The sequence below is a fragment of the Pezoporus occidentalis genome, unplaced genomic scaffold (genome assembly GCF_034315485.1).
Source record: "Pezoporus occidentalis ecotype Australia unplaced genomic scaffold, CSIRO_AGI_Poc_V1 ctg204, whole genome shotgun sequence".
Classification (NCBI taxonomy): domain Eukaryota; kingdom Metazoa; phylum Chordata; class Aves; order Psittaciformes; family Psittacidae; genus Pezoporus; species Pezoporus occidentalis.
The window spans coordinates 805,522-949,377 of record NW_026913900.1 but is presented as its reverse complement, the minus strand read 5'-3'; the positions used below and the strand labels follow the sequence as shown (position 1 = coordinate 949,377).

Genomic DNA, 143,856 nt, shown 5'->3' with positions numbered 1-143,856 from the left:
TCTCTCTGGAGCACTTTATTCACCTTCCTGGATAATGTATTCTTTGTCTTGCCTTTGTACCATATAATACACTGACAATGGCTAAGGATTTTTTTTTTTAATGTTATTTTCCTTTGTTCCCCATGTGTCCTAGGAATTAGAGGGGAAAATGACATTGGGTTACATGCTCTGTACTCTTTAGACAAAGTCAGCTTGTCCTCTCCAGAAAAGCTTGGTGTGTTTACTGCATCCCAAGTAAATCATCTAGAAGTGCCATCTCAAATAATTACACCTTGGTGGTTTCTGTCGACTCAAACAGGAAAGTGAGAGGGTAGGCTTTTGGAACACACTTCCAAATACATTGGTATAACTCCACAGCTTCATGGGATTATTGCTGCATTGCAAACAGTTGGTCAATGCAAGATTACAATCAGGGAGCGAGCACAACTGTGTGAATGGCACACCCATGTGACCTGTACAATTTGCTGCTCAGTCTCTCATTTCAGAGCACAGGTGGCACCCCTGCAGTCCAGGAGACACTAACCAGGCAGTACTGCTGGGAGGTTGCCAACAGGATGTGTTTTTCAGTGGAAAAGGCTGACAGGAGCTGCCACAAAGTTCTGTACTTGTGCCTGGATTTAAAATACCAAGCTTTACACATCAGGGAAAGAAGCTGGCATGGCTACAACAGCCAGTCCCTTGCTCTGAATAGATGGTACCTCTTACCTTAGACACACAGTAGGCAACAAGCAAGGCCATTTGTGGTTGCACTGTTATTCTCAGGTGCCTGTGGAGCGTACAGGCCAGCAGGGTCAGCAGCGACCCCATGGTGAGGAGAACTGAAAGGTGAGGGAGGAGGCCTGGATTTGGGCAGTACTGCAAAGGCTTCATCCTCCTTGTCACCTCTAAGTGAGTCTGATGACTTAAGCTTGTCTGGAGCAGCATGTGGTGTAACTTGACTTTTAGTGCTGGCATTAATGTCCAACTCTGTCCACATGGCAGGATCTCTATATGACAGGCATATGTACTTCTATGAAAATATTGCCTTATTTCTCTAACCCTTAGCCAAGTGGTCAAAAAGAAAGGCAAGGGAGGAACTGCTGTCATAAAGCTACCATTTACAAAGCATGCTGGAATTTGTATACAGTTCATAGCGGCAGCTGATAACTCAAGATCATTGTTCAATTTAAATTGTCAGAGAGTTTGGGCAAAGTTTAATAACAGTCTGGCACCTACAGATAAGGATGGGCAAAGTGAATACAGGTTCTGACATTAAGCTAAAAAACAGTGTTTAGCTCAACTGAATGCTAGTGCCAAGTATTTTCCTGTCTACCACTTCATTACAGCATTAAGGTTTTTAGGTATAGGGCAAACAACTGTGTTGTCACAAAAGGGTACTCTGAACACTGCTTTCGTGATAGCAAGCTGAGGTACATGGCAGAACCTGGAGTAATACAACATTGCATTGCATCCTCATCAGAGACTCAAGCTGACAACAGTTATTTTTGTAAGCTTAGAGGTGCACCCCAGCAAAAGAACTGCACATAAAAGAACAAGCAAATAATACCCAGAATGCATCATTGGGAATCCTTCCTCCCCTTAGGAGCAACATCCTGAACTAGCAGAGTAACCCTGATCTTCAACGTGGCACTGGCAAAGTAGGACTACCAAATTAAAAGCATTTCAGATGCAGTATGCATTTACTTTCACCTGGGCTGGAACGGCTGTTCAGCACAACATGATGTCAGGCAATTTAGAGCCTCTAAACCAGAAACTTCGAAGTTCCCTTGTCTAACTTGGTGCTGCATGAAGTTCCCCAGATGGCTTTGGCATAGAATCATGTTAGACCAGATCCAGTTTGCCTCTGCACCTTCTCTGCGGCAAATCTATTAGCCTGGCTTATTGTTTTGGTAGCTGGATTTTTTGTGTTTTGTGTTGGTTTTTATTTTTACTTTGGGGGGCTTAGCAGCTTTGGGGGTTTATTTTATTTTGGGGTTGGGGGTGTTTTGTTGTGTGGGTATCCTTCCCCACATTAGGTTATCTAACATCCTACATTTTTATGTGTCTAAATGTGTTTTAGTAAATCCTCCTTCTGTTTTGGCAGCTTCAAGTAGTCTACCTCTCTCACCCCTCAAAATAATAATTGAGTTTGAAAAGAAAGTTTGTATTGTTTACTTTCATTTATAGCTAGCCATCGCATCTACTTGTGACCCAATAATATGCCTTCTGCTTACATCCAGGTTAGTGGCAGCTCCTAGGCTGAATGCCTAGGCCACCTCTAATGTGGTAACAAATTGCTGATTATCAAAGGAGTAATAGCACTTACTTAGACACCTACATACAGTGAATCTAGATTAAGATATATGAGAAAGAAAGTGAAGGTGAGAGAATGGTTGGTTTCTTAATCAGTGTGCTGTTAAACAACAAAATGCAACTCATCTATTGCTCATTATTGATAAATAAATAAATTGACAAAACTGAATATCTAATATGATAAAAGTGATAAAATGGACTGCTGGAAAAAACCTAATGTTACAGACTGTCACCTTCTATATTAATCCAAGGAGAGAATGAGTGAAGTATGTGTTTCTCTTACTGGTTATAGGAGGGATAAAAAGTTGCTTTTGTTTCTTATGTTTCTCCCTTTTGAAGACTTCTGTCTGCACTGAATGTTATACTGTCCAACTGTAAAATGACTCTGGTGATACTTAAGTCCTGTACCACACCAGCTCAAATGAACCAGGCTATAACGTAGTTTGGGATTTCTTTTCTCAGTTTTTTCTATCCAAATGAGGAATAATGTTGCCTTTTTAGTTCTATATCCTTTGTTTTTCCTGGAGGTTGTCTTAAATTGAAGTTCATATTTAAGAAGTGATTCTTCTCAAAGATCTCTAAGTTCGTCTCTTATAATGATCATTCAAAAGCAGTGATTTTGTTCCTTTTGATTTTATTCCATGTCTTATAATTTTTAAACTTTATTCTTGGAGTTAAGAAATCATCTGCGGATCTCTGTACTTATAAAAAAATACATATTTTTAGTCTCTTACAGAACATCTGAAGAACATAACTGCAGTGTATGTGGATGCTAGGAAAACAAAAATAAATTCGCAAAATAAACCTTGTGGTCTGCTGGTTGATGCAGGGATAAGGAAAAAAAGATCATTTGTGTTCTTTGAATGATGAGGTTAAGAATGAGTTTTAGGGTTTTGTTTGGACTTAGTTTTGGAGGCACTCCCTTTTGCTTCTGACTTGGCAAAGAACAGTGCTAATTCTTCTGGGTTTGCAGGGTGGGGTGGGGTCCGGGTGGTGGTTTGGAGTTATTTGTGTGATTTGTTGGTTTTGTATGTTTTGTTTGGGTTTGGTTTTTTTCCTTGTCTAAAAGAGCAAAATGAGGCACTTCTATTTACTTATAATCTCCTAAACTAAGATACATAGCTTAGTGTTCTTGGTGGGTTCCATAAAAGACCCATATATGAACCAATAAAGAAATGCTCCCAGATTGATTAGGAACTTGATAAGGCTCAGGCAGAGGAGAGCTGGCCTAAATCCATTTTTTAAGTTAGGTACAGGTCTGAATTGTGCTTCATCTCTCCCTGACTTTTGCTGCCTGCAGCTGCAGTCCATTGAAGCTGTTGTCTAGGATACAGGCAGACTTAGTCTATTCAACTGATGTTTTAAATGCAGAAAGGAAGGATGGCCTTGGGGCTAAAGCATGACTGTCATGAAGACCTCCTGTGTGGCATTTAATGAGTCACATACTGTTACCAGAGCTGCTCTTATCCTTCAGGCAGGAAGGTGCATATAAGTTAGGAGGCACCTTGAAAATGCAGGTGAGAGAGAAACACACTGATGCCTATATACTGCAACTACAACCTTCTTTGTGTTGTGTATCAGTGTCACAGGACTGAGTGGGGATAAAAACTTCCAATTAACTTCCTTACTTCACCGAAGTTTAAAACTTGCTCTTCCAGTTTCCGTTCCTGCTGTACTGGCTAGTCCTACAGACCAGAGAAGCTACAGACAGGCTCATGGCTGTCCATCACGAAAGGATGAGAATTAGAAAATCCCTGTGATCCTATATGCTGTGTCATTGAGCAGCATTCCCTGGCAGCAATGACACAGCCAGCATGCTAGAAATTGGAAGACCCAGGATTTTCTGCTCACGGGCTTCTTGAGTGCACCTGCTAGGTGACTACAGTGAGGAAGCAGGAGCCCACAGTTTCCTGATTGCTTCTGCCAAGGAGTATCACAGAGGTTCTGCTAAGACAGCTTCCATCAGGAGACCCTTTACCTATGAAAATGAAATCTCCTGTATCACAGAACCTCATAAAATTACCTAAAAGGTGCTACTGCAGGTGACTGATTTCCTGTGACAGCAGAAATGGAGACAAGAGAGATTTCCCAGAAGTTTGCATGTTCAGGGTAGATACATAGAGGCTAATGCAAGTCTGTCTCTCCCTCCCTTCGATGCAGCCATTTTCTATGGAATGCAAAATAAACTTCAGAACAAAGCAATTAGCCAGTGTCTCTGGAAAGCAGTGCTCTGCTTCTCAAGAATGGCCATAGAGGAAGGATGTGGTACGACTCTCTCTCTGCGCTACAGGGCTTTAATCAACATCTTGCACAGGGGAAACTGCAGGAAAACTCTGTATTATTTTGCTCCGTTGCTGTAAAGAGTAGAATAAACAACAAATCCCCAATAATCACAGCTCATAAATTCTTCATCATGTGAATGGCCCATAGGTAGACGTACCCACCCAGGGAGGTATGTGACAGCTTCTAGGCATAAACTGCTGCCCTCTATGCAGCCTACAAATTGCTGTGTACACTAGCTAATACTTTGCTGATGGGCTGGGCTGGTTGACAAGAAAGAGCTCTTGACTGAAAACAGGCCATTTTTCTCCTTCAAAGTTGATCTATTTTCTCATCACCATGTTTCATAGTAATTCAGCAATACACAGTTTGCCACACCAACATCATTTTCCCTAGCTGTTTAATAACCATGCTCTGAACCAGAGCTGCAGAGTATCTCATTATTCTGCTCCAAACGTACGAGAGGAGGGGTAGATGTAAAGAAAAACATCTGCTCCTGAGCATGTCATAAGTAAGGTTATACTGCCAACTGCAGTCAGTATTCCTGCAGCAGCTGTAGGAGAGGAATGAAATGAGAGGAAAGAAAAATCAAGACGGGAAAACATTATTGACTTTCTCTGCAGCAGTGAGTTTAACCTGAATTTAATATCATTTGAATTTAAAATATTCAGGAGCTGCTTCTTGCAAATCCATTTGCAGAGCTGGAAGAAAGCTCTTATGAGTGTGCGCAAAAATGGAAAGAGTTAATGCTGGATAAGTCTCTGCTGATGTTCCTCTGTGCCTCAGAAAGGAGACTTCTTGACTCACACATGAAGGAAGTCAAACCATTTTGCTTCTGAGCAGAAGCAGCATCTGAGGCAAACTTCAGTGTTGTTCTGAGGCCAAAATGTCTCTTCGGAGTGGCGCAGGTAACTAAGGCTTAGAGAAGAAAACTGCACAGAAAAACATCTTGCAAAGACATGTGAGCTCTGGATCAGCTTTCTCTACAAAATCTGGAGAGTTTGGGTTTTCTTTCTTCACTTTGCTGTTGGTTCTGTCACAGTCTGGTCACCCAGGTCCAGGCATGCAGAAGTAGCAGGTCTGAGAGGCCTTGGGCTAAGGCTGACAGGACAGCACTGCCACTGGCTGGCACTGCTGACATGTCCCTGCCAGAGACCAACAAATCCTGAGGCAGAGAAAATCAACAGGCACTGCTGAAATGCTTTTGCTTTTTTGGTCACTTGTTTCTCATGTGATTTTTTCAGGGGCACAGGTCTAGCCTTAACCTGCCTGCTGTGATAACCAAGGGAAATGCTTGGATATGACACCAGGTCTTTCCAGCTTCTCTACATATATCATATTTAATTTAAAATAAATTTCTAATGAGAATATCTGACATCGTAGTTTTCAATTGGCAGAGCATTACCCACCACATGCTGTGTCTTTCTGTCTGGAACCTAGTACCACAGGAGGCACTGAAAATTACTTTCTTGTAATGGGACTGCCCTCTCTTCACTAAGTTTACATTGATTTCTCTATCATTTTCAACACTGACTTAGAGGACATTTCACTCCTGCCACTCCAGCATTTACTGAAACAGTAAACCAGTATGCCTGCGGTACTACAACAGCTATTTCAGCATGGCTAGAGTTAGTTGAAAAAAGTATTTCCAATGTGTTCCAAAGATGAATTTTTCTTTCAGCTGTCATTTTAAAAGCACAAAAGAATATAATGAATATTTTAAAAAAGTATAAAAGAAAAACTAGGGAAAATGTAGGCCCTCTTCGGAAGGAAATGAGAGACCTGGTTACCCAGGGCGTGGAAAAGGCTGAGGTACCCAATGACTTTTTTACGTTAGTCTTCACTGGCAAAAGCTCCAGCCGCACTGCTCAAGCTGCAGAAGGCAAACAAAGGGATTGGGAGAATGAAGAACTGACTGCTGTAGGAGAAGATCAAGTGCAAGATCCTGCACCTAGCTTGAGACAGTCCCAAGCACAAATACAGGGTAGGCAGAGACTGGATTGAGAATAGCCCTGAGGAGAAGGGGATGTCAGTTAATGAGAAGCTCAATATGAGCCAGCACTGTGCACTCACAGCCCAGAAAGCCAACCGTGTCCTGGGCTGTACGAAAGGAGAGTGACCAGCAGGTCAAAGGAGGTGATCCTGCCCCTCTGCTCTGCTCTGCTCTGCTCTGCCCCACCTGGGGTACTGCATTCAGTTCTGGGGCCTCTCTGCATTATGTCTGGGTTTTTTTTTACACCAACAAATAGAGTCAGGATGAGGGTGTGCAGAAGAGAAGCTAAGAGGTGTTTTAACCAGGAAAGGAGTACAAAAATATGTAACTTCTGGAACTAGTTGTGAGAGAAGGAACATCCTGCATTTTGGGATCACTGGTTCAGCCTCTGCCAAGAGTAGCAGTTAACCTGGATGAGCTCCTAGGTTTTTGCTTATTTCTGTGAATCTCACTGGGAGGAAGGAAGAGGTTTTTCAAGGAACCTTTTGCCTCTCTCCTGAAGGCAGACTGTTGGGAGCCCAAGGATCTGGCTAGGGCTGGCCACTACTTCCACTGCTAAACTAGCATGTGAATAGGATACATTGCTCCTACAACAAAGCCTGTTATCTGAGTTCTTTCACAGCTGGTTTTCCTTAGTTTATTTACTTACTTTTTTTAACAGCAATAAAATGAGTTACTTTCTGTTGCTAAGGCAGGAAGATGGCTATGTAGTTGCTTAGTATAGGTGAGTGATTCAGGAGTTAAGGGTGCTGTTGGCAAAATGATATTCAGCAGGTCCAGAACATTAGGTGCTTTCATAACACCTGATAGAGTATTTAAGATGGCAAGTCTTGCTCAGATAAGATAAGCCTTCTTCAAAAGGCCTCTTTTTGATTTAGGTTTTTTAGAGCTTTTAGAAGTCTCTTGAGTCACCAGCCCAGAAGTCTGCCCCTTTAATAAATGAAGGACCAAATTTTGTTTAATATCGTCTGTTTCAGAGAAGATGCTCCTGGCAGATGCTGTTTACTGAAACAAAAGCTTGATGGGTTTTGCTAATGATGGTGTCTTCTAGAAAATATTTATATTCTGGGAATACTCTGAGTTGTGATCTTTTTGGTATGAGTTTTTATTGATGGATTCTAGCACTCTATTATAGCAAATTTATTCTTTTGAGTTATATACATTAAACCTTTTCTCTGTCATTAGTTTTCCTGTCTTCAAAATGCGAATTAGCATTGCAGAATATTATGGTATGGGCGAAAAGATGAATCATTACTCTTTAGAAAAATAATTAACCTCCAAAAGCAGCTTCCAGAGAGCTGCCATTATAACATCAGCTGTACTCGGTTTCAGTTTTAGTCTTCTGCTGTCCTCCTCCAGCTCTGAGGTGTGTTATCAGCTTAGTTCAGTGAAAGCAGGAAGATAGATATCTTCAGCACAACACCCGCAAGAAGCAGGGTTTCAATTCTCCTGCGTTCAGCAGAGTAACACCCTGTGCTTTTCTCTCTTCCCAGCAGAATGCACAGCAGGGCTGTGACCCTGGCAGGACACCTTAGCAGGTGTTGGTAACCCCTAGTGACACTGATTAATTGTGCTTGCTTTGTTCAAGGGGGGCTGCTTGTTAATTCAAACCTGTGTAAAGGAAATGGGAGACCCTTAGGACAGTGCCCTTAGACAGATGAGACCCGCTGGTCTATATCAGGGAAACACAGCTTTACAAGAAAGCCCACTGAGTTTCTGGGAGAGAGGAGATAGAAGGGAGAAGGAGCATCTCTCTTGCTGGCAGTTCAGATTTGAATCCTGATATGTGTGTACTATAGCATTGATAGAGAAATATTTTGCCTGTCTACAGGCAGTTGTTTGCTAGTAAACACAAAACATTGCTCAAAACAGAGATGATTAACAGTGACAGAAGAATTTAGGAACTGGGTAGAAAGCTTTATTCTGCCTTGATCACAACTACCCATTATGTCAGTAGGTTCCGATTTTTCAGACTAATAGTAGGTGTACACTCGTACAAGCATGCAACTGTGCACTGATCTCACCCTCAGGGGACTGTGGATTTATCTCTAATGCTGTCGGACTTATTGACAAAAGATAGAGTACATTTACAAATACTACATTGTGCTCTAATGTTTGGAACAGAGTGAAACCTGGTTCCAGTGGATATGGTAAAATGGAAGAAGGTTTATAAGACTTTGCCCTCCCGAATGAAGTGGCTGTTAATTGAAACCATCTATCACATGGAATAGGAAAACAGTGAGGATTTCATGCAGAGTGCACCGTAAAGAACATATGTTTTGTTGTAATGCTGGCAGAGTGTTCAACTTTGTGTGATAATGATAGCAATAACAATTGCAGTGGTCTTTTGCTATTGTTGTTGTAATGCATGTTTGCCTATTATGACAGTTTGGGTCTTTGTCATCCTTCAGTGTCCAAACTATGGTTTAGGTAGTTTAGCTTTTCCACCAAAAAAGCTAGAAACATGGTGGAGATGACTGACAGACATCTCAAGTAGGAAAGACACTTTCATGCCTCCTGGATGTCTAACTTGCAATTAGTAAATGCTTCTGATTTTTTCCTACGTACTTCTTTGTGTCATTGCCTAGCTAGGTATGTACAATCTCTAACTCTGGAGAGAATGTTCTTGCTAATTCAGGGCAGATTTCTAGAAAGTTTGAGGGCTTCCCTCCCTTCTGTGTCTGTTGCAGCACATGTATCCAGATGTGGTGCCACAGCAGTACATCCTTTTGCTTTCGCCATTCATACTGTGGCTGGATCTTTGTGTGCACGGGCATATGAATCTCTGTTTGCAGAAAAGACGAGAATTTTTACAAAAAATTTCTGCTGACATGAGACAGACATTGTCCTCAACAGATGGTGAGCTTTCTTTAAAACTGGGCACTTCAGTAAGGCATCCAAATGCCACACTGAATCGGCATTAAATTAACATCAGCATACAGACACTGGGAATGCACACAAACAGCACTTGAAGCTTTCGGGTATGGGCAATTGCGATTTCATGTACACAACTGCTTCTAAAAATACAATTAACTTACTCTGTTAGTGGTTTTTATTTTACAGTTTATATTACATTAAAAGATTCAATGATGTATTCTCTTGAAGTGCATCATTTGGATCCATGGGTTACAGCTTCTCACAGTCAGTGGGAATCTCTGCACTGATCTTGGCAGGCTCTGGACAGGTGTAAGCAGAGAAGACTGGCTTTGTCTCCAGAACACTGAGCAAGCTGCACCTCCCTTCTGTTACAGGGAGCTAAACTGACACAGTCATTCTCCTCAGGTTCTTCTTCCACTCCAGGCAGGAAACAGTTTCCATATATCCTTACATCCCTATGCAGTCCTTGCTTGGTAGTAATGCTTTATAAGAACCTTCTGTTGCCTGAACAGTGGTTTCCTGGAGCTTTGACTGTGAGAGTTTTTGAAGGGGAAGCATTTCCTTCAAACAAAACACTATCTCCCAACAAATTGCTCCATCAAATGAATCATGAATTTGTGTGGGTTTGTTTCTTTTTTGCTACCTCTGCTGCTTTTGAAGTATTCTCAGGAAGGTCAACTGACCTTTATTGAGCCATGGCCACTGGCAAGATGATATCCATAATGCATGTACTTCAAGCAGCCAGTGGTCCAGCATGAGTGTTTTAACATCTGACCCCACCAGTACAAATAGTGTAAAAGAAAGAAGATACCTGTCTTCTTTTCCTAGAGGAGAGCAACTTCCACCTTGTATACCAGGTAACGTCTAAAATACCATGTACATGCAATCTAGCTAGGTAAGCACTAGAAGAATAATGGATCCAATCCTTCGTTTAGTTGAACACAACAGGTCTCCTGCTTGTTTTGTTGGTTTTTTGTCACTGTAAGTACTACCTGTATTGCTGTCTGAGCAGATGCAAAGATTATTCATCTCCTGCTATTGTCTAGGTTTATTACTATCTCACTTGCCCTAGCCTCTAAAGGAGAAGTACTTCAATTAAATCATAAATGTACGGGATAGTAAAATGAAGGCAAATATCAGACTTCAGGCATGTAAAACATACATTTTACTTACTGTGATAATGGACATACTATCATGTGCTTCAAGTTGATCACAGTTTTTAATAGCGCTCCCCTTGTGATTCCTCCATATCATGATGGAAGTGTTTTCCCAGTTAGGTACTGATGCAATATCTAAGGCAGAGTATAATTAATACACTCTGTGATGAGAACTGACTGAAAGATGGCAACATACTAGTCTGGGCGTTGAATGCGGTGAGGCTTAGGGTAAATGAAGTACTTTGTCACTGCACTTGCATTTTTCAAACTGTTACTGTTTTTTCTCAAGCTGAAGAAACTTGGCCCATACTAAGCCAAGTATAACATGAGCATGCACGTTACTGAAGTAACCCTTTGCCCACCTTAGGGCTTTTGCCACGAGCTGTCAGGCCATCCAAGCACACAGTGTGCCATAGGCGAGCATTGGTGGGAAATCCCAGTAATTCATTATGCTTGAGAGAACAAAAACAGGGAGGTCCCCCACAGGAGAAGAAGGGCTTACACATCAGCATAGTGCCTTATAATTTTTAAGTTTGCACAATATATCAAGTATGGCATTTCTCTCCTAGTAATAGCACAGCTTTCTGCTCACTATGAGGGGTGTCTATTGCACTCTCCTTGAGGTTTTTATGTTTGTCTCGTTGGGGAGAAACACTTGAAGTTTGAGATGGACTACGTTTCTGGTTTAGTGTCATCTAACATCTTTGAAAATTACCTCATTCTCTTTGAACATTGAAATTTGGATCCTATGATGTATCATTTATATAGGCAGAGACCAGCCATACCCACTTAAGTATCTCTATTTTCCCATTTGTATAGTACCTCCAAATGTACTTCTGTTTCATGCTATATTAATAACTGACCTAAGATGAACTTGAGCTTTTGTTGTTGCACATTGTTACTGAGTTTAACAGCAGAAAGAGTCATCTGAACTGATTGTTTGGAGTTAAAGCACTCTGAGTCCCTTTCCCGCTCCCTGGTTCAGCCAGTGCTTTGCAGCAATCCTGCAACACTGGGCTGCTCTCAGAGATCTCGAGGGGGAAATGTGAGGTTTTCACTTTCTTTGAAACTAAATTTGAAAGCTAAAACAGTATTGCCTCCAGCAGGTGCTAAGTAATACAATTTTTTCATAAGAAGATTAGGTCTGTAACTAGAGTTTTAAGTTTCACTCATACCCTGTTATGTAGGTGTAAGACTGCTAAGTGCTCCTCCCAGTTCAAGTTAGCCCATAGGAAGATGTGCTCCCTGGGAAATGGGAAGCAGCAGTGCACCCAAACTGGAGACTCTGAAGAAGTGAGTTTCTTCTCACTTCCTCACCCAGGTACTCAAGAGTTTACCATAAGCCTTTGTCCTGCAAATAAACCAAGGCTAAATGCTGTAGACAAGAGATAGAAATAGAGAACTGAATTTAAAACTTACTAGAAGACCATTACTTCTTTGGCTAGAAGCTTAGCAGCACAAATATGTGACCTTCATATGCTTTTTTCCAGGGAGCCTTTTTGTCAAAACAGGAGGGAGGGGAGGATAAAGCCAGACAAATTGTGCAGTAACAGCTATAACCAGACAAACATATAGGGAATGTAGAATTCAATTAAGAAGAAGTCACAGTAAACATGTCAGGGAAGGACCTAAAGTAGTCACCTGATGGTGTTCTTGCCCTTAAGTATGTACGTAACATATGTATCTTATCTAGCTTACCCAGTTGTGAAAGGAGACTTTCATCTCAAAAGCCTGCTCAAAATTTGTGTACTTTAGGAAGGTTTGGATCCAAACCAAAGGTGTCAAGTGTTATTTATGTTTTGATGGGCCAAGTTAAGGTCTAAAACTCAAACACTGCAGATTTCAAAAGCATTTTTGTATCTGGACTATTTGTTTCTTGTCTGCTTTAAGCCATTTGATTTGTTTGATGTGAGCAAGCTTGACCTATGCTCTCAGCTAGTTGGCAGCCATGCTGTTGCATTAGCAGAACACCAAATTTAAAACGATACATCCAGCTGAATCTCCACACAGCTTCTAGAAGGTTGGAAGAGCTTGCACGTGTTCACCTGAAAAGGCCTAGCTGAACATACTCTGATATCCTTTTGAATGACAGCCATCTGTGCAGTATCAGAGAGATCTCCATCTCTATTGAAGCATAAGCTAATGCCTGTCCTGCTGTGCTGCATCCTGGGGGCAGGGTTTCAGGTCTAGGGAACTTAATCCTCTACCAGATATTCTTCCCCCTCTCAACAGCATTGCTGGGATTTTGGTGTGTTGCAGCATGGTGGGGATGAATTTGTTCTGGGAGACCTGTTTTCTTTTTGTATAGGACTCAGATGGCTCCTTGTGTGAGGGCACAATAACCCTTCTGGTATTGATCTTACACTGACATTTGATCATTATGTGCAGGTGGACTTATTGTTCTGTATAATTTTAAGGACAGCTAGGCTTCCAGATATTCCCTTCAGTGAACAGAGGATCCACAAGACAAGTAACAGTGATACAAGCATTTTAAGTACTTTCTTACACTCTGAAAATTATGAGTGTTTATTCCTTCTTTCCTAATTCAGGGCTCATTTTGACTTAGAGATTTGGACTCTACTTGTAAAGTTATTACCAATGGCTAAATTATGGAACCCTACTTTCTGTACCTCAGATCTAGATAAGCACAAAATCAGAAGTTACTTGAACTCATTTGAGACTAAATAAGGGAAAGATGCGAGAAAAACTTGAGGGGATGGAAGTATTTCAGAGAGTTATCACGTATTGCCAAGCACTTAAATTCCAAGGTGATACCTAAAAATGCCATAGACAGATGTATCTGACAGTATCTTGCCCTCTAAGTGCTTGGTAAAATTACAAGAAAACCAAAACAATAGATAAAAGGGCTTTTTCTTCTTTTCATACCTCCACCTGTGACAGTTACCCTTACGATAGCCTGTCACATCTTTTGATAAAAGGTCCATCTTCAGTTTTAAATGGGAGCTATCTATGCTGAAGCATGCATTCAAAAGCACTTTCTATAAACAGTCTCTCAGGAGCCTTTAGCTCCCCACTAATATAATAACAACAGCAAAAAAAACCAAAATCAGCTCCTGGGTCAAGCTGCCCTTGTTGAAGGAGGCAGGTAGGAAGCTTGGCAGAGGCTGCATTTCAGCTTGTGTGGCTCGGAGCCAGCTCCACACTGCTTTGCCCCCTGGCAAGTCACTTCTATTTATCCCATGTGGGAGCAAAGGTAGATTGTTTCATTTACATACATGGGGGAGTTCACAGCCATTCTGCACAGGCAAAAATGATTCAAGCCACTGAGGGCACTGATTCCTCTCCTCTCCTTGAAAATCTGGGGCAACTCTGTGGAAGTAAATGAAACTACACTCTGCTCTTACAAGCAATTTTAGCGATATATCAAATTTATGTGGCTTAGAAGAAAAAGCAGCAACAACTTAGGCCAGCTCCTCACCAAGTGTGGCATGGTGCAATGCCTTGCCCTCACAGGGAGCTGTGCCTATCTACTCTGTGTGAGGATCTGTCTCAAAATCTGCTGGGGGCAAACAGGCATCTGTTCCTTGACCTTCTGCATTAGCAGATACAACACTTTGGATGAGAGAGAAACCTTTAATGAGACTGTCTTCCCGCTCCCTAGCCCCTCCTTTTAGCATGAATGTTGTCAGTAATACTTGCTTGCAGCAAATGCATTTTGTTCCATGATGAAAAGCCCTGAATTCAGCTGAAAGACAATTTTTCTCTATCACACATGTACTGTGTCCAGCAGAGATCAAGTAAAAAAAAATTAAAAAAAATAAAGTGCCATCCAGGGTGAATTTATTAAATCACTCAACCAGAATGGAATGAAAAAGTCTGCATCATGCTGGTTGTTTTTCTGCACCGAAGGATCTCACTGTATCTGCAACACAGCAGAAAGGCAGTGATGCACACAGGCATGTATGTGAGCATGGGGGAATGAGGATCTCTGTGTGGGGGTTCAGGATGCACAGTATGAGAAGAAACAGTGAGTAGCAAGAACCTCTCCTTTGAGCTAGAAAGACTGAAACATTTTTCTGAAAGAGAATGTCTGATATAGATTTGGGGTGGGGGGATGGAAACTGCAAAAAAAAAACCAAAACACCTTACAACAATAAAGACTGATGCAATGGTGAACTCAATACTGCCACCCAGAGTACCTTTTTGCATAATATATGATCCTCTGTGTGGATATGGAGGCTAGGAAGATTAAAGCAGATGATCTTTCTGCATGTAAAGCAGCCAGAGACAGCATGATGGATCATTACTGAATACATTTCTGGCCATGCATAATTGTGTTCTGATCTTCCTTGCTGAAGTACTATCACTATCTCTTTGCCAGACTACATTACTTAGCTCGCAAGAGCCAAAAACATTCTTTGTTTCTCTGTATTTTGTCCACAGCTATCTCTGGGGTTACTTGCATTAGAAACATGCTACTGCCAGCTATTATAAAATGTTAAAATGGCATCAAAACATCCTACAGCAGACCAACAAGGTGAATCAGATAATTGGCTGCACGTAGGGTCTGGAAAATAAGTGTCTGTTCAGACATATGAGAGGCATGTGGCTTGTTTCTCTCTAATCCTTTGGGGTTATTTCTGCGTTGTCTGATGCAATGGTGAATGCTAGTGTAAAACAACAGAGGGGGGGATTCTTGTGTCGTGTGGTTTTCCATCATTTCTATCTGACATTTAATCAGATAAATATCAAAAGTATATTGTGCATGATTTACTGAACAAGGGTTGAATAATCCTTAGCACATAGTGTATGAGCTATGTAGTGCAAAGATTTTGCGAACAATACAGATGAAAGAAAAAAAATAATCTCTCTTGCTTACAAACAAAAAGCAACAGCAAAGGGGCTGTGTGTGAGCTGGTGCAATGACAACAGCGCTGGGAATTTCAGCAGTCCTAAGATACAACTGCTGAGGCACAGGCAGGTGGTCTTGGTCTGTACAGCTGAGCTGCAAATTTCCTGTGGATAAGGTGACACAGTTTGTATTGCTAACCCCCCCCCCCCCCTCCCCGCATTGGTTAGAAGAGATTGTGGGCTTGTCATTGTGGATCATTACCTGTCTTTACATCTGTGGGCTCTCAGTTACATCATATAGTCCATAATTTAATTTAATCCCTGCATTAAACAACCCTTTACTGCAAGTGGTACCTATGAACACGGAGGTGCCTTTCACTTCTTAATAAATAAAAGTGAGAAATACAGAAACTGCCAAAAAATGTCCCTTCTTCCTTTTCTTCCCTTCCTCAGCTCTGTAAAGTAAAACTAGAAATCTGAGGAAAGATTTAAATGAAAATTTTATGTTTAGATCTTTTTTTTCTTGGAAATAAATAGTGAAAGAGATTTTGAAGCAAGGTTTAAAATGGTGATATTACTGCTTCTCTTAAATGACTGAAGTATTTCAGCAGTCTTTTTCAACACTTAGCACAGTGGCAATTACTCTTTATATACATACATATATATACTTTTTACATATATATGTATATATGTAAAATACAGATATACCTGCAAACAGTCTTCAATTTATATTCAGCATTACTGTTGGTCCTTAATATTGTGCTGTGCTAATTGAGTTGTAATGAACAAATATACAAACACCATATTTCTTTCCAAGCTTTTTCTTCTAGAAATGTAAGGGGAGGTTATCTGCATTATGGTATTAATTCTCTATTAACATACTGTTATTGAGCCCTTTGGACATAACCTTCAAGAATATTGATGATTTTGATTTTCAACATTTTAATTTCTACCCTTAAAAAGATATGTCAACAGGCAAAAAGTACACTTTAATGCCTTATTATGCAGCTCAGCTCCATCCCTAATGCTATTTGTCATTTTATTCAAAACTACAGAATTCATGGCATAAATATACATCATGGTATTTTTTATGTGACAAATTATACAAATGATACATTTTTCACTCTTGAAGATGTAAATAAGGTTTAGTCTGGATCAGCATAAAGCTAGCATAGGTACATAATTCTTTTTCAATGCTTCTTTTCTTTTTTATCTTCAAGATGACTGGAATTGTCTCATTCCAATTTGCACAGGACTCAATGCAAAATGACATGTTAATAGAAAGCAACTGGTTGCCTCTGGGCAGCAAAAGATCAGCTTTTCCTGACCTCAAAATATTTGCTTGTCATATGAGTCACAGAAAAGGGAGCCATTTGGCTTGCCTCTTGTTTAGCTTCCCATTTCAGAGTTTCTCTCTGTCCCTCACTGCAATACGTCCAGAGTTGCTAGAAATGTCATAGCATAAATCGCAGCCACTCTGAGCAGTGGCCTGGCTGTGTGACTGGCTTTGCTCATCTTGAAAGCAACACCCTGAAGAATAACTGTAGCCAGTCTTCACAAGACAGGTTTTCCACAGCTGCTCTTCAGATTTTACCTGTGCCAGTGCCAGACCATTGTGTGTCAGGAGAGGCCAACCTCAGGTCCTGCACTGCAGCATATATTAATGACCAGTAAGTTGGTACCTCCTTGTTGAGGAAAGGTGGCCAAGTAAGCCCAGCTAGTCAAAAAGAAATCTGCCAGTGCAACAGCACTAGTTCCATCTTCAAAATCAAGCACATGTGACGACTGTTCCTTTTGAGCCTAATTCTAATACTTAAAAGGATGACTCAGTCTGAATTCAGGTTTGATCTCAGAGCATTCTCTGTACTAGCATGCGTTCTCTGAAGTTTTCTTTTAGCAACACCTGTAGCTAAACTGAGATTTCTGTCTGTTTTTTACACTGGAGGGTTTCCTAGGAAAATTAGTGGTTTAATACCGGAGAATGACAATAGAGCTACATTAGAATTTTTAACTAAGGGTTAAGAATTGACTAAATTGCTATTTTGCTCAGAAATTATGGTCTGCAAGAGACAGCACTCTGCCACAACTCTTAGATGACTGACTTCCATGTTTAATGGAAGTCAGTGATAGACTCCTCTTGTTGCTGAAATGTTCACTTATAATTATTATAGGTAAGTTATAAGAAAGTATTTCTGGCAGCATATAAATCTCAGTCAGATGGGAATAAACTGTAGTTACCTGAGAGCCAGATTTGATTTCTAGTTTCAGTGAAACTGGAAAATTTTCAACTAAACTCAGCTGAGAGATCTTCATGCCCCTAAAACGTTTCCCTTTAGGGGCTGTGGGGTTTCCGTTGTTTTTCTTTTTCCTCTTTTCTGTCAGCCACCTTTTACACATAGTCCATTTTTCCTCTAGAGAATATATACCTTTTTTCTTTTTTTTTCCCTTTTTTTTGAAGAGAATGCACTGAAGAATTAGTTCATGCAAGTCATCCCTGAGCATAACAAAAAAGCCTTGAAAGTGATGAAATGGTTTTGTGTCATCTGTGAATGCAATGATACTTATCCCTGTTATCCTTCACATTTTCAATTCAAGCAGCACATAATTTATCATCTCTGGTGTCAAATGCTGCATGTAATTGTTTTGAGTAGAAAGCTTGGTGGCAGGGAGAGGAGACGAACGGAAGGACAGATAACCTTTCACTTCTTCCCACGAGAAGTGCAGAGCAGCACCTGCTTTGAATTTGGTGTCTGTCTGTTTTTCAAGCACACCCACAGCACCATGTTTTAAAGCAGAGCAGCATGTCAAATGTAAGAATGTAGTTCAGCAGGGGCAACATGGGTAAACATCTTACTGGAACAATGAAGAGCATGAGGCTGGAAATATTTTGAGGGTTTACCAAACTGAACAGTTGCGTGGCAACCCCACTGCTCATCACTCTGAAAGCGAAGTGACTTGGATATAGGATATCAGTGCACTGCAGTGGTCTCCTTCCTGTATCAATATTCTACTTTTGAAATGGTTTCATCCTTTCAGCCTCCTTCAAGAGGTCATGGATGTGACACGGTTAACAGATGGCAACACCTAGACAGGGGATGTCAGCTGCAACTGATGATGGAAAAAAAGCTATTGGTTCTGTAGGAGAAAGTGAATTTGTCTGTTCCCTGGCTGTGCTGCATTCAACAGCCATGGAGTCACAGCAGACCTAACAAACAGATCCTGTTTGTACAACTACTAATTAAGTCACACAGTTACTGTATGAAGGTAAGAAAATGCAAAGGGGATGACTTGTGGCTGGATAAGGGGCTCCATTTTATTCCCCAAGTTAAGGCTATTGCAGTTCGTGGGATAGCTGGTTCTACCTGTGGCTTCCCCCTTTCTTTTCTCATCATGACCTGTGGTGTGCTGACTTCTACTGACAGTACAGTCCTTTGGAAAGTTGTTTTGCCTGTGTCTTTGTCAAAGACACCCAGCTGGATTCTCACCCAGCTCTTCTGCATCTCTTAGGCCTGAACAATCGCACTGAAAACATCTAGGTATTTCTGCTAGCTGTTATCTTGCACCCTGGAGGAGCCTCAATGCAGGGAACGTATTCAGATGTTAAGACACCTAGGTGGATTTCACTGTATCTAGTAAACCTGAGCTTGTAGATAGCATTTCTGTAACCCTTTTTTTTCTTTTTTGCCTGATTAGTTAGAACAGAACTGAAGTAGTACACTGCTGTTGGAAGAAACAGGCTCAATGCCTGCCATATGGAGCAGTCTTAAGTGTAATAGGGAAAGAAATCCTGTCTATTCTTGTGATCAGAGATGGAGATCTGTGAATTTCAGTAGGACTATGTGGTCTCCCAAGGTGTTTAGCCCTTGCTAAGCACAGTCTTTCAATGTGATGTTTTTAAATGGAGGAGTTTGCTTTGGTTTGGTTTCACCATGGAAATAATGCTAGTCCTTCTGTACAGAGAGGTGCTGTGGTATTACTCCATCGGCAGAAGCATACAGAGCTTTGCCCTTTTCCCCAGTGACTGTTGAGTCTGTGCTGTAAACCTTAGCCAGCATTGCCTATTTGAATGGGATAAAACAAGACAACTACCAAATTGCTCATAGGGAATGTGAAGACTGGACAAGAAAGCGCCATCAAGATAAATCTAGCAATAAGCACCAGCTCCTACCAACTGCATAGCTCTTTCATGCTGTCCCTCAACCAGCCTGGTAGGGAAAAGCTGCTCCCACTGTGATGAAACTATGCCCCATGCACTGACTGACTGCAAACAAAAAGTCTTGTGTTGTAGCTCTATGCTCGAGAAAGAAAAAAGGGAAACGGGACATGCTCTGCTCTGGTGTGACAACCATTCGGGAGTGATAACAGTGAGGAGTCCTGTCTTAAGAAGAACAGGAGATGTGAGGGTTTTGAGCAAAAAGTGTTGCCAGACTGGTAGTTTGATGTGAGCCCTTGCTGTGCCAGAACAGCAGCTTGTCCCCGATAATAGATTAGCGGAAATTTCTATGCCTCTGTAGCATATTAACAGCAGTTTGCCTCTGTTTTGTTACATAAATAGATTAAGCTTTAGCTGTGCTCCTATCAGACAGATTTTCATTGTTGGTTTTTTTGATTGGCTTTTTTTTTAGATAATCATCACACATTCCCATCAGTTTTGTCCAACAAGCAAGGCTTTGAGTGGGGAAAAAAATCAAAAGCTGACTGAACAGTTGCTTTTTTTTCAGCATCTGTAGCTGTTTAATATTTTGCCTGTCTGTCTCTTCAGGTGCACAAGGGAGACAGAGCTGCTCTCTCTAGTCTGCATCAAGACAAGCAGAACCTGAGCAACTGGGAAGAGAGGACAAACTGCCACAACAATGCCAAAATTTCTGGCTCACATTCTTGAACTCTGCTGTTCATGTGTCAAAACTTGAAAGCGTAACTTGGTGAATAAACCCCAGGCCATAAAATTCTTAAGTGTATGGGTTGCATCCAGCTCTTCACTGGGGATTTTGTGGGTCCAGTTTTAATTCTTCCTTCCATTTGACACTGACAATTGTGTAATTCGTGCACTCCTGGAAGCATGCAACCAGGCAGCTCTTTTTATTATTGCTGTTTCTTTTATTAATGTATATAAGTGCTGTACTGACCTGTACCCTCCTTATAGGATCAGAATTCTACAAATATTTAAAGCAAACTGACATGTGGAGGAGCTTGCTATATATTTCTGGGAGGCTTCAGACTTACTGCCTAAAAGCTATATGGCCTTAACATTTGCCAAAACAAACTGATACTGTCTGTTGCAGTGAATGCCTGCTGTGGTGAGGTCAAACAGATGACCTCACTAATAGAGCTTTCTTTAAGCAATTTTGCAAATAGCAACTGTTTCCTTCACAGGCAAATTGGTTTTTGTGTTAAGTTTCTGCGTAAGAACCTCATCTAAAGTCAGATTGCTACACTGCTACTACAGTACTTGCCTCACAGACTGAATCCTAAGTTGGATTTAGTATCTGCTATTAGCCTGACACTTGCCTCTTGCAAACTTTTCAGGCATTAATTACAAATGGATTCAAGAGATATTTCATGTCTGAGGTAGGAATTTATTTATCTCACTTCTGTAGATCCAGAGAGTGGAAAAGTGGAGAAGCAAGCTGTAGCACAGGGTACTAATAGCATGTCTTTCTGGTATGCACCAAGAACTATATTGAAACCATATACTTAACTACTTATGCTTCTAACCCTGTGCAAGAACTTATTCTTTAATTTGCTCAAATTATGGCTGCCCTTCTGTGACAAAGCTCTGTATCAGGACGAAAATTGATCTTCCTTGGTCAGTGGTGAAAGAAATCATTTGAGTTTGGAATATTTTGTTATTTTTGTGGGTTTTTTTGGGGGGACAGTTGGTGTTTGGGGGTTCTTTTGGGGGGGTATGGGTGGTAGTTTATTTTTTTACAAAAGACATGCATACCTAAATTGAGGTCATGGTGATGCTATAGACTTTTTGGTGTGATGTTGTAAAAATACCTTAATATTCATGACCCACCAAAGGTGCGCCATTAATGTAGGTTTTGCTCTCCCACATTCTGCTTATAGTGTGAACACAAAACTGTCACTAATTCTTCAGGGCCAGCATCCCAGATTTAGCCTTACAGAAGCTGCTGTCATACATGGTGATAAAGCATAAGGATAATATCTGGTTGTGGTCATCTTAAGTACAAAAGCATTATCAGCTCTCGAAGTCTGAGCTACAGATAGTTTCTATATAATGTGGGAAATGCTGCCTACTTTTATGTCTTTTTGTATAGAAAGGAGTAATTATAAGAACAAAGAATTGAGGGTAGCAGGTGATGTTTCTTGTAATTTTTTTCATGTTAATCAGATGACTTCCCTGCCATAATCAAATGTTGCTTGTTGTTTGGGGTTTATTAAGTGCTGTTTTTTTTTTAATTACAGCTGTCAGCCCTACCCTCCGTCATGGGTCAGAATTTGTTGTAGTGCATCCTGATAGCCTTAGTCCTTTAGGTAGCCTTGTCCTCTAAATAAGTTCTGTGGCTAAACAGAGACTTTGATAAAGATTACAGACTCCCATGGGGATAAAAAATCAGTCCAGCTTTCCCTTGGGAAGTATCTCTAATATCCTTGGTTTAAAGGCTGTGTTACTTAGTTTTACTACTATATAATTTTTGTGCTTTCTTATTTTCCACTTCTCAAAGAGACACAAGGATCTCTCCAGAGAAGTATCACCACAAACCACAAAGGACTCTAAAGTGCATCCCCTATGTGCCAGGACAGCAGAGTAAAATACTGCAGTGTTCTGTGGAAATCTGTTTTGTACAAGTGGATTACAAGAAAGTGTCACATATAAAATTTACTCCTATTTTCTGACCCTAGAAAGTCAGATAAATTATGTAGGATTGCCATAAAAAAGAAAACCAGCTCAGGATTTATTCTTTAAATGAAACAAATGCTATTAATTTTTTTCCTATCTTTCTAGTTCCTTCTTCTTACCCACCTCCCTAGCAATCATTTCTAAATTTCAGATCTGTATTTCTGCCAACTTGGCACACCATACAGAAACAAAGCCTTTCAATAATATATGTGCTGTTCCTGCTCTGAAAGCATATTTTGGCAAGAGCTAAGAGCTTTTCTAACTCAAACTGGTATCCACTTTCAGAGATTACTTTTTTATTACTATTTAATTTAAACACAGCCTGAGAGAAGCTGCTGTCCAAGGTACAGGAGAGCAGTGCGCAATGAGGCGAACTGCTTCCTGCAAGAATTTAGAGCCCATTAAGGAGCCAGTCCTGGAAATTCAAATCCTGCATGCAAAGAGTAAAGCTTCTTTCTTTACTGTACTCCCTGTGAGGTTCAGTGCTGCCGTCCTCAGGGACTTCTCCAGGGGATCCATGAACTCGTTACATCCCAGACCTAGCTCAGTGGTTATCGTTTCTACTGATGCTGATTACTTCAAGGGAAGGTTTTGACACTGAAGGCTGTTAAGAGCTAAATTGAGAACATTTCATTCTGTGTGGCTTTTTTTTTTTTAAAGACAACAGGTTCCTTCTGAGTTCTGCCAAGCCAAACACAGCATAGGCCAAAGCTGTTGATAGCTGACAATTCTGTAACTACAGCATCCTCATTTTGCTTTTGCAAGGGGCATATTTACAGTTCGTGTGTGGTTCTTAATATTTTCTCTGATCTACTAAAAAACACAAGATGGACATTACACACTTTTAAATAGTCTGAAATTATTATGACCTTACTAGCTCTAACTGGAATGAATTTCAAAATGTCCCTGTATTTAGTCCACCCTTAAAAGCTTACCACACTCAACATGCTTTAGGATGTTCAGTTACTGTATCACATGCTAACACCAAAACACTGCAACCTTGTTAGTCATGCAGAAGGAGCACTTTTAGTATTGGTCATGCATATAAAGCTGCAAGAACATATTTTAGAAAGTCATTTCAGAAAATGCTTGCACCACATAAAATTAAGCTCAGTATATTGATATTTATGCCCGTGTAATTCTGTGAACTATTTTGTAGAAAACCATGTATCAGGGTAATTACTTTTGAGAATTTAATTCTAAGAGACACAATGGAGTACATTTTAAAAGGTAAAACAAAAAATGAAAGTCTGTTCTTCCTTCATTTCTCATGGTTTTGTTTAAGAAATCCAACCAAAGTTAAAAGTTGCTCATGCGTGAAATGCTGGTATATTTTTCTTCTATTTTGGAGAAATACCATTAAAAGAGAAACCGCAAATATGTAGGGCTTTATTGGGGGGGCGGAGAGATAAAACTCACTTTAGAATGTGCATTCTTATTAAGATTTTTTTTTCTATTTTATTGATTGCTTTTTCCATTTCATAGCAATAATCACAAATATGTCAAATGCCACAGTTTTATTTACAAAGCATTATGGATAGATGTTAGTAAAATGCTTCTCATTTTCTACATCTATTCTTTCCTCAGTGGCAAAGCAGCTTGATGTTTCATGAGACAGAATTGTAACAATTTTTCAGTATTTTGATATAAAGTGAAACAAGGTGCATCACAAACTAAATTTCCTTAAACCATTTAGAAAAAGAGGTGGAAAGCTGGGCAATGTTTCAACTTCAGATTAAAAAAACAGTATTTTCCTCATTTGGAAAGTAACAGTAAAAATGTATGACCGCCATTAGTTCCCAGCACCAGCGCTGACTGTGGGTCAGTTTTTGGTTATGTTTCTTGATGTCCTTACTCTGTATCAAATTGCCTCATTTGAACATTTAGCTCTCCTTCTTTGACTTCCTTCCTCTATTCAGCTCATGTATCTGTCTGCACTTCCTAATGCTGACATGTAACAAGGAATTCTTTACAGAGAACAGGATCTCTTTCAGTTCTTTAGCCACTGTAAGCCTGTTATATAGCATACAAGTGTCAATAAACTACAACATTGTGATTTATTTCAGTGCATCTAAAGCCATCTTCACAAAATGGAATTTACTTACAAAATTACATTGGTCTATTTTGTAGAATTGCTCATCTCGGGTACTGCTCTTGTTTTGACAAGTTTGAAGTACAAAACCAAAGCTTAACAAAGTAGTTGTAGCAGTCCCTCCACGTGTTACTATCCTTGTAAAAAAACAGTGGTTCATTTTCTTGCTGTTGTGATTTATCTCCTCCATAGATGTTTCTTCTTGATGCATACCTGCCTCTAAACTCCTCTGATTCTCCATTTTCTCATCACATTCATAGAATCATAGAAACATAGAATCATAGAATAGTTAGGGTTGGAAAGGACCTTAAGATCACCTAGTTCCAAACCCCCTGCCATGGGCAGGGACACCTCCCACTAAACCATATCACCCAAGGTTTTGTCCAACCTGGCCTTGAACACCACCAGGGATGGAGCATTCACAACCTCCCTGGGCAACCCATTCCAGTGCCTCACCACCCTCACAGTAAAAAATTTCCTCCTTATATCCAATCTAAACTTCCCCTGTTTAAGTTTGAACCCATTACGCCTTGTCCTATCACTATAGTCCCTAATGAAGAGTCCCTCCCCAGCATCCCTATAGCCCCCCTTCAGATACTGGAAGGCTGCTATGAGGTCTCCAAGCAGCCTTCTCTTCTCCAGGCTGAACAGCCCCAACTTCCTCAGCCTGTCTTCATACCAGAGGTGCTCCAGTCCCCTGATCATCCTCATGGCCCTCCTCTGGACTTGTTCCAACAGCTCCATGTCCTTTGTATGTTGAGGACACTGCACACAATACACTCCAAGTGAGGTCTCACGAGAGCAGAGGGGCAGGATCACCTCCTTTGACCTGCTGGTCACACTCCTTTTGATGCAGCCCAGGATATGGGGCTTTTTTACAGAATACATTTTTAGATGCTATTTACAATATGCTTAGTGCATTTTAAGATGCAAGATTGTGCCCCTAATCTGTGGGCAGTAAGATGGGATAAACGCATTGCAGATTTGAAAGGTGCCTTGCGGACTAACTCGGTATGGCTGGGGCACGTACAAAGCACACATGCAAGAATGTGATGAGTTGTACAGAAAACCAAATGCAGCAGAAATTAATTTTGGTGTCTTGCTTATTTTCCCTAAGCATGCTGACATCTATCCTTATAATAATGTTGACCCCACCTACAATGGATTGTTGCTAACTATTACTGTCATACAGTGAGCCTTGTATAGATTATCACAGCTGTTGCATTTCTGAAGTTTCTTGGCACACAGCAAGCTGACAGCTTCATATGGAGCCAGTCACTTCTCAAGCAGCTGCAACCCCGTATTCATAACTTACCTTGAATCAGTCTGAAGGCTACTTGCCTAAAGGGACACTCAGGAAGTCCTTAAATACTCAGCTTTTATCTAGCAAGGAGGTTTTGCTGTTCTTACGTAGCACCTTGGCATGTGTATTTCAGGGCCTTTAAGAGGCAAAGACCTTCCTTCCTTTTCTAACACATTTCAAGTTTGCAGCAAAATCTGTATTTCACCAGGCATGCATACACAGTGCACATTCAATCTTTGTCCGACTGTGTGGATGCTGGTAACATTATTTATACATTACCAGACATGGGCTGGAAGCAACAAGATAAAAGCTGTATTTTCTGAGTGCTCCCAGAAGCACTACCCTCAGTTGCATAATCACCTGTGGCAACTGCTGGGGGATGTGTTATGAAACGGTGTGAGCTATTAATCTGCATACACCTATTATTCTGTTTTTCCTCTTTTGTCAACAGGCCATGGCATGCTAGACAGTCTCTTCCTCATCTAGGGGAGGATGTTTACCCTGCTTTCTTCTGAATCGGAGGATCCAATAAGTAGTGTATCTGTTGCAAAAGACAGGAAGCAGATGGAGGGACCCCATGGGTCCTGTGTCTATGAGTGCAAGAGGATGTATATGCATAAGAGAGAGCCTGTGCAGCTACGCTTGCTATGTGTCTGTACGTGAGAGAGAAAGGGAGAAACTGTTTGGCTGTATGCTGCAGGACTCCTGCAGTACTGGGAAGAATTGTAGCTATTCAATCAAGCATAGAACTCTAATTAATATCAAGGAAGGGCACCCTGACTAATTAGGGTTTCCCTGCTGACTCTGCAGGATGTTACTTATGCTCCTCATCAAATCCGCATTCATTTACTCTACAAAACATCACTCACGCATAACTTTTTTTTTTCTTTTCCTGATGCTTCAGCTGCATTCCTTTATTTTTCCAATACTGCCTTTTCTTGCCTCTCCATAAATACAATGTCAGCCAATACCTATTCCTTCCAATCTTCTAAGGAACGTGTTAGTCCAAACTGGGCGCACTTAGTACATACATCCTCATTTTTGCAGTGGACAGAACAAGATTCAGATTAGGAAATGCTTTCTGACAGTGAGGATCCTGAGACAGACTCCTCTGGGTAAGTGGTCTCATTAGGACTGAAGAGCTTTAAGAACAGTTTAGATTATTTTTCACCAAAAATGATATCAGGAGTAGCTGAGCCTGTTTGGGGGCAGAAATGTAAACCTGGTGCCCTTTCAGGATGTTTTGCATCATTGGTATTCTTTAATTCTAACACTGTAAATACTGCAGGTTCTGTCACTGCCTGCCACTGTCTCCAGTTAGGAGCTTTTTGTTGTTTCTTTTTTTTTTTTTTTTTGGGGGGGGGGGGGGGGAAGCATATATATATATTATATATAAAACAGGAATTAACATAGATGGTGAACTTTGTAGTGACACCTGTTGGTACCTCCAGGCAGCAGATAAGGAGCAGCTGTACCTTAGCTCAAGAACCTACCTACTTCTGGGAGCCCTTCAGTGATCAGGGTCCTCCATGTCTGAGATTTTCATGGCTTCTGTTAAAGAGCTGTTTCACTAGTGACTTTGCAATGGGATCACCAGAAAGCAGACCACCCTCATACCATCTCATCTGCCATTTAGGTAAAGGACTGAGGTTCCTAGTGCTCCTCCCGTGCCCTTCAAATAATTAAGGATTTCAAGTGTGCTAAGTTGTGTTAATTACAAACCAGCCTTCCGGCTGCAGGAATATCTTCACGACAGATAGTACCATCTTCAGGCTCCAGCACCTTAGACTGCTTGCTGTATATGCTGTGTGCAGAAGGCCACTCAGAGCAGATGAACGTTATCATACAGTAAGAAAGTGTGATACACTCCCCATGTCAAATTGCAACTCAGATAATTAAATTCTTTCTACCTACCTTCCCAATCCCATTTCAACTGAGAGTTATATTTCATTACTGTTCTAAAGATTTATGCAGGCTTAAAGGGGAACTATTAAATGTTTCTTGCAGTCCATTCCTTAGCTGACTACAGCTGAGCAGGGAGAGTGTGAGCCATCTGTATCACTTCATTTGAATGGTAAAGTGCTTAGAGATCTTTGGGAGATGAAAAGCATTTCATATCAAATCACACTCTCAGTGTTTCATTAACTTCTTTTAAGATAACGTCTGCTCTTAATCTTAGTGAAAGAACTTGGAAATCTCTATTACGCACTATAGATCTGAAGCAAGAGAAGATACAAGTAACAAAAAATGAGCCTGGGCCATCAAGCCCAGCACCTGATCAAACACTCGTAGAATACCTGTGCCTCTCCAGGTTCACATTTTTACTTTTCTTTGTTGATGATTAATTTTAATTGGAGTCTTTTTCCTGAGTTTCTTCCAACCCATTTCTAAAACCACTGCACTTATGAGTGAGCATAAAATACTTCTGGCACTTACTTTTCTTTCTCTCTGTTTCTCTTTTTTTTTTCCTAAGGGCCCAAATATATATAAACGCAGCAGCAGTCAAAATTAAACCTCACATCCAAACAAATTGCAAAAGAGAAAATCTGTAGTATTTTAGTATAAAATACGGCCTTCAAAATGGTGGTGTGTCATTTGTAAAGCCTTGCTTTATAAAGAAATAAAGCACGTAGTTAAGGGAAGTATATAAGCAGATCGGATTTAGTGGAGAGCAGTTAGCTGGGATGGCAGTAGCTCTGCCCACAGAGACTGCAACACTTCTGACCTGCCTATGCCTGCAGCCCTTCTGTGCCACTGGCTGTTCTGTGGTTTGGTGTCTGCTTAAAACTCTGCTCAATGCTTCAGTGGTTCCCCAGCTGGTGAGTCTCAGGGCAAGTGCTGGAGCATTTCTGGAGTTGAATCGATAGCTGCTATTGCTGCTTTCTGCCAAGACTTTAACCTTTTTTTCAGCAGTTGTGCACCATGTTAGTGATTCTCTGCAAACAGAAGTCTGTATTAAATTGGCACTGGAGTTTGTGCCCTGGAGTTTGTTCAGACACTAAAAGCAGCTGAAGGGAAATTGAGTTTCATTCTAAAATGTAAAGTTCCTAGAGTTTCCTCTCTTCTTCAGCAGGTGTCACAGCAAGTCATACCTCCTAAATGACCCTGGTAGTTTGAGTTAGAGGCATTTAGGGTTATGGCTCAGCCTTTACAAGCTGTATCTTGGTAATTCCTACCACACCTTCCCTTGCATTCTGACACCAGCTGATGGACAAAGTGATGGGGATGAATGAAATGTTTAAAGCAGCTACAAGTTCGACAGGAGCTAACCTTTTATCTACCAGGATTGTACAGCTAAACTAGCAGGTCATGTACGCATTCACTGTATTGTACACATGCCTCGCATATATAAACTTGTTATGTTCAGTGTTCTAATCTTTGTGGTATTTGTGAGAACAGGCTCAAGTTACCAAGCAACGTGCTTACTATGATGCTTTCCCTTGAGCATTTTTCATACAAAAGGTTTGTTGTTTAATAAGCACTTACACCTTAATCTTGAATAACATTTCAAGTCTTTCTTGCCATGTCATCTGATTATAACTGTTTACTTCACAGCCAGAATATGCAAATACCCACAACATGCCTTTACAATGCAACGATAAATTACCAGAATTTTATTGCTGTTTTTCTCCTCTGCTCCACCTTAGACAAAATCCACCCTCAAATCATTTCTCTCATCTGATTGGTATCAGCTGAGCTGACAAAGTAAAATCATCGACATCAGCAATAATTCTGAAAGCTTATAAGGGAAATCTGAAATGTGCATGCTCTCCGTAAGAAAGACAAAGCACATCTTCCAGATCACTGACACAAGTGAGCATATTCCATATAGGTTTTGTTAAAAGATATATTTAAGAAAAAGGACCCTTAATCTTGTCATTTGATGGAAGAATCAGAAGGATTCAAGTCTGAAAGTGGAGCATGAGACAGGGCTGTGGATTATTAAATGCAAACCAATTTAAAAGACTTTGCAGGATGGAAAAACAAAATGTGACAGGCCTGATCCTCTGTTGCCCTCTGCCTTTGAAGACAGTTGTGTGGAAAGGGGAGAAGTGGAGTGTGGTAAATTTTTCCAAGAGCAAGGAAGAGGGAGGCATGATTCTTCCAGCCTTGGAGTGGAGGTGGAAGGATCTGCTTCTGTTTCCATGGACCTGTGAGACTTGTTTGGTACTGCCTCTGTGCACACAAGGGTCTGTCTCCTGGGAAGGTGCCAGCTCTTGGCTTTTCCCACCTTTTCTAGCAAGATGAGGGGGAAGGAATGTGATAAACCCGAGAGTAGAGGTGCTGGGAGAGTAGAGACTCCATTGTCAGTGGGGACCGGGACTGCTGAAAACAGAGCCAGCATGCTGGCCAACAACCTTGAGACTTCTTGGGCTACATGCCTGGGACCCATCTAGCAGATGGTTTTCCTCAGCAACTGGCACTTATAGCACACCTTGTAGAGAAGGCAGCAGCCTGGGACAGGGGGCTGGAGAGCCACATCGACCTGCTGATGACTGATATCTGACTGCAGAGGGACTGCTGGAATGAGCCAGAGCTGTGAGTTCAGCTCCAGGTTCTGTTTGCCAGGCTGACCCTGAGCCGAGTAGCAGCTCTGTCCCATGTCTTTAGTGAAAGTCCGCATGTGTACCCGCATGGAGCGGTCAGCAGCCTTGCAGTGACACTCCAGCAGGTTTGAGTATTTGCTGAATGTTGTCCACATCACTGGCTTGGTGAAGAACAAATACTGCTTTATCTCTTCTAAGGACATGGGAGACTTTTGAGTTTGTGGAAACACAGGATCATAAAGCCATCAGTGTAAAACAGGACAGTCTAGTTTTCTGAAATGCAGCTAGATAGGTGGAGAGATTAAACTGTGGTCCATTTATTCTCTCACCACCTAAGCCCTAGTATTTTAAAATACCTGGAGGTGACATAAAAGTGGGCTTAAGACTTTCACTGAAATATTAAATTTTTAATTTCATGGTGTTTTAAGATATCCAGATCAACAGGTTGGGTTGTGGTTTTATTTGTAGTATACACAGATAAAGCAGAGACTGGATTTGTTACCTAAGACTTGGTCCAAGTAAGAGGATTTGGCAGTGGTCTGTGTCTGAACTTACTTACTTTTCGAAGTGTTTTTTTACTTTGCACTTCCTCTGAGGTTAAGCTGCCACATAGCACAGCCCAGGCTCTTCCACTGCTTCTGGAGCACCAGTAAAAACCTTCCACTGAAGAGACCCTTAGAGGTTAGATCTCTTCCCCCGGGTTTTGATTTGCTGAATTCCACTTGTACAGAAAGCAGGTGTTTTACCACACTTGGCAGAAAATGGTATTGCTATTAACAGCTCAAAATAGGCAGTTATCTGATAACACTGATAAACGACTGCCTTCTGGGAAGGGAGTGTGTATTATTTAAGAGGCATTGTCTGAACTGAATTATAAGGTGGGTAGGAACACCCCCTCCTTTTGTGTGAGAGGAACTGAAGGGCACACTGCATTTCAAGTTTGCTGTCTGGGATTTATAGTGCAAAGGACTGCATTATAGTGTGTTCTAATAATCGCAAGAATATTTCCACGCTTCTTGCAAATTGTTGTAAGGGGTACACATTAGAAAGGGGAAAAATGATGCACATTACTAATGTTTCTATCACAGGTTTATTGTCTTGTATACTTAGAAGTATTTTTTAGAAGATCAATAAGAAGGCTGTTTCAAAAGAAATCACAAACAGAACTGCATTTTGGTAATTTCTCAAAACAATCACTATACCAATCCCAGGTTAAGTTTTACTTTGGTGTGATGTTAGCATAGGCTCACATCCAAGTCCAAATACAGCTCTGGAGCTTCCCCAAATTTTAGAGACAGTTAGATCTGAAATTTCCTTTTCATTGCTCCTCACTATTTACATTGGAGCTATACTGCCAAGAGACCATGGCTAGTAGAAAGTCAGGACGAACCACTGGTCTGACTCTATACCGTAGCTGAACATACAGAGCACAGATTTTTGAAGTTAACTCTGAAATTTGTCCTCTCCTGCTGAGAGCAGATGCTGACCAAAACCAAAATTTTAGACTGGTGAAATCCAGATCTCAACCACATGATGGGACAGGCTATGCTATCAGGTTTATACTGCTCTCATATTTGCAGCACATTCTAGAAACATACTTTTGATATGATCATGATTTGGTAACTAGTGCTGACAGTCTATATGAGAATGGGATCCAAAGCTTTCTCATTATTTATATGTTTACAAGTTATTCTTCTTCAATAAGATGAAAGGCTCTACATTGCTTCAGGCTTCTCCTATACAGCCATTGAGACCCAGCAGGTTAGTAAAACAGATTATTTAATCTCACGATGACACATTACATAGTTTTGTGTCTCTGAAGTTGCTGGAGATGATGTATATAATTGGGGTCTGTCAGAACATCAGGCGCTCGCTCTTTTTCCCACTCTAATTCCTTATTTGTATTGTGGGGGTTCTTTTCTGGCTTTGCTAAAGAATTAGTCATCCAGTTGAGAAAGTTCATTTAAAAGCTCAGACCTTCCCAGCAGAGTATTCAGTTTTTCAGATGCACAAAATCCTGCTTATCTTCTGTCATTAAATATCTTGGAGCGTCATCAGCCAGAGTATGATGATGGTCTTTGTGGTCTGGACAAAACCCAGATCTGACATCCAAAATTCCTCACGGAATTCAAACAGCAGAGTTTCTTTTTGTATTCTGCCCTACAGAGTTTTGTTATCAGCAGAGACAAACACAATTCTTGTGCAGTGCTAGACCCTGATTCTGAGAGGGCTTAAGCATATTATTAGATTTCAGTAGAGTGGCTTGTGTATAAATTTAAGCAAGAATTTGTTACAGGGCTGGAACTATTGTGAATAAGATGCATGGTACTCCTGAGACCTTTTGATGAAAGGTATTGTTATCTGTATCACTCGTATCAGATATGTTGCTTTTACATGAATGCTGTGGTTGTCAATTCGTTTTCTAATGTTTGGAAAAAAACAGGTAAGAGCCCTGATAGCCTGAAAGAGGATCAACATATCACAGGCACTGCATGTAGATTCTTCCATAGCACAACTGGCTGACAGGTATTTTATGGAGTTAAAGGTCATACATTCTTTCGTATGTCAAGCTACAGTTTGCACACAGATTAGATATCTTTGACATTTGTATTCACACATGCCGCTTAAAAGCGCTGACTGTTGCAGAGCTCAGAATTAGGTGGCTAGCTAGCCCACCACCAATGGCAACTATTAGCTTCTGACAGAATTGTCCAAATGTTGATAAGCAGTGACTGATTTGTGGCCAGAGGAAGAACACTGTGAAGTGGACAGGCTTGAGCAAAGTAGTCTGAATAGAAAAGTGTCTGCTGCTTTCCTTGGGATACAGTGCGAAAATAATGATTTGCTCTCTCTTTGTGCATTACAGAGGTGGGAGGGAGAACTGCTTGCAGTGTTTTTCTCTTTGGAACCTTCACACTCATCATCCTTCTGAGAAACCAAGACTTAGTCCAGTGCTAGGACAACTCATTTGCCTCAGCCTGTGATCCTTTTTACATTCTTTGGTCTGAACATCACAACCAGTAAGCTCATCAAGATGGGCTTAAGCTTCTTAACATTCCTTGAAAATCAACCCAGAGTTCTTTCCTTTATGACAGTTGTTTTAGAAACATGCCATTTCTTTAGCCAAAGGCTGAAGTCCCAGGTCTGCTCAGGATTGCATTTGATTTCAGTTCAATTAAGATTTCACTCAAATTGGTCTCTTTGTACATCATCTTCCCTGCAAACTAACTGAAGTACCCACCACCTGAGTGATGTAAGGTGTGTCTCCTTTTTGGAGCATGTGTTGCATTTGGTACAGATGTCTGTTTTCCTCCTCATTCATACTCAGATACCACTTAGTCTCCTTCATACTCGATAGTTTTATATAGGCGTAAAGAGAAACTGTATTGAGCATGAGCTAGAAAGAGCAATGGCTGGCTGCCAACAACTGCTAGGTGATGAAGAACTCAGCTAGAGACTGAGGGACGGATGCATCTCGGACCTCATGTTCTATGCTCTCACATAGTCAAGGGATAAAAGTAGTGATTTCTGCAGCATAACATGTCTGTGCTTGTTCAATTTCTACATTAGGAGGGGGTAAATCTATAAACATTTATTTCTCCCCTTGACTAAAAAGGGAGCCATAGTGGCAAACAGGATAAGCAGTGCAAAATCTCATTACCCTACAAACTTACACAATTTTATGGACAGAGGATATATGTAATTGTGTATAAATAGTTATTACTATACATGTTAATAACCTAGTTTAACTTACCCTCTGTAATACATATATATATATAACTGCATATATATAACTGAAACAGTAAATGCTAGGAGCTTCACCTGTGGTTATTGTATAGGTATATTAGAATTTGGTGCTATGAACTTGTTGTAGATCTCAATAAAAGCCAATAAAATATCTGTTGTATCTAAGTATCTCTGTAGTGCAGTGAGCTCTGTCTGTACAAGTGTGCTGGGATAACTTTGACTGCAACAATGGGATTTTAAAAAAAATATTTGGAAGTAAAAAGCAACTTCCTACCCCCATGCACTGTATTTTAGGGTCAAATGTGAACTGTGAGAGCAGCAGAAGTCTGCCTTTGTGCTGCACTGCAATTGGTATGTGTCCTTGTCGTGGTTCAAACCCAGTCAGGTAATTCGTTCGCTCACTTCCCCCCCTTTTCTTGCCCTCCCCCTGCTCTCGGAGGGACGGAGAGGAAAATCAAAAAGAATGCAACTCCCACAGGTTGAGATAAGAACAGTTTAGTAACTAAGGTATAACACAGATCACTACTGCTACCACCAATGATAATAATGATACAGGAAATAACAAGGGAAGAGAATACATCATCTCACCACCAGCTGACCGATAACTCGCCCCCCCAGCCCGACCAAGCTCTGACCGATACCTCCTCCAACCCTGCAGTCGCCCTTCCGGCTAACTCCCAGTTACATCCTGGGCATGACGTGCTGTGGTATGGAATACCTCTTTGGTCAGTTTGGGTCAGGTGTCCTGTCTCTGCTTCCTCCCGGCTTCCCTTCCTCCCTGGCAGAGCATGAGGCTCACAAAGTCCTTGGCCAAACCAAAACATCGCTTGTTATCAGCTCTGTTCCCGAGCTGAAAGTCACAACACTGCACTGCACCAGCTACCAAGAAGGGGAAAAATGACTGCTACTGCTGAATACAGGACACCTCATTAGAAGGAAAAGTGATCCACTCAAAGTAGGATTTCAACTTAACAACTTTCCTCTTCCCCACATACTCTTCTTTGAACAGAGAAGGGGTTTTTTTATTGTCAAAAGTCCCTCAGGATCACAGTTTATTTGAAACTTCATGCAAGTTTAAAACCTCAGAGACTTTTCTTGCTGCTGACACTTATACAAGGCAGGTTTCTTCAATTATTTAACCTCCACTTTCTACAGCAATGACTGGCTTTGGCAGGGGCCAGGGGAGGGGGGTAGGCATTCAGCTAGTTGGTTTTGCTGCCCCACTATAAACCCCTGGTAGTGCAGAGTTTTGTTGGGTTTTGGTTTCTTTCTGACTGTCAGCAATTTTAAAAAACATCCTAATTATCAGCTTATCTTCCCCCTCAGACACTGAATGAATAAAAGCAAATTGATCAAGACATTTAATTCTGATACCTAATGGCATGCCAGGACCAGACAGTATCTGGTAAAGCAACAGCCACAATAGGGTGAAGGGGATGGGTCTCAAGAAATTAAGGCTCTTTTAATGTTTTTGTTGCAGAACATCACAAAACAGTAGTAGAGACCAGTAAAGAAACAGTCTCATTTTTATCAGGAAAATTAAAATTGAGGGTTTTTTTAAAAAAGACAGTAAGGTCTAGCCTACTTTTCAATCAAGATGATGAAGACCCTCAGAAGGACTGATTTACACACCCTCACCAACTAATGCTCTGTAACACAATCCCTCCACCCCATCTAAAAGCATAAAAAAAACTGGGAAAACTCATGACAGTGATGCTCAACTAATTGACTTCAGTCCTGAGCAGCAGTGTCTATGTAAGAAGGGCTTCATGCCAATGAAAAATTATGTTCAAGTCAAGCCTTTTGCTTCTCTGGATTAATAGTGTCTAGCATAGATGTCTCCTAGATGCTTTTACTTCCAGATACAGCATTTTCTAGAAGTATTCAGTATGCACTGAGAGAAGCGTGGGCAATAGCACATTTAGCATCTGCCCTGGAGCTCTAGCTAGTCTCCTTGCCACAAGCATAAACCAAACAGCTCTGCCATGACCACTGCCACTGCCCCTCTCAAACCATTTCAAGAAGGACTTGGACTTTCCCCTCTCCATGTGATGCAGAAGCAGACTGGTTCTCCTGGTTCCAGGAGGCTTTCTGGGCATCTGTCAGGCTTTCTTACAGGTTCTTTAGCCAATAAAACTTTTGTGTATAAATGCTCTCATCAGGAGCTGCCCAAAGCAATGTATAGCACTGTCTGGTCCCTGCTGCTCTGAGGCCACTCAGGCAAAGGACTGTAGCTCCTGAGCCATAAGCTCTTGTCAACGTTAATGGGAGCTGCAGGTCCAATTCTCTTGTCTTCGCAGCAGAGGTTGCATTATGCTGCTTGTTATGAGGAGCTCTTTCAGCTCCCTCCTCTTCCAGGATTCCTACCAAATCAGCCCAACCTACCTGTTATATCCTAATAACAGTTATTCCTCTCAGTGCCACTCCTGCATCTTCTCAGAATCATAATACTAAACGGCAACACAGAATCATAGAATCATAACATGTTGATTTTAGGTACACTTAAGACCATCGGGAAGGTCACTTTGTAAACTGAAATGCAGAAATGCACTGGCATTAACTTCATTTCTAGCCTCACGCACAGCCTGTCTGAATTTGTCTGTTGGTCAGGTAGCCCTGTGTGTATTAGATGAACACTGAGGGCTGAGCAGGAGTGAGCTCATGACCCCATTCAACTGCCCTTGGGAGGAGAAACCGACCCTCCAAGAGGGATGAGACACCCAACTGGGACAGGCTAACTCTGTCCCAACATTCTTCTGCAGTCCATGGCTAAATAGCACATGCTCTTGTAGAGGAAGGCTGCTTGTAGCAGCTTATGTTCTTGAACAGAGGATAAAACTACTTTTCTCGCCAAAAAAGTTCTCCCAGGTATAAGCCGTGTGACCTCCTGAGGAGGGACAGTGTTCCCTACAGTTGCTGTTTTCATTTGGGAAGTTAAATTCCAAATGAAAGTCAACTACTGAAGGGGAGCAGAGAAGCTGGAGTTTGTCCAGGTAAATACTGGTGTGTAATAATTGCAAGTGAGCTTGTGTTTCCTTCTCTGGGAATGGTTCACAGATTTCATGTGAAGGCTTTGCCTTACCCACAGCTTAACTGCAGCTGTCCCAGGGGAAATATGGAGGTTATTTAATAGTGCCCAGCAATGACACAAAACAACTTAGGCCAGGAAGAGAAGAAGAGCACCATATTAAATTAAAACTGCACAAAGCAAAATTTAGGGGGACAGAATGTAATTACCCAGCTTGGACTGTGGCCAAGGCACTGCTGCTAACACCTTTATTATTAAAAAACACAGAGGGGGAGAAATGCCAGAAGAGCCTCACAATCACACAGATAAGGAGACCTTGCTTTCAGCCTCTCGTGAAAGATGGCACCTCAGGTAGCATTAGCATGGCACCTCAGTGTCCATTAGCACTATGCCAGGGTACTGATTCAGGACCTACTAAGAAGGAAGAAGGCCACCCACTAAAGAATATGCATAATTAAAGCTAAAAAATGAGCTGCTTTCATTGTGAAATGTGGAGTTCTCATGGCAGTGTTTCCCCATGAATACATCATCAAAAAAAATAATAGTTTGTGCTTCACCTCAAAGGAATTTCGCAAAGGTCAACCACTAGAGCCAGCTGAAAGCATTATTTAATGACTTGACCATTTTATTACTGAATATTTCATTGCATTTGTTTTTATAATCAGCTATTTCTGTTCATGAAGAATCACCAAATCCACAATTTTCCTGTAGTAGACAGTGAGACAGAGGCAACCATAGGAAGCACGTGTAACTAGCTGTCCTTGATTTTTATCAGCTTGCAGTTTCTTTGGGTTCCTTTGGTAACTTCTGTCCTTGTTTTAGCACAAAGCAAAGCACAGCAGGTTCTGCCAGAGATCTCCAGAGGGGATCGATCAAGCTTTGAACCATCGTCATCCACTCATGCTAGTACGTGCAGTGGCCCCTGCACTACTGAAGCAATACTTTTATGAAGCTCTCATATGAAAAGATGGTGATCTAAACCTGATCTAAAATTGGTACGTAGATTTTTCACATTTGGATTTTTATTTTTGTTTTTTTTACATCAACTTCTGTCACAAAAGTACTCAATGCAAAAATGCGACATTTTATTCAACAGGTACATTATGGAAAAGAAAAGAAATGATGGTTCAGGTATTTTCATACTAAGACTGATTGGGTTGGTTTTAAATGTAATTTTAGCAGTTAATTTTGTGATTCATCTCAAAATATATTTTCCTATGTATCAAGCTATGCAACAGAAATATTTTAGAATTTATAATTTTTAAATTAGAGATCATCTAGCCTCAATGCCCTTTTTTCTTAGTATGTCTGGGTCTGAAATACCTTTGAACAAAAGCAAAAACCCAGGCTGAAGGATGAGAATGAAGGCAAGAAGTGTTTTATACCAATGATCTTTGAGAAGAGATCAGACAAATCATCTCCCAGTTTCTTGATGAAACATGCCAAAGTCTAACCCTTGGACAACACCTCTGCATCAGAAAACAGGCTACGGTACCATCTCTTTACTATTTACTTATCCTTACCGTTCTCATCACCACTCAGGATTAACAAGGTTACTCCCTACCCAAAAGTCAGCTGATTCGGCTGAAATCCTCATCCCATAGAGGCAAACACTAGCTTTTATCTGAGGCTTCAGATTTTGCTATTACTATTGTTTAATAAATCACATTTTCAGATACTGTGGTGATGATAAAAAAAGTAGCAAAAAGTCCAAATGCGATGCAGTATTCAGAGCAGTATTTTTTTTTCAGTTTCTTGTAAGAGAGAGACAGTAGATAACAGCGCTGACTTCAGCTCAACCTACTGTAATGGGGTGGAGAACTGGACCCAAGTAGCCTTCTCATGGAAGCTGTATCAACTATAGTAAGTACTGCAATATTCACCATAAGAAGAAATCCCCAAATTTTCTCCAAATGAATGATTCTAAAGAAAACATCAATTTGGTGCTTACTCTTTAACTGGATGCTATTCCCAAGTGCTGTGTAATCATTAAGTGAGCTTTAATTTAACAAGTGTTCTGCTCTTAGCACACTTTTACTTATGTAGTAGTAAATTAACTATAACAGATTATTACTGTTCTCCATCATCTAGTAATAAGTGAGACTTCCTATGAATTTAAACTAAACTAAGGTGGTTGCTCACCCCTCAGTTATGACCGCAGGTGAAACAACACCCATTTCAAAGACAACAAAATTAGTTTCCATGCTGAGATTCAAAATTCCAGTTCATTTGCTTTCCCATTACTGGGAAGAAAACTGCACCACCTGAGCTATGTCTCGCCTGGCCACCTCTGGTAGATGTGCAATGCTTTGATGATGGGGATGGGAACGCTTCAGTGGCCTAAGTGAATTTGCTGGATCAATAAGGCCTTGCTGCATTTTCAAAGTGATTTCCTTCAGTGTCTCACAGTTTCACACATTTCTGTCACAGACTTTGCTTTAGTAGTAATCAGCAGCTGGTTTCTGAATGACTATAATGCTAAGGGCGAAATCGCAGAAATAGAGTAACCAAACCCAGAGCCTGATATTTAGAGGAACTGGTTTTAGCTGCAGCCTGATGAGTTACTCTGTTAACTCAGGCCTCTATGTGTGTGTCTAAAAGAGAGAAACTCCTTCTCAAAGGAGTTACGTGACACTTCTGTCTATATAGATATGGAATGATCATGATTAACTAGAACAGCTACTAAAGTAATTTCTCGAAAACAAGGATGCTATTTACTATTGTTTTCTCCAGAGCTTTACCCCTGATCCTTTAAGACTCTGCACTTCACAAAGATTAAAAAAAAAAAAAAAACAAAAAAAAAAAAAAGGATCTGGCACTCACATTTATGATAGGCTGACATTGCTGGTTTGCTGCCAAAGACACATATAACAGCAGCAACAGCTGAGGGATCTCAGCCACTGAACCTTGGTGCTAACCTTGTAAGAAATCACTTCAATGGTGACAGAGTACCTCTGTTCATTTTGTCCTTGAAGTTACAGAAATGCCATCCCAAGTTGAGCTGAATCAGAGCTTTCTCATATAGGCAGGTGACCCTTTGGAATCAACTTGATGCCATCAGTTTCATGTTTAAAAGCCTGAAACAAGCTCTTATAGAATTAAAATTTTTGCTATAAAATGCCTGTTCTGGCCTCACCCTCTTATTGCCCACAGAATATCCCAGACCTTTTAATGTAGCCTACCCTTCCTCTGAAGTTTTCTTTTGTTAATTTGGGTGGGCAGATTAAAGGCAAAAATAAACCTGACATGAAAAATAACTGTTATTCTCCTTCCCTCAGTAAAAAGAACTTATGCTTGCATTTTCACAAAGTTAAATTTGCATTATTTAACTCTAATGGCCCTTTGTCAGTATTCTCACTCAGAAATGTTCATCTGATTCCTTGGCATCTCTTTCTCACCAAATCGTGACAGTTTGATCTCTAACAGAAACCAGCAGAGAACGAACTACCTAAGACTCCAGTGAAATTTGAGTTGCATAGAAATGTTAATTATGCATAAAGTGTCTACTCCTTTTTTCCAGTAAATCCGTATGTTCTTTTAAATATATAGAATGATGGCATTAGATAGGTAATAATCCTTAATTCCTCTCAGCAGCCTCAACTGAACTGTGAGATAAAATTGCTCATCTGGAAGCAAACTGCCTATTTTAGTTTGGCAAAAAGAAATACATTCATCCAGTCAGGCAACTGCAAGAGCAGGACAGAACAGGAATTTGACCAATATTGTCAACAGTACTATTTTTTAAACATTTTGTCAATCCATGTTATTAAGGTTTTTTATTATTTCTGTTCTTACGCTATTTTGAAAACCAAGTGAAGTATTTGTAGTGCACCTCATGTTTTCAAAGTTTTTTTTTATTTGTAAACAGTTCTCCTTTGAGTCTGCAGAGAAATAGTAAGTCTAACTTGAGTTATCTTATTCCTGAATATCCTTAATCTAATCTTAGTAACAGTTCAGGTGGCATCCCTGTTTATAATCTTGCCCAAGTGTACTAAGCTACGATGAGCCCTTCAGTGTGGAGAACTCAAGGAAAACAGGTATTGGTTGACAGAGACTTAATCTATGTGCATTACATTTATGTGGCTCTGCTTGAAGTTTAAAAATAGCAAGTTCTTTAAGACAGGATAATGTCTATGTTACGGGCAAACTTCCCTCAGTAGTGATGCTTGTTCTACAATATTTTGACAGCGTTTCCTCTCAGTCTTTTTACTGATAGCCACTGATTGTCACGGAGTGCTGGAAGCAGATAACCAAGAGCAATTACAGGCATCCTGGTGATAGCCTGTGTTATGATTGTAAAAATATCTGAAATTTTCATAGATATGTAACACTAGAAGCATGCCAGGTAAATTACAAAAAGAAAAATAGAAAGTGGTTCTTTAACATCTTAATTGAAAGGAATAAAGTACGTGCATCAAAGAAGCCTAAAAAGCAAATGCTTGCTGTTTTTTCATCAAATATTAACTGGATCCTGAGGGGTTTTCATTATCCAGATGAAAATATTTGGCTTATTTATCAGAGTGCAGAGCCTTACATTGAAACGATAGTCTTGTATGCAATCCTCATGGAATGGTATACATCAGAGACACTGAACTGATTGAAGTCTTATGTTTGGCTGAGATCTCTAAAGGCCCTGGTAGCATGCATTCAACCCTTCACACTGTTTCCACAGCACTTCACTGAGAACAGGGCCTTTGACTGTAAACTCATTTTGCCAGCGTCTTTGATTCCTTGTCTGCGCCATATGGCTGCTATCAGTTTACAAATAAAGAAAAATTAAAATTGGTTTATGAACTGTTATTATTATAACTGAGTTCTGCTATTAGCTAGGTCTAAGTGTTTTCATATATTCTACACCTCTGTTGCCCTTTGCAATTTTTGACTGTTTTCTTGTACATTAGTAATTAATAATTTCCTTGTGTAATTGTTCCCAAGAGAATGAGCTGAAAGAATTACGAATTAATTTCCATCTTTTAGTGCACTAATAAACCTCCCAAGATGAAAATTTCACTTCATCCAGGTAGAAACCAATCACTTTAAATCAAAGCTCACTGACTATCAGAAGGCTGGTTGTCTTTAGGTTTGTCGTTTTTCTAGAAGTTTCAGGAGAGTAGTGGCCTGCATGTTAAAAATTAATAGAAAGCACAAACAGTGATTTTAGAAAAGCCCCTGGGTCATTTTTTGGTTGCAGTATAGAGTTCCTAGGCATTTAGCAAACTTAGCATTTGTTGCATTTAAACAAAATGAATAGCAATTTCTTGGAGTTTGAGAGGTCTCATGGTATAAATGTAGATTTCACCCTTTCCTTGAAAAGTATTTGTAAATTGTTTCAGCTTTATTTTATTGTCTGATGTAGATAAATAATTCATGCGATAGACTCTAAAACGTGGATCAAGAAAAATAAATGTCCTTTTATGTACAGTTTATTCAAATAGAATCTTCAGCAAACAAAATGTGTTCTTTCTTATGTATTCATTTATAATCATACAATGTCAGGTCCTTGTTCACCAAAGCACTCATCCTCATTTATCTCTGAGCGCTTGAGTAACCAAAGCACTACTGCCAAGTAACAAAAGCAACGGTTCTGACCACATGCTTTGAGTTAAATACATTAGAGTGCTGTTCCAAGTAGTATCATAGTTACTGACAAGCTTAAGCGATTTACTGAACTGGGCATTTGACATCCAAGTTTATATACCTTCATGTATTTTAACCTTGATTAAATTCAGGAATATAAATGAATACTCTAACCCTCATTTTTCAAATGAGATGTAAAATATGTAATTAATGGAAAATACAAGACTTGATCTCAGACTTTCAGGTTTTCAAGTTCATTTCAGTAGTTGATAGTGTTTTGTATTAACATTTGGAAGGACAAAAAGATTCAATTAAATGGCTACAGACTGCCTTAAGACACAATGCATCTCACAGTAGGTTTTGAAAGAAAATGCTCTTTAGTATCAAAATCCTTCTTAAATATCTGGAAAAAAAAAAAGTAAGTGGACTTCTTGTTAAGAAAGTAAAGGGAGGTACTGCAACTGCCTTTAACCAGAGTTGATCCCATTTTACACCTGGTATGGAGGAGGGAATAGAAGGGGTAAGGGACTGATGAAGGTTAGGGAGAAAGCAAGAATAAAACATAGCAGGCTTGGAAGCAGACCAAAGAGTGTCAGAACTGTGACCACAGGGAAGCCTGGGGCAATATCAGAAGTAGGAAGAAAAGGCCTAGACACTTGCAGTGACCAGGGAAAGACCCAGAGTAAGGAAGGAAATGGCTATGCTAGGTCCAGGAAGGCTATTATGACTGTAGCAAAGTAGCTCTACCTCCTCCCTAAGGAAGCAGATGCAGATTACATAAGAACTCATCAGGATTACTGGTATGGCCATAGGGAATCCAACCTGCAAAAAAATGTTAAACACAACGTGGGTTGCATTTCCTCTCAGGTAATATAAAAACAAAGTCATTTCTACACAATGGGGCCTAACTATGAGCAATCAGAAAATGGATGCAGGAACTTCTCGGTAGATCTGTCCATTTAGATCCCCCTCCCCTTAACACCTTCAAAGAATGGAACTTCTTTATCACCACAGCTTGTTAAGATGCTACTTTCTTTAGTATGGAAGGAAGGAAAACGTTTTACTGACTGGAAAATCAAAACAAAAAAACACAACAGAACCTGTTCCTCCCCTAAAGCCACTCAAGATGTGCATTTTTCCATAAATTCTACTGGAAGACTTTTTCCTTAGTAAGTCTGAAGCTTGCAGAGTACACACAGAGCAAACTTCTATGTGTACTCACTGAACTATTTTTCATGAAAAGAACTGATGACAAGGCAGAACCCTTCTAGCAAGATGAAAATACGTATTTAAAACAAAAGTGTTTTCCAGGCTGTTTCAGAAGTTGCAAACATATATATTTTCTATTCTGAAATTATTTTTTTTACACAAATGTATGTATCAATTTGTTTTTAAAAAGGTCTACAGTAACTATACTGGTTTTGCTGTGTTCAAAAACACCATTTTTTTAAACACACACAAAATCCAGCCATCTCTTGAACAACCCAGAAGGCATTACTAAACCTATGAAATTCCTTATAGCTGATGCTTGTTACAACAGTGCACAGGGAATTTCCTTGCAAACACATACAAACTTTTTCTCCAATTCTAGGTGAAATATTACTACATGGAAATTACTTTTGCTCAATGTAAATATACATTCAAGTTCTCAAAATACAGAAGCTGCAGTCCAAATTTAATTACAATGCTTTTTAAAACTAATGAGGTGCGAACTTTGTAACAGAAATGTGTGAAGACACTAACCTCACTGTCAGCACAGTTCAGTATTACTGTAATGAAGCAACTGTCTGAAATGTTTGAGAAGAGGCTGAATAAACCAAGACCCCCAAATTCTCACACCTGTAGAAAATATTGACACTGCTTCACTTCTGGCTTATCCCAGCCTATCACTGCTCAAATTCCTGCATGGAAGGAGCTGTATCTTCCATGGTAAAGTAATATTCTGTTTAACGGCATTCTTTTCTTGACAGGCTTTGAGAAAAACATCAGTACTGTATCCCCAAATTCCCTTTGCGCTGCACTGTTTCATAATACCTAATCTAAAATACAAACATGATGCTTAATGAGTACGTTTGTCACATGAGTAGCAGGAACAGATGAAGTCCAAAAGTTCCCTGTAATCTGCTGGGAGAGATAGCTCAAGTGCTGGAGTCAGCACAGCCAGAAAACCTTCGAAATATTTTTCTTCAACTCTAATTTGCAAAACTGCAATGGCAAAGTTTACTCTAAGGAGAAACTGTGCTAACCACAGATTTATTTATTTTCTGCTGATCAACACAGCTATGTGAACAACTGACAGCGACATCTTTTTCTGCAGGAAGATGCCAGAGCTACAGAGTTAAAGTGAAAGCTTCAAAGTTGACACTGACCATATTTATTAATGCAATAACGAGCTTCTTGTGGTTCATGCAGCTTTCCAGGATTGCGCTGGGCTAAACAAGTTTTTTATTGTCCCCTTTCAGGTGGCTGGCAAGGCATAGCACATGGCTGAAAATACATCACATGGTATCTCCTGGAAGATGACTGCACTGCTCGTAATCCTCGCTTTCATGGCAAGACAACAAAATCCCATGAGAAACCATTTATCTCTCAGAACAGACAGACTTTACTGTTTGAAAATGTCTGTTGTTTCCCTCGCAAGACTTGAGGGGGGAGAACTTAGACTAGCCTCTTTGGGAGTCAGGCAGTCAGATCAGCTTTCTCCCTTGGGCGCAGCTGCCAGAGACCATCATCCCTTATGCACTGGCTGCAGTCGCTTACGGGATATTTCACACCTGGGAACTAGGGAGCCTAGCTTCTGCTCAGCAGACAGGCTTGGAGGCCTGCCATGCCAACTTTACACATCTCTCTGGGATACTTATGTCCCTTCACAATGGTATTTTCTGATACTACAAAATTTCTAATTACACAATAACCCTTTAATATCAAACTGTACTTGATTCTGACTAGAAAATGATGAATTTCCTGCAAGTGCAAAACACACTGTAGGTTGAAAAATGACCCATTCAAATTGTGGGGAATTTTTATATCAGTGTAAATTTCCCTGTTTATATTATTTTTTATTTCTGAGGAATTTTTCACCTATTTTCACAAAACAGTATCTCTGTACTTTTTCTTTTTTGGTATTTTTCTTTCTTTGGAAACATCACTGGGTTTTTTACATACCACTTGCAAAAATGTTTACTGTTTTCCAAACAGTTCTTATTGGTGCATATCAGTCCTGAAAAATCACAAGTGCTTCAGATCCGTCAGGAATCATTATGTTAATCCTTCATAGAACTACAGAATAGCTGAAGTTGACTGGGACCTCTGCAGATTATCTAGGCCAATCCCCCTGCACAAGCGGGTTGCTCAGGACGGTGTACGGCTTTTGAAAAAAATTCTTATGTTTAAACAAAATGTCTTCTATTTCAGTTTATGTCTCTTGCCTCTTGTCCTGTCACTGGAAATCACTGAGGAAGAGTCTGGCTCCTACTCCTTTACTCCATGCCATCAGGTATTTATACACATTTGTAAACCCCCCAAGACCTCTTTTCTCTGCATTGAACAGTCCTACTTCTCTCAGACTGTCCTCATGTAAAAGATGTTACCAGTCACTTTGATCACCTCCGTATCCCTTTGCTGGACTCTCTCCAGTCTGCCCGTATCTTTCTTGTACAGAGAAGCCCAACATTGGACACAGTATTCCAGGTGTGGCCTCACCAGCGCTGAGCAGAGCGAAAGGATAGCCTCCTCTGACTTGCTGGCCATGTTCTAACACAGCCCATGATACTGCTGCCTGCCTCTGCCACAAGGGCACGCTGGAGGTTCAACATGCGTCTGCCTTTTCTGCCAGTCTACTTTCACACTGGTTGGGGCCCCAGTCTATGCTGGTGGATGGGCTGCTCCTCCCCAGGTGCAAGACTTTGAACTCCCTGTTGTTGAACTGCATAAAATTCCTCTTTGCCCAATTCTCAGGCCAACTGATGTCCCTCCCGGTGGAAGCACATCACCCACCCCTCCCAATTTTCTATAATCTGCTGCAAAACTAAGGGCATGCACTCTCCTGTCATCCAGGTCATTAACAAACATGCTAAACAGCACTGGCCTCAGATCCAGTGCATTTGAACACAATTCCATGTAGGAATAGTGCATTGAAGTTAAGAAGCAAATTTTTATGTGTGTATTTGGCAGCCATCTCACCAATGAGCCTGTCATGCTGTTATCCATGTTTCTGTCACCATGAGCATGAACTACTGCAAAAGCATAGCCAGCTGCTTTGAAGCTCTGCAGCAATACCAGGTGGCACAGTGATTGAAGCTATTGCCTTCCCATCTGAGAGAAATAGCCATGTTACACTGGTGCCTGCAGATAGAAGCCAACCCTCTGGCTTTAACTGAAAAACTCTTAGATGGTTTGGGACTTGTTTACATAAGAGGCCACTGCTTTCCCACTCATTCACCGATTCGCGAGCTACAGCAGTTACACATGTTGGCCATCCAGCAGAAAGGAGTATCTTGTAGGCACTGTAGGCAAGTTTCTGTGAAAAAGCTTCAACAGCCAAATTTGCTGCAGTGTGGGCCCTGTGTGGATTTGGGTTGCTTCTGGCAGAACTATCTATTTAAGAAACAATTTGGGGCAGAGATGGATTCAGTATCTTATCTGAGAAGTCCCAGGCGATGTTTTTTTTTACATGATTACATGATGTAGTAAAAGAGGTAAGTTTGATTTCTTGCATAAACTATGGCTATTAATAACTGAATTATAAATATTATTGTAATGAACTCTTTAGTACCTAACAGAGTGTTACAAACTCTGAAATAAATACTACAAGTCTCAATAAACAACATATTTGTGGCCTGAAATTGCCATTTCTTCTCCCACGTAGGAGACCTCAGGGCAACAGACTTCAAAGTTTTGGGTTTTTCATTCACTCCACAGAAAAGCAAACAACCTTTAGAATAAGTAAGAATCAGACCCTGAATCCCACTGGATTTGGCCTCATTTGATGGAATTTCCACCTCTCATCCATTCTTCTGCTTTATTCTTCTCAAATTCTCCTTCAAGATCCTATGTGCTGGTACACTTTCAGACCTCTTCCACATCTAATCTCTCTTCATTTTGCAAACTAGCAGTTCACCATATTTTTCTTATAAATTAAAGCATGCTCCAAGATACACAAAGGCTAATCTCACAATCTCAAAATTGTATCTGTAACTCTCACCTATTTCTGTACCTAATTCTATATTCAACAACTTTTTGTTGTTGTATTTGATTCTGCTCAAAGCTTTCACAGCCTGTTTTTTTTGGCTGTGAGGAACCATGTTCATATATAGCATTCAAGGTGAAAGAAACTACAGAGCCACAGCTAAAGTGGGGCTGGAAAGGGCCTCCCAGAACAAACACAGAGCTGTCAAAAGAGTTTCTTTCTGAAGAATACTCTGTTTCTCAATCATGCCTGGCTGGTAGCTCAAACTAGGGTTAGGATTAGCACTAGTATCAAGAGAACAAGGAAGACTAATATGCAGCTGGGATAGGGCTAGAAAAGGGCTGAGAAAAGAGAAGAAGGATTGCCAAAAGTTCTCCTGGTAACGTTGAGGATATAGCCTCAGCCACCTCGTGAGCATTTTAGCCTAGCCTAGGCTTAGGGCTGGTGGAAAGGGAGTTGAGCTGCCAAAGGATACAAAGGGCTGTAAAAGAATATTCCTCTGAGGAATGGGTAGTCCAGGGTGCTGCTGCTGTAGAGTTTACAGTTAAGCTTGGAAAAAAAATCACCATTTGGAGTGAGGCTGGAGAGAATCTGCCAGTAAAGAGTTAAGTTTAGCCAAGGGGGGGAAGCTTAGCCCCTCTAAGGGTTGAAGGAAGCTGCAAGGTTCAGCAAAGGGCAAGACTGTAACGTAAGGGCTGGAAAAAAACATTTCTGTAATGGATGTATGCAGTACTGTATTTTGCGCTTATCTGGCATGTGGGCACCTATCTTAAGTTATGCAATATATCCACATGGAAGAAACATGTAACTCCAAGGATAAGTTAAAATAGGGGAGATTTATCCCCAAATTTCAGCAGTAGCTTAAGGTGGGCCAGAATGCTGAAGGTCTGCAGCCTGTGTTTCCCTGCCTTGGCCCTGCTTGGGGGCCACTGTCCCTGCGGCACACCTGGGTGCACTCGCTGCCAAACCTCTCCTCCCTGCCATTTTACAGCCTGCATCAGCACACCGAGCAGCTGACAAAATGGAGGAGGGGAAAGCGCATAGCACAAGATGGATTGTTATAGTCCTCGGAAGTAAAGTTAACTTTGGAGGAGGCCTCGCTCGGGTATTTCCACACAGCTCATGCCACCTGCTGGCAAGCAGGAGCCGCGGCCAGGCAGCCGCAGCCCAGAGGCACGCAGGCCTTGCGGCACAGGCCTGCCGAGCCCCCCTGCCCCGGCCTGCTACGCAGCCAAGCCCGAGCCCTCGGGGCCATCTGGGCACCGCTCTCTTTACATTCGTTAGTATCTCCGAGGAGCTGGGACCTCCAGACCACCTGTCATCTGCAGAGGCCAGGCCAGGACAGCCTGCTGCACCCCGCCCCGCGGGAGGGGGAGTGCCGCACTGCGCCTACCCTAGCCTCGCCTCGCCTCCCCTCCCCTCTCTTCGCTGCCGGAGCGAACCCGCCGGCCAACGACCGACGGAGCCCCGCTCAAAATGGGGTCTCCACCGTGAAACGGCTGCCAGACAGAGTTGTTCGCCCTTTGCCTCCCGGAACGCTTGACTGACGGTCTGCGGCAGCCGCGGTTGCGTCAGGCACACACAGCCTGCGGGGCTTCCAGAAACTTCCCTGCCCTCTGCAAAGATGGCTTCTGCACTAGGCCCGCCGGCCGCACGCGTCACTTCACCCGGCCGCCCTCAGCCAATGGTGCTTGCCTCCTCCGGAGTCACGTGGGGTGAGTGAGCCAGTCGCCGGGAGAGCTTGGCGCAGTCTGGCGTCACTTCCGTTCTCCGGGAGGCGTTGTTGCGGAGCTGCGTGTTGGGTGTCGGCGAAGTGTCGGTCGGGGTGAGAGGGTGAGGAGCGGTCACGTAGGTGTGCAGGGGCGGCGGCGGGGGGGCAGCGGCATGGGGCTCCTTGGGGTGCAGGAGCGGAGCTGCCAGCGGCGGGAACAGGGCCCTGCCGAGAGCCACTGAGGGCCCGCGGCCTGCCCCGGCCTGGGCCTAGGCCTAGGCCTAGGCGTGAGGCTGGACGCGTCCCTGTCCCTTTAGTGGAGTCACGCCGCATTTGCTAGGCGGGAGTGGGTTTCCTTATACTTTGGTGCAGCAGTAGTTTTGCTGGTTTTCCTTTCTGTTGTGTTTGCTAGTTAATATGCTGGAATGTGGGTGGTGTTATGTTTTCCTTTTAATTCTGGTGTCGTTCGTCCTTGTCCTTAATTTAATGCTTGAAGTTGTCTTGCATCAGTTACCAGTTTCAAAAAACTATCATAATCACGGAGTTGTCACTGTAAATTCCTGCAAACGGTGTAATCCCAGTGGAAGAGTGGGTTTAGTGGCATAAACTGGATGAGTCTCTGAAACTAATTTCACTTAAAAAAGGAGGATTTCGTAACTGAGTTTAGAAGTGAAGTAATATTTTCTAGCAGCAGGGTAATTTCACCACTTTATCTTGTTTGTCGTTAATGCTAGCTCTCCACTGCTGTGGATGCTTGTTTCTCATGCAGCTTTAAAGTTGCCTTCCTTTAGAATACTCTTTATATTTAGTACTGTACATGCAAGCTACAAACAGTTGTGTGAAGGAAAACATATTGGTTGTTGGGGCATCTTGTGAGAGGTGTATAGTCATAATTAAAGTATTTGTACCTACAACAGCTTGGGGACTTTGTGTAATATATGCACTATTTGTGGAAGTAAGCTAGCAGTTTTAATACTGCTGCAGTCTGGAGTCCACTTGCCCAAGAGTGATGTCACCGTTTTCTGGTCAAAACTGCACAAGTTGCCCTGGATTTGTGTTCTGGGCTGTGACCTTGGCTCAGTACTGTTTCTGTAAAGCTAATTAGCTCTTCAAAGGATAGCTTAATACCTGTCTAAAACTTGTTCTATCTTATCTATTGTGCTGTTTGCTTATTTGGGTTTATACTTTGCGGAAATTCAGATAGATTCAGATTACTTTTATGAATAGTTTTTGGAGGACAGAGCACTCATGAAGTGTTATGTCTCAAAGTTAGTTGGTAAAGTAACTCATAACTACATGAAGTTTTTTGATGTAATTTATATGCATGACAAATGGTATGTTCTCCTGTTTTCAGGCCAGTTGTGAGAGAAGTCTCTGGAAATGGAAGACAAATAGAGATAGAATTGAACTGTGTATTTAAGAAGGTTCTAGCTTTTATTACATAACTCTAGTCATAATACCATTTCTGTTACAGTCTATAGAGTAGTTGAGAGCAAGTAGTAAGTGTACCTTGTTTTCTGAAAACCATGTAACTAAATAGTAAAGCATGTTTTTCTCATGCCTTTGCAGGAACACAGTGTATTAAATTACCTAAGCAACCATGCTGGCTGCAAGGCTAGTATGCCTGAGGGCATTATCATGCCAGACTATCCGCCCCACCATTACTCAGACTTCCCCAGCTTTGAGGAACTCCAGTATAAAAGCATACAGGCTCTGGCAGCCTAACCAGGTAAGGCAGTTCTCTTTCTGATGATTCTGACTGCTGATATCTTAAAGGGTTGAGTGTTTTGCCAAAAGAATTGCTTTACATGGAGTACCTGTTTTGAATGATCATGAGCCTTGTGTTTCTTTGAGGTACACACTCTGATTTACAGAATAACGTTACTCAGTCAAAAACCAGGGTTTTAAGAACAATTGAACTAGTAACTTCTATTTCAATTAAGATTTGCCCATGGAAATTGTAAAAGAAGAATTTAAATGAGGTAATTTAACAACGGACAAGTCTTGTTATGTAAGACCCTTGAGCAAGATCAGCAGAAAGTCTTTGTCTGACTTCTTGTCATAGCTCCCTGCTTCCAAGTAAGACTCTTGAACATAATATTAAATATATATATACCTTAAGTATAATATTAAAGTAGAAGCTTTCTTTTCAAGGACTTTAGTGTGTTTCAAGCTATAGTCCAGGTTACAGCAACTTCTGAATTACGGCAGGACTATCATTGGCCTAACCAACAATTTTGAAAACTGGACTGTCATCATCCTAAGACACTGTTTGTTCCTCATTTAGGGAAGATATTTCAGACATGCTTTATGCTCAGGTGACAACTATTGAAATGCTAGATTTTTATAGATGCAAAACACAACAAAACTGAAATGCTGTAGTAAACTTCCTGATTTTTATTGTTCTAATGGCTTTTAGATTTCAGGTTTTAGTGTTAAAACAAACTCACAGTTTTGAGTGAGCTCAGGTGTGTGTATAGTAATTTAGAAATTCCTGGGACAGTGGTAAGGAAACGTCAAATGTTGTTCCTGAACTGAAATATGAGTTTATTGTTTGTTGCTCTTGCAGATTACTAAGACTTTGAGCAGCATGTTTTGTTTATTTGAAGCTTGTCAGCCTTAAAAATCGTTTATAAGCCTTCATTCAGCGTGTGTTCTCTAAATCAAGGCTAGAGTTCAAAGCAGAATTTGTGATGGCTTTCCAAATTTAGTGTCTGTAAAGTGTAAGTATTGTGCAAGAAGAGTGTTTATGTAGAGTGTTCTCGCACAGAAAGTAACGTAATTTTTTAATGTAAATAGTATGTTTTTATATTTAAAAAAAAAAAAATTCCTTGTGATGTTGTGGGATCAAAGTAAAAGAAATGCAGACTGGAAATCAGCTTCTGAAATTCTCTGCATTGGTGCTGTACTACTAGAATGTGTGAATGTTACTCACAACAGTTCCTAAACTTTAATGTGCAGTTGTTTTCCTTGAGCAAAATTACTTCATGTGTTTGGGAGGTAAGTAGGAATAATTAAGAGACTATTTTAAATGCAGCATGTAAATTGATAAGAAGTGTCTTCTATCTTGTTTAATTTAGTCTTTTTTTTATGTTATTTCTGAATCTAACAGTGTTATGCCACGAGAGTAAGAACAGGTGTAAGGCGTGGAAAAATTGGCCAGGAAATTAAAGAAGCAGCATTTGAGCCATCTGCGGAAACTGCACTTAAAGGTAAGGTAGCTGTGCTTTAAATACTGAGAATCTTAGAAGCTTAATTTAAAATTTCCTTGAAGGAATCAAGTTTCCTTCGAATGGTTAAGGAAACTGAGAATATTGTTTCATGTGTAAGTTTGCTTAGGAATCTCTGTCAAACAGCTGGAGACAGTTTCTCTGCTTGTCTTTCTTTGTAGAGTTTAGAACTACAAATGTGTCACAATATAGAGAAATTCCATGTTTCCTCTTTAAGCTGCTGTTGAGAACTGTTCAGTCAAAATGGTTGCCTCTTAATGGAGATTTGGTTGTGGGTATTAAAAAGTATGCACGCTTGCTTTGTTATATCTACTTTGTACAATGTTTAAAGGAAGGCTTTCTGTACAGCATGTAGAGTTTGTAAAAAAGTTTCTGGTGTTACGTGGGCATTGTCTTACAGTGCTTGTTAGTACAGCTAGTGTGTAAGGGATTTTTTTAGGTAGCAGTATCTGACAGAACAGGCTTGTAAATATCCTATAATAGCACTGAGTTGACAAACTATATCTAGATTGGCTAGTGTCTTGATTATAACACATTAGGAAAATGCCTAGACTTGGGGTTACACAACTGAAAGTCTTCAGTCTCAGCAGCTCTTCTACTATAACAGTATTTTATGATTGGTATTTGTGTTAGTAGCAGTAATCTGATACCTAGCACTCAGGCAGTATGCCTAAAAGTCAGACAGCAGAAACTGATGGTAAATCATGTGGTGTTGTTCATGAGCTTTGGAAATCCTTTTATAAACTTATCTGGATCCAATGGCTGCCAAAGAGCCCTGGATGGAGCAAGTATTTAAGGGCAGATGAATGAGAGGAACGAATGCAACATGTAGTTTTTCTCCTGTTTTATAGTGAGTTGGATAGTGAAATGGTATACTAAATCAGCTGACAGGTGAACTCTTCTGCTGGAGAGCCTGTTAACTGGTTTTATGTTGGAATTGCTGTCACTAATGAAGGTCAGTAAACCTGGCATGTTGCTAGTTGGTCTCTTATTTCTTACACTATTTTATGAAGTTACATTGTGTTGATAGGATGAATCTAGTTTTTCAGGCATAGCTCATTGAGACCTGGTAACTTAAGTGGAACTTTAAGAAGGAAGTCTAACATGGATCAACTATTGCCAATACAACAAAACTCGTGAGGATGTTACTATTCGAGAAAAAGCATTCATAACAGTGTGGATATTTTTTCTTCTTCATACAGCTGATCGCCTGGGGAAATTTATTATTGCTGGAGGGGCTGCTGTTGGCCTGGGGGCCCTTGCTTACTATGGAATGGGCATGTCCAGTGAGATTGGAGCTATTGAAAAAGCTGCGTAAGTAAGATGGCTTTCTCTTTTAAGTGAATCTCCCGCCTCATTGTATGTCTCTTCTTTTGCTGATAACACCCAGCGTACACATAGCTTACGGGTTTTTTTAAGCTCTGAACAGAAAACCCTCACTGCTTTCTGTACAGGATTTTAAAGAATGTAACTGAAAGCAAAATTTAAATTATCCAGGTTTAAGCGGATATTGACTTAAGCGACTTGTTTTGCAAAATTTGAAATTTATTTGTGCAGAGTATATAAATGTGCCTTATGAGGTGTGCCCCTGGTAATTTATGAAGTGTAGTCTTTTGTAAAACTTGTTACGACCACTTTGCCTGGTGTTCCTGTGAGACTGTTCATTAAACTTCAATACCGCATGTTGGAAAGAGAGTCTCCTTGGAACACGCTACTTGGCATAACCTATGCTCTGATAAATAGGTTTTACTTAAAACTTTGGCATCTGAGAAACTTTTCATTGATAAATATGTCTGTGTTTGTTTTTTTTCTCCAAAAGCTTTGAAGTAATGAGTCAAAAAAGTGAAATGGGAGAAAGTGCGTGCATTATGTTTAAGTTTGGTGTTAGCAGGGAAAGCTTCCTGTCCATAATGTGACCAAATCATACTGCAAGAACTCATTCATAATGTCTAAGTCTGTTGCTATTGTTAGAGCTCTCAAAATGACATTCATGCCTGTGATGTCAAATAATCATGTGGACTGTGACTCAGCAATCTGTGAGCTGCTTAGCAAGCTGCTTAGCGCTCAGTTCGCGTTCTGTAGACATTTTCCTTAAACCAGTTTGTTATACATACACCATTCTCTGTTTTTCCATAGTTAAAAGTATTTGTTATTCTGTTTCCTCTGTATGCTTTCTTCTTAGAATTGAACTGCAATTATCATTATTTGCAAGTTGCACTGTTTCTAGAGAGTTCTGTTACATTAGACCAGCAAGATTTAAAAGTTCAACTCCTGTTACAAGATGAACTCACGGCAGAAGTTGTTAGATCACACCACTTTTATGAAACCTTATTTGTATCAATAGCTATGAATATATTTAACAGCTTGATTATGTTTTCAGTTAGTTTTTATTCTGATATTGGTAATCATACAGCTGTGCATGACTTAGAAGTTATATGCTTATTTTTCAGTATTTGGCCACAGTATGTGAAAGACAGAATTCAAACTACTTACATGTACTTTGCGGGAAGCATCGGCTTGACAGCACTGTCTGCTGTAGCAGTAAGCAGATCTCCAGCTCTCATGAGTCTTATGACAAAAGGCTCCTGGCTGGTAAGCTTATGTTATAAAAATAAAAACATTTACTGGGAAATGACCCTAAATGTGATGGTTGATGCAAAAGAATACTAAATGTGGATTACTTGGTGAAAAGTATGTCAAAACTTCACTTACATTGATCTCCTTATCCATTAAGATTATATAAGTATGCTAATGATATTCTGTGGTTTAAGATTTGGTGATTCTAACTACATGCTGGTGTGCACCTTCTATACTACTTTGTAGTTTGTCAGAGACAAATTATGTAAGAAAAAAGTCCATGCTGTGCTGTCCTTACCACCTATATGCAAGAAGAATCTGTTGTAAATAGTCATCTGAGGCTAATGAAGCTGTTTCTGTCACTTTCTAAAATGGAAACTGATGTCCCTGTGCATTCCTGTTCCTCCCTGTGCTTTTTTGTATAGCTCTGTGAGATCTCTCTCCTGTTTGCCAAGACTGAAATGATGCTAGTAGGCAAATCATTGAAGTGTGCTGCTAACAAAATGTGACTGCTTAGTACATACTCGGTGTGTTGAGTGCAGTGATAATAGTTAAATGCCAACATTTACATAATTTATGGAGATTAATTTAATAATGCATCCTTGTTGATAAATCAAAACTGTACATTTTTGACCTGTGTGCTAGCTGCTGGATAATTCTACTTGGAACCAGAGGAGGCATTGGGGTTTAAAAATCATTGGTGGCAAAAGTGTGTGAACTGAGTACTAGCTTTGTGTAGAGAAATGTACAAGACAAAACTAAGGCTAACATTTCAGGTACTCTAATGAGGATTAGAGTAAGGGGCAGAACTGTATGTTTTCTTGCTCTTACATTACACAATTAAGAGATTGTTGCCGTTTTACCACTAAACTTGGGCTCCTAGAAGCCTAAATAAAATGGGAACTTACTGCAAACTAGGATGAGGAAACTTTTTACTGTGACCTTACAAGAGAAAAATTGACAAACACCCCAGTTATGAATTAGGTTGCTCTTTTCAGATTTACGCTACTGACTTCAGGAAGTGAGAACAGAGACTATGTCCTAATGATAACTTGAGCTCTGTAATGCTTTTTTTACAGGCAATAGGCGCAACTTTTGCAGCTATGATTGGTGCTGGAATGTTGGTCAGGTCCATATCCTATGAAAATAGTCCAGCTGCTAAACATTTGGCTTGGATGATGCATTCAGGTATATGATTTTAATTTTCATTGTAGAGATGTCTGTGCTTCAGTGTGACCAGATTCTTAATTTAAGGAAACTTTGACTTTAAGGCAGATTTCTCTATACTGCTGTGGGAGAGTTAGGGTTTTTTTCAGAGACTTGAATGTCAGGAAGATTCCTTAAGTGCCCATATTTTTTCATAATCTTCTAAAAGTCATGCTCAAGTTAAAATTGAGATATGTGTATGCCACATTGGATAGAATTAGTTGATCTCATAGCTGCTTTGGGTTTGTGATTGCTTTCTGGGACCATAGCTTCTATAAGCACTATACTTCCTGTTCTCCAGCTCTGCAGGGTAAGAAAGTATTTGAAAACTTGGACTAGAAAAACAATTTTTTTTTAGTATTAAACTGCTTAAATACATGTGCCCATCAGGTATGCAAGATGTGACTACAGATCATTTTCTCACTAATGATGACTACTTCAAATAACAGTGGCTATTACTTTTCAAAACTGTTTTTCCAGAAATAATTCATGGTTCATGAAAAACACATGTATGTTAAGCACTGGAGTTGTATTTTCCTCTCTAGAGCTAACATTTTGACAAAGTTGTGTTTATTTTGGTGATTGCTAAGTTAAAACCTAATGTGATATTAGTAGACTAGATAAGAGGTTTCATACATGATTCTAGCAAAAAGTCTGACTCAATTACTTAACTATTGCATAAGTAATTATTGTAGCAGAAATCCCTTCTGCTTTTCATTGTTGAGTGTTCCCCTGCCTGTTACATGTTTGATCAGTCCATGCCAGGTATCTCTTACCAGCTCTGTTCTGAACATAGTAGTATGTTACTGTTGTTAGTCTTTCTTCCAAAGATTAGCTCCCTGAAGTGCTCCTCAGAGCTAGACAAAAGTAAGGCATGGAATTTAAGGTTGCTAGTTTATTGTGATCCCTTGTAGATAGGTGCATGATCAAGTGTGTTTGTATTTTGTCATGTAAATGGATTAGTTTGAGCCATGTTACCTGGCTGTAAAACAAAATTCTTTGGCACGTGGTGTTTTTACCAGATCTGTTCCAAATATAATGGGTGGTGTTTTGTTTTCCTTTGCTAGGTGTCATGGGTGCGGTGGTGGCTCCTCTAGCCTTCTTGGGTGGTCCCTTGCTCATCAGAGCTGCCTGGTACACTGCTGGAATTGTTGGAGGGCTCTCCACTGTCGCCATGTGTGCTCCAAGTGAAAAATTCCTGAACATGGGAGGACCCCTGGGAATAGGCCTAGGCTTTGTTCTTGCCTCTTCAATTGGTAAAATACTGTTTTAATACTATCAGATAAAGTAGGTTATAAAATTAAACTGCTAGGATGCAGCTCCTGTTTAATTGCAGACTGATCTGTCCGATTAAGTTTTGCTGTGAATAGCCCTTGCAGGCCTACCTAGCACAGCAGAAAATACTCTGTTAAATGTGTTCTTGAAAGTAAATGTGAAGTTACAGTTCTGGCACGTTAATCTGAAAAATGGCCAGTAGTGGTGGCTTGTATTTTTAGTTACTGCCAGTTGGGTAGGGAAGACAGTAAATGTGACCTTAGTTCTTGGTCTGTTTGTTCTTCTCCCTTCTGTGTTTCTAGGCATAGTTGTAGTCCTAGGGTCAGAAGCACTTTCACGTGAAATACCTGTAATTCCCTAGGGTGTTCAGAATTACTAGATCAGGGTGTATTTATGTGACATCTTCAGCTTGTGTATTAAAGCTCTTGCTATTAAAAAAGCACCACAGATTGAGAATTGAATACTCACTGAAAAAAGTGTGCTACAGTAACCACCATTTGACCCAGCTCAGAGTAGCAGATACGTATAGTAGCAGTCTTTAATACTGTTGTACATTGTGCATTCCTTTCCAGGGTCCATGTTCTTGCCTCCCACTTCTGCTTTTGGTGCCGGCTTGTATTCGGTAGCTGTTTATGGTGGATTAGTACTCTTTGGCATGTTCCTGCTCTATGATACGCAGCATGTTATTAAGCGTGCAGAAACTATTCCATATTATGGAGTAACAAAATACGACCCAATCAATGCGTAAGTATTATGTGTTAATGCAGCTGATCTCAATGACTGTGTAAGCATTTGCTTCAGGCTATATCAAACTACGCTTTTAAAGTATGCTAGACCTTTTATTTACTGTTCAGAAGTGTATTGCTATTAAATGTAAAGGATCACAGGGTTTAAAGATGTGGTGTGAAAATAGCTAGTGCAGTTAAAATTGAAAGCATCTGCCTGAAATGAGAGAAATGGGTGAATGTGGTGTCACATGCCTTCAGCAGTACTTCCAAAAAGCAGTTTTGTTTTCTAAAGCATTGCTGGGAGAATTTACAGCTGTTTTCTACAAATAGCTGTCAGTATCATCTGAGACAAAAAATGTTAACTCTTTCATAGTCATTTAATATTCGTTAGCCTTTGTCACTAAATAAGAATCTTCAACAGTGTGACAGATAGGGAAAGATGGATTAACTGATTCTCAGTACATATAACTTCCCTGTAAATGTTGTCTGTCTTATCTTGAGTTGTTTATCTCCTTGATTCTGGTTTTCTATAATTAAAATAGAATAATACTGACCTTCTTCAAAATTCTTGGAGCTAAACAGATCAAAGTACAGCATAAAAGCAGAGAGCTCCTGTACGAGAACAGCATACTACCTGTTAAGGCAGAGATAGTAGAACAAAAATACAGGGTTTTTTTGACATACCAAGCACTGGAGACAGTCATAGTTGGGTTTTGTTAGAGATGCTTCGTGAAGGCTTTTAAAAATTAAGTGTAATGGGGCGAAATACAAATAATACTATTTGTATCTGCTCAACAGTAATTCACTTTGATTTCCTGTTTTCTAGGTGTATGGGTATCTACACAGATACACTGAACATCTTCATTCGGGTGGCCACCATGCTTGCAGGTGGTGGAGGTAGCAGGAGGAAGTAAACCGAGACTGTGTGTCTGACAGGCTACCTTAATGCACATACTAAATAAAAATTTATGGTTACAAGAAGTTTTGCTGCAAGTCAGGAATATAAAGCATTTCACCATATTGTTTCAGTGCAGTGTGATTCAAGCTTACTAGTTTTTCTTCAAACACTTTCCAGCTCATTGTTAAAATAGTGTGAACTGCTTCTAATTGTACATTATTTTGAGAAAGTAAATTATTTTTAATATATGAGTAAAATTGTCTGCTTTTTAATGGGTTTGACAGCAATTCAGCTTTTTTTTCTTTTTTCCTTTTTTTTTTTCTTTTTACCTGTTACTGCATATTAAAGGCCATCACTTCTAAACAGTATCTCTTACACAAGTAGGGACACAAGCTACTTTATGAAATGCTGTTGAGATAATGGCATTTTTTTGAGTGAAGATTGCATAAATGATATTTCAGTGACACCTTATGAACAAATTATGGCACTAAATGCAGTAATGACTTCTGCCTGGGCAGATATTTCAGCAAGGTTTAAACAGCTGTCAGAAACGCATTGGATTTGACCAGTGAGGTGACCAAAAAGTGTAAATGAGGCAAGATGGGGAAACCATGCGGCATTTGTCCCATGGGAACTTCAGTCTCTTTCTGGAGTGCAAACGAGAACTCAGTGCTTTAATGTTGAGTGGGTATAATAGCTATGTTTTTTTGATACTAGATTTACCAAATTACTGAATAGCAGTAGGCATGTATCTGTCTTCCAGTGACTAAATCTCAGTATTGTGGATGAAGCTCTGTCTCTTACTGCTTATCTTTGACAAGCTTGTACAGTAGGCACAGAAAGAGGGAATTGAGAATAGACTGCTATAAGCCCAAGTATTGTAAATTTACTGTACTGTTGTGTGCTTCAGCCTGTAACTTTACCCCCAGTTGGTATGTTTAGCTTGGTTTAAAAGGAATGTTCCCTATCAGTGAAATTGATTTAATATTAAGAAACAAATACTTACCAAACTCAGTTCTTTTATGTTGGAATAAAAGGTGAGTCCTGGGGCACAAGAAAGTTTAGAGGTAATGTCAACAACTCTGAATTTCTGGTAGATATGCTGTGCTTATGTATTGACTATGAACAATAAAATTCTAGTCTCGCAAGCTGACAACTCTCACTGTCCCTGTGTTAATAGAAATTTTAGTGCCTCTGCACTAATAACTTGAAGAGTATTACAGATACTTTTTTTTGCTACAGTTTCATTTATAAGAGAGTATGTATTCCTCTGTTCAAGAAATAACAAAAATTATATCCAGTTTCACTGGTTAGAATCTTTTTGGGGATGTTTCCCAGATGGAAGATGCTGATCTACACTTGGTTCAAGTGGTTCTGTTCGTGCAACCTGTTGGCTACTGACTACAGCAGCCCTGCTTTCATGTCTGTCATATACCATAGTATTTTTAGACTTGTCAAGCATAGGAAGGAAGCTGGATTGTGAAGAACCTTGTTGCAAATCCTTTGTGCCCAAAGATGATATGGCACAACCCAGTTCCTGGCACTGTTAACAGCTGAAGAAGAATGCGTAGTACTTGAAGAAATCTCTGATCATGCAAAGTGTAAGTAGCCTATTTAGAGGGATTTATCTTTTTAAGCAGTTTTATATGCTTGATCAATTTATTCATACTGTTGCTGTAGGTGAAGAGAGCAGTGTGCTTGTCCTCAAATTCTGAAATGTACAGAATGCTGTCTTACAATGAAATCATAAAATTTGTACCTGTAATAAAAAAGCTGTCAAAACACCTTTTGGCTAGACTGTGGACAAGGTTTTAGAGGTTGACTGAGCCAAGAGAGGGATTCTGGACTGTTTGAAACAGTAAGGTGGAAAACACAGCACCCTACCTAGGGAAAATTTCTGCAATGATAGTGAGATCACCAGGAAGATCCAGTAACCTTTTAAGAAAAAAAGAAACAGGCCAAATAGTGCTTGAGGAAGCATGAGCACTCTTCTGTGCTCAGTCTTCAGAGGAGATGGAGCTTGACTCATGGGTGAGATGATACCTGTAGGAAACACTCAGTGCCTCCCAGTGGAGGTGTCCAAAAGGAAAAACAAGATCAAGAGTTGTTCCTTTACATTTGAAGTCCGAAGTGAAAAATAAATCTTTATCTCAATTAAGACAGCTTTGCTTTGGGGGCAGATACAAATCTAAATTGTGATAGTTTGATAGGCACAAAACCAGGTGCCTGCTATTTCAGGGAAAGCATCTGTCTGGCAGTTGGTGCTGGCTTACTGGCAGGCTGCTTTTGGAACGGAAACTGAAAACCTGGAAACTTTCTAGAACTAAAAAGTTGTTTAGATTTATCAGTTGAACGTACCAGGGTGATGTTACTGGAGGCAATCTATTTTGGATTGGGTTTGTTCAGTTTTTTTACCCTCAATTGAAAGGTCTAATTGTAATACTTGTATCAGGGTTCGTTAAGTGTATCTTGCTCAGCATCTTTCAGAGCAAATACAGCTGAGGAAGAACTTTTTTTGTCTCCTCATAAACACTGAATACTTTCAGAAGGAAATTAGATGCTTTATATCCTTAAGTTTCAGATCTGTAAAAGCTGATCAGCACTGGGGTTAGACCATCTAATTAATGCCCTGTTTCATGTGCTGTAAACTAAGAAGGGAAAATAGTTGTTATAAGAAGGGTATAAACTTGGAAATGAAAAACCAGCTGAGGAATAAAGCATTTTTAATTATTTTTTTGTCTTGAATAATGAATATTACCAGAAGAAGGAAAAGCCTTTAACAAACAAGGTCAAAGAATATCAAAAATAATAAAACAGATGCATGTCAAGGTTGTGGTTGGACACAGGAGGTTCAATGGAAACAGTGATGCTAACGTGTGACTAGAGTCTGTCAGCTGGAACTTTGAGGCATTTGCATGATGGTCTTCCTTAAGGCACTGATTTTATGAAAGGAGCAGCAACTGCTGTATTGCGTCTTTCAGTTGAAAAAAAGGCTGTAGCTGTTGCTGGGGCGAGTTGGGGGCTGGAAGGGAAATTGAGTGCAGAAGTACATATTTCTGAATAATCCTGGGAAATAAGGGATGTATCCTTAGATTCATGTTACTGATACGTCAAAAATGACATAGGATGTGTCTGAAAATCTTGGGGGGGGGGGGGAACCTAGTTTGAGTTCTTATAAAATTAAGGCATGCTCCAGAGTGTCTCATTGCACTGGCCAAAAAAAAGTTAAATAAACTCTTAAAATTGCATCTTCATAGAGTCATTGCTCGTGGGGGTGATATCCCAATATATTATTCATTAATATTTTATTAAAAGCTCATGCCATTCTAAGAAGAATTGATATTTTGTGTGAAAGAATTTGTTCTAACCAGGCTGAAGCAACTGTTTCATAACATAAGGAAATATAAGGAAAATGCATTTTTATGGGATAAACAGAAAATAAAAACATAAGGAAAATAAAACTTTGAGTAAATGGTCTTGTTTAATTTAGGGATAAATGAAACTAACATTTGAGCCATGAGAATGTAGGGAGCATTAAGCACGTTCAGGATACAAAGTTAATTTAATTCAATCTGGACTAATGGTCAACCAGCCTAGTTCTCTGGGAGTATGTGCTGGCCTCCCGTTATCAAAGGGAAAGTATATGTAGCATAGAAACTGCAGACTGTAGTTGTATTCACTCCTAGAGACAGTAATGAGCATGCGGGATAGAGTAACTATCAACGACGACAATGAAGAGCAAGACCTAGCAGGTTATATGAAGTTGATAATCACTTAGGAGACTGTCCTCAAGCAGCGTTTAAAACATCTTTGATAGTTTTTTCAGCAGGTGCCCTGCAAATGAAGCCCCTGCACAGCTGCCAGCCAGCATGCCTGTGAGTTCTGTGTGTGGTGGTTGTGGTCTCTAAGCTCTGTGTTGACTTGCCTCTTCACAGGTCATTCTTCTGGATAGCCTTGCTCTGTTAAGGTGGAGCTTGTAGCTGTTTTTGTTTTACTTGGTTTTAACCTCCCTCCTGCAGGCACCGTGGTGAAAATGGAATAATAGATACATCCCATTTCCCCCTGCTTTGTTAGGTGATTTCTGTTCTCTCCAGCCTTGGAAGACTAGAGATATGACGAGGGCTGTTTTACGTGGTAGCTGTAGGCTTCTGAAGAGAGAGCATACCGAAACCAGGCAAAGCTTCAGTCCAGAAGTGTTGACACTGGATGCAGTGCGAAGTGCTCTGTGGGGGGAAACGTTTTCTTCTTGTGGCAGTCCAGTCCTCTAGTTCAAGCAAGATGCGATTAAGGAAACTGTTCTTGACAGCTAATCTGCCAGAGCTCACACCTTCATGACAGGGTGATGAGGGGAACTGTGTAACCTTGTTATGGAAGCAGAGCTATTCCCTCTGCATGTCACTTCTTCCCCCCAAAGGAGATTAAAACACAGATGCCTGAACAGGGAGGATTATCTTTCCTGCTGTTTACCCTGGCTCTAAAAGACTTGTCCTTTCAGCTGCTGCTTGAGAAAGCACTTTTTCTTTGCTTTTCCTTCTTTCAGAAAGGTGATAGAAGAATACATGACATTATGGGTCTTTTGTACAAAATAACTACTCTGGCTGTCCAATGCTTAGTTCCAGAAAACTTACTATGAGGAAATGAAGTTGTGCAATGATAAATGTCTGGGAAGGCATCTTGCTTCTTTTTCCTGAGTAGATAAGGCATTTAATGAAGCTGGCAAGCCTCCAAAGCAGAAAATACTGTGCAGCTGTCAGCCTTTGGGGCTTTCTGGAAAGGTTTTGTAATTGATCTGCATATTGATCTCTTTCTTAAAAACAGATAAATCCTGTCGCTACTGATCTGACAGGAGGTGCCAGCAGGGATAGCAGAGGGAGGTTGTCCTTCTGGGTGGATATAAATGCCTTTTTTGGCCACTGTGGCCTCTTCCTTATTCTTCTGTACATTGTAGATATGCTGATCATTGCACACAAGCGAAGTTCATAATATGAAGTCCAGAATGTGAACTAACACATCTACATTTCTATAGCAGTATGTTTCAACGTTTTCCTGCCAGCTCCAACAGAGGTGCATTTGTCTGAAGAGAATATTCTATCATTTGATTTAGTGTCAGCTACCTGTGTAAGCTTGCATGAGCTAAAATCCCATGATCCAGTTCACTGGGCACCATTTCAATGCAGCGAACACAGTCTGTCCCCCAAAGCATTTATGATCACCGCAGTTGTATTTATGTGACTAGGAAGGAGTGGAAGAAAAAAACTGTACTTCATCAACGGTGGTTTTAATTGTAGCTAGAAACTGATGGGACAGGAGAACTCTAATGAAGCTTTTATTAAGAGCCCGAGTTTTGTCTGAATTTGTCTCAAGAGACATAAATGAAAAGAGAGTGAGATTTTTACATTTCAGTTCAGATTGTATTCTCATTTCCTTGGGGACAAATGTAATTTGCAAAAGTCTGTAATTTTGTTTCCTTACATTGTCTTTGGCGGGGGGAGGAATCTTATCAGTTACTCTTGCTCTTACGTGTTCTTCAGAAGTCCTGAAAGGATGTATTGCTTTCAGAAATTTGTGTCGTCATTTATTTATTTATTTATTTATATGTATATTTATTTATATATTTTTAAAGATGGCAATGGATAAGGATGTATTGTACTGCTTCAGAGGAAAAAGTGAGCTTCATCTCTCGATGGACCATCTCTGCCGTTGAGATTAAGGTGAATTGATAGTGATGGTAACATCTGTAACATCCTGCGTCCAGTCTGGGTGGTCATGCTATTCCTCTAAATGAAACTGTGGCAATTAAAAAACAGATTTCCAGTAATTCTTTTTGGCGTTAGGACCACTATGAAGAAGTGGAATACGAGATTCAGAGCAGCCCTGTGGAGCAGGACCTGGGGGCGTTCGTTGATGAGAAAATGAACATGGGCCAGCAGTGTGTGCTTGCAGCCCATAAAGCCAACCGTATCCTGGGCTGCATCAAAAGGAGCGTGACCAGCAGGTCGAAGGAGGTGATCCTGCCCCTCTACTCTGCTCTTGTGAGACCTCGCCTGGAGTATTGTGTGCAGTTCTGGTGTCCTCAGCATAAAAAGGACATGGAACTGTTGGAACAAGTCCAGAGAAGGGCCACGAGGATGATCAGGGGACTGGAGCACCTCCTGTATGAAGACAGGCTGAGGAAGTTGGGGCTGTTCAGCCTGGAGAAGAGAAGGCTGTGTGGAGACCTCATAGCAGCCTTCCAGTATCTGAAGGGGGCCTATAGGGATGCTGGAGAGGGACTCTTCATTAGGGACTGTAGTGACAGGACAAGGGGTAACGGGTTAAAATTTAAACAGGGGAAGTTTAGATTGGATATAAAAAGGAAATTATTTCCTGTTAGGGTGCTGAGGCACTGGAATAGGTTGCCCTGGGAGGTTGTGAATGCTCCAACCCTGGCAGTGTTCAAGATCAGGTTGGACGAGGCCTTGGGTGATATGGTTTAGTGTGAGGTGTCCCTGCCCACGGCAGGGGGTTTGGAACTAGATGATCTTAAGGTCCTTTCCAGCCCTAACTATTCTATGATTCTATGATTCATACAAAAAAAAAAGCAAACCCAAAACACCAGAACAAGCAAAAAACCCCAACAGAAAAAAAAAAAAAAACCCAGCACTGTCAGTTTAATCTTAGCTACTGTGTACAAGTTAGTAAAAAGAAATGCCTTCTGTTAGTGCTGAAGATTTGTTCAGAGTCATTAATGATGATGTCTGTGAGAGCTGAACAAACTGTGTCAGAATAGAGCAAAGGAATTAAGAATGATAGCATGTATTTCTGAACCTATTCCCATTCATCACTGGCAAAGGAGAGGTGGTTAGATCTAAAAGTAGTTAGTCTGAGACATTTTGCGTATGTGTGAATGAGACCTTTGTGTTTCTAGATTGTCAATTCTCTGTTAGACTTGTGTTCAGAGGCTATTCTTGCATGGCTAAGTGGGGTGAATTCTGGGTCAATGAGTTGTGCCAGCAGCTTACTTGCTTTTGTAGCAGCTGGCTTTCCAGTGCCAGATTACAGGTCTGAACAGCCATCTCCATTGAGGGCTGCCACAGATTGGTGTACTCTGCTTCCTGTGTTGTAAGAGCCTGTCTCCAGTAAGGTCACAGAGATGGTTGAATGCTGTAATAAAAATCCAGTCCATACTTAAATACTGCATAGATGAGTTATTTAAATGGATTTTTCTTTTTCTCAAAATGCGTCCATTTCAAAATTTGAGGTAAGCTTATGGCAACCATTTATAAATTCTAAGTTAGCTATAAAATGAAGATATTTATCAAAGAAAATGTAAGCTGCCTTACCATTAATTTTCAAATATTGGAGAGTTTAAAAAAATTGTCCTGCTCTTTAATGTCAGCAGAAATAGGGAGAAATCATCTTTGTCTTTTGGAGAGCAATTTAAGCTGTATAAAGACACCAGGCACACAAGTGTTATTGTTTTATAGGTGTACTATTGGAGGTTTCACGAAGGCCAGTACATTCTACCTCATTGCATCCAGCAGTGTTAGAGGTGAGGCAAGTCAGATGAAAATTGCAAATCTACAGTTACATTGAATATTTCCATAAGGTGAGATCTAAATTTCATTTGTATTCTATTGAGGAAACTGAAAATACGTGAATGAGTCAGGTCTGCTTGTACCAGCTGACTGGTAAAGTCTGTAAAGAACTCTTTCTTAGGAAAATAACCTATTTGTATGGTTGTGATAAAAAGTTGAAGTAAATTATTAAACATGCAGCCATTTAGATCATAGTTTAAAGTGCAATTACTTGAAACATTGTAGAAATCCTTAGCAACATTAGCTGTAGTCAATATTTAGGGTCAGATTTTAATTTAATTGCAGGATAAACATATGCCCTGCCTTTAATGTTCTTTGACACATTTAAAAATATGAGGAATTTTTATAAAAGATATTCTTAGCCAAATTCTGTTCATGTATCACTGAGTCATGCCTGGACCTGCAAAAAATCCCATGGAGCTTTATGCCATAATTCAGTGTGCCGGTTGTCCTTTTTATTTACATATAAGAGCACAGAAGCACTGGCTGTAGCGCTGAAAAGGAAGGAAATAGAAAATTTGCAGGCATGAGAAATGAGCTGGATGTGCTTTCAGAAGCAGCAGTTCTAAGATTAGGTAGTGCGTGTTTGCTAGCCAACTGAGTGTGTGCCCTTTGGGAAAGAAAGGAACAGTCACGGGCAGAAGGCAGGGGAAAAGCTCTGTCAAAAATGGAGTCAAGAACCCCTCTGCTACCACTATTCTGTCACTTAAGAAGGAGCAGCAGGGATAAATACTGGAAGGAAGAAAAATCAGCTCGTAAAGTCAGGCATTTATCCTAGTCTGGGTAATGAATAACCAATACATGCATAGTATCTTAGCAATGGAAGGTGAAAGGAAGGGTAGAGCTGGTGACATCAAAGAATAACTCATCCTGCCACAACAGCAAGGAATTCATGAATGCCAGGGAAATAGGGAGACTATCAGCTGTACAGGCAGGAGCTAAGTGAGCAGAACCTTGCAAAAATCGCTAATTAAAACCTTACCTAACTCTCTAGTAGCTGAATTTTTTGTATTAAAATTATGAACACTGAAAGCAGAATGAGCATATACTGAGCTCTGTGGATGTGAAAAGTGTTTGCACTTTCTTCAGGTATGCAAAGGTAGTAGTGCCTTGTAGGTAAAGGCCATATTTTGTAAAAATTGATGTGATGATTACACCGCCAACTGTGATGAATCTTTCCTTAGGGAAATAATGAATGTGAAACAGGCTTAAGAGTGGATATTAAAATCTGCTTTTTAAATTCATAATTTTAAACAGATTATTTGAAGCACTTTAAGTCAATGTCTTCCATAGTGTATGGGCGCATAATACAGTCCATTGTAGCACTAGTCTTTAAGATGCTAATCTAATTATAGGCTTAACTTTTGCCATAGCTGTAATGTTCCTCATATTTGTCATGCTACAGGTTTTAACAGACACCTGCATACCTAGAAAGGTTTTTAAAAAACAATCAACAAAAGCCCCCAACAAACAAGCCAACAAATAAATCAAAACCCATATTAATTTGAGCCACTTTTGGCCTTCCAGCCATAACTAGGCATGTCACTCTGAAGTACATGTATGTATTTGATGGTATATGCAGAACACGAGGCTTTTTGTATAACAAAAAGGGAAGGGAATGGAAAACCAATCATGAGGAGGGACAAGAAAGTAGACTTGGCATATATGTATTTTGGGAAGGCATTCTTGGGAATTGACATGGCTACAGCAAGCTGAATGCTTTGAAGAGTAGGACAGGTAGTAAGGGTGTGCTGCAAACGTGAGAAGAGGGGTGCTGTGGTCAGGGAGGGTGTGGGCTTCCTGGCAGCAGGTGAGAGTGACTTTGGCTTGGTGGGACAGCTGGTGATGGTGAGACAAACTTTGCTGTCTCTCAGCGGAGAGCTCCAACTCCTCACGAGATTTCAAAAGCTAACTCGTCTCAGCTTGGTGTGTGCATTAGTGGGTTTCTAGCCCCAGCATATTATGAGAGATTATCCTGAGTGAAAATTCAGCCTAGGTGATGAGCAGAAAATCTTATGCTTGAACTTTCTCTTCCACAAGGAATGATGGTAGAGCATAAGCATGTAGATATGATTTGTGACTGGTTAAAAAAAAGAGCACTTAGGTTTTCATGCACTTCTGTTTTCTTGAATAGTCAAAATATTTCTGCCAAAAAAAAAGTAGGCTCATGCCTTAGAAAGAAATAGCTGGAATCAGTTAAACAGTTGTAACAAAAAGTGCTGTTCACCTCTTACCGGGTCATAATAAAGGGAAAACGATACTGGGGAAGAACTGCTTGAGAGAAAGGCACGGGGGTGGCAGAAGGGGAGAAAGAAGTATGAAAAGAGAACAGACTCAAGGGCAAAAATGGAGGTGACTGTGAACACCAGGTAAGGGGATATTTTAAAAGCTGACCTGAATGAGTATAATTACTGGCAAATTCATGCTGAGTAGAGGACATAGGCAGCTGGCAACAGCAAAGCAGATTGTGTGAAATAAAGGTTGTGAATCAGAGAGCGTAAGACTAAGGATGGTTTTTCTTATAGAAGGTGATGTGTCTTCAGCAGAACAGATGAGAGTATCAAGGCTGCAGATACTGTACACATTAGAGAAGAAGAAAATACAGAAATTGACCATTCTACCACACTCAAGTAGCAGTCACTGATCCTCTCTGGCCTGAGGACCAAAATGACTTTGCAGGTAAGATCTTCAAATTTGCTTAACCAAAGATGTAGAGATACTGGCAGCCTCCTTTGGTAGCAAGCAGACTTGTAGGTTTGTGGGCAATACTTCAGACTCATCTGGCAAAGTCCTTTGTGCTCCTTTTGGCACAATAGCTTTTAAGTAAGTTGTTGTTTTGGCTTCTCCAGACTCAGAAATACAAAAGAAGGCTGAAAGGCAGGAGCATAAACCATTTAAAATTTTCCCCTGGGCAGACAACAGAGCTTCCCACCACCTGCTTAATTGCCCCTCTGTGGGGTATTTGTGCGTGCAGTGATATGTGTGCAGGTCTGCTTCATTTCCCATCACAGTAGCTGGAGGGCTTGGATTGTTGTAACAGAGCAGACTGAGTAGCAGCCTGCCTCTTTCCAGCAGAAAACAAATGGAGCATCGAAGTAGCACATGCTGCTTTCTTGCTTGGGGTGGATGGTATGATCATAATGCAGTTATCTGTATTTAAAAAAGAAGTCTTTTGTAAACACGCCTGTTGCCAGTATTCTGTTGTAAATATTTCAGAAGAAAAACGTTTGGTTTTGTTTTTTTGGTTTTTTTTTGAAGTAGGTGTTGGCAGCAGCTGTAGTGCATGTAACATTCCAACATTTTTCCAGTTTATTTAAATTAACATAGCTGGAAATGTCAGTAGCCATCATGTGATAAGGTTCTCTTATGCAACTCATCTCCCATCTTACCTGGTTACCTTCCTCTTCTGTATTCACTTTTATTTCTTACTGTGCACACTGAAAGAGAAGGGAATGGTTCTAGTCAACGCTAAAAGGACATGAAAAATTCTTTGGGTATTGTGGTTTACTCCCAGTCAGCAACTGAGCACTAACCAGTCTCTTACTCACTTACCCTCTTGTCTGGACAGGGGAAGAGAATTGGAAGAGCAAAAGGGAGAAAACTCATGGGTTCAGATAAGGCAGTTTAATGGGTAAAGCAGAAGCCACACGCACAAGCAAAGCCAAACAAGGAATTAATTCACTACTTCCCATTGGCAGGCAGGTGTTCAGCCATTCCCAGGACAGCAGGGCTCCATCACACGTAACGGCTACTCAGAAGACAAATGTCATCACTCCAAACGTCCCCTCATTAGTCCTTATCCCCCCAGCTTTACATGCTGAGCATGACAGCATGTGGTCTGGGGTACCACTTGGATCAGTTGGGGTCAGCTGTCCCAGCTAAGAATCTAGAAATAAGTTTTTTTGGTGAAAATTGGTAGATAAAGAGGTAAACTGATTTGGAAGGCTGCTGATCCAGTGCAAGAAACAAGCCAAATCCACAACTTAAAATACAATAACTTTGAAATTTGGGGAGGGACAGAAGGGCAATGTATGCGCACTAGAGTGAAGCCACCTGTCCTGCTGCAGTTCCAAGTCTGAATGGCTTGCAGGTACCACTCCCAGCTTTTAAGGCTAAATAGCTCAGAGCATATTCTGTTTGTTGAACCTTGATACTGTGTTGAATTTGATGGACTTCTTAAAATTGATTGTTAACTGGAATCTCTGTAACAGACTTAATTATCTGATATAAAAGATACTGAGAAGTTAATAATAAACTCAGAAATCTGCTGCTTATCCAGCTGTCCTGTTAATTATGCTAACAACACATTGGCAGTTGCTTTGATTTAAACACTATGGGTTTGGTTTGCCTTTCAGTTCCGGTTCACTTTCCGCACACCTTTATTTCAGGTGTACTTGCTGCCGTTCCAAGTATACAAAGGAGCACACAAGGTCACCTAAGGAGGCTGCTGTGAACCACACACAAACTCTCCCCATCAGAGCATCCCTGAATACTCTAATACTGAAAGCCAGGTGCTCCTTTGTAACTGGAGCCAACTGTTGCCTAATTTTGAGTAAACTGCTTCTCATAATAGCAATGGCTGTTTCATTTCATCCATTGAAGTGCAATTCAAAGGCCAAATCTCCACCCATTCTGAACACAGCATTCCTTTTGTCGCCCTTATATAAAGGTAAGGTTGCACTGGAGGCAGACTGGAATGCTTGTTCAGCCTCAGTAAAGACGTCTGGTCTCATGATAGTTGGAAAGATGAAGCTTCTGGTACTCTGTGAATTTTTGGTTGTCTTTCTTTTGTTTCTCAATGCCTTTACCGCAGAAGGTACAGTATATCCTTATAACACAATTGTCTCCTATCTTATTCTTTCCTTTTGTGATATAAAAACACTTATTCTCTATGTTGATTTTAATTAAAAGAAAACAGCTTGACAACTGGAAAGGAGAAAATTAATTTAGGAAAGGAATTAGACTGCAGAATGTGTTTGCATATCAATGCTTTGTTTTGTATGGACAGTAGTGTTTCCTATCTGTTACTTCCTCTTGCATTCCTCAGCATGATTAACTTTTACCTGAATCTGTGTTCTGAAACCTGCTCCTCTGAAAAAAAGTCTATTACTTTTCCAGTAGATAACCATCTGCCAATCTAAAAATTATATATTTTTTCTGAATTGTGAAAAATGCATTAATGGAAAAGGTTTCTACCCTTATGGAACAAGGGAATAGGTAGCATTCAGGTCACCAGAACTGGAGTAAATGAGAAATTCTTTACAGAACAGTGAAACAGGTGGGAGTGGCTCTTCTGACCTTCTATCAGTCTTGACTCATTTTTTAACCACTGGTATTTCACTTTAATTGCAGTATTCCCTTGCGGCACTGAGTTACCATTTTGCAGTATTCCAAATTGTGCAAATTCATTGAGCAGTTTAAATCTTAAAAACAGGGTGTTTTGCATCTATCTGTAGCCACATCTCTATAGAGATGTCATTCTGGGTTTGCAGGGGGACAGTTTAGTAGGATTTTTAAATTGAAAGTTGCAACTTTTAGAGTTACCTGTTCAGATTTGATGTTTGATGTTGTAAATCTTGGAGAGCTACCATGATTGTTCCATTCGTTTATTTTACACAAGATGTAAAGAAAGAATATGAGATAAGGAAAACCAAATAAGCTAAATGTTCAAAGGTCAGGAGCAGCAGATTTGCCATGCTTTGTATTTTCTAGACACCTCATTAGAATCACTTTATTTGTAAATGAGTGTGGAGAGACATGGAAGACAACATGTGATTGTCTTTCAAACAGATCAAGTAGGCTGCCCAGTTTTCTCATTTACTGGAGTCTGTTCGGAGTGGTAGAGCTGTTTGCCAGAGCGGTGATACCTGAAGTTCTTCTGCTCCCTTTGCATTTTCCACTTCTCTATTTATTCAGGGTTCCCAAACCTGTTGATGAAAACGTAAGGAAAAGTGCAAAGGGAGTTGGAGAATTTCTAGATTTGTCTTCAGGAGCATAGTATAAGTCTGTCCAGAAAGGGCAGGAGACAGGAGTACCCTGTAAACCTAAATGAATACACTCAGCATCCTGTAATAATGCTCTCTTTTTATTACTGTGCATCCTAGGAGTTTGGTCCTTCAACGAGTCAGAAGGTGGAGAGAAAGTGTGCAAAGGATATTGTTCCTTATCCATAAACACACTGATGGGAAGGTAGAAATGCCTGAGTGTGCAAGATGAATGTAAAACCTGTTACAACAGAATGAAACGATGGTGACAAGATACTTCAAACCTCTTAGATGCTACAGCAGCCACAACCACTAGCCTTGACTGTAGAACTGTGCCACAGGGATTTCCAGAAACATTGAGCACATACGAGATTTTGTTTCTGAGAAATCACCTACCTCTGTCCTTTCTGACCTACCTCAGCTCCAGTGTCAAACTTTCTTCCCCCTTTAACGTGTCCAGCACATAACTTGTCAAGTGCAATCAACAGCACACTTATTTAGGTCTAGTAGGGAGGGAATAGCTAAATGGCTTTGCTCACCCAAAGAAATTTATTATTCTACGCTCCTGTTCATATGGACACAGAGATATGCTTTCTCCCGCTTGCTAATCTTTTATGTTTTCATTAAGTGATGTAACTATTAAAAGAGCGCAGAGTTTTTCTTAGGTTAAAACATCTAGGTTTGCTGCTTGTATTGCCAATATGTGACATTTCAAAGGGTAAAAAGTCTTCATGTATCCAGTGTATGTACTCGTAATGATGGAAAAGAACAAATTAATTCCCATTCCATGCTAGGAATGGGAATAAATAAATAAATAAAGCCGTGCACAGGTGTAAACATGAGTCATGATGATGTTTTGTTTCACAGATCTCTCTGTTCAAGGATTTCAATGATAAATATGGTAATTAAAATGTCTGTGGACTGTAATCCATTTAGAACACATATGTAGAGCTATTTGCATTATCTGTCTCCACTGGTAATGTATTCTTCTTCACCCTTAGGTAGGAAGGTTAAAGAAGTCAGTCGCTCAAAACTACCCAAATTCAACAAAAAAGTGCCTAAAGGTAATAAGATTTACAGTTTCATTGCATTAATTAAGTAATCATTATAGATAAATCACAGTATGTAGAGGTTTTTCTATTTGAAAACTTTGCAGAATTTTCCGTGAAGGTATTATCTTCATCGCATTACTGAAATTGTTCTCTTTTCTCAATTAACTTACTGAATGCTTGGATCAGGAAGAAATAAGAGCAGAAGAGAATCTGTTTAGTGCTCACAGTGTAAAACAATCAAGAAAAATATGATCTAGTCTGATCAATGCATAAAGTATTCATATCACTTCCTGCTTCCTAGAAGGTTTAATTCTTGTTTTGAGGACAGAAAGCCATAGCATAGTCCCTCATTAATAAGAATAGTCTACAAAAGTCTTTTCATGCCTTTGCCTTGGTGTATTCCATCATTGCCTATTTGTGGCTGCATCTATCTCCATGTTTTGAGAGCTCAACCAAAGTGTAATTCTGTAAATTCCTAAAAATACAGTTTTTGAACCCGCGGCCCCACCAGGAACAAGAATTACCTGAGATGGAATTTGTCCTAAATATGCGTGTCTAAAGACTGCGCAAGTAGAAATCCACTTGCATTGAAGTACACGGTAGTTTTTTCAAGCCAAATATGTTCCCCGCTCAGAGCAAGTGGAAGGGGAAGACCACCCTGTGGTATTTTGAGACCATTTATTCTAAGGGGAAATAGAGAACAGCCACAGCCTTCAAAGCGAAGGCAAAGCACTTTGCTGTTTTTTAAAGTATCCACATTCTAGATGGGAGTTTAAAATGGTAGCTTCCCTTTCAGAAAACCAATCTTCACTGTTTGAGTTTTAGGTTTTGGTTTTGTTTTTTTCTTCCTTGTTTTCTGAGTTGCTGTGTCTCACTCTGAACTGGAGTTCCGATGCAAATACTTCCAGCTACAAGCTCAGTATTCCCTGCCTATGTACCTCTTTGTTTACTTAAAATGCTCTGTGTACCTGCACAAGGCTGAAACCAGCCTCCTTTGCCTGGCTCTGGAACAAGGTAATGCCAGAATGAGTGAGGCAGCTCAGAGTTACCTTAGCTTCTTGCTCATGTGAGCAATCAGAGAACTAAATCTGAAATTAAATTTCCCATTCTAGTTAGAGCTACTTTTGATAGCAAAATGCAGATTTCCTGTGGAGTCAGTGTTTGCTAAAGTGGTGATTGGAATTTCTGCCATCAAATCAGTGCTTTCACTGTATAAATATGGCAGTTTTATCTCTTAGCGACCTTGTCTACTTTCATATATCCTTATTATGGTGATTTGACACTGTCACTAGTCAAAAAAAGCTCAGTTTACTTCTTTCTGTATGTCCGTTGTATCCCTGGTTTCAGTAAGACCCCAGTAAAAAAGCCTAAACCATGAACAAGTTTAGGATAAAATGATTAGGTATGCTCTTTAGGATAACAGTTTCTAAAGTCATTAAAATGGCTAGGTGATAACTTACATTAAACTCTAAAGGTACAGAATTTGATTTAAAATAGTCTATTTCCTATTTACTTATTTACCTTCTAATCTTTTCATCATAAAATGACTAATTTGGAACTAGATGATCTTAAGGTCCTTTCCAACCTTAACTATTCTATTAGTCTATGATTCTATGACTAATTTGAACTTTGCAGCAAATTCATTCCAGCTGATAAAATACTTTAAATGCTTTGTTCCTTTTTGTATTTAGATAAACCTAGGTTTCCCTTTAGCTGGTGTCTTTCCCTCCAGTCTCCCAGTGCTGAATCATGGGTTTTGTTTTATAGGCAGTGTCTAATTGGTACCAGAAACAGTGAACCCATTTCAGAGTTATGCTTGTGGGTCATGGTTTTATATCTGTTTGGGGTCTTATTTAATTAGTAAGTGCAGTAGCAACAGAGGATTTCAGCTCTAAATGATCTACAGCAACAACAGTGGGTTCACAGCTCATCTAAAAGGACTGCAGCATGCAGCTGAATGCACAGATGTGGCTTTTGTTGCTCTTTGCCTGAAAGGGATGCCGTGTCTTACCTCGTGAGGCCTATAACCTTTCCAAAGTACTGAGACTTCTTACAATGAGCATGGTTATTACTTTTCATTCTGAGGTATGTTCTGCTATCTGACAAAGTAGGATGTGTTTTAGGGTTTTTTTATGCAACAGGCATGAAAACTCTCTGATAAAATGTGCTTCCAAAGCAAATGTTCCTTTGAAACTGTTCCCTGTGGGTAAAATACAGTAATACTGGTCTCGCAGAGCAATGGAAAGTACTATGGTGAGGGGGAGAAAGAAGTACAAAGGAAGCGCTCCATAAAACCCTGTAAATTCACCACAAGGATCTCTTACAAAAGGAATCTGAAATGTCTTTCTCTGTTGCAGACCTAGCAATACTTGATGATTTTTGCTTGTCCCCATTAGACTCTGCCCTTGTTCTCTTGAGCACTTGGACATGCTTACAGGGACCATCTCCTGCCCCCAGCTGCAGTCAAACCTGATTAGGTCAGGGATTGCTGTTTGTTTGCTTTCATGCATCGTGCCCCTGTCTGTTGCACATGCCTTCTTGTCTCTGTTACAAACCTGCTTATATGAAAATGCTTGATCTGAATCTGTTTCGACTCTTATTGAGAGGCAGGTGTAAAAGCTTAAGTGTAATGCAGCAACTGCCCAAAGCTAAACACAGTGGATTGCTTCATACAGAGTTATGGACTGGAATTGTACAACTTTAGCTTTGTTTTGTGTTGTTCTGAGAGTTCTGCGTGACTTGTGAGTCTGTGGTGCTGTCTGTTCTAGAAGAATGCTACTTGCTTTACACAGTGCTTTTATGAGGGTTACTCTGCACCATTCTTTGTGCTGGGCATGTGCTTAGAGGAAGCTGCAAAGCCACTCAGAGGCTAACTCAGTGTGGCTGAAGGAGGCAGGTAATTTAACCATACTACTTTTAAAGCAAAACCACTGATTTTCTATAACTCTGTTCTTTCATCAGAAACAATTACTGTCCCAGAAAGAGAATGTTTCAAGGCAATGTCAGCCTGTGGCTTCTGTCCAGGAAAGATGGTGAATGTGATGATAGTAAGGGGATGATACTGTTGATTGTGGGACTTGAGCTCTGGAGAGACAGTAGCACTGCCCCTGTAACTATGAAGACCCTCATCTGACTGTAGAAACTTCCAGCAGCAGCAATCATGTTTTCAGTGATTGTGCACCCTTGGTACTGGGAGAAAAAGCTGCTGTGAATGATTGATCTCCAGGAACCTAATGACAAGGGAAATAAAAAGAAAACTACCATCACATCCATTTTCATTATCCACCCTGATAATCTAAGCCTGCCCATACAAACAAAGTTTAGCTTCAGGTATTAAAAGTTTTGTGCCATGTTCCACACTCCCAATTAAACAACTCTTTCCATTTTCTCTCCTTTCCATCTTTGTTTTACAGATATGACTTTCAAAATGAGTCTGATGGAAATAAGGAAATACTGCAAGAATTGTCCTCAGAAAGCCCTTAAAAAAGTTCCTGGACCCCTTCCACAGTTAAAATGAGCAGAGTGAGAACAGGATGAAAAACATCTGCCTGCTGGCACATCTCACAGTGCTTTACTTGGTGGAGGGCCCTGCTTGCACAGACAGGACATGAGTGTATCTTATTTTTTTCATTTGGGAAAGGCTTCATTACTGTTTATTCATTCACTCGGGCTCCATCATCTTGATAACATTAGCCTGGCAGCTAAAGAGTCAGGAAAAGCTGTCTGGCTGCCACCAGACTTCATGTCACTTGTATATTCCTCTGCACCAAACAGGGATTTAGGTCCTCAAGTGAGAGGAGAAGGAGAGCTGGTTAAAGACCTAGCTGAATCAGTATATTTAGTGTTTATGGATTGCCTGACAGGTGGTAAAGGACTGATGTTATTGTTTCTAGTTATTGGTATATGTGCATATTTAACCTTTTCTATGAATGATTAATTTTGTATTGACAAAATGATCGTGTTTGTAGTTAGGCACATGATGATTTTTACTGCAGCCTTTGCTCTCAGTGCTTGAAATTCACTTGAAATTACATTTCTAGCAAGTGAGATAGAGTTCATCATTTAGAAACAGCTGAGAAACTAGATAAGCAAATTGTTAAAAAAGTGGTAAATGACCAGATTTGAGTACAGTGGTAAGCTTTTGAGTATCATCTCCTCTGAGGGTTTAAATCTGACTTTAAAAGCAAAGAGACCTGTTTAACTTCCTAGAAGAATGTCATCAAGTGGTTATTAAACAGCATAGTGAAAAGTGTTAAAGCTAATCAGATTAAATATCTTCCTCCTGAAGCCAGAAGGCATCTGTTCTTTCAAGACACCTGAGTTGTGTGATCACCCAATAAACAAAAATTGCTGGAACATGAAATTAAAGCAAAGAATAATACCAAAGGGCTGAACAACAGAGAAACTGGAGCACACTCTGCTGGTATCATTAGCAGTGATTGGTGTCTTTGCTCACATATCTTTTGTCCTTTCCTCATTGTCCTCTGCATATGCTATTTCTCTGCCTGGAGGCAAGTCCTTAAAACAGAATTATTTGCTTGTTCATAAATTCATTTTTCCTTCTAGTGAATATGAGGAGGAGGAAGATTTCCTGCTCTTGGGGAAATTGCAGATTGGAAATAATATTTTTTCCCTCAGTACTCATAGTACCACTGCTTCTCTTAAAATAATTTTCAGTACAATAGGAATAGTCTCAGTGCCCTTCAGAATTTGGAGGAGTTGAATGGGGGCAGTCAGAGGCCTGTTGTAGCCCACACAGGCAAATGCAATTCCCAAGGGTCACAGATACGGGCAGTTCCTTGAAGCCATGCCCTCACTGTCAGTGTTTCTATTGTAATGAGCAATTGAACCTATTTCTGAGTCTCCTGTGTGCTTGTTATCGTTTTATTTTCTTATTAGTTTTGAGATTAGATAGATCTGACTCTTAGCTTCCTATTTTTGAAGAGCTGACCATGCATAGCATTTTTATATTGAGGATGAAGGAGCTGCCAGTTCTCCTCGCGAGATCTTTGAGTCAGGAGGATGGCGAAGCAGTTATGTTTGATTGTTCTGTTGCTGATCACTGGGCCAGCGTATTTTATTTCTATTTTGTCTTTTGTAGAAGGAATCCATAGAATACAAATGACAAATAAATGTGAAGAGAATTTTTGGTATTAAATGTTTGCAGCACGTTTTTACTCTGTAAGATATAACCATGTGTGTTTTCAGCTCTATATAAAGCATTGTGAACAAGCATGAAGTTTTCTTTTACATCTGAAAAAATGCTGTACGATTTTTCTCTTCACCCCACACTCTCCAGTCCTCTTCAGGCAAAATGTTTTCTCTGATAGCAAAAACATAAGCATCAAAGACCATTAGCACAATTAAAAGAATACTACGGGTCTCTGGAGGGATCCTGGGACACCACTTAATGCACTCCAGTATTTTTACTCTCTGAGTTTCCCTAACTGGCCTCAACCTAAGGTTAAGGGCTGTTCAAGTTAAAGATGCTACTTGTGTGAGGTCCTAGGCTTTGCTGAACAAAATAAAACAGATATTCTCAAATTATTTCAGCATAGATTGTGACTGCTGCCCAAACATGCTTTTTTGCTTCATCTAGAGGTATCAGGACATCATATGTCAGCCCTTGAAGGTGATTCCTCAACAGAGTTTGATTTTTATGTACCAGGCTGTTTTCCTCATGTGGTTAAACAGAGCTACCATCTGATGCTGGGTTCACTTACAGGCATCTGTTCTTCCTTTTGTTTTCCTTTCACTTCTGCATATATTTGTTTGGTATTACCTGAGGAGTAACATATATTTGCTCTGTGGGTTTTCAAAATGCACAAGCTGTACGCAGAAATAAAGTAGTAAATTTAGCTTGTCCAAGCTGACAAATGTTTTGGGTTTGTGTTTTGGTGTTTTTTTTTTGTATCTTGTGTTTTTGTGTGCATTTGGCTGTCAAACAAGAAAATTGCACAATAGGAACAATAGTTCCTTCAAGTTCCAGGTTCCAGTAAAGGTGTTTTTGAAGTATCATCTCTATGCCTGTCAGAACAGATTAGATCATGGTCTGACCTTGTGAACTAAATGAGCCAGGTAGCCCCTCACTTTGTTTAGAACTTAATACCACCAGAAAACCCCGAATCAGTCTGTCTTATTTGGCACTATGACTGTGAATTGTCAGGAGCAATGGAGAAATGATCCCTGCTGTCAGGGAGTGCTGGTTGGTGCAGAGGCAGGTTTGGGGATCTCTCCTTTCAAAGTGGGTAATAAAAGAAATTAAATTATGTGGGTTTTATACAGAATGGGATCCCAAAAGGTCTAATGGGTGCTTCTGCTATTGGCCTTTCAGCCCTCTAAACTGTAGCAAACAACTGAGGAAAAGGCCTAGGTATAGTTGAAGACTTTAGGTTTTTAGCTCTGGAGAAGTTCTGTTTATCCAAAGTATGGACTAATGGCAACTTCTTGGAATTGTGTTTGCTAAGGAAAACTAAAATTCTGCATGGACATTGTCATCTGAAATAATAAAGTCAGGTGAAACATAAGAAAAGAGGGATAAATACTTCCTGTTGTAGATATACATGATATATAAGGTATATAAAATAACTCTTGCCAAAACTAAGTGGAAGACTCCTGGTGACTTCAGTATTCATTGGATCAAGTCTGGAGATCTGTTGCCTGATTCTATTTAGTCTGATATTGTAGCTGCACACACACACACACACACCCTGCCATGAATAGCTTTAGGAAAGTATTGTCAGATGGTGAATGCAGATCAGATGTGTATACCCTTTTACTAAAGTTTTTTCTGGGAAGAATTTGGCCAAAGCTTAGGACTGACTTTCTCCTCTTGTAGGTGGAAGGTGAGGAGAAAACTCCCTTACACATCAATCTTCTTGTTGCCTCAGATAAAGCAGTTCTTATTAGATGTGAGCAGTTGTCTTCACCGTGGCTAATTTCTCTGCAAGATTAAGTATTCTTTCAATTGCTGGTGGGAAGCAAGAGAGCTCCTTAGTCCAACATGAAATTGCATGAACTAAGATATTGACTCCAACCTGTGTATGTCTGTTCTTCCTAGTAGCCCTTCAGTATTACAAGACTTAGGGCAGCCACTGGATAACCTATGTTGGTTTTGAACGCTAAAAGGTCTTGTCATGCTTTGCCTTTTAAGCTCAGAGGAGGGGTATTGGCAGAGGAAGCATTCCCAAAAATTGCTTTGGTTTTCAATATTTCAGTGGTGGTGATATCTGCCAGAAAAGTTCAGTGTCTGGACATGGATTTGTTCAAGTTGTCATTCAACCTTTGTGCCAGCATTGGTTAGTGTGTTTCAGATGCACTGACTGTGAGTATCTTCAGATGTAGGGGATTAAATTCCACATTTTCAGACTGATGCTCTGCAAGGGAGTGGCTAAGGCCAGAGATTTGCTGTAGGATAAGCACCTTACATTCACAATGCCATCTGGTCAGCCTCTTTCAGAGGCTTTCAGCATTATCAGAGAAATCAGGTCACTATGTGCCTGTGAGAGATCCTAAACTGAACATGACTTGTCTGTCTCCTTCAACCTGACACTATCACAAAAATCTCTGTAGTCACAAGAAGCTGTCATTCCAAGCCCAGTTTCTGTCAGAAACTCAAAACTGCATCAAGAATGATGCATAATGATCCAGTTCAAGAGCTGATTAGTCCCAGCTGGCAGTACAGCACAGATACTCACAGGTGATGATTTAAACCTTATATAGGAGGCATTCAAAAGTTCAGTGCACACAAAAATGCCCGGTCAGTGGATGATTGTGATTAACTGCCCACTAGGCACCTGTACAATCTCTTAACTGTATTAATGTTCACATGCATTTCTGGTAAGTGTAGTGCAGTCAAAGCAACTTATAGATCCTGGCTAATAGGATCTCCAAGTCCAAAAGATAAAGAGCAGCAGTGTTTCCCTCGTTTGACTGGCAAGATGGCACTTTAGGGCTTAAGTCAGTGAAGAAAAGTGGTTATCTGCTGGGCTCTGTGATTGTTGTTTCATCATCAGCAATGATCCTAACCTCAGGGGGGGGAAAGACATTCTTGAGGCACTGTTCAGTTACGCTGTAGTCCATACAGTTTGCCTGGTCTATGAAAATCAAATCTCTCTATCATGCTCTTAAAATCAGCTCCCAAAACTGAAGTGTACTGGAAAATGCTGTCTTTGCAAAGTGAGTTCTAAAGACAAGACTTCCTGTTTGCACTGTTGCAGAGCCCTGTCACACAGTCAGTGCCAGGTGTGTGGTTTTACACACAGCTTTGTGCCAGCAAGGCTAAAACCTGTTTCCACCCTGGAATTTTCCCCAAGAGGTCAGTATGCCTGGGAAGAAAGATGTTGTCCTACCAACAGAAGTCTGAAGAAAAAGAGAGAGCATTTACAAATGCTATCAGAGAAGCAACCAGACGGTTGAAAACAAGGTTCTGAATGAGATAATGCAGAGTGCAGCAAGTCCCTCTTTAAAGTGTTCTTTTCAACTCACTGGCTTTCCAGTTAACTTTTCATTATTTGGGAAACAGTAAACGATGGCAATTGTCACTGGGCTCTTATCTTGAAATTGTTTGAATGTACCAAGGTTAAACAATTCATCATTATCCTTTAACTTAGTTAAATATCTACCAGTATTGCTGCTTTCTTCTGCAAAAATCTTCAGGTGAGTGGCTGATGAAAAGAGAGATTAAAAAAAAATCTGACCTGAAGTTATGTCTAGCAAAGCACTATGTGCATGGTTGGCCTTAACCTCATAAGCTCCACCTTCGATGAACTCTGAAAAGAACTCCCCTAGATTTCCATCAATTTAAGTGAAGACTCAAGAGATTTTAAAACAGATCCTTAAGTCTGAGAAGGGAAGCCAATCTTCTCTTTGTGATGTTATTATAGCTTTGCACCTTTTCCTGTGTATTGAAAAAAATTTCTCTCTTGCTTCCTTCCCCAGCTTTTTTTCCATGCTTTCTTCTGTTCCTACACATGTTTTTACAGTTTTTGATGCCAAGCTTTTCTTACTGGCTGTTCTCACTGACTAGAAAAGTCATCTTTTGTCTCAAGCAAGATGGTCCCCCACCCATTCTTTGTCAGATCTATGTGAGATCTTATCTCAGAGATATTATTCTGCTGTCTAAATTTCCTCAAGTTGTTCTCCTTGTGCTGAACTACTTTAACTCCATGAATTTCTGTTCATGAGACTGACTGGAGCGCACATTGTCAAAAAGATGTGGCATAAAATATTTCTGCATTGCATTTGTTGTTTCCAGACATAATTTTTTTTTTCAAGGACAGTTTCAGTTACAAGATTTGAGCATCTCTGTTTCAAGGCATCATCTAATCATGTTAAAGTCACAGTGAGTAGGGATTTTTCTGTCACTTCGTTTGTGTTTCCGCCTTCACTGTAGTAATTTTGGATCATGTAATCTCAGTTACCAGACGTGGAAGTCTGTTCCCAGCTAATTTCATTAATTTCTCAAATTAAAATTTATTTTTGAGATTCTTCTTATATAGTTCTATTGATTTGCTTTATTGAATATTATCATAAAAAAAAAAACAACCCAAATAAGCACAGTACTTGAAGGCGTGGGAGGAAATGGTAAGAGCAGAGGTAGACATAGGAGACATAGGCAGAGCTGGTAGGCATGAAGAGCTGACATCTGGAGAGGTTAAACTATTTATTTTGAGAACCAACATATGTACAGGACTATTGGCTGTAGAAGTCTCTCCAGGCAAAAGCTAGACAGCTGCTAGAAAAGTGTATGTGGGAATAGAGATAGTCCCACATATTTTTGAGGTAAGGTAAATTGCCTCAAAGTGGAGTATTTAGGCCTTTTGTTATAACTAGAAAACTTGCTGAAATACATCTTGCTTTCTAGGTTAAGGATAAGCACTATTTTTGTCTAAGGCTGCCTAAATGCTCAGGTTTCTCGCTGTTACAGCAATCGAAGGCTGAGATATGCTGTGGGCTGGTTGGATCTCCCAGATCCTAACAAGGTAAGTACCTCAGTACTTAACCCAATTTGAGAATTGCTGAGTTCTGGGATTCCCTTCTGAGAACGTTAAGGCTCACATCTGCATTCCAAAGAGGCGTCATAGGAAGACCCATCTGCAGCCAGGGTGTCACACGGATATCTGAGTAAAATCCAGGTAATTCTCCACACCAGCCCCTGTGGCTGAAGTGCTGGTGTTGTCTAGAGTGGATTTCTAGCAAGGGTTCATCTAATGGTATTCATGCCATTCCTGTACTGAACAGCTGAGTTTGGTTATACATGGCAGTGAAAAGACCATGTTTAGTTTTCATACATCCCCTGGTTCAACAGATCATATTAATGCCATGTAAGCAGGGCATCTTTACGGTGATGCCCATGGTATGCATGCCAGCCAGAAGATTTATGAGAAGAACACAGGCATTTCTTTGCTCTGCCTTGACAAGTCTTGTTATTTTTCTCAGACACACTAAGTAAACTGTAAAACCTTGATTCATTTGTTATTCACACCCCACCTCTGAGTTATATGTACAACTTTTACAGGCAAAACAATGAACAGTACTAGTTCTTCCATAAATAACTTAGACTGTCTGTTGTTAAATGTCATATTTCCGATCTGTGTCATGCTCTGTGGCACCACATCCATCAGAGATTATGCTGCTGGAATGAATGTGGGCCACCTAAATATACCTGGATATTCTAGGGACTATTTGTTCTTTTTCTGTCCCTGTCAAAACAAAATGAGGAGAGTGATATGTAGCTTCCAAAGAGGCAAAGTTACTGAATCGTAAACAGATTTTGCAGAGGCCTTTAAAAGCCTCTAAGCTAGTTAAATGGCATAGCAGGAACCTTAATTACCTAGCAGCTGTGGCAAATGTTCTCCTTTCCCCAGTTACCTACAGCAGCTTTTTTGCAAACGCTATAAAACGCTCTTGGCAGACTACAACCAGGATGAGCTGTAGCTGAGATGAAATAGTGGGAGTGTTACATCTTTTTCCTAGGTGTTCCTAAACCTTCTCTGCTGCCACCCAGAGTCAAGGACAACAACTCATGATGAATCATGCAGGCAAGTGCCCCGAGGTGTTTGTTTTGCAGACTATAGTTTCTTTTCTGAGGGGAGGACAGCATTGCCTCTTTACCTATACGGAAAAAAAAACTCACTACAGTTTGGTGGGAAGCACTCTGACATCCTATTAAAAGTTACCGTGGAAATGCTAAAATTGCTAGATGCTTAGCGTCTGCTGTCTCTCTGTTTTCTTCCCATTGTCATTTCTTCATTCCTTTGTAGATAAGGGCATCACATCTGCGGTTCTCTCATGATATTGTTGTACAAAGCTGTAGCATGTCATTAGATATATTGTGGTATGTGAAATAACAGGGCTGTCTGACCTCACAGGATAGTGTTATTCATTTTTTAAGACCACTTTGTCTAAAGGAGCCCTGGGTACATCCTGTTCATAGACCATTATCTTACCCTGTTTGCTCTGCTACTTGTGTAACTTTTTTTGGTTCCTGATGTGCTGCAGTGAGTTATTTCTCACAGTTTGTGCCAAGCAGAAACACTATCAGAGGTCCAGTAAAGTGGGGTCCACAGAGAATTAAAATTGTATTTATTTAGATTATATATGTGGAGTTTGGCGTTTAAAAATACTCCCCCAGCAAGAGAAGATTCTAGACTGACTCCACTGTGTAAGACCATTTAAGAAGTTAGGGACAGGAAAATCTGACATTATTCTGTGCCCTATGAAATATTGACCATACATACCTCCATAATTTGGTCTCTGTCTGTGCATGCTTAAACAATGAAGTATTTCCTCCTTCAAGGTTTGTCTTGTAACCTTACAATAACACTTTACTAGCAGTTACTGGAACAAAACTGCTGACTTCCTTCTAGCTTTTCACGGCAGTGGGAGTGAACACAAGTGAGTGGTTTTAGTGCAGGTAGACTGAGTTTTGGTTCATTTTCTTTAAAAAGCTCTCACCCTCAGATTTGGTCATGGTTATAAAGTTCATTTTCACAGGTATGAGATTCTGTATGGATATAATTGTATACCTGCTCTTTTAGAGAGTCTTGCCATCTATTTGGAAGAGAAGCTTCTTGCTGTACTTAGTGCTTTGTATGTCAAGTGTATAGCGGATACACATATGGGACAGCCCAGCTGTGATTACAGCTGTGTTAAACTCAGGGTTGTTAGGGTATCTGTCTTACCTGTGCTGTATGTTGCAGACACCCCCTGCTTGCCTGCCTTTGCTCTTTCAAAGCTAAATAACAAGTTTCCTATCACACTCAAATTTGCAAGAGTAAGGAGAGTTTTAAGTCAGAAGCAGGCATAAAATCTGAAGACTCCATAGTTAATATAAAGCAAAGCAGGGCAGTGCAAAATAATTTAGTCTCTGTTATCCTCTCATTTTATTTTTCTTTCTATTCTTAATTGTTAAATTGCAAATACATGTAACCATCTGAAAGCTGATTGAAATGCAGCTCATGGAAACCTCACATTTATATGCCAAGCAGTCATTCTCCAGGTAGGCAGCTCTAATGTGATTGCCCTGAGGTGGAAGGGCCACCCACAATGCGGAAAGAGTAATTTATCTCTGTGCCAGCTCAGACTTTGCCCTCTTTGCTCAGACTGCCAATTCGGGTAGCAGTGAGTGTCCGCAGGGATGATAGTGGCCAAATAGAGGCACCTGCTCATTGCCAGCTGTAAGCAGGCCTCCTGGGGAGCCCTAAACTCAGACTGGTGTTGCTGCAGGGGTGAGGGGTTGGGGTCTTGTTGTATTTTATGCGTTCTTTAATGCTGGCATCTGTTGCTAGTTCTAGTCTGGCCTACATTTTCTGTGTGGCACTGAGACTGGGCTCAAGAACAGCTGTCTTGGTGAGGCCCATTATTCCCATATTCAGGGATGTAGAAATAGAAGAAGTGTAGCTCTCAGTACAGGTGGAAGCCCATTTCTTCTCAGCCATACTTGGCTAAGGAAGACTACTAGTCTCAGACTTAAACTGGGGTTTAGGGCTAAGAAAAGTAAACATGTTGGTTCCTGGGTTTTTCCAAGATTCTTGAAGGCTCAGAGCAATAAGAGGGAAGAAGCTGGTAGGGACTTGTGTGTGGTCAGTTTTTTGTCTGGCCCCTGTGCCCTGTAAGGATCTGGTTTTGGTTTGGGGTATGGATTTGTTCTGGGGGAAGAGAAGCCTTCAATGGCTCAGGGTATCTATCTCAGTGGGCTTAACAGTGCCCAAACCGGCGGTTGCAGCAATGCTGTCCTGGTGCCAGTACACACAAGCTGCAGTCAGAAGGGGTGAAGTCTGCAAAAGTATTCATTGCATTGTTGTAGCATCCTTCAACATTAAAACTTTTATTTTATAAAAATTCAGGTTGTCCAGCAGTATGCAGTAGATCTTGCTAGCCGGTGACCCAAACTCAGAACTTTTTTCCTGAAACTATTGGATCTTTCCAGATATGTTTTCATACTGAACAGTATATATTATATTTCATAGTAAATATCAATATATGTCATAGTAAACAGAACATCCTGGGAAAACAAATGGTTCAGTTCAAATGTGTATATTTTGTTTTTCTTTTATGATTCTTGCTACTTGATATGCTAAAAATATATGAAACCAAAAGTTTCTTCTACATAGACAGAGCGATCTTTCTATTGCTAAAACTCTTGGTACAGAATATACTGCTCTCCAGAAAGCCCCTCCTTCACCTTTTTTTTCACAAAGTGAAAATGTATCAAAATCAGCCTGGATCCATGAACTGTATTAGCTTTGACGACAGCATATTTTCTGAGAGAAACAAAGTACTGTCAGAGTATTGCTGTGCTAAGTACGTATCTGGGTGTGCATAGACACATACTAGCTAGGTTTTCAAATTCTAAGGGGATTAAGAGCTCAAATTCATTGAAATTCAGAAGTGAGACATTTTGCTTCCTTGGAGATGCAGGCCCTAGAGATTTAGATTCCCGGGGGATGCAACCAGGGGAACAGACAGCTATTAACTTGAACAAAAACTAGGAAAATAGTATGTAGAAAAAAAGCTTGTTGTTAGTTCTGGACTGAAGAAGCAGGTGAAAGGACATCTGGATGCTATTTATGTTTCCTTTTGGGCACCATGCAGGTGCATTTCTGTGATTTTATCAGTGGTTTAATATTACTTTTGACAGTGGTGGAATGGTTAAATCTGTAATAGGGACTACATTTGTATCCATCATCTATATGTGTATCCCCTCCCACACAGTTTTCAGCTTTAGATACCCATATCACGAATTTAAATGTACTAAAAATACATTTGTTTTTCTTGGTTGCCTGCTGCAGGCTCCCCTGAGCTTTGCAGTCACACATTGATTCGACACAGAGCCTTTACAAACACTGCTCTACAAGAATAGTCATACAGTCACACCTAAAGTCTGATCTTTCAGGAGAGGGTTAGAAAAAGATCAAGATGACAAAGAGCCTTCCCTTAGTTTAACTTTCTTGCTTCTGGCAGATGGTGATTTAGTGCCTTACTGAGCCAGGGTTTGCATCCGTATCGCATTTGCTAGTCACCGATGAACCTAATCTTCAATAATTTGTCTAATCAAACAAATTGGAGCCTTTTTAGGCTTTTGCTCTGTGTACCATTCTCTGGCAAGTTCCACAATGGATGATGGATTTTGGCAATATTTTGTCCAAGAGTTCTACCTTTCTGGGAGCCTTATGGTTGATTTGTTCTGCAGGCAGAGGTGTCTTCCCAGCAGCACTGTAGGTCCAGGGAAATCTGAAGGTGCAGAAATGCTCTGTCCACAGCATGGGAGTATCACAGCACTGTATCTGCAGCAAAGACTTCTCTCCCATGGCCTCCTCCATCACTCATTCACCCTGCAGCTTCAGCAACTGGTGAGTAAGGTACGCTATAAATATGCAGCAGGACCTAACTGGCAGCTCCCTCTGTAGGAAAAATAACACAGAAACTGCCCAGGCCATCCCTCTCCTGTGCATGTGAGGAAAGCTAGCCCAGGAGCGCTGCCCACCTTTAGCAGGCAGGTGTTGACAAGGAAGACTCTGTCTGCAGGGTTAGGTGTAGGAAACACTTGTCTCTCCCAAAATCTTAGCAGGTAATGATAAAACACATGGATGAATGAGGGAGCAAAAAATCTCCACTGTTGGCCAGTCTGGAGCTGCTTCGTGGCTCTGCACTTGCTTTCCGTGTCTCCAGCCTGTTCTGGAGCTAGCAGTGGTTTGCCTGCCCACAGCCTAGCTGGATGCTGCAGGACATGCAGCGTCCCACCGAGTTACATGGGACCCATGCACTGATAATGGCCACGAGGTCCTGCTGTAGCAGGAATGCTCCCCAGCCCCGAGAAGGCCCCGAGGGGCTGACAGCACCATCAGGTCATCCTGTAGCAAGCTCTGCAGCAGCAGCAACTCTGTGGGAGACCTGAGTGTACCAGATGGGGTACCAGGGCTCTCCTTGCCAGCACCAGCACCAAGGGGCCCTGCCTGGAAGAAAGTGTAGCTTCTGTCACATTTTAAAGTATTGCAATGAAAAACTCTGTGATTAATTTCTTAGACATTTCTTTCAGGCAGGCTGTTAATTAAACCCCAGAAAACTCCATTAACACATCCTTACAGGGTAAGTGCTTTGCCTTACTCAGGTCAAGTTTAAACAGCTAAGCCACTACATAAACATCTCCTTGTCTGGAAGCTAAGTAGTACCACTGATGAGGTTTCTTTTAAGCAGCCGAAAGCTTTGTATGTGAATAACTTCCCAGAGTGACTGGTTTTTAACTCTATAATTATTGGATGATATATATTTTACAGCAGCGCAAACACCTTTTATGTGCAGAAAATCAAAGCAAGCAATGAAAAAAAGCTACTTTATTAACTTGGTGGTTAAACACACTTTTTAGTATGTTGGTCAAAAATTACCTGCTGAATGTAAAAGGCACTTTCAGAAATTCATGCAGTTTAAGAATTAAATGATCAGGCCAGCTCTTGAAAACAGCATTTTGATTTCTGCATTTTTAGTATGCAATTTTGTGTACTTTTTGCTATCATAAATGTGATTGTTTCCTTTAAATGAGGAACAATCACATTTATTGTTTGTTGCTAATGCTGGATTTTCTTCCTTTGTAGTTTCTTAAGGTTATCAAAGCTAAAATAAAGAGGAAACTCTTTTAGTTCTCAAAAATAGAGGACTGGCTTAGAGAGTTAAAGACAGAGTTTAGAATGAAAATGGTTTTTTACTTTACCTTCTCTCTGACTTGTGTGCTTGGACAACACAAATACAGTATACTAAAAGCAGAACCTATGAGAGTTCACTGATTCCTCCAAATCTTGTCTCAGAAATGAGTCCCACAGCTCCCTGCAAAGTAATTGGTCTAATTAGGTAGTAGGAAGGAGCTTCTTTAAATTCCTCAGAAATTAAGACTTGTCATCCGCTTAACATCTTAGCATCTGTTACTGCCTCTTGCACATTTCTCTACTACATCAGTCTGAAGGACACTTTCCGGGACCTTTCAGAGAGAAAAACAAAACAAAAAAAAACATAAGTTGAAACAGAGAAGAAATTGGCACTTTCTTCAGTGAGATGAAGCATGTAAGGCATTTCACTCCCTCCTTATTTCTCAGTTTGGTGCACGTTTGTCTGGGTGAGTACAATAATCAATTTGTTAAATAAAAATGCAGGAGGATACAAGCAGAACCTTAAATCTTGTATTAATCCTTACTGATGTGGTAATGTTGTCCTGAAATATTTTCCTTGGCAACTGATCCCCGTGCGAATGTTACCCTCTGTGTTTATAATTCAGAGTTTGGTTTCAAAGGGGCTGTTAGAAGCTCTAACAGTCAGTAGAATGACAACTAATTTGTTGTTTCTTTTTTTTTTTTTTGTTTTAACTTTGCTGTTGTCTGGCAGGAAGTAAGTAACTATTTAATTCTGGGTAATTGCTCTTGCTGTGGGCATAATTTTAAGACACAATGTGGTTAGAATATTGGGTAAGGTACTGAGGCACTGGGAAAGTTTCAGACTTACATGTGTAGAGTATGTGAGAGGTGTACAGTCCCTGGAAGCTGAAAAGGTTAATTTTGCAATGAAGTTATCTGTGACTGAGATGTTTTAAAGAGACCCTGCTACTTGGTTTGTTTGGTTTTGGTTTGGGTTTTTTTTCCATATACTCTTCCTCTATTTGATGCTGTGTGAACACTGGCACAGCAACAGGTAGATGTAATATTATTTAAAATACCTGTACCGATATAGTTCTGAAAGTCCATTGCAGCAAATATGTAAGTTACACACTCATAGTATTTCCCAAGCAGCTCATGTTTACTGAAAGTCAGGTAACAAAGCCAAATAACTGCCACCTACAAAATGCTTTTATTTGGCTTCTGTTTTGTTTTAATTGCAGTTCAGGCAAATTATGCCCCCTATTTCTTTGATAATGGAGCCAGAAGCACAAATGGGAACATGGCACTTCTCAGCCTTTCGGAGGACACACCTGTTGGTCAGTATTAAAACTAGTATGTTTAAATTGTGACACTGGACCTTCTTGCTCTTTTGATTAGCAACATGTATTTTGTTGTCGGTTGTTGTTGTATACTGTGGTCTTATGTGCTTTTCTCTCAAGCTTTTAGTTGGCCCAAATTTGAAATGACATGTTTGAATTGTGGCTGTAATTTAAAACACAAATTTTAGCTCCCCTTTCCTTGGTCCACCAATTTTTTCACAGCATTAGAGCACAGATATTGCTGGGATCAGAAATAATGGGGGTGAGGGGCTTCTTACCAATCTGTAGATGCTTATGAGAAGAAAGCCTAGTTGTTAGTAATTTTATCAGCCTTGGTAAAAGCAAGCTGTACATTGAAAAGTAATAGAGGCATGATTTTCTTTGAACAGTTATCACATTTTTCATGTTTATGGTACAAATGTTATGGTAGAAAATGTTTCTACTCAGAGTGAAAATTGCTTTGTCCAAATGACTGATGTTTTCCAAAAAGGGTTTGTTTTATTGAAAATTCAAAAATTGGTACATTTCTCAGCTTTCAGCATTTTGAGACAGGTCTGTTTATGCTTCTTTTAACTGTAGTTGCATTAAGAAAAATTCAACAGGAACAAAAAGGCCATTTATAATCAATATTTTTCATGGAGAAAGAATAATTTCTGAACACTAAAGAAAAATCTATGCAAAATCTGTTACAGTGATGAACACTGCCTTTTCTTCAAACATTGTACTGAGGCTTGGTCTAGGATTTTTTTCCTGTTTGTCTGTAGCTTTTACAGTCTAAATCAGGAGAGTGCTTAGCTATTGCAAACTGAGTACTGTTACCTGCCTCATGCATAGAGGAGGAAGATGGCTGTGCAGAGGTTGCACAGCTGGAGGGGGGAAGAAGGATCCAGAGGGCACAGCCCCATCTGGAAGACCAACACTGCTGGCCTTGCCTTCCTAAACATGACCGGGGTCACTCATTGCTTTGGAAAGCAGCAGCTACCTGGCGTTTGCTCAAAGTCTCCATTCCTGGCCCAGTGGTGTCAGTGTCAGCCAAGATCCACACTGGGCATGCTAAACGATGAGGATAGGGTAACTGGGAAGCAGTGACTTCTTTGCCTGCTCAACCAGAGAAGAGGGGAAGGTGGGACATAGCATAGAGGTGACGCATCTAGCCAAAGAACTTAAAAAGAGCTTGCTTATGATGCAGAAGGGATTTGCTAAAAGCTTGGTCAAGCTTAAGGTGGAAACCTCAGCTGAAGGCCAACAATAATGTAGTGGCACTTGCAAAAGCCAGAAGCAGATCAAGGAGCTGCAGTTTTTGCTGTGCTTCTGTCTGGATTCATGCAGAAACCATACTTGCTCAGCCTTGGTGATCCAGACAGCTCTGCTGCCTGTTGGAGTAAGATTAGCCACTGGAATCACTCATCTACTGGTGTACATAAGGCTTGTAATGCCAGATAGCCACAGAATGGGACCCCGACTCAGTTTGTTTGGGGTGGTGTTTGCCAACTCCACCACTCAAACCGCATGCAGTACAAGTTGCTTATCATCAAACTCCCATCCCCTGGTGTGGTGCTAGACTGCAGACATTTACAGAGCATCAGCCTCTCCCTGCCACTGCTGGGAGCCTCCAGCCACCTGCATGAGGTTGGGGAGCTAAAGATGGCACAGAGCTGCAACACAGTCAGAAATGTCCTTCCTATCAAGAGCACAGCACCACGTGCACTCTTGGATGACAGCCCTCCCTGCAGCAGCAAAGTGCAGTAATTTGCCAGCACTGAGACACAGTGCATCTGCTGTGGGGCTCCAGGTAGAGGAAAACGGAGAGCATGCATGCTTCAACAGAAAAACAGGAGTGTGAGGGATCAGAGCCCAGGTTACTGTTCTTCCAACTAGCCCAAGGAAGGATTATGACAAATACATGGTGGCTTTTGCATGTGCTTTTGTAACATTAGCAGCCAGATTAGGTACATAGGGGTCCCTGGGGAGTTTATAATTTGGTTGCAGCAGTGAAAAAGCTCAAGCTGCTCCGTCTGCAGTGCTGTTGTGCCTCATGCTTGCTGGCTTCATCCAGAGTGTGTTTACATTGCCTGGCTTGAAATTCTAATTTGCTATATAAATGTGCTTTAAAAGACATGAGAAGAAGCTTCTGAGTTAAAATTCCAAAGGTGCCACCAAAAGCATTTCTCTGAGGTGAAAGCTTAGAGAGTGTTGAGCTTAGGCTTTTCCAAAGGGCCTAGAGAAACTCTTGGGAAAGGGAGATAACACCTTACTTTTGAGAACTGCAAATGTGGTAGCTTTGCCATGCAGCTGCCAGTGCTTCTTTGGGCTAATTCCTGGAAGACTGACTAAAATCCTTAAGTATTGCAGGGTCCTCTCTCGTGAAAGCACTTTAGGAAATTCCACTGGAATATGGCTGCTTGCGGTTTGTTCATTGAAAATTGCTGTGGCTACCCCCAACCCGTGTTAGCACACTCACCCCTTGAAGATGCTTTGGCTTTGCTCTCTCAAGGGGAGGGCACAAACACTTCAGTGCTGCAGCGCTGGGTGTTCATTCAGCTTTATGCAGGGTGAAAGGACCAGTGTTCACATCAGACCACAGTCAGAGCTTCGTGCCAGAGCTTAGTGAGGGCTCACACACCGCCTGTGCTAAATGGCTACCAGGATCACCATTTTCTGTGGCCCCAGTGATGGGTCTCACACCACAGAGGAGGTTGTTACTCTTCATCACTCTGCACCGATCTTCTCCAGAAGGAGGAGGAGACATCTGGTCCCCCAAATCCATGTGCAGTCTCAAGCATCCACACTCCAGCAGTCATCTTTCAGTTTGAGGACGATGATCAGTGGCAAAACGGTGATTAAAACTTACATATGTTTGATTCTGGATGGCTTCACTCAGGTTTAGGTGCTGCAAATTAGGCAGGTTGCCATTAGGTCCTCACTGTGCTTACATAAAATATGGAGTTGTAGGCAGGATGCTTTTCTTGGCAGCAGCAATGCCATGGACAGCAGCTTTAATAAAACTCCAGGAATTTTACAGTCTTTGGCCTCGCTGAGATTACAAGCAGTTGGCAAAATGGTGTGTGCTAGTTATATTCCCAGGCATCTGTAGGCAAGGGACATGGAGCATTCTGAGCACTGAAAAGAGATGATGGATTCTCTTTGTGACTATAGAAAGAGAAATTGCAGGGCTGAGGCTGCATGAATGCATCAAATTCAAGAAAATCACATTATCTTGCTTATATCATTCTTAACTTGACCTTCTTTTCCCTTATGCAATTTTGCTTACTTACAGATAGTTGTAATCTACCAAGTTACATACACTGTGACAGAAGCTATCATAAAAAGAGCAAATACTATTTCTGTATGAAAGCTTTAAAGTGTCTGCAGATTCCCAGATCCCATTTATTGCTGCAGAGCATGAGACCCCCTGAGGTAAGAAAGGCCAGAACAGCAGTCTTTTCCAGTGCCAGATTTAAGAAGAATGGGAAAAGTTATGAACTGAAGTAGCAGTTGCAGTTTGTGTGGCTGTTAGCAGGGTAGGTGGGCGATTAGCACTTTGCAAAGAGTTGCCTGTGTACATACAGAAAGTACACGTGCTTGTCCTAATCAAGGTCTTAAGGCACGTGTGGGATGCTATTTCGGGTTGTTTCTTTCATCTTGCCTCATTAATCCCTGTAAGCCTTCATAGTGAGGACAGAGTGGGGCTGAGAAGAGCTGCAAAGCCAAGGGATTGAAGCATACTGTGAGAAGGCCTAAGTTCATTGCTCTCTCAAAGCCCAGCCATCATCGATGCCCTGGAGATCTTTGCAATCTCATCCTTGTGGTTTTCCTTTCTTTTTTCCCCATGTGCCCAAGTGTGCTCTCCCCACCATGAAAAGCCAGTTTGCAGTGGTAGTTCTTTGATCAAAGCTACAGCTGCCAGCTACCTACCACTGCCTGAGCATTTCAGGTCACGTCACCCTTCAAGCTTCCGCTGCTGTTCCTACACACTCCTGGTCTCATTCCTTCCCATCGTTCTTAGCTGGCTGTGGAGAGCCCTCTTATCCCCTCTGGTACCCATCATTTCTATCACCCTGATCCAGCTGATTCTCCCCATACTGGTGAGAATCCCTGTTAAAGTGTTTCCTGGTCCTTCCTTCAGCTCTCAGCAATCCCATCCTGGCACTCTGCCATCTCTCTGTATGTGGTTCTGTATTTCATCCTTCACAGACATAATAGCTGAACCTGTAAGGATTTTTTTTTCTACCCACCGTTTCCAGCCCTCCTTGTCACCAAGAGAATCTGAGTGAAAGAATTGACACACATTTTTTTTATCCTCAAAAATGATAATTCCTTTCTGACTAGAAAGGACACAGACCTGGACGATCTATCCCAAGCTGTGCCTTGAAACCTAGAGACCCACCAACACATCACATTCAGATGGTTCCAGAAAGGCCAAAATTCTGAAGGTGCGAAAATATTCAGCTTTTTGCAGAAACTCAAGTCTTCCTCCTAGGAAAACTAGAAGCTTCCAGAATAAAACTGTAAACCACAGCCTGCCTTCTGCACCACCGCAGCAGAGCTGATGCTGCACAAAATAGAGCTGCGCTGCAAAGCAGAGCACTACACAGACATGTGCAGGTGACTCACGTGTTACAGCAATCACTTTTGTATTTATTCTTCTGACAGAAACTGCAGATACATCTGAAAATTACCCCCAGATGGGTTGTTCCCAGTTGGTTGCTGTGGGTGCCATGGGGACACGTTGCTGTTGTGGTGGTTTGGGCCTCATGCTGAGCACTTGGTGCCATACTCTCTTGCAGCTGCAGGGCCTGTTTCACAGCAGGCCCAAAAGCCACGGCTTTTGGGGTGCTGATCCTGGCTGTGTCTCTGCTTTGAAGGCAGCACAGTGCGCTGGGGTGCAGAACTCGCCTGACTGTGTGCAGGAAGCAGCAGTAGCTGGTAGTGAATGGGAAAGGAGATGTTCTTGGTGTGTGGTCCATGTCCTCCAAGAGCCTGAGCTCCTTTTTCCTGGGGTGAGCTTGGAGTGTAAACCAGCTGTATGTAGGTTTTGTGTTAACTGTCCATCACCTTTCCTGGTGGGGAAATGGGTCTTTGGCTGAGACAGATGCAGAGCAGGCATAGAGACCTGGGCAAGATGGTATTTGCTGTGACACTGGCAACAGAGGTGCCCTGTCCTGGGAGCACAGCCATGGATGTCCCTCTCAGCATCTTGTTAACAGATGCAGCTGTAGTGACAAAAGACAGTGGGGAACTTAGCATGAGTCCAAAATGTGCTTGGCTTGTTTGGCTTGGCAGGGAGGGGATTTGACTGCTGAGATGAGATGAGCAGAGATGAGAGCATGTCTTCAGTGAGAGGACAAAACCAGCCCCCAGAGAAAAACGGAGCAAAACCAGCCTGGCTGTGAATAAATTTAAGTCAGAAATGAAGTAAAACGGAGCAATGGCATCATGGAACAGCCATTCATCTTCAGTGGCAGGAGCAAAGAGCAAATGATTTTTAAGATGGAATAGGAAAACAGAGTGAAAGCCTGGAATGTCTCCTGGGAAGCAGCTGTAGCAGGGAGCAGCGTGCAGCAACCTGGGGCTTTTCTATCCTAGCCTGCTGTGCCATCCCTCAGATCCTCAGAGCATCCAGCTCTTCTGACCAGGGCCCTTACGCAGCATTTGCTAACTCCTTGGGTAAAGATTCTTCAATTCCCTTATCTTTCTGACAGGGAGAAGCTGTTTACTTGGTCCTCACTGATAAGATTTTAGCTGGTTTTCTCATTTATTTTCTTTTCAGCAAATGGAGACAGCACACTGAGAGGAGGTTTTTAATTGGCATTAACACTGTGCTGAGAAGTGTTCTCAGGGGTGTTAATGATACAGAGAGTACTGCGCAATTCAGAGAAGAAAAAAAGAATTATAATGAGCTAGAGAAAGAAATTTTGATCCACAATCCAATTTAAAGTGCACACAAATGTTCTGTGTTATGAAAAATGAAGAAGTATCAGTTTTAGCTAGGAAGCAGACAGTCCAGTGTAAATGGATCAATGACATCCTTCATTACTTCCTCAGAAACCTCAGTAATCTGAGTCTGTACTGATATCAATGTTTCTTCTCACATTCAGCAGCAAGAAAATTCCTGTTTTCCTTAATAAGAAAATTCCTAAAAAATGTGGGAGAGAAAATTGTGAGATTGGAAGAAGCAGCCCAGGTTCAAACCTACTCACCTAAACTTTCATAGTCTATTCTTCTTTAGCAGATGTTCTGTCCATAATACCAGTGTGGGTACTTCAGATCAGCCCCAGTCACAGCACGAGAGTTTGTGCCTGGTTGTTTCCTGCAGGCTCCAATAGACTCCAGATGTAGGTCGTGATGACCACCCTGTTTCTCCACTGCACATGAGCTAGAAACAGGCAGAACAGCCTGAGGTGTATAAGGTGGAAGGGACAGGAAAAGTGAAGAAAATAAAGGACATAAAAACAGCTAGTAATAAAAAGTTCTAGTGGCAAAAAAAAAGCTGAAGAAAAGCACTGTATTGATAATGATGCCAGTGAAGTGCTGGCAGTCAACACCTGAATTCTCCATTTGGCCCCAGTTGTGATATTAAGACAAAACTTTTGAAAAACAAGAATAAATGCAGTCAGTGCTGGTGCTGCAGAACCTTCAACAGGCTTGAAATTGCTGTCTGTTATGTAGACAGCTATATCAGGATGCAGGTGTCCTTTCAGGACACTATATTAGCCTAGTTTATTCTTCTCCTTGCATTTCTTTGTACTTACACAGGTCAGTTCCAATGAGAGGAGTGTCTCATCATACCACCCATTGTCTTTCCCTAATAATCTCAGCGGATCTCAGTTACCGATGAGTTGTTATTTTCTACTCCGTTTTGGAGGAAAGATTCCAAGAAAAATGTGGAAAGTGTTTTGTAGTTTTGTGAACCTGTTCTGCAGATCTTGGACATTTGTTGGATGGCTTAGCCAGCTTATAACAGGGTCTGTGATTTGAGCTCCTGTGAGCCCACTGGATTTTGCAATGTGAACATGTTTCTGTACAAAGTCACCCAAATATTGCCCCAGTAATTATCATAAGAAAGGTTACTCATAAGTGAGCACAGATCCCACATGGCTTGCCATAATCTGCTGTTATGCAAAGACGACAACCGTGTTTTCTAACTATCACCTCTGAAGCCTGGGTGTTGCACATCTGTTAAGCCCACTGATCTGTTTGCTTCACATTTTGCATGCCAAGGAATAAGGAAATGAGGAATGAAAGGCTGCATTGCAAAACTGAGGAGACATTCAAAAATCTGACCTGTTAGTGCTGTGGGCAGGACCTTAACCAAAGCTTCACAGAATCTTATGGACCAGGTCAGTGAAAAACTCCACTGCTACTGCAGAGAGCAAGAGAAAAAGGTTATGACTTTTGAGTACAAAATTAAAAATCTTGCAAACTCAGGGCCAGAGTAGACTGGAGTCAAAACGGGAGTCCTCTGGGTTCCCTTTAACAGTGTTCTTCCTTCACTTTTTGCTATCTTTCTTAGCAGGGATCCTTCCATCATATCTTTGAGTCCCATGCACAAGCAAAACTCACTACTAACCAGTGAGTCACTTGGCTACAGTATTTCCAGTGCAGAGAACTTGGGTGTAAAACAGAGTTTCTGTTCCAAACCTCTGCAACTTGAATATTTCAGGTAACATACACAAGGCACAGTGCATTGGAAGGAAACAACAACATTGGTTTATATTTCAGGCTTATTTAACTGATATTTGTAAGGTGCTTGAAGTTCTATTTAGATGAAGATATTCATGCACAGTAAAATGACAGGCATGTAAGTTTAAAAAATATAATACTGATAAACCCTTCCTGTGTTTTGAAACCGTGGGTGTTATAACTCCCCCAGGAAGCAGCACTTGTGACAAACAAAGTCAGTTTGCTGGAAAAAACTGGCACCAACTTCTCAAATGTCAAAAAATAGCAACAGCAATCTCTCTTTCCTCAGCCTGTGAAAGAAATACATTGATGAGTTTGGAGAATTTATTCATTGGCATGAGCATGAGTGGGTGTGTCAAGTAGAGAATTTAATGAGAGGGAGCTAATGAGGGGGAGTGAAGCAGGAAAGAAGTCTCTTGCCTTAATGAGTTCTGAAACTGGAGAAGTCTGCAAATGTCCTTGCATCTCCTGGGCTTCAGAGCCTAGGTCCACTGCTGTGGGAGTGCTGCTTTCCATTGCCAGATCCTTTGCCTGCTACTTCACGATTTCATTGTTTCCATAGAAAACGGGAATGGGAGGGAGGGCCTCTGGTACTGCTGAAATTGTCACCCAGTCCTATAGCAGCACCACTTCTGACTCATCTGGGCTGAGAGTTAGTCAAGAGCTTGTCATCTGTGTAAACACAACATGTGAACAGTGTTGATCTAGGCACAGAAAGGCCCTGAAGTGAGGGCAACCAGCACAGATAAACTTGGTTTAACCAGTAGCCTAAAAACTGTCAATCAGGAGTATTGAACTGTCTTCTTATCCACATATCCTATCATATATATCATATATATATCCATATATATGAGTAAGTGGGTTTGTTTCAGAAAAGCTTTGCCTGCTGCAATGTAGCTAAGTTCCTAAAGAACAGACCTATGAAATACTGAGTGAAGTAACCACAGCAAAACACTGTTAAATGCAAATTTTTCAGGTACCCATGTGTACACTCTTAATGGAACTGATCCAGAAGGAGATCCCGTGACGTACAGCCTGGCCTATGAAGCTGGATCAAGACGCTACTTTTCTGTTGACAAGAACCTTGGAAATGTTACACTGATTGAGGAGCTTGACAGAGAGGTAGAGTGAAATGGCACCACTCCCTGTGTTCATGGAATGTCCTTCGTCTGCAGCAAATGTCCTTGATCTGTAGCTTTGAGGGACACCACCAACTTATTTTTCTCAAAACATGTAATATGCTTGGTAGTTCTGAAACATTATGCTTCACTCATTAAAGTTTTTTTTCAGTTGGTTTGTGCCACTGACACTGCTATCAAAATTTTCAGCAGCTGTCTGTCCAGCTTTTTCTAAAAGGGAAGTTTACTGTTTATTCCTATCTTCTCCCAGCTGCCCTCCATCAAGCACTTAAGGGTGGTTAGAGTCCTCTCATCCTCAGACAGGGCCTCTCCCATCACTAGTGCTCTGCGATACTTCTCTAGTTATACCATAGCCCTTCAGCCCATGTAACCATGTAGGGTAAAGATGTTCCCAGCAACAGTGGACTAAAGGCAGCCTTATTCTGGGAACACAGACGGTGAACCCTTCACTTTTCCTTCACAAGGAAGGGTACACAGTTCTTATTATACCCTTCAAAATACTGTGTACTGAAACAAAATAATATTGAGCCAGTTGTACCTTTTTATGGAGTATTTCTTGAAAAAGATGACCGATTTTCCCTAGCACTTTATAGGACAACAGGGATTCCCAGACCAACCAATTCCTGACAGTAGCCACAGAAAGTCCAAGGAGCCTCACAGCTGAAGCCTTTGAGGGGTCTTCCTAGCCTCTGCTGTGATTGCTTTGTGATATTAATTGTTACTTTCACCTGCCTGCTGAGAAACCCTTAAATCTGCAGTCCCTTTTTCAATCATGGCAAACACCATCTCTCTAACAAAGGAATTTTCTTGGATTACAGAAGGAAGATGAGATTGAAGTTATTGTCAGTATTTCAGATGGCCTGAGTACAGTGAGTATTTAATTATGCTGTAGCTTGTAAAACTGTCTCCATATGCCTCCTCCTATTAAATTGCCTTACAGGGACTATCTCATTTTATCAGAAAACATAATCTCATTAGAGTCTTACCTTCTCTTTCAAGAGCCACTGAACTCCCAATAACTCAAGTCTCACTCCAGCTTCTTGCTCGGATATTTGAGGATAATTACAATGTAGTGTGAGCTGAAAGACTGACTTACTTAGTGTCCTGCAGAATTACAGCAGTTTCCTCTGAAGTTTCACTTTCAGATCAGCAGTATTCGTACCTAAGAAAGATCTTGCAGGCTCTTTGGAGAAATGCATGTCATTATAGGAACTAGCATTGGACACCCAAGAACTGACTGTCCCTTCATCTCCTCAATGTTTCTCTAGCATGACATGAAGAAGATTTGCTTAGACAAAGGTGTGAGGGGGGGTTTCTTGTCTGCTGCCGAATAAAGCTTCGATCACATCTAATCTGAGGATTTATCTGAGGCATTGCACAAACATCCAATCCTATTTCTACTTGGCATTTTCAGTTTATGGACAGATGCTGTTACAGCCAGGATATTAGACCTGATCTTCATCACTAGATGTGCCACAAAAGTAGGACGCTTTTACTATAGATAAGACTGGGTAACTCTAGAGCCCTTCCTCATCTCACACAAAGTAACTGAGATTACTGCAACAAATTTTTGGAATGTGCTGGTGTCCTACAGCCACAACTGCCCTGGCAACCTCTGTAATTAGGAAATAGTGGGATCAAATAGTGGGAAACTAAATGGGATTTCCTGTATTTTTTTTTTTTGTGTACTCAGTTTTGGTAGTGTAGTGCAAAGATATTCTATTACAACATAATTTTTCATTGATTTTGACTTAGTAGGCATATGAACAGGTACATGTTGAAAATCAGCTTGAGTCCTAATATGCTCTTCATATTCTACTCCAGGTATCTGAAAAAGTCAGGATCCTTGTAATGGATGCTAATGATGAGAGCCCAGAGTTCATCAATGCACCTTACATAGTCCAGGTCCCAGAGGTTGGTGAAGTTACTTTGCATAATGGAAGCATATATCAATATGATGTAAAGAGGAGTTAGTATTTTTTCAGTAAAATAACAAGGTGTGCAGGACTAACTTGCATTCTTTTGGTATAGGGTCTGGGTAGATATTTAATATTCACTTCAAATTTAGGGAATAAGTCTGTATGTACTTAAAAGTGTGCTATTCTGTGGGTAAGCTCTGAGTTGCTGGGAGCTTTTAGACGACTTCAGAGGGAATAAGATGTGTCCTGTCTTAGCTGAAATTTTTTGTCATTTTTATTCCAAAAAGTGTTTCTTCCTTCTTGTTCTTCTCCAGAATCCTCCATTTTTAATCTCTTGCCTCTTTTCCTTCTGCTTTTTTGTTCCCTCAATGCATTTATACTTTTCCTACCCATCACTCTCTTTTTCTGCTTCCTTGCATGTTCATTTTTTGCTTCTTCTAACTTACCTTGTTTTCCACTCTTGTGTAACTCTGATAACTCTTTCTGGTCACAGAACACTCCCTCTGGCAGCAGTATTTTAAAGACTGAGGCAGTGGACAAAGACACAGGCTCTGGAGGAAGTATCACCTACTTCTTGCAGGTAAGGTATTACCTGTACCTTCAAAAATCATCTCTCATATACTGAGATCTCAGAAATCACGTTAAAAAAAAAAAAAGATTTTGAGGATTGAGACTGCTACTAGTCCATATAGGGCCAGTTTCATACTTTTAACGTTTCATTTGTATATTGCAAAATTCACCAAAACACCACTCTATTGACAATAATCTATGCATGCAAACTTCCTGCTTTTGTTTAGGCCAGTAGAAGTTTGAAATTCTAAGGGACAACACCTTTTTTCTTTTTCCCTTTGCCCTCATCCTTTTTTCTCTTAAGCCTCCCTACCTCTTTCCATGCAATGAGCTGTGTTAACCAAAGTTTAAGATTGCACAATGAAATACAAAAAGATTAAAAAAATCTACATTGCAGGTAACTAATTTATTCTGAATAATGATAGACTTGTGGTTGGTTCATGAATTGTTCATAAACACACAGAGGTGAAATTCATCAGATACATTATTCACCCAAGCCATATCATTATTCTAGTCTTTTCCCTTAGCAGATGAAATTAAAGATGAGTCCCTTTGGCAATGTTATTTCCATACCTGTAATCTCTCTCTGTTTCTTCATTTGTTTTCTTCTAGAACATCCATGCTAATAAGTTTACAGTAGACCATCACAGTGGTGTCCTGCGCATCAAAACAGGGGTCACCCTGGACTATGAGAAATCACGAACACATTTTATTGTCGTCGTAGCCAAGGTATAAAGCTTTTATCAAACTAGAGGAGGTAGGGGGCTGTATCTGAGTAGGAGTGATTAGTTCAAATACAAGTGTGACTTAAAGGGTTGCTGAAACATGAAGCATAATACTGAGGCAGCAGGGTCGCTCCCTCTGTAACATCTGGAGGTGCGCGGGGTAACAGGGAAAAGCGAGGAGGGAAAGATGACTGGCGTGTGCTGCTGAACAACATTTGGAGGCATTTGGCACAGGGTTTCCTACATTTCACTCATGCCCCAGTGCCAGGATAGTGCGCCCCACTGCAGAAAGTCACCTGTGCATTTCGAGATTCACCTAGAAATGAAGGGTTGGTGTATGCAGTCCTAACTCCAAAAGGCATCAGCATTTGGTCAAATGGAGGAGTTCAGGGCTCTGCTATGAGGCCCAAGGCATGGACTTACTTCAACAAGTGCAAACCCCTGGCAGGCAGGTTGTGCAGGTCACAGTCGTTAGCCACAGTAAGATACAGGACACAGCTAGACCCAGTGCAGCACAAGTCACTGACTTCTCTTCTGGAAACATGTGTGGATGTTTTTTAATTTTACTTCTCTGCTGCCTTATGGCAGGAGCTTATTCAAATCCTGCAAATATTGCTGCACTTCCCTTCTTGCCACTGTCATTCTCAGCAGTGCTGCGCCTGTGGCTCAGCTGTGGATTCATAACAGGCATTAAAAGTTTATGGATTCTGTGAGGACCTGTCACACAGACAGACTTGCAGGGGTGAAAAAAGGGATGATTTTGCTTTTACTTATGAGGACTTTGAGTTTCTTATATTTTATGAAAAATGTACAGATCTTTCTATGTATTTATATAGACAGGGTTCTTTTGGGGAGAAGTAAAAAGATTTGGCTTAAATACTGCCTTTGGGGCAGGAAGGAAGGGAAAAAATAGTACATATTTTAAAAGAAATGGAAATTTTAGAAGTGGTACAGCAGACATGCTGAACAAGTCACACTTTTATACAGCAGCATGACTACTGACCTCCAGTTGGTGCTCTGAGACTGAGGGTGTTAAAAGCTTCTGAAATTGCAACTCATCTTTCTAATTGGCTCTGTGTACCAGTAGCACAGCGTTGATTGTAGTCAAGCCCCCAGAGACTGTTTATACACTTTGGCTATCTAACAGTTCTTGGCTGCACAGCTCCTCCATGCTTTCACTTTATCACGTAAGAGGCCCTAGGAGACTTTGATCATGTGCACTCTTTAATTTCCCTCTAGAAATGCATTAGCTTGCTTCTGTGCATTGTCTTGTGTTTATGACAAGGCCATATGTAGGATGAAAAGCTGTAGACCTTAGCCACTAACTTTTTATATCAGTTTCTAACATTCTTTTTTCTCTGAAACAAAAAAAAAACGACCCTTGATTTTCCTGTCCCCTGTGTTGTTGATAAAAGGTCATGTATGACTGCATATATTGGCACAACGATTTTTAATATAAGAAATTACTTCTGAGACGCTGCAGGCTGTCTTCCTCATCAGAGAGGGAGCAGAAAAATGGAAAAGGGAAGGGAATAGAGCAGCAGAGATTAATCTGTGTATTGAGAGAGCAAAGGGATTCCTGGCACTGAGCTTCTGAAGGCTCATGAGGTGCATGCAGCTGATTTGCAGACATGTTTCAGCAGAGGGATCTGATGCTGACTTCTCTTCTAGGATGGTGGTGGGAAACTCCGGGGAGACAACAAAATCTTTTCAGCCACAACAACAGTTACTGTCAATGTGGAGGATGTTCAGGATACTCCTCCCATGTTCATTGGGACTCCCTACTATGGATACGTTTATGAGGATACACTCGCAGTAAGTGCTGGTGTTTGCCTGTAAGAGAACAAATGCAATCTGTCACATCTCAGTGATAATGGCCCTATGGTTTCTAGCACAGGCTTTCTTGGAAACTGGGACCTAAACTCTGGCTTGACTCCTAGGTGCAATGAGGTGACCAAATCTCGGACTTGTTCTTATTTATATTCATTGCAAATTTGCCATGAAAGGCTTTCTGTTGCTGTTATGAAAATAAAAAAGAATTCTGCCCATTTATGTTGGTCTAAGCCCAGACAGTGACTAAGAGCTCTTCCATAGCTGAGACCTTGGCTGAAGGCTTAAATGGATTGCCAGCTACCTCACCCAAACACATCATGCTAGCAGCTTTTGTGTGTTTGTGTGCTGTGTGGTTTCACAGTGCTTTGATTTAATAGTTGATCAGTCCAGTACCAATAGCTGTTTGTGCAAGGTGTGGTGAGAATTTGTGCCCAAATGCTCTAGACTCTTTCTGCTGTCCCATGGACATAACGTGGGGAGAAGCAATCCTGACACCCCCAAAATGCAGGATGCTTTCTACTCAGTGATGGCTAGACAGGCAGAATGGATGAGGAAGTCCTTCCAGGCCTAAAACCCAGCAGATGATCAAGCAAGCAGGGACATACTTAGGAGAACTACTCACAAGCAGGGATGCTGCATCTGTTGACATGTGTCTGCTGATTAAGATATCACTTTGTATCTGTCACGGACACAGAATCCAAGGAGTACATTGAGATCCTGGTTGTGACACCATGTCAGAAATGCCTAACAGCAGATTTACTTAAAAAAATATCATAGCAAATAATTTATTATATCCACCATGATGCTTTCAGCCACATATTCTCGAAGCTGCAAACTAATGTGTTTTGTTTATATCTAAGCAATGGCATGATACTGCGTATGGATCAGCTTTTACCCGATAGAGAAGATTTAGTTAAAATTTTCTTCATACATGGGATGAGAAATGGTATCTACTAATGAAATTACCCAACACTAGACTATTGCTCTCTTTGGCAGTGTGATTGCATATTGTTCAACTGATCTCCCTTTGAGTTAAGGGAAAGATGGTGTCTTTATTTTCTGCCCAGAACTCCGATGTACACTGCAGCCCTCGTATGACTGTATATTGCAGTTCAGTGCTTAGGCTGTTACATTTCAGCAGGGCAGAGAAGTAATGCTTGTGTATTTTGCAGATGTTTGTAATGAATGATATTATGTATATTGATTTATTCTGCATAGTTAGGTATAGATCCTGAAATAACTATCAGGTGCATACAGGAGTTAGTGTTTACTATGGAAATGGGAGTCAATAAATGTTAATTACATCCAGCTTGAGCTCATAACTTACACCATTATGATATTATAATGACGGAAGCACGAATCAGTCGTTCCAAGTGTGGGTTTTGCTATTAGAATGTAGTCCACAGAGAGAGTGGCACTAGCTGATTTTAGCATTTTTTGTATGTTTGGTGTTAATTTTGTAAACTTGCTTTGTTTCTCCTTGGTGGAGTTGTCAGGATTTATAAGTACTCTGTCACTTTCAAAGGGACTGCACTGCATTTTGCTCAGTGGGCAGATTTTATTGCAGCTTCCAGCATAAATGATAAATACAGTTCTGTATTTCCAGTTGCTCTAACAGAGACTCGCTCTTGTTTGAAAAATTCACACAAGAGCTGCCATGAAAATGTTGCCATTTGTGATTAACTGACAGTTACTTTGGTGTTCCCTGGTTTTACAGCCCCAAAAAGTAGAACTTCAGTTGAGAGGCCTACATTACACAGCTCATTGCCACTTGCATTAGCATTTTAATGCTGACAATCATCACTCTGAACTGATAGGAGTAGTCTCATGAGCAAATGGTCTCCAGTACGCAAGTACCTATGGCCCATGGCCATATTACTTGCACAGAAAGAAAGGCAGTGAAGGCTTAAGGACAGTTAAATCATAATTTTCATCACAATTTTATGCCCTAAATGTTCCGTAGGCCAAGTTGCTTAGTGATCTCTGTTTGCTTTTGCAGACCTTAATTAGTTCAGATGACCCCTCAATAGCTGCCTGTGTCTCAGCATACTGTGCAGGCATGGGTCACACAGCTACACCAGGAGCCTACAACAGCAGCTTCCAGAGGGCATCTTGGTAGTGACCCAAACTAAACCTTGAATCTCAGACTGGTTACGCTAAAGCCTCTGTCCAAATCTGTGGCTCAAAGTATGTGTCCCTGGCCATGGCTTCCAGCTGCTCCTGTGCCTAGCCAACTCCTGGGGCTGAGGCACTGTGGCCACACAGAGTATGCAGTTTTTTCACACCCATGCCATTGGCACTGCACAGCAGTGAGCTCTGAGCAGCCCATGGGGAGCAGTGCATTGCTCCTGCTGGTCCTCTGGTCCTCACCCAAAGCTGAGTTAGAAAAAAGGACAAGAGGGCTGGGTACTGGGCAAACTGGCACTGGTCTCTTGGAAGGCATATCGGCATGCCCGGAGGCTGCCCAGGCCCTCCTGGGGTTGCTCTGCCACCCCTGTAGGCAGTGGCATGGTGCTGGCAGCTGGCTGACAAGGGCAGGTTGCACAGCAGGTCCATAGCAGCAAGCAGGGGCATCCTCACTTTGTCTGGAGGTACAGTGCATGGGTGACATCACTAGAAACAACTAAAACTATTGATATAGGAACAACAGAGTTAGTCCAAGAAGTAGTATTCAGCTCCTGGCCTGCAAAGCCAAGCACTGATTTTTTTGGGTGGTAGTCTATTGTCTTTGCTGTGCTCCCCATACAGCACAAGCAAAAGTACCCAGTCTGCCCCCTACACCTCATTGCAGAAAGACTTACAGAAGTGTTCAATTTATTATTTGCAGTTGCAATTTCACTGCTCTTTAATCTCATCACACAGACTGTGATTTCCCATTACTTCCCAGGGCTCTGAAGTCCTTACTGTTGTTGCTCTTGATGGAGACAGAGGAAAACCTAACAGTATTCATTACAGCATTGTGAATGGTGAGTAGACTTGTCTTTTATGAAATCTGAAGGGCAGTCAAAACCAGATCTGACATTAAATTAGAATGGGATATGCTAGAGTTTAATAAAGCTGAGGCAGACTCTCATGAAATAATGTCAGGTACCTCAGAGAGCTCCTTCTACCACAGAACAGCCAACATACAATCCGCTAAATTTTAGTTTTCCACTCCACAGAACTACAGTTGGAGTTGGTAATTCTGGTGATTTGTTAGTCATCGGTAGCCTGCTTGTAATTTCAGAAAGCATAAAGGGAGATGAATTCATTGCTGCTGAGCATCTATAATCTGGGAGGCAAGAGAATGCATTGGGTGATGCAGACTTGGTATCTAGAGGGATATTTTTATTAATATTGTGATTAAAGTAGTTAAATGGTAAAACCTATGAATTCTTGGAAGAAATTATAAGTGAAGAGATACTGTCTGTACACTGCATTGGAAGAAAGTAGATGTTATCTGAAGATTAATGCTGTTCAGTAACTATTCTAAGGGTGTCTATCACACATCTTTTAATAGCATAAATGTGAGACTCAGCTGAATTGATAATGACTTAGCTGAATTGATGATTTATTAGCTAGTGAAGTCAACAACTTAGCTCAACTGAACTCCAGGATACAACTTCTTTATTTTTGTTTTGTTCCCTCTGCTTCCAAAATAAGACTTCCATGGCAACGGGCATCCCAACTCCCAGGTGTGAGAGATCCCAAAATGTCATAAGAAAAATCTGAGGTTTAGCTTCAGAGCTACGCAGCAAGTTCTTCACTGTCTTACATGATCTAAAAATCAAGGTCTAGAGAGAATAGAGAGGGTTGCAACTGAGGTTTTGCCTTGATGCAGGATGGGATCCCTGCTGATGTTCCTTCTCCTCAATGCAAGAGAGTGAATAAAAGAGTATAGGTAAAAGGAAGGTAGAAACATTGAGGAAAAAAAAGATTGAAAATGAGGAAAGATAAAATGAAAGGTGGAGAATGAGGAGTAAAAACAAATAACTGGGATGAAAATATGGTAGACAAGGAAAAAATTGAGTGAGGAGAATAAGCAAAGGCAGAAGAACCAGCAAAAATGTTGAAGGGAAATGGGATTTATGAGGAAAGGTATTAGATTATCAAGGAAAATGGAGAAGGACCAAAAACGTGGTATGGGATAAAAAAGGTAAATGATTAGGAAAGAGTGGAAAATGAAGATGGAGGCAGATGACAGATAAGTAGCATAAAATATAATGAAGAGCAGTCTTTCCTCATGCACATTAACAGGATTTTGTTAGCATGAAATGGAAGAGAGGGGAAGAGAATATGCTTTTACTGTGTAGAAAGCTGAAGAAATAAAGAACAAAATATGAGAACAACCAATCTGCCCCTGCTCTTCAGATGCTAGCATTATGTGTGACAAACCATTATCCTAATACCTGCAGGCTGGGTTATCAAAGGACAAGAAAATACTAACAGCAGATAGGAAATTTATTCTTTATAAGCATTTTTTATCTGGGGAGTGTGGGATAATTTTAGAAAATACTCCAATCCTCTGAACATGCTGTATGAAAGAACACAGATAATGCTACACACTTAGAGTTACCAATTTCCTTGTGATAACTAGGCAATGTATGGTGGTTTGAAACCACTATTGACTTAAGCTTCTTCTCAATTAGCCCGTACTTTCTAGGCCAATGTATCTTAATAATTGACCATTGTATAAGTCAGTATCTGTTCAATGTTGTATCTATTGTACTTTAATGAAGTTGCAGTTATTGCAGGTATTAGCAAAATGGTATACTATCAGATGGTTTAAAAATCAGCACTGGAATTGAGTTAGAGGGAAAGAAAAATTACTGGGCTTTCAGGTCATCATCCTTTATGTCTGAAGGCTTGATCTCCTTAATCATACAGGATTTTCTCTCTTACTTCCAGTGGTAGGCTCTTCTACGAAGTGTATGCTGCAACCAATACTATATGTGAGCCAGCATGTACTGGTGTCCATGGCCCCTCAGCAGAGCAGGGCAGAGCCCCCTGAGCTGCTGGCTGGTCCTCTCCCTGGGCATGATGGAGAGATGGATGCAGACATTCTGATGAGACATGCTGCCTCTCCACAATCTAACATTTGCTTCAGCACAAATTCACCAGGTCTGAAGGGACTGCAGCCATGTAACTGGTCTTCTCTTCAGATCAGTGGAAGTTAGGTCAGTGGTAGCAATGTCAGCCAGCAGCCCTGTCGTGTCTGTGTTGTACTTTGCCTCATTGCAAAACCACTGGGGTTTGCCCCATATTCTCAAAAATCCCTTTTTGTTTAGGACAGCCTTGCAAGAAGCTGAGAGCTTTTTTAACAACTGAATATCTGTTGTGGTTTAAACCCAGTCAGGTAATTCGTTCGCTCACTTCCCCCCCCCTTTCTTGCCCTCCCCCTGCTCTCGGAGGGATGGAGAGGAGAATCAAAAGAATGCAACTCCCATGGGTTGAGATAAGAACAGTTTAGTAACTAAGGTATAACACAGATCACTACTGCTACCACCAATAATAACAATGATAAAGGAAATAACAAGGGAAGAGAATACATCATCTCACCACCAACCAACCGATAACTTGCCCCCCTCAGCCCGACCAAGCACCGACCAATACCTCCTCCAACCCTGCAGTCTCCCAGCTCTTCCGGCTAACTCCCAGTTACATCCTGGACATGACGTGCTGTGGTATGGAATACCTCTTTGGTCAGTTTGGGTCAGGTGTCCTGTCTCTGCTTCCTCCTGGCTCCCCCTCCTCCCTGGCAGAGCATGAGGCTCACAAAGTCCTTGGCCAAACCAAAACATCCTTGTTATCAGCTCTGTTCCCAGGCCGAAAGTCAAAACACAGCACTGCACCAGCTACCAAGACGGAGAAACATGACTGCTACTGCTGAACCCAGGACAATATCTAAAGGCAGAAGATGCTTCTCCAGAAATGCTGTCTGCAGAAAGAGTGACTATGTCTCTTTCAGACAGATCATCAGACTTTACACCTTAGCTAATATTGAGAAAAATGTTTTTGTTTCTCAGAGACTTAATTATCCATTTGCTAAATACAATGAGGAATGTCTATTTTTGTCTAAACCAGCATATAAAGAAGACAGCATAATAGAAATGAATACCAAATTTGCATGTCTGGAGGCTGAGGCTTGCAGGGAACCTGACCAGGATGGGAAAGAGAGAGGTGAGGGCAGCTTCCCACAGGGCCAGAGATCCACTGAGCCATTCCTAGGGAAGGAAACCCTTTTTGGCCCTTACTTGTATTTTCATCTCACTGTGACTGGGCATAGAAGTGCTTCATTTCTGAAAAGCGGCTTCAAATCTACTAATACAGGTAGATACAGATATTGACAAAGATACGGTGAATTAAATGTATGGTTGGTTGCTAAAGCTTGCTAATGCTTGCTCTTTAAAAGGAAGTGTCACACGTAACTAGAGCATCTTGGTTTTATTGCAGGAAGTGAAGGTTCTTTTGAAATCGACAACACAACTGGAGCCATTTCTGTTGTAAAAAGCCCAAATCAGCTCAAGAAAGAATTGTATGAACTAAAAGTTCAGGTATGTTCTGTAGCCACTTGAAGTCTGTTGGTCTTCAATGCCATGAGTAGGCATGATTTAGCTGAGTTTACCTGTTTTAGAAACTACCTCCCATATTCGAGAAGAGTGCTGGATAGTATAAATCCAAGCAAACTGGTTTTGTTCCTTGGAATATTTCATGTCTCAAATGACTTCTTTCAAATGAAGTCATCTTGTCCTAATTTCATCTCTGAGTCTACAGAAATAACAACCTTTACAGGAACTGATCCTTCTGTTCAGAAAAATGCCAACTAGGTTTGCCTGTCTGTCCAAAATATATCCAGTTTAAGTTAATCTCACCTAGACAGCAAAACAGAATTGGAAATGACAGACTAAATCTCAAAAAAAAAGTGTGTAATTTTTCTTACTCAAATATTTGCCTGAATACCTCAAGTACAGTTTTCCTCGCAGAGTTTTCAAGGCTGTAGTCCCTGCAGCAATGTGAAAATCGGCTACCTGTGGTACCACAGCAAATGTAAAGGTTGTCTTCCTTTTCTATTTTGTCAACACTTTAGGCAAACAGTTACTTTGTCTCTATTAGATTACCTATGTTATCTTTAGAGAACTGTTTTCAACTAGGTGAGTTACTAAGCTCACAAAATGAGGAAGAGAATTTTTTCACTGAGGCTTTATTGGGACTAGTTCATTACTATGATCTTGCTGTAATTATCATAAATTTCAGCATGAACTGAACTGAGATTTCTAGAGAAATATACAGCTGTGAATCTTCATACAAATTAGAGTGTTAAGGTGGTTTGTACATGCAGATAATACCTGAACATGAAAGTGATGAAAGAGAGTACACCACCATTATTCTCTCTCCTGCCTGCTGCAGGCATCAGAAGTCGGTCAGGAAGGTGACATCTCAGCATACACTTTTGCCATGGTGACTATTCGGGTGGTCGACCTCAACAACCATCCACCAACGTTCTACGGAGAAAATGGTCCTCAGAACAAATTTGAACTGACCATGTATGAGCATCCCCCAGAGGGTGAAATCTTGAGGGGATTGAAGATTACAGTGAATGATTCAGATCAGGTAAATGGAAATTATGTGGACTTCTAGTATTCTTGCCCTATTTCCTGAAAGACTAGAAAGAGCTGTCAGATGGGGAAATGTCCTTTTCGGAACTCAACTATTTCACCTGCATTCCCCAAAGCCTAGGACAAACAAAGTAGTTGTAGGGTCCATTACCACAGCGAATTTGGACCCAGAAGTATACTTAATCTGTCATATTACTCTTATGTTGAGAAGGGTGGTGCTAAACATGCAGTCCATTTCTTGCAGCAGCTGAAGTTGAGCAGTGTTTATGAACTTTCCCTAACTTCTAGTTGCATTCAGTTGTTATCACTGAAATGTCTGAGAATGTAATCCAATCGGCAAGTTACTTAGAGTTTCCAATCATTTTAGTAATTGCACCTCAAGTACAATTTCTGCCTGTATCTTCTAAGCACCTGATGGAAACAATATAGACCATACTCTTACACTCATCTTATTAGAATATGTTATCCTTTGACTTTTACATTACAGCCAGAGTCTGCAGTGCATGCATTGATAAATCATTCCCAATGGAGTGATATTTATAGGTAATCTTATAAATTATGCCAATTGACAAAGACTATATCTAACCTGATAAAGGAAAGAAGACTCCGTCCATCTCAGCCTGGTATTTAACTGACCTGTGATGCCCATAGATACTATGGTGATGGTTGCTATAGGGATTCCTAAGCTAAATACTGTATGAATGGTGTCCATCTGAGTTAGCCAGAGGTTAGGTAATGACAAGAGCAGAGCTTATTGCATCTGAGAAATGTATTACTAGTGGAAAGAGTGCTCTTATATAACCGTGCTCAGTATCGTACTGTTTTGACTGTATTGTACTCTATCAAACTCACCAGCTTCTTCCCCCTCCCTGCTGCTGCTCTGCAGCAAGCAGACAAATGACTGTTTTCAAAGCAGTTCTGTGTCTATCTTGCTATTGTCGCAGGGGATGTTGCTGCAGAAGGAAAGAAACAAAACCCATCTTTTCTATTTAGAGACAACATAGATATGTATCATATGTAGGCTGAAAAAAAAAAAACATTTAGGCTGCAAGTTAGACTACAAAATAAGCAGAAAGCATCGCTAGATACACTGTATAGATTTCTCAAGAAGCTTCCTAATAGTGTATAAAACATCACTGTAGGTTGGGTTGGTTTTCTTTTAAGGCATAGAATGCAAATTTTTCATTTCTGCACAGCTGAGCTATATAGAGAAGAAGGTTAAACATAAGTCTGCTTCTGTTACAGCCGTTAGTGACTTTCTTTTGGGAGAGTGGCTGAAACAGGTGAGGAGGAGGAAGCTGTGGGCGAGGTCTGCTTTAGGCCTACAGTTTGATGAAAATTCTGTCTTTACTTATACAGAATTTTCTTTCTCAGCCCTCTTTACCCAACAGACACAGCTTAGGGGCTCTGTGCTATTGTTCCTTCAGTCATTCCTGTGTCCCATGACTGGCTGCTTGGGGACATGCAGCAACATGGTCTGCTTTGAGAAGATCTGGGTTCAGGGGACTTCACTGTCAGGAATCACTCGGCTGCTGGAGGGAGGCTGTTCTCTTCCTCCCTGCCCCATGCCACTGTCCCTCCAGTCACATACACTCTGAAGGGCAGAGGACTTTGTATTGTCAGACAGAACACTTTCCCTATCAGCACTATTTTCCACAGTCCATCAGCTCTGGCTTTCTGGTTCTTTGCTTTACTACCCAGCAAAAGAAAACCTGTTGTCATTGTAGCTGTGGGGGTTTATATGACCAAGCAACGCAGACCACTGAGTTTGGATCCAAGGTCATTCTGTTTCCCTTGGGTGACTACTGCTCCATACTTCTCCTCTTGACATGAGCTAGGGTTGCAGCAAAAACTGTTCATAACAAGCCCTCCAGAGATACAGCTGAAAATAGAGTTTCCTGTTTAAAAGTTATTATTAGAAATTCTTCTTCTCAAGATTCGTGCTAGGGAGAGAGCATGGTACCAGTCAGGTGATGAATCTGATTGGCTTGTCACAGTGTAAAGATGACATCATTTGAGAAATTGATGTACACAGAGGGTTGGTAAAGTAGATTCAGCTTATTTTCCCACCTTCCCTGTAAGACAGAAATATAAGAATCACCATTGCATCTTTTCTCTTCCATGCTCCAGTTTGATTTAAGATAATTGGTCTGGCCAACTGGCTCTGGCTCACTCTTCCCAACTCACACACAACTGGGGGTAACCTTTTAGATACTGCTGCTTTCCATGTCCTCTCTGGCTAGAAAGTTTATCTGTATAATGGGATTTGGATTCTCGCTTCACCTGGATCTGTCAAATGCATGTCAGATTTTATTCTGCACAAGTGGAGCCCCTATGTCCAAGTGTATCAACTTCCAAAAGGTCTAATGGCTGTAATTCTGGGCTAGCTTAACCCAGTCAATGCAAACCATAGAATGCCACTTCTGTTTGGAAATCGCACATCTTTGTGGTTGTTCATCATCATCGCAGGCTGTGAGCTCTTAGCACACAGGTTGAGTGTTTGAGGTGTTTGTTGTCCTGACAGGCAATCCAGTTGCCTTTCCTTGACAGGAACCAGGAGAAGGCAAGACTTGCCTGCCAATGTGCACATGATGTCAACTCTGTCGCTTGCACTAGCTCACAGTGTGAGGCACAAAACCCCAGGCTGCTTGCCACAAGATCCCTCTCTTAGCCAGTCCTGCTGCAGGGTTTTTCCATTCTGACTGAAAGAATAACCACACTTGTCAATCTATTTTAAGAAAAGCTGTGTCCATTTTGTGACAAGGGCCAGAGGGATTATATAACTAAGCTTCTTAGCAGTCTCTTGCCCAGGGGATGGAGAGCAGAGGGTTCTAAGCAGTAAGACTCATTCTGATATTATACAGTGTGAAGAAACAGAGCCAGTCTAGGCTGTAAGAAATGAATCATTCACTGAAAACAATGCTGTATCTGCTTTTATTCACAGGGAGCCAATGCTAAATTCAACCTCCGTCTTGTTGGACCTGGTGGCATCTTCCGAGTGGTTCCTCAAACAGTCCTGAATGAGGCTCAGGTTACAATAATAGTGGAAAATTCTGCTGCTATTGACTATGAGAAATTCAAGGTGTTAACCTTCAAGGTACTTCCACTTTCAAGGTCCTCTCATCATGTGTATATCATATGTATATGATGGCTTATGTATCTGATGGTATTTAGCTTCTTAACCCACCCAGAGCTGTCTGATGCATTGTCAGTGACATTATATTCTCTGTAAGGGAAACTCATTTTGGCCTCTGGTTCATCAACTTCCAAAGGTTTAATGGATTCATATGTGAACTAATTTAGTCTAGTCAGTGAAAACTGTTGAGTATTATCTCTCTGTGGAGACTGCACATGTTAGTGGTTCTGAGTAATTCTAGACTGAACTCTAAGGGTGTTATTTCTGCTCTTAAAACGATGAATGCACAGGATGAAATCCTATTTTTTGGGGGCCAGAACTTTACCTGCTTGGTCCTAAGTAATTTGGTTCATGATCATGCTTTTAAATATTGGCAGGCTGAAGATCCCAGCTGACTGAAAGACAATTACCAAAAATTGCTGACTTTGTCAGAGTGTATCTGTCTATATGGCATTTTGCACTCTGACCTGAATCTACCTCACCCATGCTCTAACCTAGCCATAGAAGAACCAGCTTTGATCCTAAAGGTGGATATTTGCACTATCACGTTCCCAAATGGATTCGTTGACTCATCAACAATATAATTAAGTAGTCTGGTTTTGTGTCAACTGCCTGTGAACATGAGGATAGATGGCTCAGTTCTGACTGCAAAGAAATCATTAAAACAAAAATGCCCACACTCTCTAGCAGAGTATTAACCTATGCTAGTTTTGACGTTGTACAAAATGGTGGGGTTTGCATAGCCCAGAAGCCAATTTCTTGGATTTTTTTCTCACCCTTGCTGTATGGTTTGCTTTGTGTCCTTACCAAGTTCCATTGCAGTATGCTTCATGTCTCCTCCTGTAGTGTTCCTTAGTCATTTTGAGCTTCACAGTTTATAGATACTACAAAACTATGAGGCACCATTGTTGGATTAAAATGGAAGATTCTGAAAGGGCTATAAAGTGCTACTGACACTAGTTCCTAATAGTAACTGTACATTTATTCAGGTTAAACTATTGAGAGACCAATAAAGAAGTTATCCATGGCCTCCTCATGGATACTAATAGAAATCAAAGTAGTTAATGTGATTGCCATGAGCACTGAAAGAATTAATTACCAGAAAAAATAATATATATGTATTTTTTTAGCTTACGCAATTATTTACTTTTGCTTTTTTTTTCTTATCTTTGGATGATTTTTTTTTCTGCTGGAGAAAGACCATAAGGCTTTGCTGAAAATGTGGAACCTTTGTCTAGATTCTAAACGAAGAAGGTGCAGCTGTATGGCATAGTAGTAATATACGGCAGCAAATAATTTATGAAGACCTCATTGCTGTCTCCATTTCCCTGAAAAGTCCAAATCACTTCCTACCAAGTTTTAGTTGCCAAGTAGTCATTCTGGAATTTTGATGAAATAGATTCTTATTTCTATACAACATGTATCCCACAGCAATTTTGAGAAGCTATTTTCCGGGGGTTTTGTTTGTTATTGAACAGTAAAATGCCAGAGAGGAGTTAAAGTTAATTTGTCTGAGAGATGCACTGAAAACCTACCTGAATAAAAGACTAGTAGAGAAAATCTGTCTTCCATTAAGAGCTGCCTCTTAAACATAATTAGTCAGGACCTCCTTCATTTTCAGCTGCCCAAGAGCTAGAGTGGGTTTCTCAAGGTATAGCAGCTGTTGTAATTTGTACCCCTCCAGCTTGGCCTTTCAGATCTCAAGTCCCTATGCCAAAGGGGACATATTGTTGTCCCACCTTGTCAGGGGCTTCCTGCTCTGTGGTGGCTGCTCTTCCCTGCATGAATTAGCTGTGCATTAAGGGACAATATGAGAAACCATATTGCTAACCCAGCACTGCCATCCCTCAGCTGAGGGATGCAATAGGCATGCACTGGTGTTAAGTTCTGCTGATGGCCAGCCAGAGCATCCATGCTGCTGTCTTTTCCCCATTCCTGGTATTGCTGTATGTGGTTGCCTCCCTTTTCAGATGAGCATAGTTATGAGAATGTGTTATGCCAGAGTCCTCTATTTGCCCTCAGATACAGTGAGGTAATTCAAAGTCCCTGTGGGTATGTGATAACATCCTAATCAGCATGAGGTAGTGAGGGTACAGTTTCCCAGAAGTCTAGTGGCAGGAGTCTTCACAAACTTTGTGAAATGGGATTCTGCTGTACATGTCTCATTCCTTACTATCCTGCATTTTGGGTTGGGGTACTGCTGCTTCCAAACATCTCAGGGCACCAGTTGTCCTGTTTCTTTACCCTGTTTATTGCCCTGACTTCTTTCCAGACAAAGAATGTATGCATCCTCTGCAAAGGATAATCATCCAGTTTAAGTGGTTACTCAAAATCTTTCTGTGCTTATATTTCCCTAGATTCTAGGGACTGCCCAGGGATGGGCATTTGCTTGTTTCTGTTATGGCTTTTCATCTGTGTTGGTTAGTTACGATCAACCACATCTGTCACATGAAGTCTACTATATATACACAGATTTGATGTGCTTTTTCCACAGCTGATTGCCTATTGCAAGCATGCAGAAATGAGCCTAGGCAGCATACTGATATAGCTCATCATGTCTCCCTGTTTTTGAGCCATCCGGGCTAAAAAGCACCAACATGCCATGGGCAGTGGAAGGAAGCTCCTTTAAGAAATAATATTAGCTGTTTTGTAATAATTCCCTGGTTTTCTCTTCCTAGCTTCTTGCAATAGAGGTGAACACACCGGAGAAATTCAGCTCAACAGCTGATGTAGTGATACACTTGCTGGATACCAATGACAATGTCCCAAAGTTCTCTTCTGACTACTACATTGCCAGGATCCCTGAGAACTCCCCAGGGGGCTCAAATGTAGTTGCTGTTACAGTAAGTTTCATTCATTTCTTAAGAAATTCTGTCTTTTCTAGGTGTCTGTGGAGACAGTACCTTAAAAACAGGGGACAGACACAAGTAACAAATCTTACCTGTCACTCAGCTTCCAGACTGAACTCCAGATCCTTTCCAGAATCAAGAAATAAACTCCACTCTGAAAAAAAAATAAACTCTTAGGCAAACATTTTTCAGAAACACAATTTTACTTTGGTTTTTAGTTAAAGGCCATCTGCCTTTAAGGCAAATCACATGGCCTGTGAGTATTAAGAAAGCCCCAGTCAAATCAGTGTCCAGCAGGAAGATTCAGTTATGATTAAGTCGAATTGGATTTACTGGATTTACTTGCTTAAGTATGAGTAAAAAGAAAACAACATGGTTGCTAGTCAGTATCAGTCTTCTAGTGAGAGGAATCTGGCTGCTAAATGCATAATTAGACAGTTAATGAAGACAAGAATATAACATTAGAACACTTAGAGAATGGAAAGAAACATCCTCTCACAGTAGGAAAAACAAGCCTATGGATTTTCCAGTATCCCACATTTTCATATAAAGAAAGTCGGGGTATTACATGGACCATATGTGCTGGAGAAGCATTTCCAGCCATTGATGCGAGGTGTATCTCTTTAATGCAGCTGCTAGGACTGGAAACAGACCTCATGCCACAAAGCTGAGAAAGCACCTGGCCATCTGGGGCTCAGTGGGTGATGCAAGTCACCTTGCAGAGGCCTCACGGATGGGTAAGAATGATGGAGGCAGGTTGCCAGAGATCTGCAGCAAATGCTGACTGCAAGTAAGAAAGAAAGAGTCAGAATAATAAAGTACTGAAGGCAAATTTTAGGGATGGAAGAACAAAAGAAGAAGTGGAACATAAACAGTACAGAAAGTTTTATTAGAAAAAAAACAGCTTTCTGTTTTCTGCAGAAAACGTAATCCCAAACATCACTATCTTTGAAGCCAGAGGACTAAGAAATACTAAGAGGTGAACAGCAGAAAAAAAAATATAAAATAAGTTTGCAAAACAATGCAATTACCCATTCTGAGCCAAGGTACGCAGGTCATTGTAGCTGGCAAGTCCATATAAAATTTACTGTCATGTGCTGTCAACGTGTCCTCGGAGCTACCAGAGAAGTAGGAGCTCCTGGAAATAGCTGTTACCAAATCAATAGATTTCCTAATCCTGAGCTAAGAAAGGAAGCCAACAAGAGTCTGGAACTAAGATATCATCTGGGGTAGTATCTGCATTACTGAAAATCACACAGGCACAAGAGTGATTAAAATATAAAAAAACCTGAAAGATTGTGTGTAAATTGAAGCATTTGTTACGCATTAAATTAAATCAATTAAACAAGCAAAGGCTTAAAAAATACTCTATATAAAGCAAATAATTTTGTCTGGAGAATATACGTTAATATTTAACTGATAATTAGGAAGGTTTGAGAGTGGGCAGTTTGGTTGTTGTTGTTTTGTTTTTGGTGTTTTTTTTTGTCATTAAGATTAACTCCATCCCTATTAAGGGAAGGATGTGTTAAATGTCAATGGATAGAGCCATCTAGTGGCTTTCTCCCTGCTAGAGCCTCTGGATACCAGACCGGGCAGGAGACAGGCGGCATCTTAACAGCTTCCTGGAAAGACCAGTGATGTTTCCTTGTGTTATATTTTGCACATTTGCTTTATGTGGTTTCCCCCTACAAATGTGATGGCAAAAAGAGTGAAAAGCGCTTGTGTTTTATATGGCCTGTTTTTAAAAGAAAAACATTTCTCTTCTGCAATTTAGTAGAGGTTGATTCTCTTATTTCCTTTTATTAAGGCTACAGATCCAGACTCAGGGCTTTGGGGAGAAGTCAAGTACTCCATCTATGGAACAGGAGCAGATCTGTAAGTAAAAAAAAAAAAAGAAAAAGAAAACTACGTAACCTCTAAGCAGGGCTTTAAAAGATTTCCTTTTTTTTTTTTTTTAAAGAACAGACTCATTCTTGACCTGCTCATTTCCAAGGACATTTATGCCATGTTCTTTGTGAGTTCTGCGAAAACAACAACAGAAAAACTAGTGTGATCATTAAACATCTGCTTCATGAACTCATGGAATTTTACCCACAAGCCCCCAAAGAGACATAAGGCAGCTAAAGTACCAGTACAGAGGATCTGTTCAATCACCATTTAAAAAACACTTATAAGAGAGAGGTAGAGGAGGTTTTGGTCTATTTGTGAAAAGTCAGTTCTGGAGGACAAAAAAAAAAACAAACCACGTTGCTCTTTCCTCTTTACTTTCCATTCAGTTGTATAGATGGTTTAGTGTTAACTCTTGTCAGCATAAATCAAAGAAGACTTTCACAAATATAAACTTCAGCTTTGAAGGCCAGCTGCATTGAGTGTTCAGAGCATTTTATGTATTTAAACCTAATAGTCCTGTATCAACGAAGAAAGCAATCTATTGTTTATTTGATTTTGTAATGATGTCTAGCTCCTTCTCCCTGTTTTGGGGGGCAGTGATGGGTAAGAACATTCTGAACCTGAAACACTGGTTACTGCCACACTGCCTCTACCCCAGCAGTTGCCCTGGCCCATTTGCTGTCATGGCTAGCGTCACTGGCCATCACAGTTATTGCTTCTGGAACTTGCAGCTCCAGGATATGGCTCACCTGCAGAATCTGTTTTTCTCTGTACATTATCCACCTGTAGTTAAAGATGAACTCTTTCTGTTAAGGTGAAAGCCTTTTAGGAGACACAGTCAAAGTCCAAAATACAAGCTGATAAGGTCAAACCTCTTCTGTAGCCAGAAGAATACACATACAGGAACATTTCCTTGATGGGTTGTTTTGAGCTCTTCGCTAAGTCCTGAAGCTAGCTGCTAACTGCATAGAGGCAAGCAGGCAAGTTCGTGTCATACAGGCAGACCTTTCAGGTTTAGAATATAGCAGCTGGTGCAAAGAAGCTTATGAAGGTTGTTGACTAAGGATTTAGAAAAAGATGTGAGTGCAACTTTATTCTGATTGGAATTATGGGAATGCTCAGACTCACTGTTCTTCTGTGAAGAAATTAAGAGTGAATACTTTTTTTCTTCCTTCTTAAGTATGATTTTCTTTTCCTTGTGCCAGAATGGCATGTCTCCGTAAAGCTGGATTGACTGCCTAGTCCTGGGACCTCCAGATCTGCTGAACACACAAATTTGGTGCAGATGTGAGAGTTTCAGCTAGACGCATGATTTTTTCTGTCTCAGGGGTTTCATCGGTGGATATGTAGTTGCATTGGCAGAAAGATGAGTTGCATTGGGTGAGAAGAATCGTTTTATTGTTGAGCATGAAACCATTATGCTCATAATCCTACATCTAAGCTCTCAGTGGGAGTGGGGTACGCTGCTGCAATGCCTTCACATTTCTGTGCTTCTATTCTTCCACTAAAATGTGGGTGATGAGAGTCCTCTCTGCATGGTTAGCCTGGGCTGTGTACTAAGGAGGCACTTGGTATGGGCACTGTCTCCTATCAAAAGTTTGCACAGATCTTTCGACCTCTTGGCTTTCATCAAGACTTGTATTTGTATTTAACAGGGTAATGAAAACAATTGAAGGGTCTGGATTATTAAGTACTGTTTTTACAATTGCTCTCAGTTGTGCTCACAGTTGAAATACAGAAAATATTTTGTTATCCTGTACATTAATTTAAGGGTATATAAAACCCTTCATCTGTTAAAAACCCTACCACCTGGAACCTATACTGGCAGCCCATTTTAAAATGACACTCTGTTAGTATCTTCTCTATAAATCCAAGATTTTGGCTGACAATTTGACAGTGTCTCAGTAATTACAAATGTGTAGAATCAAACTTGCTACAGATAAATCTGAACACCCACTCCATCCCAGTGCCAGTCTATGGAAAAGTCATGACTTTTGGAGAACATAATTAGCCCCAGTCTTTGGGGGATTTGAGAGAAGCCATTTTTCTTACTCATTTTGAGAAGTGAAGAGCTAAAATATGATATGCAGCATACTTCCTTTAGCTATTAAGGTGATATCAATCAATCTTAATTTATGCAGGATATGATCTAATATACCGTACTTATAAAAGAGGGAAGAAAAAAAAAAAGGCAGTTCCTTAGTGTTTTAACACTAAGAAATCATTCTAGGGGAAGACCATCACACTGTGTGTTTACTGAGGACAAAGACTTTAACAGAAAATGCACCTAAAATGGCTAATGCTCAATAGATCAAAAAACACTGGGAACTGATAATTCTCTGGTTTTAAAGCCTCAAGGGACTAGCCAGACAGGAGTTAGATGAAGAGTAACCAGTCTTTTGGCACAACATTTCAATGTTTAAGCCCACCTTTGCCCCAGGCTGTTAACACACTAAGTGACCAAAAGAACCAAAAGTCTTTGCATGCTTCTTTTCCAGGTTCCTAATCCACCCATCAACAGGTATAATTTATACCCAGCCCTGGGCTGTATTAGATGCTGAAGTGAACTCAAAGTATAATTTCTATGTGAAGGCAGAGGACACAGATGGGAAATACAGCTTGGCTGAAGTGTTTATCACTGTGCTAGATGTCAATGACCACTCTCCAGAGTTCAATGAAAATATCCAGGAAAAGACGATGATCATTGGGTCACCAGTGAAGATAGAGGTGAGAGGCAACACTGTGTGTCACAAAGCAGAGTGCTTTGGAAAAGCCTGAGCTCTGGTGTTTATTGTTCAGGAAATGTGACGAATGTCTGAAAGCTGGCTTTTCCTGGGGCTTTATTTTTCACATTCATATATATGTAACAAGTGGATTAAAGCATGGAATGATAGTATTTACAGACTGCTGAGAGGGAGAAATAAATTCTGTAAGCAAAAGATACAGTTCTGTTACAGTATTTGAATCACCCACTGGTGGAGGACCCTGGATTATACAGTGATCGTAAGAAGCCCAAATAAGATAAGTGAATGAAAGTATAGGGTTTTGAATACTTAACCTTCCTGCCACATCTTTGTGCCTAACCACACAGCTTCTTTCCCTTTGCTTTGCAGAATTGTATTCGTTGATCCAGTGTGGAAAAGGAGGCTAAAAAAATTGCAATAACAATTCACAGGCAAAGGAGCAGAACATCTAGTGTTACACAGATTTGATTGCATATAGTGAAGATTACACAACACTGAATGTTAGCAGAAAAAATACCACAGCACAAAAATTAGGGCACCTCTAGTTTATAGTGTGGATCTAATGCTATTGTTCCCTACTACTTCACATTTGTCCCCATGCTATGCAAGAAACTCCCCAGCAGTGGACCATTTGCATTCTACAAATAGGAATAGGTTATGGTTCAGTTTTTCCTCCAATATTGTTTAATCTCAGAAATCGCTTATACAAAAATAACTCTAGTCCTGCTGTTTTTCACTAGAAAGTGTAGCATAGCTGATACCAGAAAAAGCGAAATTGTTTCCAAGATGAAAGAAAAACAGCCCAGTCACAGCATGGGTATTATCAGAAATGAATGCTCAGAAACTCTGAGTTTTATCTTCAGGCAAAAGATACAAACAATAACATCTCTATTCTTTATGCTTCTCCTACCAGGCTATAGATCAAGATGCAGAAGAACCCAACAACATTGTAGATTATTCCATCATGCAAGCAGATCCAGCCAACGTGTTTGATATAGACCAAAGCACTGGGGAAATCAAACTGAAATCCTATATCCGTTCCCTGGATATCATCCACAATATCACAAAGAACAAAGACTGCATATGGTCAGTGGTGGTGCAGGCCAAAGACCGAGGCTCCCCATCCTTCAGTACCACAGCAGTCCTGAAGATTGATATCACAGAGGAGGTAAGCAAATGTTATTTTAAAAAATCTTTATGTGAGAGGCACCAAAGAGTAGACGCTGTTTGCTTTATTCCTGACAATACTTTAAAAATGCTTCTGGAGTTGCAATCTAGCCAAAATGTTGCCAGCCGTTCCTTCTCCTTCCTTGCTAGCTCTGTTTTGTAGTGTTTCTAGAGTCTTGTGGTGAAGCTGAATTCTACAGCTACAAGCGCAAAAGACATTTTGATCAGAGAAATTGTAAAAGTACAAAGGTGGGAGCATATTATGGTTGGGAGATTAATTTCTTGCATCTGATTTTTAGAGATAGATGCAAATAAAAGACTACAGACTCCTGAGAGTAAAGGTAAATCCTGACTGCTAAATTTCTGCACTTTTTAATGTAATTCAACAGAAGAAAAACAATCTTTTTCCCTACAAAAAGTGAGTAGAAAGTAGCTGTGGCCAGAGTGAAATGTATCAGACCAGTTTTGCATGTCAACATAAGTGACAGAGGAAAAGTGAGAAAACTATTATAGGAATGCTTTAAAGTACATAGAATTTTAGATGTAAGTTTAATAGTTGCAGTATTATCAGCAGACAAAACAAGAACACTCTAAAAGATTGCACACCTGGATTGAGAGTTTCCTGTTAGTCCAACTTTTACATCAACAAAACAACAAGCAGCGCATGCTTGCATGATTCTTATTTATTGTAACTGTCTTGCCATGCCTTTAAGTAGGTACCAGCAGGGTGGAAATAGGCTTTAAAGTAGATGAGAAACACATTGTTAGCCTGACAATCTCTGGACCACACACATACTGCACAAAGATGCAAATCTCTTCCTACAGACAGCAGCTGGCCTTCTCTTTGGTCAAAGTGCACCTACTGCTCCTTTATCTGTTACAGTCTGTTTTCTCCATACCCTCTTGTTCCATTGATACTCCTTATCAGGTGCATTTATATGATACTTCTTGTACACAGTTCAAAGCCTGATGGAGGTTAAAGCTGTCTTCAGAGAACACTTGTGTGCATTGGCAAAATAAACTGAGCAGCACAAGAATAGCCTTCAGTCTCTGTTGTGGGCACCTGTACTGTCAGAACTGCCAGGTGACTTCGGTCTGCCCTAGCAGAGGGGGTACCTGGCATGGGGCTGCTTCTTGGGGCTGGCCAGCCCTGCTGCAGGCTCCTTGGAAGCTGCTGTGCAACATTGCTGGGGCTCATTATGGGCAGAGCATGCTGCTTCAAGGCCATGACATGTGGAACGGGGGGACTGCACAGGCTGGGTTTCTGTGATCACTCTAGAGATTTAGCCATTCTTACAGATATAAAGGAAATAAACTGCTTAACACTGTGATTTCCCGTGGAAACCAGACGTTTTGGTGGTTTTTATATAACAAATAAGAATTTCTACCTGCAGCCAACAGTGGGAGCTTCAGCCATCCCTGCCTTGCTTCCAGGCTTCTCACAGGGTGCACATTCCAGGAGAGTGTGGTACCAGGTGGCCACAGGCACTGTCCCCAGTCTTGACCCCCTGTATTTGGTCTCCAGTTTTCCTTCCTCTCCCGATGAGCTGGTGACTTCTCCATTAGTATGCAGGGCTAAGGCACAGGGTGGAGGGATGTCGAGGGGATGGAGAGTACACTATACCTCCTCTGCTGGGAAAGAAGATCTGTATCTAAACCAGTTGATGAAGGACATCCGGGGAGAAAACAAGAGCAGCTTATTTCCTGGATTTCCTTCTTGTGCTTCAAGCACATCAGCATTTGTCTTTTACAAATTTTCCCCTCTGTTTCCTTTTCTCCCCCTCCAGGGGCACGGATTTGGCACAAAGTGAGGGATAAATTCTAAAGGGGAAGCAGAGAAGGCAGTGAGACATGTATCCCTCTCAGACAATTTTTCTTTCTCGTCCTCCCATGCCCGATGAAAAATCCTGACACAGAGTCTGAGATAGCAACAGCATCTTCTTTCTTCACTTGCATAGGTCTTTTAAACAGGGTCTGTGCTATTGATCTGATGTTGCATCCTCCATAAGATTTTGTACATTTCTCCAGTAATTCTTCCATTGCTTGCAATGATTTGTGTTGGTTTTGTTTTTTGTTTTGTTTTCATCAAAAAGCATCACATCTTGCAAAAACCACTCTCAAATTTCAGCTTGTATGTGAGTGAGATGTAATGCAATATCAGCGTACACAACCTTTGGTCCCTCTCTGTGCCCCAGAGACTGTGAAATCACTGCCAAAGCTTTGTGAAGAAGAGTCTCTCGGTATAGGAACATTGTGTACTCTCCAGTTTTCTCTCTGAGACTGTTAAAAATGTGTATTTTATCCCTCTGTTCTCCAGCTGTAAAAAGTCTCTTTCAGTTAGCTGTTTGGTGGGCATTTATGTATTACTGATTTTGGATAAGGAGGATATTTTTGAATACATCCTCTAGAGGTTTCCTGCAGTGTTAATCACACTAAGTAATTAAACAGGCATATTTTCTGATTAACATTTACCATTGCAATTAGCACAGGGCTGTGCCCTTTGAGATAGATGCCTAGTGGCTAAGTTCAGCAGTATTGCACATCAAGAAGACCTTTTGGTGTTGGAATAATACAGTGATAAAAAAAATCCAGAGGCCTTTTAATTTAACTGAGTCTGGGTTTACGGAAATTGGTATTGAGTGGCGACTGTTAATCTATCCTTTCTCAACAGAATATTAAACATGCTGAAAAAGCCACTGCTTTTTCACCCTTATGTCTCACTCAAAAATCTATTCCTGCTACCTGAGATTTTCATGGAAAGCTGATTCCCACTCGTGAAGGTTGGCCTGATGAGGAGATCCCTCTGCCTCTTTATGACTCCACTGAGATTCTGCAAACATACGGGGGCGTTTATTTACACCTCTTCATGGACTGAGGCTTAAATCCACATTTAGACAGCATAATCTCCAGTCCTTAATAGCTTTGGCCCCTCATTTAGACTTCTAAATGTAGCTGGTGAGTCTCAGTTTTAGATCCTCCTAACTGAAAGGTTCAACAAATGCTGTCTGTGAATTAATGTGGAGATCTCCTTGTCCCTCATATTAACTCTGAAACCACAGAAACTGTGGCTGCTGATGGCACTAAATATCCTTTACCACAGCTGCAGAGCAGTTAGCCTCTTCTTTCTGCAGTTACATGGACCTTGAAAACAGTTGTTCAGAGAAGGTTGGTTTGATTTGAGAAGTTTTGCCCCATGATGGTGTTTGTACTGCAAAGTGATGTAAATGCAGCCTTCATACACAGTCATAGCACTGCTCTTTGGGCTAAGCACTGAAGGGGGCAGCTTGTGTTCTACCTCAGATCAGGAGTTACTTCTGAAGCAAATCTCCTTATCAGCCCACATTACTGTGGGATGGCTCATATCTCAGATTGCTCCAAGCACACAAACTGTATTACTTTCAGATAAAAATGTGTTTGTGAAGCACACCAACTGTGCTTTGGTGGTAGCAAGCAGTCCGTCCCTGCAACCAGGCTAGAACAAAAGTCCAGAAATGCTTATTATGTAGAAATAGGCTCCACAGAACCAGCTGGGTGTTGCACAAATCCAGTTGCTCAAGTCAACACAGCCTGGGTTGTTTATAATCTGTGATAGCTTGGGCTCTTAACAGCTTCACCTACTTAGACTTCTAAATACAGCTGAGGAGCCTTAGCTGCTCTTGTGGTTGAACAGCTCAACCACACACTCCTGGTGTGTCCAACTTCCGGGTACATCAGCGACTTGCTCTGTTCACTGTAACCCATGCATTATGAAAGGCCCTTGAGAAGCTGCCAGGAGATGTGCGTCTCTGTACACTGCAAACTGTTGTGATAGGAAAGAGAAAAGCAAAGGAAATTAGTTACCATTTTGGTAGCAAAGACTGACATGGGCACCTCTTCAGAAAATATAACAACATAAGAAGGGTGTGAACATGCTAAAACAAGTCCAGAGGAAGGCCACAGAGGTGGTCAGAGGGCTGGAGCACCTTGCCCATGAACACAGGCTGAGAGAGTTGAGGTTGCTCAGCCTGAAGAAGAGAAGGTTCCAGGGAGACCTTGGAGAAGCTTCCAGTGCCTAAAGGGAGCCTGCAAGAAATCTGGAAAGGGACTTTTTACAAGAGCATGTAGTGATAGGACAAGGGAAACAGGTTCAAACTGCAAGAGGGGAGATTCAGCTCTTAGGAAGAAATTCTTTACTGTGAGAATGGTGAGGCACTGGAATATGTTGCCCAGAGAAGCTGTGGCTGCCCCATTCCTTGAAGTGTTCAAGCCCAGGTGGGATGGGGCTTTGAGCAACCTGGTCTAGTAGACGGTGTCCCTCTCCATGGCAGGGGATTGGAATTAGATGATCTTTAAGGTCCTTTCCAACCCAAACCTATCGCTACTTAAATAATGGGAAAACTCTTTGCACAGCAAAATGATGAAAATTGCTCGCTACGTGTAAAGTTAAATGGTCCATGAATTTCAACAGCATTTCTTCACCCATTTCTCTTTGACAACAGGAAATATTCAGGGTAGAAGAGTGGGCTTGGATAATGTGTTTGAGGTAGGTTATGAAAATACAGAAGTGAAGGCAACGGGGGTATTTATTAATGAATTTACATTCCCCAAGTTTAGGGATGTGATTTAAATAGTGTTCCTGTGTAATATCTGACAAGAGGTGCTCTGAAACATTTTGGGGGGATACTTAGTTGTTTTCCTCCACAGACTGGGGAGGATGGGGAGATGAGCATCCTAGTTTAGACTGATACAGAGAAATCCATGTGATCTCACTTTAACTGACTAAAAGCCAGAAGTTCAAGACCAAGCTAGTCACAAAGCTGTCTTTATACTCACTGCCTTTGAGATCTATATTAGCATGGGGTGACTATACTTTGGACATGTCATTTTCTCCCCATTGACTAAAAGGCTGGCAGCTTAGACAACCAACTAAAATGCAGATAACCTGTTATTAGAAATGGAAAGTTTGGGTGATGATTCCCTCCCAAAGTCTAGGACAGAGGATTGGGGCATGATGAGTAGCCCTGTCTCTCCACAGCTGCACATAGCTTTATGACCAGCTATTTGTTAAATGAACCAGAAATGTGCCATTTCTGAAGGATCTCCTGGCCTTCCACAACACTACTCTCTGTCCAGATACAATTGCAGGAGCTTGTATTTATTACGAACTTCTCTTGGAAATGTAGTCCAGGGTGGACTACCGTGCCAGGAATAAAGGTGATCTATGTACCACGCTGCTACCCTCTATTCTCTGATCAACCAGGTGTTTAGAAGTGCCTCCTAACTTCGGTTAGTGCTTCTGGATTCAGTTCAATGTCATTACAACTGTCTCTTCTCCTGTGCCTAGTTCAACACTTAGCTCCCTTTACACTATATGCTTTCTGTCCTGTACGCATTTCACCTTAGTTCCCTAGCTGTACTTATGATAGATATTGCCCTCCTTCAAATATAACTATTTGAGGGCTGACCATTTCTCTTATTTTTGATATTTCCAGATCAAGTCCAGGGTAAGATCCTATATTTTAGGCCTCAAGAAGCGTCCATGGACAATATTTGGAATTTGCATGAGTGGCGTCCTTTCTACCATTTCTGTAACAATGGTGATCTCCACCATCATGTACTGGAAAAGTGTGAAAAGATCCAAGCTCCACCCACAGGGCAAAATCCGCAAAATTATACGGGGACCTCCGAGACGCACAGTGTGCTAAACTGCAAAGTGAACTGGCCATTCATTTGTCCTTAATATGCCATATGTAGCTTATGTTATTGTTTATTTCTTTTATTTCTAAAAACAAAGCTCTTTCTTTAACTCTACTCATCTCCCCTACCTCAAAGAGTTTTGTTATGTCTGTAAAAGAGTACTTGAAAACAGAATGGAGCACATACCTGCTAACTACTCTTTTGTACGCTGTAATTTTATGAAGTGAGGTTTTCTCATAATCTTTTCAATGCCATGCTCAGTAATAGTCCTATAAACTGCACACCATATCACCTGCAATTGTTGTTGAAAGTTCATTTTCTACTCATAAACTTCTATTTGGGTTCAACACTATTATTCCTAGGAAATTAACTCTGAAATGTAGTACAACAATACAGCTGCAGATCCTGGAGCCAATTATTTTCTTCCTCAGTTCTTGCAAATTAAACAAACACTATGGTGACATGCAGGAATCCATCCTAATTTGGCAGTAGTACTCCTGTAAGCTTTCACTATTGTTGTAAGCATCTTGGAATGCTGTAATGCTTGCTCAGCGTCCTGCTCCATCTAAAGTCTCCAAACCTGGGCTGGCTCTTTGACTCATTTTTTTTTTTAGAGACAACTTCCATTAGTTAGCCCTGCTTGTTACATATTTTGGACAAATGAAATTTCTGGGTCACTGTCTGTCCCATAGAGTAAGTCATGTGTTTTCTCTGTACTCTTTTACAGACTCTTCACAAAGGGCCTATGGCCGCCTTTTTGATGCAAACTAAAGATAACCCCATGAAAGCCTTAGGAGTGCTAGCTGGTGTCATGGGCATAATGGTGCTGATAACTAGCATGATCTCTACTGCCATGTTCTGGCGCAACAAGCGGTCCAGCAAAATCATGCCGGTAAGACGGATCATAAAAAAGAGACAGACCCCACAGCCCCGGACAATGAGGATGGAATGGCTGAAATTCAAGAGGCCCAGCAACGCTGCAGAGAAGTTTGTTGTTGAGAATGATGCCAAAGATCTGCACAATGAGAACAGCAACAACAACATCCAGGTTGCCCCTGTGCCGCCGACTGCTCCCTTGCCTCCACCTCCCCCCACCGTGGCTCCCAGGGGTGATGCCTCAGGGTGGCGGGTGCCGACTGTGTCCGGCTCCCTCACTCCCAAGTTTATAAACAAGCAGGTGAAGAAGAGAGGTCATGGCAGTGCCCACAATGCCCTTGTGTCAGAGCTCAAAATGAGGTTTGAGAAGAGGAACGCAGCTATGGGTGAGCCCCACATCTAGGTGCTCTTGGCAGCCCCCAGTGACTGCAGATTGTGGCTGGGCGTGGATATATTTATGTGCTGTGGTTTTCCCTGTGTCTGTCAGCATTCCGTGAACTGAGAGCAGCTTTGTGCTGGAATAGACACCCCTCACCTTCTGCAAGTATTACATGCTACAGAGTCACCCCACCTATAGCATAGCTGCGGTCATTGTCCAGTTGCAGCTGCAGTACCTTTGGCTTGTGTCACAGTGCTGGTCCTTCCCAACAGCTGTCTGAACAGGGTACTGAGTACCTTCATGCCAGCCACAGTTTCCCCAAGTGAACAGGGATTCAGGTTGCCCCCATTTTGGTGACCCCTACCCAGAGTCCAAGTTTTCAAACACAGAATTCTGCAGCCAAGGCACTGGAGGATGCCAGTTCTGACCTGGACTCATAGGTGTGTCTGAGGTGTCCAAAACCCCATCATGTCCAATCCGAGACTCACTTTTGAAGACACTGGCCTGGCTGTAGTGCCAGCACTGACTCAATGTGCAGGTCTCCTACAGCAGTGACACTGCATGCTGCAAGAAGGTATAGTGTAGCTGGTACCTGCTGTCTTCAGGGTGCAACACACTTTGCAACAGCTGGAAGAGCAATGTGCTCATGGCCTGAGTACCTTCATTCCCAAAACGTAAGCAGACAGACTTGGAGAAGGTCATAATTTTCCTGCAGCTTATGATGGGTTTTGCCAGAGTACATTGACATGATGCTGTGCTTTGCTTCTGCTCTGAACTTGCCTAGTAATCATCAGACAGGAAGGCCACCTCAGCCTTCTCTAGACCAGCTGGGGCAAGATTGGAGCACAGTTCAATAGCAGCGCTTGCTCAATACTGCCCTCTTCTGACACCGTGTCCCCCAAGGAGGGGAAGCCCATACGGAGAAGGACGTGATGAAAGCAGCAGGGAATACAAGGGAAAACCAAGATCAAAATGATAAGTGAAAAATACAGACAAGTGCTGGAAAGTTGCATATGTCGGTCAGGGAAGTGTGTGGAAAGATCATTTGATTTTGTACACTGCTAACAGGAGGTGTTGAGGAATATATTTCACCACCTATCCTGGCTTGCTCCAGGGACTGGTGAGTGCAAAGGAGGTTTCTGGTTTGTCCTGTCAGTACTTTTGAGTGAATTATGCAACCGTCAGGAGGGGTAATGCAGGGGGTGGGGCACAGCTGACACTTTTTTTGGCTGTTACATGACGGTAAAAAGGCACCAAAGGCAGAACGCTTTTTCACTGGATCTTTTTTCACTGGATGCACAGTTTCACCCTCCTGTTTGTTTCTGAGGGCATGCTTTTCAGCTGGGACTGTTTCCTCACCCTCTGGGAAAAAGCAGTGTGTACCAGGCTGCTGGGAAACGGCACACTGCACCTCTGCCTGTGCTCTGGCCCTGCAGGGCAGCTGTGCTGTCATGGATTAGCACTGTGAAGGTCAAGATGGGGAGCAAACCCTACAGGACAGAACACTGTTAATTCAAGGGGTTCCTGAGACTCTTCTCCAGCTCCAGCAGACATGGCCTTCAGGGATTCCTCTCCTGACATCCCATCAGCTGGTCTAATTTCCTTTCTCTGCATCAGCTTGGGGGACAGCTGGTTGAATATAAAGCTCCCTAGATACAGGGAAAATGCTGCATTTTTTAACTTCAGTCTGATACATCTAGAAGTCAGAGGGTGACCATAGCTCATGTCACCTGTGGGCTGAGCGAGGAGCTGTATCCCAGTGGTGCAGCAAGGTCTCAGCAGGGGGGCTATGCCCTCAGTGCTGCTCTCCTGTCATGTCTCTCATTTCCATCACTTTTCTTACTTATCCCTCCTCCTGGGGCTTAATGGCATGAGGCCCAGGCTCTGTTGTTGTGTGTGGTCACCTTGTCCTCCGGCTATGGGTGGAGGGAGGGGATGTGCAGCCACTGGGCACACTCCCACTGCCCTGTGCAAGCATGTGTGTTCTGCTGGTTGTGTCTCCACCAGGTTGTGCAGTGTTTCCCAAGGTATCAAAAATCTGTGGTTTATTACCCATACTACTGTTTTCCCAGTGTTGTGTTAAAGCCAGCATTCAGTGTTTGTTCTCCAATGAGGAAAGCCTATAAAAACCATTCAGTTAACTGAGATTTATTAGGCATTATAGTCTTACAGTCTTAGAGATTGTATTTAAGAGAGAATAAAGATGTTTTATTACTATGTTGTGAGACTTTTCTCCAGTTACTCTGTATTTCAACTTCAGGGTGGGTTTTTTAATAAATAAATAAATTATATAAAAAAAAAACCAACCTGCAAAAGGTGCTTCTGTGCATGACATGCTTCTGCTGGCAGTGAGGCCTTGCTGTTGCTTGGTATTGACCACATGGGTGCAGGCAACCAGAGGTCTTTCTAGGATAACAAAATGGACTCTTTTGCAGGCCATGAGTCAGAAGAGGGGCTGTGTGGATTTTGTGCAACACTAGCCTGGAAGGAGAGGAGGTGAGAACAGGATGCTGTAAGGCACAGAGGACAGGCAGGGTCACAGATGAGTCCATGGCCGAATGCCCATTGCACTCTGCAGCCCACTGCGGCACAGCCCCAGTGGCAGAAGAGCTCCCTGTGAGACAACAGGTTTGTCTGATGCCAGAGCTCACTGGGTATGCAATTTGTTATGAACTTTGCACAAGTGGTGATGGGTTGTTTTGTCTTTCCTTGGCTGTTCCCTCACTGTGATTTAGTGTCTCTCTCTCTGGTCTCCACAGTTTGATGTTGTTCCTCCATGGTGACTTGAGTGGGAGAAGGCCAGTCATTACAGGCACTGGTGTCTTTTTTCACTCACCCCTCGCACATGGGGAGTGATGGACCTCAACCAGTATCATCTCTTGCCTGTCCCTGTATGCACTATGTCCCCAGGGGTTTCTCCAGGACAAGGTCATCTCCCTTGCTTGGCAGGCTGCTGCTGCTCCTTCCTCACTGCTCCATACCCCCTGTGATGTGCTGCAACAGCCAGGCTCCCTCCATCCCTGCAGCCGAACCTCAGAGCCCCTTGGTATCCAGGATTTTTACAGTTTGTAACTGTAAAAGACTAGAAATGAAGCAGAGGACATCTGCATATTCTGAAAATCCATCACATTTATTACTTTGACAACAAAAGACTGACAAGACTAGGAAGTCTCTTGAAGTATAACACTGAGAGTCAGCACTGACAAAACAGGCCTCTGCTCAAAAGCTGTGCAGTAGCTTACAGCAGAAGGAGATGCTGGGGGAGGAAACACAGGGCCTGAGGAGGGTCAGCATGGAAAACACAGCAAAACCCAAACTACAACTAGAAAGCCAAACTGCCATGTAGTGAAGCTCACATTAGGCTTTATCTCTGCTTACCACTGAGGTTCCTGCTCTATTTCTTATCTTTTTGAGGAGGTCTAAGCACATATTTAAAAGTGCTGTGGGTCTGCTGGCCACGTGCTTTTGTTGTGCTGGAAAGCACGAGGCCAAAACCAAAAAACAATAAGTCACACGTCCTCAGACCCCCAAGAAATAAAGCATGAGTTGCTCTGTGAGCTGGGGGCTGGTTGCTTTTACATGCGCATCTGGGGTTTTTTGCCTCTAGAAAGGAGTCAAGCTTTGGTTTTAAAGCAGCAGGGTGGGCAGGCAGCACATCTGCATTTGGGGAAGGTGCCTGGCTCCCAGCCCTGGCTCCACCACTGTCTGTGCCCCATGCCAATTGTCCTGCCAGCCCAATCCAAGCCAAGCATCCCCATCACCTCCCATATCACCCTACAGCCACAGCGCCATCTTTTCTCCAAGTAATTAAAATAGCTCCATCATGTTGACTCAGTCTTCCCCCCGCTACTTTTTGTTGCTGGTTATGACCACAGACCTGCCCTGGCTCTCTGTCCCTGTTTCAATGAGGCAGCACCTGGCACAGGGCAGAGCTGCGAATGAATCTCTCCATCCATGCTCCAGCTGGGAAAAATAAAGTGAAGTGAGAGCAAGGGGAGACCTTTGGCATTTTGCCACATGCACTATTATTGGTTTGGTTGGGGTATTTTTGTTAATGCTGTGTTTGTATGATTTCGTGCATTGCTCTGTGACACTGTTGCAGAGGCAGACCTGGACTGTGGGGTCACAGCCACACACCCTGAGCACCCCTATTCGCAGCACTTCCCAAGCCTGCTGCAGTTCCAGTGGTTATGCCCAACCATGCCTTGAGTCCGTGCAGCACGGAGTCTCCTTTGCACGGTCCCTCAAACAAACCAGCGCGTACTGTGGCTTGAGGTCACCTCTAAAAGGTGCCGCTGCAGACAGGCAGGGCGGGCACAGCTGGGCTAGTAGAGGTCAGCGCTGTTCCTGTGGGGTGGCCGGGTCTTGCCAGGCTCATCACAGGCTGGGGGCCGCCGGATGCTGCGGCCACCCTCGGGGAGGCAGAGCCCGTCCTCGCTGCCGGCTGGCAGGCTGTCCAGCGTGCTCTCCTTGCTGCCCGCAGCCTGGGCCTGGCCCTCGCGGCGGCGGCGTGGGCACATGCTGGGGCAGCGGGCCAGGCAGCCAGGGCGGGCCTCAGCAGTGCAGGCGTACATGCCAGCGGGCACAGCCAGCACCATGGCGCAGACGATGACCACGATGTGGATGAGCTTCTCACGCTGCTCCAGCTGGCTGATGTCGCTGCCCGTGACGAAAACGACGCACTGGCCCTTGCGAGGCACCTGGTTGCGCACAGCCACGCACACCTCGTACTTGGTGGCAGGCAGCAGGTCAGTCACCGAGTAGGTGTTGATGCCGGGGCCAATGTAGATGGCGTCCTTCTGGGCCGTGTCATAGCGGCCCACCAGGAGGGTGTACCAGGTCTCCCCTGGCTCGCCTGCTGCTGCTGCCACTGCAAACCACTCCAGGGTGATGCCATAGACTGTCTGCTTGGCAATGCGCACTTCTACGTGGGCTCCCGACTCAGCTGGGCCAATGGGGGCCCAGGCTGGGGTGGTGGTGGTTGAGGATGCCCACGGGGACCGCACATGGAGATTGATGGCCACTGAGGTGTTGCCCAAGAAGTTAGCAGCTGTACAGGTGTAGTTGCCAGCATCTGCTGTCCGTGCTGCGGGGATCAGCAGCTCTGAGCGCACCATGTCCTCACTGATGGGCTCCGTGGACACTGCAGGCAAAAGGGAGCTGTGTTAGCATGCAGAAACATCTTGAGGTAGCGCCAGGACCACTCTAATGTGGGATGGGTGCCAGGAGGCCAGGCAGAGCCTGCCCTGCCCCAGGGAAAGAGGAAGAGGGGGCAGAGGAGTGTGCCAAACCCCACAGAGCTTGTCAGCAAAGCATTTTCCAGGCAGAAAGGCAATAAATGCACTTGGACACCTAAGGATGGGAGACAGGGTGTATGGCTACCCCAATGTGAGCTGCTGGGGAGGCTGCTGTGGGCAGAGGCCAAGCCACCTGTATGCCGTCTGCCATCAATGTCCTCAGGTCACGGCAAGCCAGGGAGAGCCACTGAGGCGCAGCAGGCACCACTGCATTTTGGACGCATGCTCCATCCTCCATTTGGATTGAATGTAGAAAAATGTCAGTCTCAAGAGGCTTGGGCCAAAAAGAGGTGTGTGAAACCGCGCATTGTTGGTCTGGAAGTGAGATGCAGCTTTAAGAATGGTATGAAACACCCTGTTGCCTACCCAAACAGGGGCACATGGCTGTGCTTGGGGAAAGCTTGTATGTAATTAATTCAACATGTGCTTGCAGAAAGATGCACAAGTGCTACAATGCTGCAATTAAAGCAAATATCAGCCCAGGATTAAGGGCTAATTCTATCTTATTTAGCTAGCTGGCTTATTAGGAACCCACGTGCATTATTAGCTTGTCTGATGAAAATAGCAACTTGCCCTACTGAAGGCTCTTAGTAAGAATAAATGTGAGGGAAGCCTTGTAAGACCCAAGCTGGACAAGGAGGAAAAGGCCTCATATTGCAAGGACCTCAGTAAAGAACATAAATAAACAAAGCTTATGGAGAATGACAACGTCTGTTTTGGTTATAGAGCATGAATGAATACAGACAGGCAACAAGTCTGCATGATTTTGTGGTTTATGTGGGTATTTCTTGGGAAAAGATGGGAGTAGCATAGAAACATACAAGTGTAGGTGTGTGCGTGCTCCTACAAACACACATATGTACATACAAATATATACTGTGTGCATACATACTATATCATATATAGCATAAATTAGATTTGTATCTCGATAACTACAGATTTATTATACATGTGTGACTATATTAATAGTTCTTAATATCATGTGTGGTGATGAAAGAGCCACTGCTAAAAATCCACATGTAGAATCACAGAATGGTTTGGGTTGGAAAGGACCTTAAAGCTCATTCAGTTCCAACCCCCTGCCATGGGCAGGGACACCTCTCACTAGACCAGGCTGATCAAGGCCCTTGAATGTTGCCAGGGATGGGCATCCACAGCTTCTCTGGACAACCTGTTCCAGTGCCTCACCACCCTCACAGTAAAGAACTTCTTCCTTGTATCTAACCTAAATCTCCCCTGTTTAAGCTTGAACACATTGCCCCTTGTACTATTGCTACAGTCCCTGATGAAAAGTCCCTCCCCAGCATCCTTGTAGGTCCCCCTTCAGATAGTGGAAGACTGCTATGAGGTTTCCACACAACCTTCTTTTCTCCAGGCTGATTTACATAAAATAATTGTGTAAAAATGAGGCTCTGCTCCTTTCATCTTTGATTGATATCCTGGGTGAAGCAGCTGTTCTCATGCTGGTCAGGCATGCTTAGACATGCAGTATGATTAAGATTATTTGGATTATTGCCACCACAATAGCTCTGGTGCTCTGACGGATTGGAGAGATGGTGTGGTCACTGTGGTGGCCTGAAGACCTACGCAAGTCGAATAACAGAACATCATTTTTTAATTAAAAAAAAGAACGAAAGAAGAAAAAGCTTTGCTTACCATTAAATGCCCTTAAAAGTTTGAGTGAATAGGTCCACCAGACAGCTGGGGGGGGGCTGGCTTGCACAAAGCAGGTCAGGGTGACGTTCAGCCCCACTGGGACTGTTAGGTTTGTGTCAAGGGCTGAGGTCAGGGGCTTCATGCAGCTGTTGAGCTCCACTTCATAAAAAAACTTCCCTACCCTGAATTTTGGACTTGAGCAAGTTAAATAGGAATTCATCAGAATAATAGGTGGGCCAACTGACTTGATAAACTGGACAAATCCCCGCAGGCGGCAGTCACAAATCCAGGGGTTGTCGTGAAGAGCCAGGACAGCATTGGAAATAGCTTCTATGTGCCCCTCTCCCCTCTGGCTTCTCTGGTAGACCGGCCAGCTGTAGAAGACATCCCTGGATATGACGGTAAGCTGATTTGAGGATAGATCTAAATAGGTCAGGTTAGGCAGATAGCGGAGCGCATGTTCTGGAAGGACATCCAGCCGGTTGTGCTTCAGATCCAGGATTTTGAGAGCCGGGGTGTCTTGAAATGCTGTCCATGGCACAGAACTTAATTTGTTCCCTTGCAAGCGCAACTCCTTCAGAGCTGGCAGATATTCCAGGCTCTTGATGTGCATCACTGTGATGTTGTTAAAATTGAGCCAGAGGTACTCCAAGGCACTAACATTCTCAAAAGAACCACGAGGTAATTCTGTTAGGTGAGAATTTTCTATTCTAATTTTCCGGATGTCCTGAGGGATGTTTGCAGGGATCTGCCTCAGCAGTGCAGACATACAAAGCAAACTCCTAAGGAGGAAACCAGAAAATTCTCCAGGTTGTACACCATGTTCATGGCTAACAAACCAGTTCCCTTTATGGGTCTACAAGCACTTGAATAATTAAAAGGTATTGCATACAGGGCATGCATAAGCCACACATCCTTCCTTCTCTGGGTCTTACATCCATTTTCCCGCAAAGAATACAATTAAGACATAAAAATTGCTATGTATGCAGTTACATATCTCAGGGAAATAAAAGGAATCTCATTCTATGCTCAAGCTAGTACTATTCAAGTATTAGAGGAGGCACATCATAAGGCCATCAGTTTGCTTTTGGTGCTCACATCATCAGCAAATATATATTGGAACTCTCCAAGCTGCTTCACGGGTGCCACAACTAGGGTAACTAGTCTTACCTTCCAAAGCTGTCTTGAGAACAAGAGCATCCTGTGATACAAGGTGAAACAGACAGGTTTATCTCGTGGAAGGCCAGAAGAAGAAGAAAAATATGACAAATGGGGTCCATATTCTCCTTTAAGAAAGCACTGTGCAGGGTTTGCACCAAACATGCCAACAGCCTCCAAGAAGCAAATCCTATTAGCTGTAATCTTCCTTGACGCAGAAATAAATCCTGGTGGGGACCCATCCCTAAAGAAGACATGTAGTATGGTTCATAGCCTGTGTCAAAGTGCTAAAAATCACCCCCGGGACCACCCCTGGCATTTATTTGTTTATTATGTTGGTAATATGAATATGGAAACAAAACCACTTCTGTTCCCAAGCACTCACAAGTAGTTAACCAGGCCTAGTTACCTTTTTTTCTTTTCCCTAAGGGGTCTGACTCAATCTCCAATATTTTAATGGCATTTGTTAAGGAAAGAAAAAAAAAACAACAAACCAAAACACAGTAAAGGCCAGACTTCACAGCTGTAATTTGTCAGTGCATAGTGCCATGTTTCACATTCCATCAGGCCACAAACTCTGTCCATAACTCTGTGGATGGTGTACTTTTGCACACAATGAGTGCAAAAACTACTCTCCAAATTCAGTTGCTCTGTCATAGAAACATAAGTATGACATTATTTTTCCTGCAAAACAACTTTCCCCCTGAACTATCATCTCCATTCTTACACATTGGTAATGAAAACAGCAATATAGTTTTTGCCACTCTCTGGACTTCTCTGAGAAAGTAATTTCTTGGAAATTAACTTCTATTATATAAACATAAAATTTCAGTGCTATTCTCTGTTTCCCTGTAAGATATGCTGATTGCCTTTTGGTCAGCTTGAAAAACCCAGTCTAAATAATTCTATAAGAAGGGACTTAAAGTAACCAAGTTTATCATCTTTTAATCCAAAATAACAGGGTTTAGTTGCAATTTCCAAGCAGCACTGTGTTCTCCTGGGGCCATCTAGTGTGTATGGGCTTTATTACAGCCTGCAGAAGGCAGCGTGCTGCCAGAAAAGGGCTTAACCTCGCTGCCAGTACGTGTGAAGCTGGGTCACCAATCGAGATTAGTCTGAACCTACTTAACCTCTAACCTATGGGACCAGGATAGAAAAATATTTATAGTGTGACAGCTTATACCTATACACGGCTTTTGGGGGGTGTGCAATAGCAAAGTCTACCAAAGACAAGGATTGATTCTGCAGCTTTTAAATTGACAGGTGTTTTGATTTCAAGGCAAATCAGCAAAATGAACTGGTAGGGAAACAGCTGGGAACTGCTGCAGTGCTTCCCAATTGGCTCCCGTGTACAAGCAGCAGGCCATGAGTAGCAGGCCTGTTGGGCTGTTGATGCTCGCTGTGCTCAACATCTAACCATAAGATTATGGGATCTTTTATTTTTTTTATTTTTTTTTTAATAACTGAAGCGTTGTTTATTTGCTCATGATACAAAAGCCTACTTCACTCACAGGGAAGGTGCTCCCTTTGACACATTCACTTCCCTCCTCCACAGCTTGCAGGGAGGGTCTTAAAATATAAGCTAAAAATCCTAAAAGAAAAACCTTTCAATTATTAACGACAGGTTTGTATATGGAGTAAAAACGACTGGTTAGCTCCTCATTCCCCAATGTACATCTATGGAGACAGTACAGGTGAATTATGCCTAATTTCCTGGGATGCAGTAAATAAAATTTTATCCAGGATTCTCGGTTAGAAATATACTAATTTAAATAAATCCGCTGATTAACAGGGAAAACAGAAGAATCGCAGTTGTTTTCTTTCTCCCACATCAGCTCTCCTCTCAGCTCCACCAGTCTTCCTCAAGACTGAAACATGGCCTTTCAAAGAAAGAGTGGTGTCAGTCAGTACCATGGGCCAATCCTCCAGCTGTTTTCAGGTTGATACTTATTTGCTGTTGAGAGGCCATTTCTCTAGACAGTCCCGGACCCCAAGTGTACTTAGAAGATTCAGTAACCTGAGAAACTAATGGTGAATTACACAACAAAATTAGATGAATTAGTAGGTACAGAGGCTACCTACTCTTGGGGGAAGGAGGGAGAAGGAAAGGAAGGCAAGGGGAAAGGCAAGGGGAAAGGCAAGGGGAAAGGCAAGGCAAGGCAAGGCAAGGCAAGGCAACAAAGTTAAAGTAAGAAAATCCCCCCCAGACAGTGTTAACCACAGCCATTATGTTTATGTTCCCTAGTGGAGTGTGATTTTGATGCCTTTTTAATTCAGCCCAGTTTACGCCTGCATGTAAATTTGATGGTGGCTTTTGTGACAACAGATGTCCACTCGGTTCAGCTTCTCTGTAATGTCATGTGGCATCCTGGCCAAAGCCAAAATGCAGAACAAGCTGGTTAAAACCCAAGCTGTCAAAATAAACCTCCATAGTGACATTGCTGCTAATCCATGGGAAGTGGAGTTTAAGAGACTGCACTGATTGCCAAAGGAAATGTTAAAAGTTCGCCTCTTCTGTGCTCCGAGCAATGGTGAGGGAGTTTTGAACTCCATCTTGAAACCACAATCACATACAGGTCTGTAAGAAATCAAGTCCAGGTGTTAGAAGTCTCTGCTGAGGAGGATATAAGAGTTGAAGGCTTCAGCGGGGTATTTCAGGTATGGCACATGTAACACCAAAGAGGAGAGGCTTGAAAAAGCACCTTTGAAAGATAAGAAGGTGACTTGAAAAGAGGTAACTAAGCCTTTTCTTCATGAGCCTTCAACAACAGCAGCTGTACAAACTTGCTAGTCTTTCCGCAATGTTTTTTGTGTAACCCAATGCTCCTAGCAGGTTCCCATGGGACACTGCAGCTCCAGCCCCACAGCAACAAGTCCCACAGAGAGCTGAAAAGGAGCACAGCCCACTCTCTTTCACCCTCTGGAGGAAAGGAAAGGCTTCAACTCTCACTCAGGGCAGCAGCAGAGTCCGTATCCCATGCCAAAACCAGGAGCTAAGAGCCCAAAAACTTCTGTGGGGTGTGACTGTGGTCACAGCGGCCCTACATCAGCACCAGTAGCCCCTGGCTCTTGGGAAACATGGGCATCACTCCAGCGCTTGCTGCTGCCTCTGAGAAGCTCCTGGTGCTGCTCTCTGGGGTGTATACACTTATTTCTGAGTGGCTGGAACCTTTGCTGGCAATTGTTAAGTTTTTCCTTTTTAATTTTGAGTAACAGGAAAATAAAATGTGGGACGATTCTCTTGCTCTGGTTTGGGAAACAATTTGTATGTTCTGTTCATGAACTTTAAAGCTGGTGAAGCTCTCACTAAGCCACAGTGCTGTAGCACCAACTATTTATTATGCACATCCTGAAACTTTTCAGATATTCCCAGAGCATTTCTGACATTGAGAGACCTTGATGTCAGCTTCTTCAGGAGCTTTTTAACTTTTAGATTTTCACTTTACCACTGCAGTACTTTCAAAGTCTTCATTCTTCAATGTCCATTCATTTTTTAAAAAAATGATTTTTTTTAAATATCTTTTATAATGTTTTATTGTCATTCTTTACACATTTGGGTGGTGTTGTTTGGGGGTTTTTATATACATGCTTATGCACATTTTTGTGTCTTTCATTTTTTAAATCATTTAAAGACCTTTTAGTCTATTCTTTCTGGGAACACTGAAATAAGCGTGAAAGTGACCACACTCATGCAATTATAGCCTTCCAGCAAGCTTAACTCATACTGTGCAATTAAGACATTTGTCAGCCTGAACATGATTTTGTGGAATTTTTATGCATATGTGGCATTAAAAATATTTGAAGAGACTTTATAATTCAAAGCAAATATGAGCCTTTGTCTGGATCTAGCCACCAGATAATCTGGAAACTTTTTAGCACATTTTGCAAAACATATTTCAAAGCCTCAACATGTTTTTTTTACATTTCTTCTTGTACTTTGCCTACTTGCAGTACTCCTCTTTAATCATTCTGGGCACATTATCTCATTTATATTCTGCTCAGTTCCCTCATTTTCATAGCTGCTTTTCTCCAGATCTTTTTAATACAGAAAAAAAAAAAAAAAAATCATAGCAAATTTTCAGTACTGTTCAGAGCTATTTGGAT

At 41.3% G+C, this 143,856-nt stretch overlaps 3 protein-coding genes and 1 long non-coding RNA gene across 15 annotated transcripts; 3 read left to right on the top strand and 1 right to left on the bottom strand.

Annotated features, from left to right (window-relative positions):
- Positions 1-49,486: 49,486 nt before the first annotated feature.
- On the top strand, positions 49,487-60,531 carry GHITM (growth hormone inducible transmembrane protein). Of its 4 annotated transcripts, none has more exons than XM_062618861.1 (9): positions 49,487-49,591; positions 51,039-51,198; positions 52,582-52,681; positions 53,902-54,013; positions 55,150-55,291; positions 56,356-56,464; positions 57,550-57,738; positions 58,330-58,501; positions 59,312-60,531. In XM_062618861.1, exons 2-9 carry the CDS (start codon positions 51,070-51,072, stop codon positions 59,397-59,399), a joined length of 1,041 nt encoding a protein of 346 aa, XP_062474845.1. In that variant the 5' UTR covers positions 49,487-49,591; positions 51,039-51,069; the 3' UTR covers positions 59,400-60,531. The 4 variants fall into 4 exon arrangements, with proteins under 4 accessions (XP_062474845.1, XP_062474843.1, XP_062474844.1 ...); XM_062618859.1 differs by having other exon boundaries at positions 49,493-49,606; XM_062618860.1 differs by having other exon boundaries at positions 49,494-49,610.
- An 11,105-nt stretch (positions 60,532-71,636) lies between these two features.
- On the top strand, positions 71,637-79,543 carry LOC134163727 (uncharacterized). The gene is made up of 3 exons (XR_009964815.1): positions 71,637-71,776; positions 73,946-74,008; positions 77,410-79,543. It is a non-coding gene; the product is annotated as an uncharacterized LOC134163727 (long non-coding RNA).
- A 2,915-nt stretch (positions 79,544-82,458) lies between these two features.
- On the top strand, positions 82,459-133,943 carry CDHR1 (cadherin related family member 1). 9 transcript variants are annotated; one of them, XM_062618850.1, is made up of 19 exons: positions 82,459-83,979; positions 88,577-88,851; positions 90,409-90,605; positions 91,362-91,457; positions 100,120-100,265; positions 101,101-101,151; positions 102,107-102,196; positions 102,695-102,781; positions 103,384-103,500; positions 105,168-105,311; positions 108,217-108,295; positions 111,762-111,862; positions 112,716-112,919; positions 115,869-116,021; positions 118,739-118,903; positions 120,717-120,784; positions 123,298-123,526; positions 124,457-124,711; positions 131,114-133,943. In XM_062618850.1, the coding sequence occupies exons 3-19, from the start codon at positions 90,545-90,547 to the stop codon at positions 131,663-131,665; spliced, it is 2,598 nt and encodes an 865-aa protein (XP_062474834.1). In that variant the 5' UTR covers positions 82,459-83,979; positions 88,577-88,851; positions 90,409-90,544; the 3' UTR covers positions 131,666-133,943. The 9 variants fall into 9 exon arrangements, with proteins under 9 accessions (XP_062474834.1, XP_062474833.1, XP_062474840.1 ...); XM_062618849.1 differs by having other exon boundaries at positions 88,577-88,860; XM_062618856.1 differs by lacking the exons at positions 82,459-83,979; positions 88,577-88,851; positions 131,114-133,943 and adding an exon at positions 130,182-131,105 and having other exon boundaries at positions 89,025-90,605.
- Positions 133,944-135,810: 1,867 nt separating this feature from the next.
- Positions 135,811-139,363, bottom strand: LRIT2 (leucine rich repeat, Ig-like and transmembrane domains 2). Its single transcript, XM_062618806.1, has 2 exons — positions 138,595-139,363; positions 135,811-136,784 (listed from the first exon to the last, which is right to left on the bottom strand). Exons 1-2 carry the CDS (start codon positions 139,361-139,363, stop codon positions 135,967-135,969), a joined length of 1,587 nt encoding a protein of 528 aa, XP_062474790.1. The 3' UTR covers positions 135,811-135,966.
- Positions 139,364-143,856: the final 4,493 nt, after the last annotated feature.

What these genes read in the sequence shown, in the direction of transcription:
- GHITM (XM_062618861.1), top strand. Translation starts at nt 51,070, where the DNA reads ATGCTGGCTGCAAGGCTAGTATGCCTGAGGGCATTATCATGCCAGACT. An exon ending in TGCGGAAACTGCACTTAAAG is followed by an intron (nt 52,682 to 53,901) that starts GTAAGGTAGCTG and finishes TTCTTCATACAG; the next exon opens with CTGATCGCCTGGGGAAATTT. An exon ending in TGTTCTTGCCTCTTCAATTG is followed by an intron (nt 57,739 to 58,329) that starts GTAAAATACTGT and finishes ATTCCTTTCCAG; the next exon opens with GGTCCATGTTCTTGCCTCCC.
- CDHR1 (XM_062618850.1), top strand. Translation starts at nt 90,545, where the DNA reads ATGAAGCATGTAAGGCATTTCACTCCCTCCTTATTTCTCAGTTTGGTG. An exon ending in TTTCAGATGGCCTGAGTACA is followed by an intron (nt 101,152 to 102,106) that starts GTGAGTATTTAA and finishes ATTCTACTCCAG; the next exon opens with GTATCTGAAAAAGTCAGGAT. An exon ending in GTATCACCTACTTCTTGCAG is followed by an intron (nt 102,782 to 103,383) that starts GTAAGGTATTAC and finishes GTTTTCTTCTAG; the next exon opens with AACATCCATGCTAATAAGTT.
- LRIT2 (XM_062618806.1), bottom strand. Translation starts at nt 139,363, where the DNA reads ATGTCTGCACTGCTGAGGCAGATCCCTGCAAACATCCCTCAGGACATC. An exon ending in ACTTTTAAGGGCATTTAATG is followed by an intron (nt 136,785 to 138,594) that starts GTAAGCAAAGCT and finishes TTTTGCCTGCAG; the next exon opens with TGTCCACGGAGCCCATCAGT.